Source organism: Oncorhynchus gorbuscha, linkage group LG09 (genome assembly GCF_021184085.1).
Source record: "Oncorhynchus gorbuscha isolate QuinsamMale2020 ecotype Even-year linkage group LG09, OgorEven_v1.0, whole genome shotgun sequence".
Lineage (NCBI taxonomy): Eukaryota > Metazoa > Chordata > Actinopteri > Salmoniformes > Salmonidae > Oncorhynchus > Oncorhynchus gorbuscha.
In genome coordinates, this window is record NC_060181.1 from 28259809 (window position 1) to 28403987 (window position 144179).

General features: G+C 44.7%; 3 protein-coding genes and 1 non-coding gene across 6 annotated transcripts in view; 2 read left to right on the plus strand and 2 right to left on the minus strand.

Moving 5' to 3' along the window:
- The first annotated feature begins 23327 nt into the window (after positions 1-23327).
- Positions 23328-35920, plus strand: LOC124043349 (uncharacterized protein KIAA0895-like). 2 transcript variants are annotated; one of them, XM_046361877.1, is made up of 7 exons: positions 23328-23647; positions 25107-25876; positions 27702-27845; positions 30425-30557; positions 30976-31281; positions 33434-33531; positions 34260-35920. In XM_046361877.1, exons 1-7 carry the CDS (start codon positions 23623-23625, stop codon positions 34431-34433), a joined length of 1650 nt encoding a protein of 549 aa, XP_046217833.1. In that variant the 5' UTR covers positions 23328-23622; the 3' UTR covers positions 34434-35920. The 2 variants fall into 2 exon arrangements, with proteins under 2 accessions (XP_046217833.1, XP_046217834.1); XM_046361878.1 differs by having other exon boundaries at positions 25111-25876.
- A 1945-nt stretch (positions 35921-37865) lies between these two features.
- LOC124044781 lies at positions 37866-37918 on the plus strand. The gene has a single exon (XR_006840720.1). It is a non-coding gene; the product is annotated as a U7 small nuclear RNA (small nuclear RNA).
- A 2268-nt stretch (positions 37919-40186) lies between these two features.
- On the minus strand, positions 40187-75707 carry LOC124043350 (endonuclease/exonuclease/phosphatase family domain-containing protein 1-like). The gene is made up of 7 exons (XM_046361879.1): positions 74436-75707; positions 58572-58623; positions 51147-51257; positions 41589-41717; positions 41301-41433; positions 40938-41132; positions 40187-40693 (listed from the first exon to the last, which is right to left on the minus strand). Exons 1-7 carry the CDS (start codon positions 75284-75286, stop codon positions 40506-40508), a joined length of 1659 nt encoding a protein of 552 aa, XP_046217835.1. The 5' UTR covers positions 75287-75707; the 3' UTR covers positions 40187-40505.
- Positions 75708-97122: 21415 nt separating this feature from the next.
- Positions 97123-144179, minus strand: part of LOC124043351 (septin-7) — a 49166-nt gene continuing 2109 nt past the window's right edge. The window contains exons 2-15 of one of the 2 annotated variants that reach the window (XM_046361880.1): positions 141941-141942; positions 138197-138299; positions 128798-128904; positions 117799-117899; positions 117549-117683; positions 116134-116251; positions 109038-109130; positions 104889-104985; positions 101633-101684; positions 101196-101321; positions 100800-100820; positions 100107-100242; positions 98702-98847; positions 97123-98255 (exon numbers count right to left, since the gene is read on the minus strand). In XM_046361880.1, coding sequence (XP_046217836.1) covers positions 98219-98255; positions 98702-98847; positions 100107-100242; positions 100800-100820; positions 101196-101321; positions 101633-101684; positions 104889-104985; positions 109038-109130; positions 116134-116251; positions 117549-117683; positions 117799-117899; positions 128798-128904; positions 138197-138299; positions 141941-141942 — 1274 coding nt within the window. In that variant the 3' untranslated portion in view covers positions 97123-98218. The remainder of the gene's footprint in view (positions 98256-98701; positions 98848-100106; positions 100243-100799; positions 100821-101195; positions 101322-101632; positions 101685-104888; positions 104986-109037; positions 109131-116133; positions 116252-117548; positions 117684-117798; positions 117900-128797; positions 128905-138196; positions 138300-141940; positions 141943-144179) is intronic. The other variant, XM_046361881.1, reaches the window with a different exon arrangement.

Consider the following 144179-nt stretch of genomic DNA (forward strand, 5'->3'; position numbering starts at 1 on the left):
TTGTTGTCACACACACACACACACACACACACACACACACACACACACACACACACACACACACACACACACACACACACACACACACACACACACACACACACACACACACACACACACACACACACACACACTTAAGTTCCATTCAAAATCCTATTTTCCCTAACCCATACTCTTACCTTAACCCAAAAGCCTAACCTTAACCCTAGCTCCAAACCGTAACCCTAAAAATAACCTTAAATCCTTATCCAAGCTCCTAACCCTAACACTAATTCTAACCCTAACCATAAACCCCCTAGAAATATAACTTGACCTCGTGGGGACTAACAAAATGTCTTCGGATCCCCAAAAAGAATAGTTAAACACATCCACTATTCTGTCCTACGTGTGTGTAGACTGGCCACGGTCGGAGACGATGTCCTCCGGAAGGCCATAATGCTGGAAGACCTGCCGGAACAGTGCCTCAGCAACCTGAAGAGAGGTAGGGAGACCAGAGAGAGGAATAAACTGCCATGATTTAGAAAATTTGTCCACAACCACCAGAATGGTGGTAAAACCGTCAGAGGGGAGATCTGTCCATTGTCGTTACCGATGAGACCAGGGACGCTGAGGCACGGGATGGAGTTTCCCTGCTGAAGCATGTCGGGGAGACTTAGTTTGGACACACACAGAACAGGAGTTGACATAGCGAGTAACGTCCTGCTTCAAGGTGGGCCACCAATACTTTTCGGAGAGTGATTGTATAGTACAGGTGATCCCAGGATGTCCAGCAATGAGAGATGTGTGTGCCCAGGTCAACAGTCACGTCCTTATCCCCATGGGAACGTAGAGACGCTCAGGAGGACAGGTAGTGGGAGAGGGTTCCCTCTCCAGAGCCTGGTGAATGTCCACATCTACGTCCCAGACCACAGGGACTATGACACGAGAGAACATGAAAACAGGTCCATCGGCATTCGGGGGACCAGTCCATGATTCTCATCTTTGACCATGAGAGGCCGGCTCATAGCCTGTGGCAAAAATGAGGGGACGTGAACAACAGGTATAGGCCAATCAAAAAGGTTCAAACCAAAACTATTAACTTTAAACAAATAAAAAGGAATGAGGTGTGACAGTATCATAATGTAAGGTGTATGTAGTGCAGGGATGCATGAATCTGTGTGTGTGAATGACTGAGTGAAAACTATGCACAAAGGAACAAACAAAACAGGATCATACCTGGAGGAGCAGAGAGAGAGAGAGAGAGATTAGTGAAGCAGTTTAAATACCCTGAGCCCAGGTGACTCCAATCACTAACGACACTCCTCTGCCTGCAGGAGGAACCGCCCCTGCACTGCAGAGGGGCCGTGACACCCCCCTCCTTAAAACCCAAATTTCGTCCCAAACATATTCACAACAATAAAATTCCCCAAAAAGAAAAAAAAGGATACCAGTCCCGGCTCCTAGTAGTGGCCCCGTGTCCCCCAACTGACTGTCCGCCCCTCAAACCCAGCAGCCCTGGTACCTGGGGAGCAATTTAAGAGGAAAGAGGTGCAGACAGCCCGCAGGGGTCAGCAGAGAGAAGATACAAACTAGGTTAAAGGAGCACGGGACAGAGCATCAGCAATGATATTATCCTTACCCCTAATATGTCTAATATCAAGGTTGAATGGTTGCAAGAACAAAGCCCAACGCATCAGGTGCTGGTTGGGATTTTGCAGGGACCTCAGAAAAATAAGTGGGTTGTGGTCAGTGAACCCAGTTAAAGGGGTCAAACCAGAACCAACATAGACCTTGAAGTGCTGTAAAGCCCAAATGAGACCTGAAGCCTCCTTTTCAATTACAGAATAGTTTTGCTGATACTTATTACATTTCCGGAAGAAGAAACTGACTGGACACTCAACATTGTTATCATTCTCCTGGAGAAGCACAGCCCCAGCACCGATTTGACTGGCGTCTACCTGCAATTTGAAAGGTTTCCCAAAATTTGGTGCTACCAACACAGGTGCCAAACACAAAAGAGCCTTAACTGCATCAAATGCCTCTTGACACTGGGTGGACCAGATAAATTCAGACTTGGCCTTCAACATATTGGTCAGGGGGGACACTACTACCGAAAACTTTTTACAGAAAGCACGGTAGTACCCCGCCATTCCCAGGAAGCTTATCAGTTCTTTCTTTTTGGAGGGCTGTGGGAACTAAAATATATAATTTATTATTTTGTGATGTCATTAAGGATAGTATAACAAGACAACTGTAACTCTGAAGGTGTACACTTTCTAGTTATCAGGTTTGCATCTAATGTTGTATAAAATAAATTATTAAGTTTAAGAATATTTTTGTGAAGATAACAATGTGATTTTAGCCTTCTAAATGAGAATTGTTTTTCATGTAAACGTTTGCTCAGTCAGTAATCATGATCAAGGAGGGGGGCGGAGCTAGCATGTTGGAGTGAACGGCTGTGCGTGAGAGGCTCCTGCAACTTTTTTGCAAAATAATCTAATTTAACCTACTTTATGGCACTTTTTACAACAAACGTTTCTTTCTAATACAAGATTGTAACTTTTTATATGAAAATGCCGAGTAATAAGCGACCAAAGGACAATAAATCCACAGCGGAGGCCTACTCCCCACTAAACAACGAGACAGACATGGCGGGAGGCACATGCAACAACGTGACACTTACAGAACTTACCTTACCCGTGCTTTGGGCCACTATTGCTGAGCTGGACACCAAAATCGAGAGCGTCATTCGAACGGTCGCTTCGCATGGCCAGAGTATTGTGGACCTTGAGAAAGCTTCTGAATTCAACGCTGGTAGGATCGACGAGTTAGAGAAGCTATGCTCGTCATTGCAGGATACTGTGCAGAGGCTTTCTGTGAAAGTGGTGGACCTGGAGGGCCGATCCAGACGTAATAACCTTTGCGTTGTTGGTCTGGCAGAGGGGATAGAGGCGGGCTCTCGCCCTACCGACTTCTTCGCCAAGCTATTGAAGGATGCAATGGGATCGGATGTTTTGGATTCGGATCCCCAGCTGGACCGCGCACATCGCTCCCTTGTCCCAGTTTCTGGACCGGGCCAACGTCCTTGCCCAGTAATAATCTGTTGTCACAGTTTCAAGACCAAGGATCTTATCCTGCGTGAAGCTCGAATGAGGGGCAACCTGTCACATAAAGGGCATCCATTCCGTGTCTATGAGGATTATGCGCCCGATGTGGCAAAGCATCGCGCCGACTACAAAGATGTCATGACCAAACTCTACAAACTCCATCTTCGCCCAGCCTTACTCTTCCCTGCAAGACTAAGAATTACCCCGCCTTCCGGTGAGAAGATTTGCTCTCCTCGGTTTTGGACGCAGAGAAGTTTATCAGGGGATATACACCAATCCCCCGTACAGGTTAGAGTGCCTTGTTAGTGCGTGTTAGGATCTGCTCATGGACTCGAATCCATACTATACCATATTGGGTGAAAACGTATTAAATGGGCTCAACAAGGGCTACCGAACATGTAAGACACTGAGCAGACCAATGGATGGCGGTCAGAGCTCTCATTTAACGTTAAATTCACTTTCATCCCGGCTGTGCTCAGCAATGCATATTTTTTACTTCCAGGTTTGATCACTGACACCTTCGGACGGATATACTTATATTCCCCCACTTTTGTTTTGTTTCTTATTTATTTTACAATCCTTACATTACTCTTACTACCATACCATTTATTTATTGCTTGCAGGGGACTGGGGGTGATGGTTGGGAGGGGGCAGACGCCTGGTTAGAAAGTTGATGTTTTGTGCCTTTCTGCTTTTGTCTGGCCATGGGCCTCTCTCCCGACTAGAGTCCCACCAGCCCTCTGTAGTGCTTATGTATGTGTAGGTGTGCGTAAATATAATTACTATTTGTACTTTATTACTATTTTCTCTTACCATTTTAGTATTATGTACGTGTATATTTTAAATCAGTGTAGATTGTTATTCTGGGGTATGAATGTTTGTATGTGTATGTGTGCATATGGATGTATATACATATTCTTTAAATATATATTTTTATATATGATTTTTTTGTGTGGGTATGTATACATACATGTATATGTATGGATGTGTGTGTGTATGTATATATGGGTGTGTGTATGTATGTATATATATGTGTGTGTGTGTGTATATGTGTGTAGGTATGTGCGTATGCATGTGTATATGTATGTGTGTATATATATATATATATATATATATATATATATATATATATATATATATATATATATATATATATATATGTGTATAGGTGTATGTATGTGTGTATGTATGTGTATGTATATATATATAAGGTATATATTTTTACTTATTTTTTATTAAACATATTTATTTTTATGGGGGGAACGTTTAATTTAACAAATCCTTGTTCCGATCTCCTGACCCACAGTATGTAAAGGTACGGCTGACTAGGTCGGTTGCGGATGGTTTATTTTTTGACCGGCAGTGCTTAGCAATATTATCTTGAGGCTATATCTTGCTTATCTCTGGGATTGACCCAGGATGACGCTTAAATGCGCAATATGTTTAAGTTGCAACTTATTCGGTTTAGGTTTATTAGATGCTAACTGAACACTTAACTAGCGGGAGCCTCCTCAGTTCATATGTTAGTAGAAGTTCTAGGATAGTGAGAGGTGAACATATAGTTGGTATTTTATTTTTGTTTTACCTCTTGTTCGAGGTCGCGCCGTGCTTTTTTGGCATCGGCCAGACAATGTGTTTATTATTTGTATTTTTCCTTTTTTTCTCTCCTGTTTGTACATTCCTGTTAAATGTGGGTTGATGGGGGGGGGGGTAAGTGTTGTGGAAATTAGGGGAACAGGGTGGGAAGTAAAGGTGCTTGCAGGGGGGGAGGGGTGGGTTGGATACTGCTCGGGTGTAGGTGCTACATATGCTGATCGTGATGGTTTGGTGCGCTTTCTTACCTTTTTATCAAGTTACATGGTATGCAGACCATCATAGGAACTACAAACGAGAGGAGGGTGGGGCTTACATTCACTTCCTGGAATGTCAAGGGTTTAAACGAACCAATTAAGAGGGGCAAGGTCCTAGCCCACTTGAAAGCACTCTCGTCTGATATTATATTTTTGCAAGAAACCCATCTGAAGAATAACTCTCATAGCAGACTTAAGTGTAGGTGGGTGGGGCAAGTGTATCACTCTAACCTCTCTGCCAAAACGAGAGGCACAGCGATTCTGGTACGGAAAGGAATTCCCTTTCTACATAAAACCACTATTGCGGATAAAGAGGGTCGGTATGTGATCGCAATAGGAGAAATCCACTCTACCTCAGTAACTCTACTAAATATCTATGGGCCAAACATTGACAACCCCTCTTTTTTCAAAAGAGTCTTTGCCCTGATTCCAGATATCTCCCATACTAACCTGTTCATTGGAGGGGACCTTAACTGTGTGCTAGACCAATATTTGGATAGATCCTCTACCCGGCGAACCCCTACCTCCTATTCAAGCGAATTCTTGAATACCTACATAAAAAATTCAAACTTATTTGATATATGGAGGATCGCTAACCCTACGGGTAGGGAATACTCCTTTTACTCTCATGTTCACAAGGTTTACACTCGAATTGACTACTTTTTGTTGGATGCTAGACTACTCCCCTATACCTGTAATGTGAGGTATCATGATATTATAATCTCGGACCACAGTCCACTCACCTTCTCCCTGAGATTGAGTGACATTGTACCAAACGAGAGGGTCTGGAGGTTGAATCCTCAGCTCCTCACAGAACCAACATTCTGTGAATATCTTAAAGACCAAATTAAATTTTTCTTTGATACCAACGACAACACAGAGACCTCCCCAGCATTATTGTGGGAAACACTGAAGGCTTATCTGAGAGGCTGTATCATATCCTTTCAGGCTGCCAGGAGTAGGCAAAACAGAGGAAAACTGGAAGAACTAGAGGGACAAATTCACTTACTGGATAGGGAGAATGCTAGCCACCCATCTATGGAGAGACATAAAAAAATTACCTCTTTAAAATTTGAATATAATCAGATTCTCTCAGCTAAAATTGCTAAATCTTTTCTCTATGCCAAGCAAAAATATTTTGAGTTTGGTGACAAACCACACAAATTACTCGCCAGACGACTTCGAAAAAATGTGAGTGACCGAATGATTCACAGGGTTAAATCTGCATATGGGGAATTACTCTCTTCCCCCAAAGACATCAATGACAGATTGGCAGTTTTATGAGACTCTATATACATCTAAAGCGGATCCTAACCCCTTAATTATGCAAACATTTTTGGAGGACTGTAATCTTCCTGCCCTGAACCAGGAAGATTCTAACTTCCTGAATAAGGAAATATCTCTTGATGAAATCCGAGAAACAATTAAATCTCTAAAGAGTGGCAAGACCCCGGGCCCAGATGGATACCCTGGTGAATTCTATAAAACATTCAGCAACATGCTCTCCCCCTATCTGCACAAAATGTTGATTCAGGTCAATGAGGATGGAGCTCTCCCTTCTACTTTGGACGAAGCGTTCATTACAGTTATACATAAGAAGGGTAAAGATCCAGAAGAGGTAGGGTCATACAGACCAATATCTCTCCTTAATACAGACCAAAAGATTTTAGCAAAAACTCTGGCTAACAGGCTTAGCACTTTAATTGGCAAATTGGTCCATTCGGATCAGACCGGCTTTATCCCTAACAGAAACTCATTCTTCAATCTCAGGCGCCTCTTCAATATTATGTATTCTCAGAGGTTACCCAACGTGGACCTTGCCGTCATATCTCTTGACGCCGAAAAGGCCTTTGACCAAGTTGAGTGGCCCTATCTATTCAAGGTCCTACAGAAATGTAATATTGGAGATAGGTTCATAAATTGGATCCAGCTTTTATATAGGAACCCCTGTGCCAGAATACTCACTAACCAATCATTGTCGCCCCGATTTAACCTCAACAGGGGGACAAGGCAGGGTTGTGCGCTGTCGCCTATGCTCTTCGCCCTAATTATCGAACCGCTCGCTCAGACGATTAGATCTCATGCAGCAATACATGGCTATAATACTAAAGATACTCTAAATAAGATCTCCCTTTACGCAGATGACATCCTCCTCTATGTAACAGAACCCCAGGCTAGTATCCCAGCTATTCTTGATGTGATCAATTTGTTTGGTACCTTCTCGGGATACAGAATAAATTGGAACAAGAGTGAATTAATGCCCATACGGTCGCAAAATACCTCCTGGCTAGAACATCTCCCATTTAAGTTATCTTCAGAAAAATTTACCTACCTAGGAATTGTAGTTACTATTTAAAGAGAATTTCCCCTCTCTGATACAAAAACTCAAAGCAAACATACTATTTTGGAGAACTCTCCCAATTTCTCTGCTCGGAAGAATTAATGCCATTAAAATGGTCTTCCTCCCACAACTGCTCTACCTATATCAGAACATCCCAGTATTCATACCTAAATCCTTTCATAAACAACTGGACTCAATTATCAATCCTTTCATCTGGGATTATAAAACACACAGGATAGGTAAAAAAACACCTCTGTAAATCCAAGATGGAAGGAGGATTGTCTCTCCCAAATTTTATATTTTATTACTGGGCCGCTAACCACCGCGTTGTTACGTTTCTGTTGGATGACGTACTCCCGGCACCCAGCTGGCTTAGTATGGAGCGTGAGGAGTGTCACCCCTTCTCTATTGGCGCTGTGATTTTGTCGCCTGTCAATCTGGAGATGTCACTTTATTGTAACAATCCTATAATACATAGCACAGTCCGAATCTGGAAGCAAATTAAAGTCCACTTTGAGCTCAGACCAATGTCATTCATGCTCCCTGTCGCCAGGAATCCCTCCTTTGCCCCTTCTAACCTTGATAACACCTTTGAGCGATGGGGAGAGTTGGGGATAAGCACCATAGGGGATTTATACATAGAAGGGACCTTTGCTTCCTTTGAGCTGCTGAGGGAAACTTATAATCTTCCCAGAAGTAATTTTTTCAGATACCTACAAATTAGAGACTACGTTAGAAAACACCTCCCAACATTTGGGAATGCTAAACCTTCCATGTTTGACGGATGCATAAAAATATGCCCCACCTCAGATAAACTGATATCGCGTCTATATGATGCTTTTCAATCTGTTAGCACACCTTCTACTGATGCCATCAAGGCAAAATGGGAGGAAGAACTAGGGACTGACATCTCAGTGGCAGACTGGGAAGAGAGCTTGGAGTATATCCACACATGCTCCATTAATTCCAGACATCGTCTCATACAATTCAAGGTATTACACAGATGACACTATTCCAAAACTAAACTGCATAGGATATTTCCTGACACATCCCCTACATGTGATAAATGTCAGGCCACGCAGGGTACACTACTCCACTGCTTTGCCCTATGCTCTAGCTTGCATGGTTATTGGTGTGGAATTTTTAGGATCCTCTCTGAAGTTTTGGAGACTTCAATAGATCCAGACCCGCTTCTGATAATCCTGGGAGTATCTGAGTCCCTAAACAGATTAACCAACCCCCAAAAACAACTAATCTCGTATGGTCTCATCTCGGCAAAAAAACTAATCTTGTTGTTTTGGAAAAGGAGGGAAGCGCCCTCTACCAAATTATGGCTCAGTGAATTGGCAAACACTGTACACTTAGAAAGAATTAGATATATTCTGAACAATAAATTATCAACATTTGATAAAATCTGGCAGCCTTTCCTCTCCTACTTGGACGAGTCGGCGCTGTGAATTTGTACTTATTAACGCACTCTCAATGGTAAAATGTTAATCTACCTTTGGGCAGCGTGTGCTGGCCCTACCACCCGAGCAGTTGGGAGGGGGAATAGGGGATGGGGGATAGGGGGATAGGGGGGGACATCTTCCCTCTTTCGTTCTACGTGTCCTTGTTTTGTATGTCGTGTTTTGTATTATTTGTTCTGCACCCAGAACCCTGGGTCTTGTTCCTGTATGCTCTTTTATGTTTAGATAAGAATTGTATACCTGTCATGTATACCTATACACCACTCTTGTGTGTGTTTAATAAAAATATTTGAAACATGAAAAAAAAAAGTAATCATGATCAAGTGAGCACAGAAATTGTGTCGGCGTAATGGAACGCCCCATTTTTACTCAAGAATAAAAGGACTCGTGATGAAATTTACATTAGACCAGAGAACGTGAGGACATGGTCCACATGTTGAAATGGTTGGAATTTAAATAGAGACCAGACAGCATGGAGCAGTGGCTACACGGCTGACAAATGGTTTAAAACTACAACACCAGAATGAGTGAAGAAGATAGACTACACCGAAACATTCAGTCTGTAGTTAAGTCTGGTAGTCTAGTAAACTCGACCAAAGACCACCGCGTGTGTAAAATTTGGAGTATACTTTGTAACAAACACTCAGAGACAAAGAAGCCTACAACTGTCATGTTTTGTCTTATTGTCTTGTCATTTTGCTTTTCCCTCTGTTCGTTTTCCCCCTGCTGGTCTTTTTAGGTTCGTTCCCCTTTTTCTCTCTCCCTTCCTCTCTCTCTTCTCTCTATCGTTCCGTTCCTGCTCCCAGCTGTTCCTATTCCCCTAATCAATCATTTAGTCTTCTCACACCTGTTCCCTATCTTTTTCCCTGATTAGAGTCCCTATTTCTCCCCTTGTTTTCCGTTTCTGGCCTGTCGGATCCTTGTCTATTGTTCACCGTGCTGTGTCTGTGTATCGCCCTGTCGTGTCGTGTTTCCCTCAGATGCTGCGTGGTGAGCAGGTGTCTGAGTCTGCTACGTTCAAGTGCCTTCCCGAGGCAACCTGCAGTTCATGATCGAGTCTCCAGTCTGTTCTCGTCATTACGAGTGGAATTATGCTTTTTGATTGTAGATTTACTTTACTGGATTAAAGACTCTGTTTTCGCCAAGTCGCTTTTGGGTCCTCATTCACCTGCATAACAGAAGGATCCGACCAAAGAATGGAGCGACTACAGACGCTCGTAACACTGCCGTCGAGATCCAAGGAGCCATGCTCGGCAGACACGAGCAGGAATTGTCTGCTGCTCGCCATGCCGTGGAGAACCTGGCCGCTCAGGTTTCCGACCTCTCTGCAGTGTAATGAGCGTCTGAATCGCTGGGTCCGCCTTAGTTCCAATGTCTTCGTCTCGTGCCACCTGTTACTTCCTGGCCTGCCGAGCCTCCGGAACCTAGGGTTAATAACCCACCTTGCTACTCCGGGCAGCCCACGGAGTGCCGCTCCTTTCTCACCCAGTGTGATATTGTGTTCTCTCTCCAACCCAACACATACTCTAGAGAGAGAGCTCGGGTTGCTTACGTCATTTCACTCCTTACTGGCCGGGCTCGAGAGTGGGGCACAGCTATCTGGGAGGCAAGGGCTGATTGTTCAAACAATTACCAGAACTTTAAAGAGGAGATGATTCGGGTTTTTGACCGTTCAGTTTTTGGTAGGGAGGCTTCTAGGGCCCTGGCTTCCCTATGCCAAGGTGATCGATCCATAACGGATTACTCTATAGAGTTTCGCACTCTTGCTGCCTCTAGTGACTGGAACGAGCCGGCGCTGCTCGCTCGTTTTCTGGAGGGACTCCACGCAGTGGTCAAAGATGAGATTCTCTCTCGGGAGGTTTTCCAGTGTGGACTCTTTGATTGCTCTCGCCATCCGCATAGAACGACGGGTAGATCTTCGTCACCAAGCTCGTGGAGGAGAGCTCGCGTCAACGGTGTTTCCCTGCTCCGCATCGCAACCATCTCCCTCCTCTGGCTCAGAGACTGAGCCCATGCAGCTGGGAGGTATTCGCATCTCGACTAAGGAGAGGGAACGGAGGATCACCAACCGCCTGTGCCTCTATTGCGGATTTGATGGACATTTTGTCAATTCATGTCCAGTAAAGGCCAGAGCTCATCAGTAAGCGGAGGGCTACTGGTGAGCGCTACTACTCAGGTCTCTCCATCTAGATCCTGTACTACTATGTCGGTCCATCTACGCTGGACCGGTTCGGGTGCTACATGCAGTGCCTTGATTGACTCTGGGGCTGAGGGTTGTTTCATGGACGAAGCATGGGCTCGGAAACATGACATTCCTTTCAGACAGTTAGACAAGCCTACGCCCATGTTCGCCTTAGATGTAGTCATCTTCCCAGTATCAGATTTGAGACACTACCTTTAACCCTCACAGTATCTGGTAACCACAGTGAGACTATTTCTTTTTTGATTTTTCGTTCACCTTTTACACCTGTTGTTTTGGGTCATCCCTGGCTAGTATGTCATAATCCTTCTATTAATTGGTCTAGTAATTCTATCCTATCCTGGAACGTTTCTTGTCATGTGAAGTGTTTAATGTCTGCCATCCCTCCCATTTCTTCTGTCCCCACTTCTCAGGAGGAACCTGGCGATTTGACAGGAGTGCCGGAGGAATATCATGATCTGCGCACGGTCTTCAGTCGGTCCCGAGCCAACTTCCTTCCTCCTCACCGGTCGTATGATTGTAGTATTGATCTCCTTCCGGGGACCACTCCTCCTCGGGGTAGACTATACTCTCTGTCGGCTCCCGAACGTAAGGCTCTCGAGGATTATTTATCTGTGTCTCTTGACGCCGGTACCATAGTGCCTTCTTCCTCTCCGGCCGGGGCGGGGTTCTTTTTGTTAAGAAAAAGGACGGTACTCTGCGCCCCTGCGTGGATTATCGAGGGCTGAATGACATAACGGTTAAGAATCGTTATCCGCTTCCCCTTATGTCATCAGCCTTCGAGATTCTGCAGGGAGCCAGGTGCTTTACTAAGTTGGACCTTCGTAACGCTTACCATCTCGTGCGCATCAGAGAGGGGGACGAGTGGAAAACGGCGTTTAACACTCCGTTAGGGCATTTTGAGTACCGGGTTCTGCCGTTTGGTCTCGCCAATGCGCCAGCTGTTTTTCAGGCATTAGTTAATGATGTTCTGAGAGACATGCTGAACATCTTTGTTTTTGTCTATCTTGACGATATCCTGATTTTTTCACCGTCACTCGAGATTCATGTTCAGCACGTTCGACGTGTTCTACAGCGCCTTTTAGAGAATTGTCTCTACGTGAAGGCTGAGAAGTGCTCTTTTCATGTCTCCTCCGTTACTTTTCTCGGTTCCGTTATTTCCGCTGAAGGCATTCAGATGGATTCCGCTAAGGTCCAAGCTGTCAGTGATTGGCCCGTTCCAAGGTCACGTGTCGAGTTGCAGCGCTTTCTAGGTTTCGCTAATTTCTATCGGCGTTTCATTCGTAATTTCGGTCAAGTTGCTGCCCCTCTCACAGCTCTTACTTCTGTCAAGACGTGTTTTAAGTGGTCCGGTTCCGCCCAGGGAGCTTTTGATCTTCTAAAAGAACGTTTTACGTCCGCTCCTATCCTCGTTACTCCTGACGTCACTAGACAATTCATTGTCGAGGTTGACGCTTCAGAGGTAGGCGTGGGAGCCATTCTATCCCAGCGCTTCCAGTCTGACGATAAGGTTCATCCTTGCGCTTATTTTTCTCATCGCCTGTCGCCATCTGAACGCAACTATGATGTGGGTAACCGCGAACTGCTCGCCATCCGCTTAGCCCTAGGCGAATGGCGACAGTGGTTGGAGGGGGCGACCGTTCCTTTTGTCGTTTGGACAGACCATAAGAACCTTGAGTACATCCGTTCTGCCAAACGACTTAATGCCCGTCAAGCTCGTTGGGCGTTGTTTTTCGCTCGTTTCGAGTTTGTGATTTCTTACCGTCCGGGTAGCAAAAACACCAAGCCTGATGCCTTATCCCGTCTGTTTAGTTCTTCTGTGGCTTCTACTGATCCCGAGGGGATTCTTCCTTATGGGCGTGTTGTCGGGTTGACAGTCTGGGGAATTGAAAGACAGGTTAAGCAAGCACTCACGCACACTGCGTCGCCGCGCGCTGTCCTAGTAACCTCCTTTTCGTTCCTGTTTCCACTCGTCTGGCTGTTCTTCAGTGGGCTCACTCTGCCAAGTTAGCTGGTCATCCCGGTGTTCGAGGCACTCTTGTGTCTATTCGCCAGCGCTTTTGGTGGCCGACTCAGGAGCGTGACACGCGCCGTTTCGTGGCTGCTTGTTCGGACTGCGCGCAGACTAAGTCAGGTAACTCTCCTCCTGCCGGTCGTCTCAGACCGCTCCCATTCCTTCTCGACCATGGTCTCACATCGCCCTAGACTTCATTACCGGTCTGCCTTTGTCTGCGGGGAAGACTGTGATTCTTACGGTTGTCGATAGGTTCTCTAAGGCGGCACATTTCATTCCCCTCGCTAAACTTCCTTCCGCTAAGGAGACGGCACAAATCATCATCGAGAATGTGTTCAGAATTCATGGCCTCCCGTTAGACGCCGTTTCAGACAGAGGCCCGCAATTCACGTCACAGTTTTGGAGGGAGTTCTGTCGTTTGATTGGTGCGTCCGTCAGTCTCTCTTACGGGTTTCATCCCCAGTCTAACGGTCAAGCAGAGAGGGCCAATCAGACGATTGGTCGCATACTACGCAGCCTTTCTTTCAGAAACCCTGCGTCTTGGGCAGAACAGCTCCCCTGGGCAGAATACGCTCACAACTCGCTTCCTTCGTCTGCTACCGGGTTATCTCCGTTTCAGAGTAGTCTGGGTTACCAGCCTCCTCTGTTCTCATCCCAGCTTGCCGAGTCCAGCGTTCCCTCCGCTCAAGCGTTTGTCCAACGTTGTGAGCGCACCTGGAGGAGGGTGAGGTCTGCACTTTGCCGTTACAGGGCACAGACTGTGAGAGCCGCCAATAAACGTAGGATTAAGAGTCCAAGGTATTGTTGCGGCCAGAGAGTGTGGCTTTCCACTCGCAACCTTCCTCTTACGACAGCTTCTCGTAAGTTGACTCCGCGGTTCATTGGTCCGTTCCGTGTCTCCCAGGTCGTCAATCCTGTCGCTGTGCGACTGCTTCTTCCGCGACATCTTCGTCGCGTCCATCCTGTCTTCCATGTCTCCTGTGTCAAGCCCTTTCTTCGCACCCCGTTCGTCTTCCCTCCCCCCTCCCGTTCTTGTCGAGAGCGCACCTATTTACAAGGTACGTAGGATCATGGACATGCGTTCTCGGGGACGGGGTCACCAATACTTAGTGGATTGGGAGGGTTACGGTCCTGAGGAGAGGAGTTGGGTTCCATCTCGGGACGTGCTGGACCGTTCACTTATTGATGATTTCCTCCGTTGCCGCCAGGATTCCTCCTCGAGTGCGCCAGGAGGCGCTCGGTGAGTGGGGGGGTACTGTCATGTTTTGTCTTATTGTCTTGTCATTTTGCTTTTCCCTCTGTTCGTTTTCCCCCTGCTGGTCTTTTTAGGTTCGTTCCCCTTTTTCTCTCTCCCTTCCTCTCTCTCTTCTCTCTATCGTTCCGTTCCTGCTCCCAGCTGTTCCTATTCCCCTAATCAATCATTTAGTCTTCCCACACCTGTTCCCTATCTTTTTCCCTGATTAGAGTCCCTATTTCTCCCCTTGTTTTCCGTTTCTGGCCTGTCGGATCCTTGTCTATTGTTCACCGTGCTGTGTCTGTGTATCGCCCTGTCGTGTCGTGTTTCCCTCAGATGCTGCGTGGTGAGCAGGTGTCTGAGTCTGCTACGTTCAAGTGCCTTCCCGAGGCAACCTGCAGTTCATGATCGAGTCTCCAGTCTGTTCTCGTCATTACGAGTGGAATTATGCTTTTTGATTGTAGATTTACTTTACTGGATTAAAGACTCTGTTTTCGCCAAGTCGCTTTTGGGTCCTCATTCACCTGCATAACAACAACTGCAAATAACAGTTCTCTCGTAGGTACTCCAGAGTATCCATTCTAAGGACACTCTAAGATAAAGAAGCCTACTACAACTAAATGCATTTTGAGCTCTGGTGGACAACCAGAGATTTACACAACCAGAGACTTACATCGAAATACTCACCATAGATGGATCAAATGGTTTCATTCGAGAGACGACAGAGAAAGACATCTACGTGTAAATATATGTTGCATTTCCAATCCGAATGAGTGGTTGTTAGGGTGCTAAATATTCATATGTACGGCGAGCGTAGTTTCCAAATGTAGGAACATATCAAATCAAATGTATTTATATAGCCCTTCGTACATCAGCTGATATCTCAAAGTGCTGTACAGAAACCCAGCCTAAAACCCCAAACAGCAAGCAAGGCAGGTGTAGAAGCACGGTGGCTAGGAAAAACTCCCTAGAAAGGCCAAAACCTAGGAAGAAACCTAGAGAGGAACCAGGCTATGTGGGGTGGCCAGTCCTCTTCTGGCCGTGCCGGGTGGAGATTATAACAGAACATGGCCAAGATGTTCAAATGTTCATAAATGACCAGCATGGTCGAATAATAGTAAGGCAGAACAGTTGAAACTGGAGCAGCAGCATGGCCAGGTGGACTGGGGACAGCAAGGAGTCATCATGTCAGGTAGTCCTGGGGCATGGTCCTAGGGCTCAGGTCCTCCGAGAGAGAGAAAGAAAGAAGGAGAGAATTAGAGAACGCACACTTAGATTCACACAGGACACCGAATAGGACAGGAGAAGTACTCCAGATATAACAAACTGTACCTAGCCCCCCGACACAAACTACTGCAGCATAAATACTGGAGGCTGAGACAGGAGGGGACAGGAGACACTGTGGCCCCATCCGAGGACACCCCCGGACAGGGCCAAACAGGAAGGATATAACCCCACCCACTTTGCCAAAGCACAGCCCCTACACCACTAGAGGGATATCTTCAACCACCAACTTACCATCCTGAGACAAGGCTGAGTATAGCCCACAAAGATCTCCGCCACGGCACAGCCCACAGCCCATCCTGTCAACCCAGACAGGATGACCACAACAGTGAATCAACCCACTCAGGTGACGCACCCCTTGCAGGGACGGCATCTCTCCCACTCCTTATCGTTCCAGACCTCCTTTCCATTGTGTAACAAGCCATCATATCGTGTTAGTCCAATAGGGACTGTGTTTCATTGCATTATGTTAGCGATCAATAATGTGTTTATGTATTTCTGTGTGAATTTTTAGTTAGTTGGTAAATAAATAATTAAGCCAATTTGTGTATCACTTCGCAGATTACATTTTTTATTTATTTATTTAACCTTTATTTAACCAGGTGGACCAGTCGAGAGCAAGTTCTCATTTATAACTTTCCTGAAGTCCACAATCATTTCCTGTGTTTTGTTGACATTGAGTGTGAGGTTGTTTTCCTGACACCACACTCCGAGGGCCCTCACCTCCTCCCTGTAGGCCGTCTTGTCGTTGTTGGTAATCAAGCCTACCACTGTAGTGTCGTCTGCAAACTTGATGATTGAGTTGGAGGCATGTATGGCCACGCAGTCATGGGTGAACAGGGAGTACAGGAGAGGGCTTAGAACGCACCCTTGTGGGGCCCCAGTGTTGAGGATCAGCGGGGTGGAGATGTTGTTACCTACCCTCATCACTTGGGGGTGGCCCGTCAGGAAGTCCAGGACCCAGTTACACAGTGCAGGTTCGAGACCCAGGGTCTCGAGCTTAATGGCGAGTTTGGAGGGTACTATGGCACTAATTGCTGAGCTGTAGTCGATGAACAACATTCTTACATAGGTATTCCTCTTGTCCAGATGGGTTAGGGCAGTGTGCAATGTGATTGCGATTGCGTCGTCTGTGGACCTATTGGGGCGGTAAGCAAATTGGAGTGGGTCTAGTGTGTCAGGTAGGGTGGAGGTGATAGGATCCTTGACTAGTCTCTCAAAGCACTTCATGATGACGAAAGTGAATGCTCAGTTACCTTAGCTTTTTTGGGAACAGGAACAATGGTGGCCCTCTTGAAGCATGTGGGAACAGCAGACTGAGATAAGGATTGATTGAATATGTCCGTAAACACACCAGCCAGCTGGTCTGTGCATGCTTTGAGGACATGGCTGGGGATGCCGTCTGGGCTGGCAGCCTTGCGAGGGTTAACACGTTTAAATGTTTTACTCACGTTGGCTGTAGTGAAGGGGAGTCAGCAGGTTTTGGTAGCGGGCCGTGTCAGTGGCACTGTGTTGTCCTCAAAGCAAGCAAATAAGTTGTTTAGTTTGTCTGGGAACAAGACATTGTGGTCCGCGACAGGGCTGGTTCTCCTTTTGCAGTCCGTGATTGACTGTAGATCCTGCCACATACCTCTCGTGTCTGAGCCGTTGAATTGCGACTCTACTTTGTCTCTATACTGACGCTTAGCTTGTTTGATTGCCTTGCGGAGGGAATAGCTACACTGTTTGTATTCGGTCATGTTTCCAGTCACCTTGCCCTGATTAAAAGCAGTGGTTTGCTCTTTCAGTTTTGCCCGAATGCTGCCATCAATCCACGGTTTCTGGTAGGGGAATGTTTTAATAGACGCTGTGGGTACAACATCACCGATGCACTTGCTAATCAACTCGCTCACCGAATCAGCGTATTCATAAAATATTATTGTCCGGCGCTATGCGGAACATATCCCAGTCCATGTGATCGAAGCAATCTTGAAGCGTGGAATCCGATTGCTCGGACCAGTGTTGAACAGACCTGAGCACGGGCGCTTTTAGTTCCTGTTTCGGCTGGGAGCAACAAAATGGAGTCGTGGTCAAATTTTCCCGTCCGGATGAAAAGCATGCCCAAAGTAAACTGCCTGCTACTCAGGCCCAGAAGCTAGGATATGCATATAATTGGAAGATGTGTTAAACTTATGTCTGTGAGTATAAGATAACTAATTTGGCAGGTGAAACCCCGATGATTTTTAAAATTGAGGTGACAGATTTTTCACTGGGTTTTCTATGTGGGGTTTCTATGTGGATCTAGATTTCTAAGGCACTGGCTTGCAGTTCCTATCGTTTCCACTGGATGTCAACAGTCTTTAGAAATTGGTTGATGTTTTTCCTTTGTGTAATGAAGAAGTAGGGCTGTTCAGAACGAGGGTTGAGTTTAGTGTACTGTTGTGGTTGGGGCGCACAAACTGAAAGCTCACTCCACTTTGTTTTTATCCGCTATTGAACGCAGTTTGGTTTGGTTCCAACCACTGTGTATTTGTGAGACGTGGTCCGGGTGAACGGATGATCTCCGCATGTGTATTTCCCACCTTAAAGCATGGAGGAGGAAGTGTTATGGTGTGGGGGTGCTTTGCTGGTAACACTGTCTGTGATTTATTTAGAATTGAAGGGACACTTAACCAGCATGGCTACCACAGCATTCTGCAGCATTGCATCATCCCATCTGGTTTGATTTTCAACAGGATGATGACCCAACACACCTCCAAGCTTTGTAAGGGCTATTTTACCAAGAAGGAGAGTGATGGAGTGCTGCATCAGATAACCTGGCCTCCACAATCCCCCAACCTCAACCAGATTAAGATGGTTTGGGATGAGTCGGACCGCAGAGTGAAGGAAAAGCAGTGCTCTGCATATGTGGGAACTCCTTCAAGACTGTTGGAAAAGCATTACAGGTGAAGCTGGTTGAGATAATGCAAAGACTGTGCAAAACTGTCATCAAGGCAAAGGGTGGCTATTTGAAGAATCTCAAATAAAAATATATTTTGATTTGTTTAACACTGTTTTGGTTACTACATGATTCCATATGTGCTATTTCATAGTGTTGATGTCTTCACTGTTATCCTACAATGTAGAAAATTGTAAAAAATAAAGTAAAACCCTTGAAAGAGTAGTAGTTTTAAAACTTTTGACCGGTAGTGTATGTCATACTATAAGGGTACAGGGCGAGACCCAGATTCAGACACGGGAGGCAGATGGTTCGAGTCTCTGATATTTATTATAATTCAAGGGACAAGCTAGAGAATGGTCGTGGACAGGCAAAAGATCATAAACAAGGTCAGAGTTCAGGAGGTACAGAGTGGCAGGCAGGCTCAAGGTCAGGCCAGGCAGGCGGGATCAGAGTCAAGGCAGGCAAGGGTCAAAACCAGGAGGACTAGCAAACGAGAGATAAGGAAAAAGCAGGCGCACTGAAAAGCACGCGCACGGAAAACTGACTTGACATGACAAGATGAACTGGCAACAGACAAACAGGGAACACCGGAATAAATACCCAGGGACTAATGGGGAAAATGGGTGACACCTGGAGGTGGGTGGAGACAATCACAAAGACAGGTGAAACAGATCAGGGCTTGACACATACAGTTCACAAAATATCAACACATGCTCCACCGTTTTCTCCATTAAACACTCATCACACAGACTTATTTCATGTCTCCCTGTCATCCGCAACATGGCATTCAAACCTGTGTGCCCAAACCGTAGTCTACTACACATAACTTCCTCTCTCCGACATCCCATACATCCCACTTATTTCTTTACTGACCGATGCACACAATAAAATGTTATCCCCTTACTACTACAGTAGCTTCTGATAAAGTAATTTAATTATGCCAATGTGCTTTCATTAAATGAAAACCCTTAATCTATTTTATGAGAATTTGTATGATTCTTGTTTGCATAAAATAGACGCAGACCAATCTTTCAATAATAGGTAACAGAATTTATTTATTTATTTATCGGAGTGCGCTGCCACTTAACCACGAGCAACAGTTTATATACAGATCATGACGTAATTTCATTGCTTTAACAGAATCCCCTCCTCTCGACCGGGACAAAGTGAGGTGAAAAGTTCATTCTAACTTACTAACACACTCCCACGTAACTTTTGACCACTCAACTTTTTGTATTATTTCTTACACTGTTACCCCAGGAAATATTAAGTCTCATTACATACAGCCGGGAGGAACTATTGGATATAAGAACAACATCAACTTACCAACATTACGACCAGGAATACGACTTTCCCGAAGCAGATCCTCTGTTTGGTCCACCACCCAGGACAATGGATTGGATCCCAGCAGGCGACCCAAAACAACAGCGCCGCAGAAGGGCCAGACGGAGCGGTCTTCTGGTCCACCGCTCCGAGTATCGCCCACTGCTCCGAGTATACTACTAGCCAACGTCCAGTCTCTTGACAACAAGGTAGATGAAATCCGAGCAAGGGTTGCCTTCCAGAGAGACATCAGAGATTGTAACATTCTCTGTATCACGGAAACATGGCTCACTCGGGATACGTTATAGACACCTGGTTTCTTCACACATCGCACCGACAGAAACAAGCATCTCTCTGGTAAGAAGAAGGGCGGGGGTGTATGCCTTATGAATAACGAGTCGTGATGTGATCAAAACAACATACAGGAACCCAAGAGAATTGTCTTTGATTATAATCACAGTTGTGTACACCCCCCCAAGCAGACACCTCAACGGCCCTGAAAGAACTTCATTGGACTCTATGTAAACTGAAAACCACATATCCTGAGGCTGCATTTATTGTAGCTGGGGATTTTAACAAGGCTAATCTGAAAACAAGGCTCCCTACATTTTATCAGCATTTCAAATGCACGACCAGGGCTGGGAAAATTCTGTATCATTGTTATTGTAACTTCCGCAACGCATACAAAGCCACCCCTCGCCCTCCTTTCGGAAAATCTGACCATGACTCCATTTTGTTGCTCCCAGCCTATAGACAGAAACTAAAACAGGAAACGCCCGTGCTCAGGTCTGTTCAATGGTGGTCCAACCAATCTGATTCCACGCTTCAAGATTGCTTCGATCACGTGGACAGGGATATGTTCCGGATAGCGTCGAACAACAACATTAATATATATTCTGATTCGGTGAGCAAGTTTATTAGCAAGTGCATTGGGGATGTTGTACCAACAGCAACTATTAAAACCTTCCCCAACCAGAAACCGTGGATTGATGGCAGCATTCGCGCAAAACTGAAAGCGCGAACCACTGCTTTTAATCAGGGCAAGGAGACCGGAAACATGACTGAATACATGTTCCCTCCGCAAGGCAATCAAACAAGCGAAGCGTCAGTATAGAAACAAAATAGAGTCGCAATTCAACGGCTCAGACACGAGACAGGGTTTACAGTCAATCACGGACTCTAAGAAGAAAACCAGCCCCGTCGCGGACCCCGATATCTTGCTCCCAGACAAACTAAACTACTTCTTCACTCGCTTGAGGAAAATACAGTGCCACCGACACGGCCCGCTACCAAAACCTGCGGACTCTCCTTCACCGCAGCCAACGTGAGTAAAACATTTCAACGTGTTAACCCTCGCAAGGCTGCAGGCCCAGATGGCATTCCCAGCCGCGTCCTCAGAGCATGCATTGACCAGCTGGCTGGTGTGTTTACGGACATATTCAATCAATCCCTATCCCAGTCTGCTGTTACAACATGCTTCAAGAGGGCCACCATTGTTCCTGTTCCCAAGAAAGCTAAGGTAACTGAGCTAAATGACTATCGCCCCGTAGCACTCACTTCCGTCATCATGAAGTGCTTTGAGAGACTAGTCAAGGATCATATCACCTCCACCCTACGTGACACCCTAGACCCACTAGTGAGGTCTGCACAACGCATCACTGGGGGCAAACTACCTGCCCTCCAAGACACCTGCACCACCCGATGTCACAGGAAGGCCAAAAAGATCATAAAGGACAGCAACCACCCGAGCCACTGCCTGTTCATCCCACTATCATCCAGAAGACGAGGTCAGCACAGGTGCATCAAAGCAGGGACCGAGAGACTGAAAAACAGCTTATATCTCAAGGCCGTCATACTGTTAAACAGCCATCACTAACATTGAGTGGCTGCTGCCAACATATTGACTCAAATCGCTAGCCACTGTAATAATTAAAAATTGGATGTAATAAATGTATCACTAGTCACTTTAAACAATGCCACTTTATTTAATGTTTACATACCCCACATTACTCATCTCATATGTATATACTGTAATCTATACCATCTACTGAATCTTGCCTATGCCGTTTGGCCATCGCTCAGCCATATATTTTTTGTACATATTCTTATTAATTCCTTTAAACTTGTGTGTATAAGGTAGTTGTTGTGAAATTGTTAGATTACTTGTTAGATATTACTGCACGGTCGGATCTAGAAGCACAAGCATTTCGCTACACTCGCATTAACATCTGCTAAGCATGTGTATGTGTCCAATAAAATTTGATTTCATCACCTAACATACCCTATCTCTAGGAGCAGCTTGCCCACAGCCTTCCAACGCCAATGTCATCTCAAACATAGAGAACTCTGCATTCATAGCTTCTCCTGACTCCTCCTTCCTCTTAAAGACATCTCCATGCTTCTTTAACTTTTCGCTACATCTCCTCTTACTCTCATCACACAGGTGCTCACATCTATGAACCGCTGCAAATGCACCACGTAGGACATTTGACTTTTTTTTACTTGAAACAGCTGTGATGTTTCCTTCTACCAACACTGGAATTCCATCAGTTTTATCTTTCCCCGTATAAAAAAAAAAAAAAAAAAAAAACATTTTCCAAAGTGTACCAATTTCGGTTCCTCTAACAATAGTGGAACAAAATTCCTGCCATGCGTCCCGTTTCACTATCTTAATCATTCTTCTGGCCATTGCTCTCTGTCAAGCCATTCTTAAGTACCTGTAGAGTGGTCTGGAGTTCATCTGAAATGTACCATTATGTTTCACATGATAAAAATGTTTTGATTGATGGAACAATCCAGCCAATGGTTAGGCAGCTGTGGTTTTGGCAGAGGAAACTGATTGGTCAGGACTCAGGAGTAAAAGGTCCTGCCCCAGAGCAAATCTCTACAAATGAACAAAACTTTCTACAAATGTACAAATCTCTTGGTAAGGTGATAACAGTGACATAACTCAGAGTACACGCAGATTCAAAATCTGCAAGTGTATCTTAAATTCACAGTAGAATATTCATACTCGTAAAGTCACTTTATGCTTGAAATCTTATTGAATGTATTCAAATGTCAAATTACAAGTTTGCGACCATTCTTAAAGCTTTCACACATCATGATACAAACTTGCGAATCATACTTGCAACCATGAATCATAAATAGTGTGTGATCACGAAATTCAAAATACAAACCCAGGTAGTTCTGTGCTTCTGTCATCATTATAATCCCATAATTCAAGGCCTTACCTTCAGTGAGACATAAGGAGAATGGAATTTGACCTGCCCGGTTAAATGAAGCATATGCTTTTCTTTATGCCATTGAGTCTGAGTCACACATTTAAAACATGCAGAAATACATGGAATCAGATGAGCAGATATTGAATGAAGCTAGATTTATTAAACAATTTGGCGGAATTTGTATGAGGTTTAGTTTTTAAAAAAAGTGAAAAACATAATACAAATATATGTATAAACTGTAATGACACTTTGGAATAATATTAGTTGCAAAAAATCGAATCTCCTGTCTTTGTACTGAAAACGTCATTTCACAGAAGCACAATCGTTTCTGTGTGACGTTGCCTGGGCACCATGGAAACCGCTCTTAGCTTGTGTCATTTCTTTCTTCAGTCTCTATAACAGTTTGAGAGCTACAGGAGTACGGAATGACTGATGACATTCTCAGTTAGCTGGTTATCTGTTATCGTTATTTGACCATCTAGTTAGTTCGCTAGCTAGCTAATCTTGTTTAGTTTGATCTAGCTAGCTAGTTAGGTTAGTGACAGTTGGTAAACTGGTTAGCTAGCTACATTAGCCAAGGTTACGTATTAGCTAGCTAACGTTAGCTAGCTACTAGTTTTTTTTGCTTGGAAGACGTTGTTGTCAAGAGGTGGTCCACAGAACAAAGACTCGAATCAATGCTCGAATCAATAAAAGTCACTGGTATGTATGCACTTCATCTGTGTATGACTTGAATTTGCTTGAATTAGCTAACATTAGCTTTCCAATCTGTCCAGAAAGCCAGCAACAACAAAAAGACACCACTTCAAACAGATTAAATGCTTATAATAAATTGTGCTGCATATATGCTGCATTTCCACTCACTCTGAAACTGGCTGTTGTTTTGACATCCGTTAATTTTATGTTTTTAATAGTAAAAATGTATTCTATTTTTAAATCCGTTCTAGAGCAAAAAAACAACAAGCACTAGTATCATGACAGGTCAACAGATAGAGGCCAAGTTGAAAGCTGCATCCTCTGAAGATGAAGAGGGTCAGTTTATGGCTTGAGCGGAGTGAGCTGGTTAGGGAATGGTAGACGATGGTGCTGGAGTCTGCTGATGATCTTGTAGAGACATAATAGACATGTTAGACATTATAAAGCAGTCGTAACGTACATGCTTAACTTTTCAAGCACCTTTCAAGACACCAAAAGTCACTTTTACATACACAAGATAAAAAATCTATAAAAGCACACATTTAAAAGAGTAAGCATATAAAAATTACACCAACATTGTTATAACAAGTCTAACAATGCATTATTACTGTCAGTAGCTGTTGCAGTACTTGTTAGTACATTGACATGGTCAAGGGATATTTATCCATTCTTAATGTATTTGTTCCATGACCAGCTACTGACTCATCTTTTGGAATGATTCAGCTTGGGCACTGTTATCTGAAATGGTTTGTTCTGAAATCTGTTGTTGCCATGTGATCTGCAGAAGTCCTGAATTGGTTGAGTTGTTAGTGCAGTGGTTGCATAGCTTCCACATCAGTGCCCCTGTCTGAACAAAGTAGTTATACACAGTGTGATGACGCTCCTGGTCAACCAGCCCATCTCACTGGAGCACAGGACACAAGGCTCTGCACTATGGCTGCTACCCTGTCAGACTCTGGAGGCACGATGGGAATCATTTGGCGACACGCCTACATCATATAACTGACTGTGCTTTGTGCATAATAGTCCCACTAAGAACTGCTGGTACAATTTCTATAAAGCTGTAACTGGAGAGGTTGTCGGAAATGTCCATTTGGATATGTCCATTTGAGGTCTATGCACTGTGATTCTATGAAATGGAGGGGGATAGAAGCAGCCTTTATTGCCTTGGGCTGAGTGAGTCAGTGTTGCTCTGAAAACATAAACTAATGATATCACCCTCTGAGCTATTGAATAATCCTCTATTGGGTTCTGTAAACAACACATGCACACATGACATAATTCACAGAAATCTAGCTTTAGAGCTGAACTGGCTGCAAACTGAAGAAGCTCCTCTGTCTCGTTCTGTAAGAGGATTAGTCTATGTACTGTTCAGTGGGTGAGTGAGAGAATCTAAAATAAGTAAGCTGCTGCGTCAGTATTACTGACTCAACCCTCGGTCAGTCATCATCACTTGTTGTTTCAGAAAGGCTTCATTGGCCAGAGATGGAGCAGTCTAAGAAGTACCTCCTGAGCTTGACAGTGCCGGTAGAGATGGAGATCTCTAAGAAGTACTCAAGCCCCACTGTGCCGGACAAGCAGCCTCTGAGCCCCACTCAGGTGTGCCTGGAGAAGCTGTCCTCCAGCATCCTCAAGGACCTCTTCACCACAGGAACCAGCAGCTACAATGTGCTCCTGCAGGGCGAGGAGGAGGAGAGACAGAGCCCAAAGCACTCCCCGTACCGCAGGCCCAAGAAGACTTTGAGATGTGCCTCTACATCCAGCAGGTCACACGATAACCACCGCCATCCGTCTGTAACTCCTCTGTTACTGTTGGGCCAGCAGGGCAGCGGAGACACCAGGGACACCAGGCACTCCTCCCACCACCATGTCTTCTCCTCCGCCTCAGGGGGCTTTGCCAGCAGACAAAAGGCAGCCCACAGCATCACGGTCCTGGGTAGCACCATGGGCCTGTCCCCCCGCCCTGTCGCCCGGCCACGGAAGACCTGCTTTTCCAGCTCACCCCGTACCAAGCTGCCCTCTCTGCCCAGAGGAGGGGTGATACGGGAAGGGGAGAACGCCGGAATCAAGAAGCTTTGCATCCTCACTGCCATCAAGCCGTCCAACGTGGAGAAGGAGAAGGTGAAGTTCTTCAAGTCGGACTTTAGCTACAATCCTCAGTTTGAGTACAGCAACCCTGTGTCTCCGCTGGTGCTGGCTCGCCACAACAATGCCTCCGACCGCTTCCTGACACAGGTGAGACCCAGGTCAATTAATTAATAGTGTTTTTTTGGGCCATTTTAAACCATAAATGTCCCTACACATCAGCTATAACAGTGGAGAGGTGAGGAGCGAATTATCATGCCAATTACTGTTACAGGTAAGTCTAAGGACAGGAGACAAGTTTTATACAACTAAGGCAAGAAGTAGACTAGGCACAACAAACAGTAAGAACTTCCAGAGGTCGGTACAGATGACCTACCCTGTCCTAAATCATGTCCCAAGTGCCCAATACTACTGCTGAGCCGGCAGATTTTAAATAGTGAGGCACATTGTGCCGGGGTCAAGCCCAGAGCCTGTGGCCAAACAATTTCTCTCTGCCAAACCTCTTATTCTCCCAGGACTGAGCTGAAGTAAATATGCTCACTCTGTGAAAGCCACGTAGCCAGGCAGCAGACAAACCCTGACAGACAAGCTTGGATTGATTAGTTGGGGGGGAAAGGTGCTTTAAAACTCAAGCTTAGCACACCAGTCAGGGGGTGGAAAGAGACATCAGTGCTCTCTCTGTCTGAGCTGTAGTCTGGAGATCTATCCACATTAGTATTTATCAAATGGCTATCCACATTAGCCCTTAGAAAGGCCAGATAGCCAACAAGCTATTCTAACGACAGATAAAAGTCATGTTGTGATTACCCCAACAAGAGAGACAAGAGAAATCAGACATCATAAAGGTTATTGGATACATGAATATTACTGCACATCTTTGTACCTCACGCAATAGTTAGCGGAGCTTCAAGAATGAATTGAGGGAGAAATCAATTTCCAATAAAATATTATTTCAAGCACTACTGTAAATGACAGTGATTGTACTAGGTAGCCTGCTGTATAACATATAGTCCAGTAGAATGAATATAATGTAGTCTGGGCTAATGTTTTGACTTGAATAGCAACCCCTAAGGTGTTCTGTTGTGTGCTTGCTATCTGGGTGACACTAGTATACTGATAGGAACCTATGGCAGCCTCTTTTGTTGAGTGAAGACTACAGAAAATGTAGGTAATGTGATCCTGTGGTGGACGTTGCCATTTGTGCAATCATGTTTACTTTCTTCCACTCCTGGTATTAGTATTGTTTTACACATTCCCATTGTGTATAGCTGTGTGGCCATTCACTACACTGATGTAGAATAGAACCCCTTTTTTTTGTTTTGATCCTCAATGCTGACAATCAACTGTTATTAAACTTCAAACGATGAAACACAAATTAGCCTATCTGCCCAACTTCATGTTGTTTAGGCTACCTCATGCAGTTATCTTAACCCTGATAAGCTTCAGGAACTCATTTACACTGTGTGACTTCAACAGCTAATTGTGCTATTGCGCAACAACTCCAGTTACTGTACATTTAACAGAACTGACTTGATTTCCAGACTCTATTTGATCTCTATGGCGTGTGCGCTGGGGCGAGAGAGAGGATGATCTCTGTAATGATCTGTAGGGAGCAGGGACTGTTTCTATTAAACCTAGTCCACAGCTCTGACCACACCACAGAGAGAAGAGAGAAAGCACTGACCTGTCCTGCCCTGGCCTTGCCACCTGACAAAACAACTCCAAGTGCTATTCCTAAAAGGGAGCTATTTATATAGCCTAATCATAGATAGCTCTTTGCTATGCAGTATATCCCTCCAAACAAATCAACTGAAGGATGGGTCAAGATCTTGTTATTTCCCTCAATATCATCTGAACACATTGTACTCCTGAACTGAATCAAGCCTTTATAGCTGTATCCTCACTGAGATAACACCTGTCCATCATTAGATTTTAGCATAATGTTTTCTGTTATTGTGTTTCTCTCCCCCTACAGGCGGTGCGTATCATGGAGTTGGCCCTCCAGAAGTATGGGAATTATGAGAAGTTTGAGCAAGCCACAGGAGGGAACCTGCTCACCAAGTGCCGTATCTGGTACCTGGTCAAGAAGTACATGGAAAAGGAGGGTTGTATTGGGGAGGTGAGAGGACATGAGCCAGCTGGAGTAATCTGATTCTAGAACTGTGGTCAAGGGCAACTTTTACCTGGAGAATGGTAGAAGGAACCCCTTACCACAGATCCAGGGTCAACTACAGTGCCTTCAGAAAGGATTCACACCACTTTACTTTTTCCACATTTTGTTGCTACAGCCTGAATTGAAAATAGATTAAATATATTTTTTTGTCACTGGCCAACACACAAAACTCCATAATGTCAAAGTGGAATGATGTTTTTAGAAATCTTGAGTCAATAAGTATTCAACCCCTCTGTTGTGGCAAGACTAAGTAAGTTCAGGAGTAAAAATGTGCATAAAAGTCACTTAATAAGTTGCATGGACTCTGTGTGCAGTAATAGTGTTTAACATGATACCCCACACATACAATGATCTGTCCCTCAGTCGAGCAATGAATTTCAAACACAGATTCAACCACAAAGACCAGGAAGGTTTTCCAATGCCTCACAAAGAAGGGTACCTATTGGTAGATGGGTAAAAAAATAAAAATAGACATTGAATATCCCTTTGAGCATGGAGAAGTTCTTTATTACACTTTGGATGTTGTATCAATACACCCAGTGTAATGGCTCTTGTGGGTTGAAGAAGGACACCAAGGTGCAGAGTGGTAGGTGTTCATGATTTTTAATAAACTGAACACTGCAACAAAATAACAAAGTAGAAAAAAACTAAAGCGCACAGTTCAGTCAGGCAACAAAACAGATAAACAGAAAATAACTCCCCACAAAACCCAAATGGAAAATGACAACCTATATATGATCCCCAATCAGAGACAACGATAGACAGCTGCCTCTGATTGGGAACCATACTCAGCCAAAAACACAAAGAAATAGAAAACATAGATTCTCCCACCCGAGTCACACCCTGACCTAACCAAACATAGAGAATAAATAAGGATCTCTAAGGTCAGGGCGTGACACCTAGTCACTACAAAGATACAGGCGTCCTTCCTAACTCAGTTGCCGGAGAGGAAGGAAACCGCTCAAGGATTTCACCATGAGGCCAATTTTGTATTTATTTTATGTTTATTTAACTAGGCAAGTCGGTTAAGAACAAATTCTTATTTACAATGATGACCTACCAAAAGGCAAAAGGCCTCTGCGGGGATGGGGGATTCAAAATAAATTAAATAAAAATATAGAACAAAACACACATCACGACAAGAGAGACAACACTACATAAAGAGAGACCTAAGACAACAACATAGCATGGCAGCAACACATGACAACACAGCATGGTAGCAACACAACATGACAACAAAATGGTAGAAACACATGGCAGCAGCACAACATGGTAGCAGCACAAAAGAGGGTACAAACATTGTTGGGCACAGACAACAGCACAAAGGGAAAGAAGGTAGAGACAACATGATTGAGTCTTTGAATGAAGAGATTGAGATAAAGCTGTCCAGTTTGAGTGTTTGTTGCAGCTTGTTCCAGTTGCTAGCTGCAGCAAACTGAAAAGACAAGCGATCTAGGGATGTGTGTGCTTTGGGCACCTTTTTAACTGAATGTGACTGGCAGAACGGGTGTTGTATTTGGAGGATGAGGGCTGAAGTAGATATCTCAGATAGGGGGGAGTGAGGCCTAAGAGGGTTTTATAAATAAGCATCAACCAGTGGGTCTTGCGACAGGTATACAGAGATGACCAGTTTACAGAGGAGTATAGAGTGCAGTGATGTGTCCTATAAGGAGCATTGGTGGCAAATCTGATGGCCAAATGGTCAAGAACATATATTTTGGTGACCAATGGTGACTTTAAAAGAGTTTAATTGCTGTGATAGGAGAAAACTGAGGATGGATCAACAACATTGTAGTTACTCTACAATACCAACCTAATTGACAGAGGGGAAAGAAGGAAGCCTCTACAGAATAGTGTTGACTCAGGGGTGTGAATACTTGTGTAAATTAGATTTTTCTGTATTTCATTTAAATACATTTGCAAAAACTAAAAACATGTTTTCACTTTGTCATTATTGGGTAAAATATATGTAATCTATTTTTAATTCAGGCTGTAACACAACAAAATGTGGTTTAAGTCAAGGGTATGAATGCTTTCTGAAGGCACTGTATGTTCATCCATCTCATGGTTATGTCAGAGAGCAGTTCCCAGGTGTCCCATGGCTATAAAAGAACAGCCACACAGATACAGGAGAAGGCTGACATCCCCGACTTGTACAAGGTTTCCATTTCCATGAGCACATCCGCTTTACAGCCCTGTTGTTTTTGTTGAATAAATGAATAATAACTTCTGACACGTTCTGAGCCATGAAGGTCATAGAGACCATGGGAAACAGACATAAGAAAATACCACTCTCACAGGGCCTGGTTAATCTTGTTCCTCCTAAATCTCCCAAAAGAACAAACCCCCTAAGATCACTATAATTAACATTCTGCACACCAGAATAAAAGCAATTCCCACATAGTAACCCCATATTCTGCTATGGTACCATAGCGCTTATTAAGGTAGACGTTTCTTAACCACATATCTCTATGTGGTGTCTTTGCCAGAAAAATCTCAAAATCTCTCCCTCTCTCTGTTGTCAGATAGTAGTCAACGTGACAGACGACCTCCTCTCCAGAGCGTCCATGACGGTGGTGAACAGCCGGCCCACTCTGACCATCAACATTGCCACAGCCCGGGAACACTGGCTGGAGGGCATGCTACGACACGAGATCGGTTGGTACTATAACTCCATTATACCTCTAGGGGTGCTTAGTTTTGTCAAGAGGTGCACAAATCCCAGTGTTTGTTCCAGTATTGCAGCCACACAGTAATTCAAGGGTAACAATGCACACAGTTGTCCTGGATCAGGGAGAATGGGTCAGGAGTGCTAGGTGCAAAATACGTATTGGTTAATAAGAGGCACTTCCACAACCACAGCACATTTAAATGAACACAATCATTACTCATGGTCCTGGACCACTCAATACTGAACTTGCTGTTCGCTCTCAGTAATTCACCGGCCCACTAGTCTGCTCTGCTGTTCTCAGCAGCACTGTTATTTTTTCTAGGATGAGGTCAGCTTGGGACTCCTCACCCTGGTGGTGCAATATAGCCACTGCGATCATTTCCTGTGTCTGTGCCCTCTGCCCAGGCACACACTACTTCCGGGGCATCAACAACGCCCAGCAGCCGTGGAACAACGGAGTCGGCAGGAAGAAGCACAACCTCCGACCTTTGAACCCCACGGAGGAGGGGCTGGCCAGCATCCACTCTGTCCTGTTCCGTAAGGACCCTACCCTGTGGAGGGCTGCCTTGCTCTACTACACTGTGTACCAGGCCAGCCGCAAGTCCTTCTCTCAGCTGTTCCACAGCCTGGGACGCTTCGTCCAGGACCCCAACACACGCTGGGACTATTGTGTACGAGCCAAGAGGGGACAGACCAACACCGCACAGCCAGGTACCTAACACAGACATAACCGTTTGTTCACACGCTCATCCAGATGTAGTATCTTAATTTGAGCCAGTTTGCTACAGCAGGAAAATAATCAAACCTACAGCAACAGGAAATGTGAATTATTATGTGGATTATAATTAATGGACATTTTTGTAGGGGTCGATACATCTTTCGTAAGGGAAAATCAAGTCTGAAATTTGAAGGTGTAAATTGCAAACTTCAAAAGCCTTTTTAAACCGCTGATACACTACACGTTCTGAATGTTCTGCATTCAGTGATCAAATTAAGCTCCTACATCTGTACATAGGCAGTCCTGCATGCAGCTACACGCCTATCTCTTACTTGAGCTTTTCCTCCTACTGGAGTCAGCATTTTCTACCAGGCCTTGGCTGTTTTTAACTTAATGAATGTGGATTTGGCTGTTAATAATTTCTGATGTAATGAATGTGGACTTGGCTGTTTTTAACTTAATGAATGTGGACTTGGCTGTTTTTAACTTCTGATGTAATGAATGTGGACTTGGCTGTTTTTAACTTAATGAATGTGGACTTGGCTGTTTTTAACTTCTGATGTAATGAATGTGGCCTTGGCTGTTTTTAACTTAATGAATGTGGACTTGGCTGTTTTTAACTTCTGATGTAATGAATGTGGCCTTGGCTGTTTTTAACTTAATGAATGTGGACTTGGCTGTTTTTAACTTCTGATGTAATGAATGTGGACTTGGCTGTTTTAACTTAATGAATGTGGACTTGGCTGTTTTTAACTTAATGAATGTGGACTTGGCTGTTTTTAACTTCTGATGTAATGAATGTGGACTTGGCTGTTTTTAACTTCTGATGTAATGAATGTGGACGTGGCTGTTTTTAACTTAATGAATGTGGACTTGGCTGTTTTTAACTTCTGATGTAATGAATGTGGACGTGGCTGTTTTTAACTTAATGAATGTGGACTTGGCTGTTTTTAACTTAATGAATGTGGACTTGGCTGTTTTTAACTTCTGATGTAATGAATGTGGCCTTGGCTGTTTTTAACTTAATGAATGTGGACTTGGCTGTTTTTAACTTAATGAATGTGGACTTGGCTGTTTTTAACTTAATGAATGTGGACTTGGCTGTTTTTAACTTCTGATGTAATGAATGTGGACTTGGCTGTTTTTAACTTCTGATGTAATGAATGTGGACTTGGCTGTTTTTAACTTAATGAATGTGGACTTGGCTGTTTTTAACTTAATGAATGTGGACTTGGCTGTTTTTAACTTCTGATGTAATGAATGTGGCCTTGGCTGTTTTTAACTTAATGAATGTGGACTTGGCTGTTTTTAACTTAATGAATGTGGACTTGGCTGTTTTTAACTTCTGATGTAATGAATGTGGACTTGGCTGTTTTTAATTTCTGATGTAATGAATGTGGACTTGGCTGTTTTTAATTTCTGATGTAATGAATGTGGACTTGGCTGTTTTTAACTTAATGAATGTGGACTTGGCTGTTTTTAACTTCTGATGTAATGAATGTGGACTTGGCTGTTTTTAACTGATGTAATGAATGTGGACTTGGCTGTTTTTAACTTCTGATGTAATGAATGTGGCCTTGGCTGTTTTTAATTTCTGATGTAATGAATGTGGCCTTGGCTGTTTTTATTTCTGATGTAATGAATGTGGCCTTGGCTGTTTTTAATTTCTGATGTAATGAATGTGGACTTGGCTGTTTTTAATTTCTGATGTAATGAATGTGGCCTTGGCTGTTTTTAACTTCTGATGTAATGAATGTGGACTTGGCTGTTTTTTATTTCTGATGTAATGAATGTGGACTTGGCTGTTTTTTATTTCTGATGTAATGAATGTGGCCTTGGCTGTTTTTAATTTCTGATGTAATGAATGTGGCCTTGGCTGTTTTTTATTTCTGATGTAATGAATGTGGACGTGGCTGTTTTTAACTTAATGAATGTGGACTTGGCTGTTTTTAACTTCTGATGTAATGAATGTGGACTTGGCTGTTTTTTATTTCTGATGTAATGAATGTGGACTTGGCTGTTTTTTATTTCTGATGTAATGAATGTGGCCTTGGCTGTTTTTAATTTCTGATGTAATGAATGTGGACGTGGCTCTTTCAGTACGTACTGGTGTCATCTCCATGGGCTTGTTGTTGTATATTTCAGGTTGTTTCAGTAAGGACCAGGTTTACCTGGATGGCATCCTGAAGATCCTGAGACACAGAGAGAAGATTGACTTCCAGCTGCTAATGTCCCTGGGGAAGGTGGGTAACAGGGGGTCTGTTTAATATATCAGACTAGGACCCATAGACATAGCAACAGTAGGTTTATCAGGAGGCTGCCTAACCTGCGTCCTATGCCTTTTTGTGCGTAATGATTATTTTTCAAAGGGTTTGCATTACACTGTAGACAGGAGACGCAAAGGGCGATGTGTTTGACTGTACAGCTTTCGTATCGCTCTCCTCTCTCCCTCTCTCTCCTTCACCATAAATACAATGCCTATTTGCACATGAATTTAAATGAGATGCCAGGCTGAAAAAGCTTACGTAAATACAGCAGTATGAGGAGAAAGCAGAGCAGACCATATTATGACTTCAGGCATAGAGAGGGAACACATGACTCAATGTGTTTCACACAGATGGGCTTCCAGTGTTACTGCTGTCTGTTCTAGGCATATCTGTATAGCACAGGTGGCCAACCCTCCTCCTAGAGAGCTACTTGGTATGCAGGCTTTTGTTCCTGCCCTGCTCTAGCACATCTGATTCTAATGAGCTGCTCATCAGAGCATGGATTCACAGTTCCTGGTGTGTTAGAGTAGGGCTGGAACAAAAGCCTGCCTGGAGAAGGGTTGGCCAGTGGCACTCCCTGCTGAATAGAAACCTGCTTGTATTACATTATTCCATCTGGATTGTTTCTGTCTGATGTTTTTATTTGCTTGTTCTAAACCACATTAGCATGATCTCGATTGTTTCTGTCTGTCTGCTTTGCCCAGGTGTCGTACGAGGACGTGGATCGGCTGAAAGGCCTGGCGCAGATGGAGCCCGTGAGGATACCTCACTTCCTGCAGGACACAGCGTGCTACGCTGAACAGCTGGAGAAGATCATGGAGGTCAACCAGCTGACTGACGAGGAGCTCAGGGTGCTCATCCGAGACATGGAGGACTAGTGGGCCTGCACACTCAGTTACTCCAACACATAGCTTTTATAGGTTAACAGCAACCGGACCAAGATCCATTTGGGATTGGAACGTTTTGTAAATAACAAAGGCATAGAGGTTGTTATAAAGGTATGCGTTGGAGTACGTGAGTGTGCGGGTTCTTCTGTCCCAGTACCCCAAGAAAAGTGACCATATGCTCCTCATCTGAGCATACCCAGAAAGAAGTGACCCCTGACCCTCCATCATGCCACACTTCCACCGAGCTACTGAGCTACCGAAACCTCATTAAAGTCAGTGACATCATTCAGTGACAACCCTGCATCTCTCACTACCATCCCCAACAGGCAAAATGGCATATGATGTCATGATGATGTAGTTTCCTGGTTGAAAAATGGTTTTCTACTACGTATGGTAGCTGTGTGACGTGACATGACTTGTGCAGCGTACTGTATTGTATGTAGGGTTTCCCCCTCCATATTTCTCCATCTCTCTATCTCTCTCTTGCACCGCAAAGGTAAGTGCACTTCTATTTTCAATCTTCTGTTCCAAAGACTAATGGGTTCCTATGCTTTTTGCCCTTGGTTGGTTGCTGTTCTGATAGTTGATGTTCAGGGAATTACCCATGAACCAGAGAGAGTGTGTGGTTGTCAGGATCGGGCTGCGGTAAGAGACATACAGGAGAGAGATGGCTATGGTATCATAAAAGCACAACACTGATTCATGATGTGCCAGGTCACAGTGGAGGAAGGCATGTGGAAGAGGCAAACTAACGAAGCACAAGACAGCAGCATAGTGCTCAGATAGTAGGATTGTGATAGCATAGAAGTGCATTGTGGATCATATGTATTTGTGCCCCGTTGATGTATCCGGCAAGAGGTTACCTTGGTGCAGCAGCATCAATCCCTTCAAACACCCACCGTCTTAAGATTTGCACTTTTCTCTCCAGCATTTATAACCTTTCACCTATGAACTTTGAACTGCTTTGTTTCTGGCAGTTTCCTTAGAGATAACCTTATAACCTTACACTGATAAACTCTCCTTGCTGCATTTTAATACCAACCAATAGGCCTAGTGTTTTAAAAGGCACAGTACAACAGTAATATTGTACTGTAATGTTTTTTCCATTTGTCAAACATGATTGACAGGTTGTTGATGTTCTTGCATTTGGTACCTGTTATGAGAACTAAACACTGATATTTGATAAATATTGTTCTATTGACACTTTCACCTAGCCTGGTCCTAGATCAGTTTGTGCTGTCTTGCCAATAGTTATTTCTAATGACCATAGGAGTTGGCAGGACATCACAAACTGATCTGGAACCAGTCTAATTTTGACCTGATGTAGGTAGCATGTTTGCTGCCGATACATCACCACAAATGGCCCTGGGCATGATCCAACTGTATGATGAGCACTATGTATTGTATTGCACTGTATTTTAATACCTCCTGATGTTCACTGAAGCCCTGGGAAAGCCTAATAAAGTGGATCCATCACCTTGGAGACTTCTGTCTCAATCTGAGGAAAGAGGTGTTGCAGTCACCTTGTCGCTTCATTAATCTCCGGTTTCGCTGTGAGACTTGACTCCATTGTGGCTCTGTGTTTATTGGCACCTACAAGTACTGACATGCTGGACAATAGGCCTTTGTCTACACGGATCACTAACAAGAACAGGGCCTCTTGTCCTGGGCGGTCACTCTGCTCCATAGAACCTGTGTTGTATTCACTTGGCATGAAATGGAAGAAAACAGGCTGAAACAGGGAGGTACTATCTGAACTTGTCCAATAAGAAATGCTTGTTTTAATTTTCTGTTCCAGAATGTTTTTCTACTGGTGTGCCCTGATTTGTTAAACTGATAGGTGCTTGTCCTACTGGAGGAGACAACTTCATAGTGGGGGCTGGTCAGGAGGTGTTTTATATGGTTAGATATGGGTGTTTATCAGTGGAGGCTGCTGAGGGGAGGACGGCTCATAATAATGTCTGGAATGGAGTCAGTGGCATGGTATCCACCACATAGAAACCACGTGTTTGATACCATTCCATTGACTCCATTTCAGCCATTATTATGAGCCTTCATTCCCTCAGCAGCCTTCACTGGTGTTTATAGTCTATCGGTCGAGCTTGTCCTGGCTGTGTTATACTACTAACAATGGAATCATTTTAACATGGAAACCAGATGATAAATGTATGAGATTCTACTTTTTACGCAAGACAATGTCAAAAGCCAAGTTTCTAAACATTCTGAGTCAGTTTTCATTTTTGTTATGGCGTGTTTCACATGGCTTGGAAGCCAACCATAAATATTTCACAGAGCCATTTTGTTTTAGAAGCTTGTCTGGTAGAAGTGGGTTAAATGTTTGTAGGACATGTGTGACAGCTGATGTGTGGGTGCGCTCAATGAGAGGAGGCCTCTGCAGTCCACATCTTTCACCGCTAGAGGGCAGTCCCATCCACTACTTTCTCCATAGCTCTATTCGCCAGTGATATGATTAGACTATGATATGTGAAATCACTTAAAAAACGGAAGAAAGCGGCAACTCAACTCCCAACATCATATACCAATGATGAAAGTAGAATTATGAACATTATAAAAGGTGCATTTTACTTCAAACACATTCCATCCTAATGTGACAAGAGCAAGTATTGACCGATAATAACCACACTCTTAGTGAGGATATGCTTGTATACATGACATCACAGACCAAAGGTTCCTTCTGAACTTCCTCATCCTGTAATACATGATGTTGACAGTGATGTAACCATAGCAACAGAGGATGTAACATCCCCCAAGCACAGTTCACTCTGACACGTGCCACTGAAAGAAGAACTTGGCTGAACTGAAACAGATAAGCTGTCGCAAGAGCAGAGCTCCACACTTTCCAGGCACACTTACCTTCAGGATGTCCCAGCTTCCAAAATAGGAACCTCAGCGATGAATAGTCCTTATTTTCACATTAATCATCTGGTTGGAAAGCAAGGTCTACTTTTTTAGGATACTGATAAAGAATACTCTTAAATGTCTGCCCACATGACAAAATTCTACAGTTTACTATAGAATAGTACAATACTTACTATAGAATTATAACGGAAACTGTAGTATACTGTAGAATACTACACCACACACTGTAGGATCCATCGATCATGTGTATTGTAGTACTTACTATAGAATGTTGTATACTGTAGAATACTATAGTAAATACTACAGTGCTATCTGCAAAAGAAACTGTACTAAATACTACAATAAGGTCTGAAAAAACACTGCACTTTTAAATAGTAAATACTACAGTGTTTAATTTGCACATACCCTGACAATTCCCCTCCCCCATATCGCAGTTTGAGCCACCAACAGACCATATATTGTGTTCCCTACAGATTATAGAAAAGGGCAGAAGCTCTCAACTATCTGTTCCGACCCCAGTCCTACCTACCTACAGGTTATGGAAAATGTGTTATTTTAGTATTTCTCCAGTAGGTTTCCTGAAGAAGGAAGCCTCCACTTCTATGTCAAAGATAATAAAACAAAAACACTACAGTAAATACTACAGTATACTACAATACACAAAAACACTACATGAATTATTATAGTATATTCTACAGTTGTCTTTTACCACAGTATTTATACCATAGTTAACTGTAAATACTACAGTATACTACAGTAAATACTACAGTATCCACTGTAGTGTTTTTGCAGACTAGAGTGAATACTACAGTAAATTCTGCAAGAACACTACACTGAATACTATAATAGCCTATCTAATAGGCCCAATTAAATGAGATGCTCATGGTAATTTGTTGTATGGCTACTTCAGAAATATGAACTCATCATAGCCAGAACAGGTGCAATGGTTATGATATACACTGCATTTACAAAACATTGAGAACACCTTCCTAATATCGAGTTGCACTCCCCCTTTTGCCCTCTGAAGAGCCTCCCTTCATGGACACATGGACTCTACAAGGTGTCGAAAATGTTCCACAGGGATGCTGGCCGATGTTGACTCCAATCCTTCCCACAGTTGTGTCAAGTTGGCTGGAAGTCCTTTTTAGCAAAGTAGCTAAAAAGTAGTAAGTAGTTAAAAAGTTGCTAATTAGCTAAAATACTAAAGTTGTCCATGACGAGATTTGAACACACAACCTTTGGGTTGCTAGATCAAATTATATGCCCACCCACCGTTTGTTTTTGCCTTAGGTAGCCGTTTGTCTTAAGAATCGTATCACTGGCTGACACACAACACCCCATAATGTCAAAGTGGGAGTATGTTTTTATATATTTTTTTAAACAAATAAATGAAAAATGAAAAGCTGAAACATCTAGAGTCAATAAGTATTCAACTCCTTTGTCAACAGCTGAACTCCAGCCTCCCATTTCCCTCACAGAGTCAAATGTACCAGTATTACTGTGCATCAGTGTGGAAGCTATAGGCTACAGCTACGTTATGTACAGTGCATTCAGAAAGTATTCAGACCCCATGACCTTTTCCACATTTAGTTACATTACAGCCTTATCCTTAAATGGATTATTCTGTCCCTTCATCAATCTACACACAATACCCCATAATGACAAAGCAAAACCTGTTTATATTTTGCAAATATATAACAAATTACTCAGTACTTTGTTGAAGCATCTTTGGCAGCGATTACAGCCTGGAGTCTTGTTGGGTTTGACACTTCTCTGCAGATTCTCTCAAGCTCTGTCAGGTTGGATGGGGAGCGTCGCTGCACAGCTATTTTCAGGTCTCTCCAGAGATGTTCGATTGGGTTCAAGTCCAGGCTCTGGCTGGGCCACTCAAAGACATTCAGAGACTTGTCCCGAAGCCACTCCTGCATGGTCTGGCTGTGTGCTTAGGGTCGTTGTCCTGTTGGAAGGTGAACCTTCATCCCAGTCTGAGGTCCTGAGCAGGTTTTCCATCAAGGATCTCTCTGTACTTTGCTCTGTTCATCTTTCCCTAGATCCTGACTAGTCTCCCAGCTCCTGCTGCTGAAAAACCTTCCCACAGCATACAACTGTAGGGATGGTGCCAGGTTTCCTCCAGTTGTGACACTTAGCATTCAGGTCAAAGAGTTCAATCTTGGTTTCATCAGACCAAAGATTCTTGTTTCTCATGGTCGGAGTCTTTTAGGTGCCTTTTGGCAAACTCCAAGTGGGCTGTCATGTGCCTTTTACAGACAGGTCTAGGTCTGTGCCAAATCATGTCCAATAGAGATGTCCACAGGTGGACTCCATTCAAGTTATAGAAACATCTCTAGGATGATCAATTGAAACAGGATGCACCTGAGCTCAATTGAGTCTCATAGGGTCTGAATAGTTATGGAAATAATATAACTTTTTTAATAAATGTGCAACAATTCTAAAAGCCTGTTTTCACTTTGTCATTATGGGGTAGCGTGTGTAGATTGTCATTATGGGGTAGCGTGTGTAGATTGTCATTATGGGGTGGCGTGTGTAGATTGATTAAATAAAAAATTTTCCTCAGCAATTTTAGAATAAGGCTGTAACGTAACAAAATGTGGAAAAAGGGAAGGGGTAAGAATACCTTCCAAATACACTGTAGGTCACAGGCACAGTCACAGGCACAAGTACAACAAAATCATGAGAAATTCACATTAGTTGTGTTTGCTTGTATAGTATTAGGGTAACACATTCAGATTAATTTCCTGGTGGCATTTTTAAAAAAATCACTCCATAGCCAAGCTCATAACACTGACAGACATGAACATGCTAGGGCTCTAGTGGTTGGATCTCATATCAAAGATGAGCACAGGGAATGTCCATTTCCTTTTATTTCATATACATTTTAAAAATGTTTTGGCACACTGATGTCTAACACACTATCAGCTTTAAATGATTTACTGCAAAACAATGTCATGACAAGTCTCTACTGTACATTGATAAAGGAAACTAAAAAGGCAATCTCGGTACTTCAATTCACATTCGTCAGGTAAATCCACCCTTCGATCCACTGCAAAACTCAGGCCAAAGCAGGATCCAGTCCAGGGCAAAGTCAAGTCAGTCTGATATCACATCAACCCCACCGTGCCACAATCTTCCTTCTGTATCTCTGTGGGCGTCCGCGAGCCACAGTCACCGCTCGTGTTTCGACATACTTTCTCCTCTCTCTACCACGGAAACTCTGTTTCTCAACTCCTTCTGTGCCACGTCCACGTAGAACTCGGCCATGACAGGACAATGGTCGGACACCACCCCGCCCCACGACCAGTTGTCAGGTATCCAGGGGTTGGTCAGGCCCTCTCGCACCACCAGGCAGTGTCCTGCAGGGGGCAGCACACACATGGAGATATAGACAGGTCAGAGGGTAACACATTCAGATTCAATTCCTGGTGGCACTAAAATCACTCCATAGCCAAGCTCATAACACTAACAGACAAATTCAAGTCTAGCATTCATGTGCCAATGGTTAGATTGGTATGTTAATGCAGTGAGAATATGTAGTGTTCATACCATTTCTAGTTACACCGACACACAGTTACATCAGTAGACATCAAACAGACGTACCTGCGTAGACCTTCTTCAGTGACTTGCTGACCCAGATGTTGTCCAGACAGAGGGAGCCCTTGGGGGAGCGGGTGCTGATGTTGGTGAACATGTTGGGGGGCACCAGTGGGCTCAGCCTCTCCTTCCTCAGCTGGTCCAGCTCACTGCTCTGGGGGGGCAGGCCAAAGTCTCCCAACACCACCAGGCCCTTCTGAGCTGTCACACAGATGAACCACAGATGGACATTAGCAATGTAGCTACATTAGCTTTGTAACTAGGTCAATTCAACTAAAACATTAAACCACTGAAGAGAAAGACGGTAAGAATAAAGGAAGAGGACGTAAGGTTAGTAAAGACAGAATAGGGTGACCTTCAGCTACTGACCTTTCAGTGTGTCCTGGATCCTGGAGGTCAGTCTGTGGGCCTCGACTTCCTCAGAGGTGTGGTTCCTACAGTTGGACTCCCAAGCCCCAGCACTCATGTGGACATTGACCATTGTCATCTCCAACGATCCAACCTAGTCACATATTAACCATTAAAATGATGTTATTCTCTCTGGCAGGACATTATATGGTTATAATGGTTTTGATAGGGGCAATAAAATGACTCATGCGTTCTATTTGTAATATCAGTTTAGGGAGTTCCAACCAAACACACTCCTTGTTGACTTACATAAAAGTGGGCGAGATATGGCCGGGGGTGCATCCCATTGCCGTTGACGACAGGACTCTCCAGGACCGAAGCATCTTTCAGGTCAATCCCAGAGGAGCTGTCCCACAGGAATCCAGAATAACTGACTCCCTGGAGGAAAGAGGACAACAGGAGACACAGTCAGACAAATAACATCTTCTCTTCCCTCAGGGAGTCAGAGAGGAATAAAGAACACTAGTTCAACTTTCAGGATGCCCTTGAACCAGTATTGGAGTCAACTCAGTCTTCAGTGAACTTCTCAAAGCCAGAGCTCAGCCTCTAGCCTCTATACTATATCTATATCACACAGGCTGACAGTACAAGAGGACAGAGCTAAGCCTCTAGCCTCTATACTATATCTATATCACACAGGCTGACAGTACAAGAGGACAGAGCTCAGCCTCTATACTCTATCTATATCACACAGGCTGACAGTACAAGAGGTCAGAGCTCAGCCTCTAGACTATATCTATATCACACAGGCTGACAGTACAAGAGGACAGAGCTCAGCCTCTAGCCTCTATACTATATCACACAGGCTGACAGTACAAGAGGTCAGAGCTCAGCCTCTATACTATATCTATATCACACAGGCTGACAGTACAAGAGGTCAGAGCTCAGCCTCTATAGTATATCTATATCACACAGGCTGACAGTACAAGAGGAGAGCTCAGCCTCTAGCCTCTATACTATATCTGTATCACACAGGCTGACAGTACAAGAGGAGAGCTCAGCCTCTAGACTATATCTATATCACACAGGCTGACAGTACAAGAGGACAGAGCTCAGCCTCTAGACTATATCTATATCACACAGGCTGACAGTACAAGAGGACAGAGCTAAGCCTCTAGCCTCTATACTATATCTATATCACACAGGCTGACAGTACAAGAGGACAGAGCTCAGCCTCTAGCCTCTATACTATATCACACAGGCTGACAGTACAAGAGGACAGAGCTCAGCCTCTATACTATATCTATATCGCACAGGCTGACAGTACAAGAGGACAGAGCTCAGCCTCTATACTATATCTATATCACACAGGCTGACAGTACAAGAGGACAGAGCTAAGCCTCTAGCCTCTATACTATATCTATATCACACAGGCTGACAGTACAAGAGGACAGAGCTCAGCCTCTAGCCTCTATACTATATCACACAGGCTGACAGTACAAGAGGACAGAGCTCAGCCTCTATACTATATCTATATCGCACAGGCTGACAGTACAAGAGGACAGAGCTCAGCCTCTATACTATATCTATATCACACAGGCTGACAGTACAAGAGGAGAGCTCAGCCTCTAGCCTCTATACTATATCTGTATCACACAGGCTGACAGTACAAGAGGAGAGCTCAGCCTCTAGACTATATCTATATCACACAGGCTGACAGTACAAGAGGACAGAGCTCAGCCTCTAGACTATATCTATATCACACAGGCTGACAGTACAAGAGGACAGAGCTAAGCCTCTAGCCTCTATACTATATCTATATCACACAGGCTGACAGTACAAGAGGACAGAGCTCAGCCTCTAGCCTCTATACTATATCTATATCACACAGGCTGACAGTACAAGAGGACAGAGCTCAGCCTCTATACTATATCTATATCGCACAGGCTGACAGTACAAGAGGACAGAGCTCAGCCTCTATACTATATCTATATCACACAGGCTGACAGTACAAGAGGACAGAGCTAAGCCTCTAGCCTCTATACTATATCTATATCACACAGGCTGACAGTACAAGAGGACAGAGCTCAGCCTCTAGCCTCTATACTATATCACACAGGCTGACAGTACAAGAGGACAGAGCTCAGCCTCTAGACTATATCTATATCACACAGGCTGACAGTACAAGAGGACAGAGCTAAGCCTCTAGCCTCTATACTATATCTATATCACACAGGCTGACAGTACAAGAGGACAGAGCTGACAGCAAGAGGACAGAGCTCAGCCTCTAGACTATATCTATATCACACAGGCTGACAGTACAAGAGGACAGAGCTCAGCCTCTATACTATATCTATATCGCACAGGCTGACAGTACAAGAGGACAGAGCTCAGCCTCTATACTATATCTATATCACACAGGCTGACAGTACAAGAGGACAGAGCTCAGCCTCTATACTATATCTATATCACACAGGCTGACGGTACAAGAGGACAGAGCTCAGCCTCTATACTATATCTATATCACACAGGCTGACAGTACAAGAGGACAGAGCTCAGCCTCTAGCATCTATACTATATCTATATCACACAGGCTGACAGTACTAGGGGACAGGGCTCAGACTCTAGCCTCTATACTACAGAGCTGGGAGGCTGACAGTACTAGAGGTCTGAGGGGAGGATTTGTTTTCAACCCCCCCTCCCCTTCACATCATTTGTACTATCCATCTTATTGACTGGAGGCATCACCACAGAACAAAGCTCAAGTTTATATCAAGGGTCCACAGCGTTCCTCATTGAGTTCCCTGAATTCCTATCGGACCTTGTAGTCATAGAAGATAATATTCACATTTTTGGTGACTTTAATCTTCACATGGAAAAGTCCACAGACCCACTCCAAAAGGCTTTTGGAGCCATCATTGACTCATTGACCTAGTTTTGTCCCATGGAATAAATGTTGTGGATCTTAATGTTTTTTCTCATAATCCTGGACTATCGGACCACCATTTTATTATGTTTGCAATTGCAACAAATAATCTGCTCAAATCAAATTAGCAGATGTTAATGCGAGTGTAGCAAAATGCTTGTGCTTCTAGTTCCGACAATGCAGTGATAACCAACAAGTAATCTAACTAACAATTCCAAAACTACTGTCTTATACACAGTGTAAGGGGAAAAAGAATATGTGCATAAGGATATATAATAATAATAATAATAATAAATGCCATTTAGCAGACATATGAATGAGTGATGGTACAGAGCAACATACAGTAGATGGTATCGAGTACAGCATAGTTAAAGTGGCTAGTGATACATGTATTACATAAGGATGCAGTCGATGATGTAGAGTACAGTATATACGTATGCATATGATATGAATAATGTAGGGTAAGTAACATTATATAAGGTAGCATTGTTTAAAGTGGCTAGTGATATATTTACATCATTTCCCATCAATTCCCATTATTAAAGTGGCTGGAGTTGGGTCAGTGTCAATGACAGTGTGTTGGCAGCAGCCACTCAATGTTAGTGGTGGCTGTTTAACAGTCTGATGGCCTTGAGATAGAAGCTGTTTTTCAGTCTCTCGGTCCCAGCTTTGATGCACCTGTACTGACCTCGCCTTCTGGATGATAGCGGGGTGAACAGGCAGTGGCTCGGGTGGTTGATGTCCTTGATGATCTTTATGGCCTTCTTGTAACATCGGGTGGTGTAGGTGTCCTGGAGGGCAGGTAGTTTGCCCCCGGTGATGCGTTGTGCAGACCTCACTACCCTCTGGAGAGCCTTACGGTTGAGGGCGGAGCAGTTGCCGTACCAGGCGGTGATACAGCCCGCCAGAATACTCTCGATTGTGCATCTGTAGAAGTTTGTGAGTGCTTTTGGTGACAAGCCGAATTTCTTAAGCCTCCTGAGGTTGAAGAGGCACTACTGCGCCTTCTTCACGACGCTGTCAGTGTGAGTGGACCAATTCAGTTTGTCTGTGATGTGTATGCCGAGGAACTTAAAACTTGCTACCCTCTCCACTACTGTTCCATCGATGTGGATAGGGGGGTGTTCCCTCTGCTGTTTCCTGAAGTCCACAATCATCTCCTTAGTTTTGTTGACGTTGAGTGTGAGGTTATTTTCTGACACCACACTCCAAAGGCCCTCACCTCCTCCCTGTAGGCCGTCTCGTCGTTGTTGGTAATCAAGCCTACCACTGTTGTGTCGTCCGCAAACTTGATGATTGAGTTGGAGGCGTGCGTGGCCACGCAGTCGTGGGTGAATAGGGAATACAGGAGAGGGCTCAGAACGCACCCTTGTGGGGCCCCCGTGTTGAGGATCAGCGGGGAGGAGATGTTGTTGCCTACCCTCACCACCTGGGGGCGGCCCGTCAGGAAGTCCAGTACCCAGTTGCACAGGGCGGGGTCGAGACCCAGGGTCTCGAGCTTGATGACGAGCTTGGAGGGTACTATGGTGTTGAATGCCGAGCTGTAGTCGATGAACAGCATTCTCACATAGGTATTCCTCTTGTCCAGGTGGGTTAGGGCAGTGTGCAGTGTGGTTGAGATTGCATCGTCTGTGGACCTATTTGGGCGGTAAGCAAATTGGAGTGGGTCTAGGGTGTCAGGTAGGGTGGAGGTGATATGGTCCTTGACTAGTCTCTCAAAGCACTTCATGATGACGGAAGTGAGTGCTACGGGGCGGTAGTCGTTTAGCTCAGTTACCTTAGCTTTCTTGGGAACAGGAACAATGGTGGCCCTCTTGAAGCATGTGGGAACAGCAGACTGGTATAGGGATTGATTGAATATGTCCGTAAACACACCGGCCAGCTCGTCTGCGCATGCTCTGAGGGCGCGGCTGGGGATGCCGTCTGGGCCTGCAGCCTTGCGAGGGTTAACACGTTTAAATGTCTTACTCACCTCGGCTGCAGTGAAGGAGAGACCGCATGTTTTCGTTGCAGGCCGTGTCAGTGGCACTGTATTGTCCTCAAAGCGGGCAAAAAAGTTATTTAGTCTGCCTGGGAGCAAGACATCCTGGTCCGTGACTGGGCTGGGTTTCTTCTTGTAGTCCGTGATTGACTGTAGACCCTGCCACATGCCTCGTGTCTGAGCCGTTGAATTGAGATTCTACTTTGTCTCTGTACTGACGCTTAGCTTGTTTAATAGCCTTGCGGAGGGAATAGCTGCACTGTTTGTGTTCGGTCATGTTGCCAGACACCTTGCCCTGATTAAAAGGAGTGGTTCGCGCTTTCAGTTTCACGCGAATGCTGCCATCAATCCACGGTTTCTGGTTAGGGAATGTTATCGTTGCTATGGGAACGACATCTTCAACGCACGTTCTAATGAACTCGCACACCGAATCAGCGTATTCGTCAATATTTTTATCTGACGCAATACGAAACATGTCCCAGTCCACGTGATGGAAGCAGTCTTGGAGTGTGGAATCAGCTTGGTCGGACCAGCGTTGGACAGACCTCAGCGTGGGAGCCTCTTGTTTAAGTTTCTGCCTGTAGGCAGGGATCAACAAAATGGAGTCGTGGTCAGCTTTTCCGAAAGGGGGGCGGGGCAGGGCCTTATATGCGTCGCGGAAGTTAGAGTAACAATGATCCAAGGTTTTACCACCCCTGGTTGCGCAATCGATATGCTGATAAAATTTAGGGAGTCTTGCTCAGACCCCAACCAAGGAGCATCAAAAGTCGTGCTATAAATTCACAAACACAAAGATTCCTTGATGTCCTTCCAGACTCCCTCTGTCTACCCAAGGACGTCAGAGGATGAAAATCAGTTAACCACCTAACTGAGGAACTCAATTTAACCTTGTGCAATACCCTAGATGCAGTTGCACCCCTAAAAACTAAAAACACTTCTCATAAGAAATTAGCTCCCTGGTATACATAAAATATCCGAGCTCTGAAGCAAGCTTCCAGAAAATTGGAACAAAAATGGTGCCCGACTAGCTTGGAAAGACAGTACCGTGCAGTATCGAAGAGCCCTTACTGCTGCTCGATCATCCTATTTTTCCAACTTAATTGAGGAAAATAAGAACAATCTGAAATTTATTTTTGATACTGTCGCAAAGCTAACTCTAATGTAGCATTCCCCAAGAGCGGATGGCTTTCACTTCAGCAGTAATAAATTAATGAACTTCTTTGAGAAAAGATCACGATTATTAGAAAGCAAATTACGGACTCCTCTTTAAATTTGTGTATTCCTTCAAAGCTCAGTTGTCCTGAGTCTGCACAACTCTGGCAGGACCTAGGATCAAGATAGACACTCAAGTGTTTTAGTACTATATCTCTTGACACAATGATGAAAATAATCATGGCCTCTAAACCTTCAAGCTGCATACTGGACCCTATTCCAACTAAACTACTGAAAGAGCTGCTTTTTTTGTGCTTGGCCCTACTATGTTATATTTTACCTCTATATTTTACCTCTTGGGGATGTCATTCGAAAACATAAATGTTAACTTTCACTGCTATGTGGATGACACACAGCTGTACATTTCAATGAAACATGGTGAAGCCAAAAAAATGCCCTCGCTAGAAGCCTGTGTTTCAGACATAAGGAAGTGGATGGCTGCAAACTTTCTACTTTTAAACTCGGGACAAAACAGAGATGCTTGTTCTAGGTCCCAAGAAACAAAGAGATCTTCTGATGAATCTGACAATTAATCTTAATGGTTGTACAGTCGTCTCAAATAAAACTGAAGGACCTCGGCGTTACTCTGGACCCTGATATCTCTTTTGACGAACATATCAAGACTGTTTCAAGGACAGCTTTTTCCCCATCTACGTAACACTTCAAAAATCAGAAACTTTCTGTCCAAAAATTATGCAGAAAAATGTATCCACGCTTTTGTTACATCTAGGTTAGACTACTGCAATGCCCTACTTTCCGGCTACCCGGATAAAGCACTAAATAAACTTCAGTTAGTGTTAAATACGGCTGCTAGAATCCTGACGAGAACCAAAAAATGTGATCATATTACTCCAGTGCTAGCCTCCCTACACCGGCTTCCTGTCAAGGCAAGGGCTGATTTCAAGGTTTTACTGCTAACCTACAAATTATTACATGGGCTTGCTCCTACCTACCTCTCTGATTTTTGGTCCTGCCGTACATTCCTACACATACGCTATGGTCACAAGACGCAGGCCTCCTAATTCAAGGCCTCCGACCTTGAATATGTGGACACCTATAAGTACCTAGGTGTCTGGCTAGACTGCAAACTCTCCTTCCAGACCCATATCAAACATCTCCAATCGAAAATCAAATCAAGAGTCGGCTTTCTATTCCGCAACAAAGCCTCCTTCACTCACGCTGCCAAGCTTACCCTAGTAAAACTGACTATCCTACCGATCCTCGACTTCGGCGATGTCATCTACAAAATTGCTTCCAACACTCTTCTCAGCAAACTGGATGCAGTTTATCACAGTGCCATCCGTTTTGTCACTAAAGCACCGTATACTACCCACCACTGCGACTTGTATGCTCTAGTCGGCTGGCCCTCGCTACATATTCGTCGCCAGACCCACTGGCTCCAGGTCATCTACAAGGCCATGCTAGGCAAAGTTCCGCCTTATCTCAGCTCACTGGTCACGATGGCAACACCCAGCCGTAGCACGCGCTCCAGCAGGTGTATCTCATTGATCATCCCTAAAGCCAACACCTCATTCGGCCGCCTTTCGTTCCAGTACTCTGCTGCCTGTGACTGGAACGAATTGCAAAAATCGCTGAAGTTGGAGACCTTTATCTCCCTCACCAACTTCAAACATCAGCTATCTGAGCAGCTAACCGATCGCTGCAGCTGTACATAATCTATTGGTAAATAGCCCACCCATTTTCACCTAACTCATCCCCACAGTTTTTATTTATTTACTTTTCTGCTCTTTTGCGCACCAATATCTCTACCTGTACATGATCATCTGATCATTTATCACTCCAGTGTTAATCTGCAATATTGTAATTATTCGCCTACCTCCTCATGCCTTTTGCACACATTGTATATAGACTCCCCCTTTTTTTCTCTACTGTGTTATTGACTTGTTAATTGTTTACTCCATGTGTAACTCTGTGTTGTCTGTTCACACTGCTATGCTTTATCTTGGCCAGGTCGCAGTTACAAATGAGAACCTGTTCTCAACTAGCCTACCTGGTTAAATAAAGGTGAAATAAAATAAATAAAATATGTAAAATAAAATTGGCCCTAGAATTTCTAAGCAAACAGCTGGAGGCAGGGCTTTCTCCTATAGAGCTCCATTTTTATGGAATGGTCTGCCTACCCATGTGAGAGACGCAAACTCGGGCTCAACCTTTAAGTCTTTACTGAAGACTCATTTCTTCAGAGGGTCATATGATTGACTGTAGTCTGGCCCAGGAGTGTGAAGATGAACAGAAAGGCTCTGGAGCAACGAAGTGCCCTTGCTCTCTCTGCTTGGCCGGTTCCCCTCTTTCCACTGGGATTTTCTGCCTCTAACCCTATTACAGGGGCTGAGTCACTGGCTTACTGGTGCCCTTTCATGCCGTCCCTAGGAGGGGTGCGTCACTTGAGTGGGTTGAGTCACTGATGTGATCTTCCTGTCTGGGTTGGTGCCCCCCCTTGGGTTGTGCCGTGGTGGAGATCTTTGTGGGCTATACTCGGCCTTGTCTCAGGAGGGTAAGTTGGTGGTTGAAGAGATCCCTCTAGTGGTGTGGGGTTGTGCTTTGGCAAAGTGGGTGGGGTTATATCCTTCCTGTTTGGCCCTGTCTGGGGGTATCATCGGATGGGGCCACAGTGTCTCCTGACCCCTCCTGTCTCAGCCTCCAGTATTTATGCTGCAGTACTTTGTGTCGGGGGGCTAGGGTCAGTTTGTTATATCTGGAGTACTTCTCCCGTCTTATCCGGTGTCCTATGTGACTTGAAGTATGCTCTCTTATTCTCTCTTTCTCTCTCCCGGAGGACCTGAGCCCTAGGACCATGCCTCAGGACTACCTGGCATGATGACTCCTTGCTGTCCCCAGTCCACCTGGCCATGCTGCTGCTCCAGTTTCAACTGTTCTGCCTGCGGCTATGGAATCCTGACCTGTTCACCGGACATGCTACCTGTCCCAGACCTATTATTTGACCATGCTGGTCATTTATGAACATTTGAACATCTTGGCCATGTTCTGTTATAATCTCCACCCAGCACAGCCAGAAGAGGACTGGCCACCCCTCATAGCCTGGTTCCTCTCTAGGTTTCTTACTAGGTTTTGGCCTTTCTAGGGAGTTTTTCCTAGCCAATGTGCTTCAACACCTGCATTGCTTGCTGTTTGGAGTTTTAGGCTGAGTTTCTGTACAGCACTTAAAGATATCAGCTGATGTACAAAGGGCTATATAAATGTATTTGATTTTATATCAGGACTAACTTCCTCTGAGGATAAACACTGCTATTTACGCCTTCTGGTGGTCGGGAAGACAGAGCGTGTGTGTCCTCTCAGAGAGATTCTTAGTGGTTTAAGACAGACATTCTGGGAACTGAAAGGTCCTCTAAAAAGGGTCCCATAAATCAACCCCCTTTTAAATCATACTGTACTAGACCTTTGATCCCTACAGCAGGCCTTAGATCATGTGAACTATTTTGATACGTCTGGTCATCGATAACAACCCCTTAGTTGGTTTTCTTTAATGAGTGCAGAAAGGTTGTTCAAGAGTTTATAGGGTTAGAAAATGTTTTACTGATAATGGCTGTGTTTACATCTTGGCTGTGTGAACTATTGAGATGGGTGGTCTGTTTCAGATAGGATGTGAAAGAGGGGTTGGGGGGGGTTAAACAGAGCGGGAGAGAGTTGGAAAAAGACAAGCAAGAAAGACCGACAGATTGGGAAAGAAAACAATTGTTTAGTGCAGTGATGTAATCAGTACCCCTACCTTGTTGAACAGTCCTGTGGGTTTCTCAGAGACGGTACTCTTCCATACTCCCCGTGGTCCTCTCCACTTCCGCACGCTGTCCAACGAGCCCTGGTTCAGTTCCACACAGAACTGCAACACAATAGAGGGGTACGTATTATTACACAACACCAGACAGTCGACCATTGAAATAGTGTACTAGTCATTCTAATCATTCCATTTGAATGAAGTGGGCATTGCATTGGATGTAGGGTGTGTATGCCTACACAGAGCAGTACATCACAACTACAGTCAACACTATTTTTGTCTCGGTTTATTTATCCTCTACGATCGGTTCTTAAAATAGCCACAGAAGATATTTAAAATACATAAATAAATTAGCACTATTTTAGTATGAAGTGAAAGATAACTGAAATGTCTCCTCAAATGATACCTTTAAACCAAAATTATACAATTTGAAATTACCTCAAGTAGTACCGTATTCTACAGGAAATAGACTCAGAAAAAGGAAGTGACCAAATATATTTCAGGGTGCACCAGACACCATTAGTGTTGAAACGTGTGAAAGGTCACTGAAGTTTGTCAACGATGGAATGGGAGAAAGTCCTTCTCTTCCTGGCTGAGCTGCTACCAGGTCTACTATAAGTCCCGGAGGGAGAGCTTCCCTATGGGGAACCAGAAAAGCAGAGGGTCTTTAACGCAGTGTGACTACCATCAATAAATACCCCATCGTCCTCTCCTGTCGGCCTCATTAATGTCAAGAACCAACTCAGTCTGACACAGCGACAAGTAGCCCACCATAAATGATGCTAATAACAAAAGTTTCAAAATGGCAGCCGGAAGAAAGCAAGCAGGATTTACTATCGCCATGATGCCTGGATCCGACAGAAGTGGAGGGAGATATGAGGATGGATGGAAGGCAGCTCTACCCAGGAACAATAAAACACACAGCCATAATTCAACCAGGGATGAACCAAGACGTGGGTATAGAGGAGGCCTTGGCACAGCTCCCGAGACCTGCGAATGTATTTATCTAGCACAGCTATTCCCAAACTGGGGTAAGCAATACCGTCGGGGCAATGCAAAATAAAAATGGGATTCACATCATTTTTTTACCCTTCACATTTTCAAACAGTACATTTATATTTTCCAAAGGGGCTATACATTTGGATGAGGGTCCCCCCCCCCCTGAGTAGCCTTGTTTCACAGCCAAAAATAAAAGTAAACCATCTGGTGTTCAGCGAAATAACAATGTCAAATACAGGTAGCCTCATCAAAGAATTAACATCCAATCACATTAACCGTTACTCTCTCACTGGAAACCTTCCCTCTTGCTCAGACATTTAGAAACATGACAATTTGAAAAATAGTAAGACATGTATAGTAAGTAGTAAGACGTATAAAAGCAACAGATACCATTAATAGGAAGGGTCTAGAAGCGTCTTATATGGCGAGTTACCGAGTGGCTAGGACAGGCAAGCCCCATACTATTGTGGAGGACTTAATTCTTCCTGCTGCCGTGGATATGGCTGGGACAATGCTGGGGGAAAAAGGCCTCCCAAAAAACACTATACAGACAATGTTTTCATCAAACAACAGTTTCACGACGCATCAGTGACATGGCAGGAGATGGTTTGAAACAATTACTGCTTCGCATACAAGCTAGTGAATTAAATGTGTTACAGCTGGATGAGTCAACAGACGTGGCGGACCTGGCACAGCTCCTGGTATATGTTTGTTACATTTATGGGGGGTCAATTAAGGAAGACATCCTCTTCTACAAACCACTGGAAACCAGGACAACACGAGAGGATATGTTTAAAGTACTGGACAGCTTTGTTACATCAAATGGACTTGTGGTCAAGATGTGTTGGTATCTGTACTGATGGTGCAAAATCCATGACAGGGAGACCTAGTGGAGTGGTAACGTGCGTGCAAGCAGTTGCTCCCGACACCACTTGGGTACACTGCAGCATCCGCCGAGTGGCTCTTGCTGCCAAGGGAATGCATGACAGATTGAAAGACGTTTGGGACAATAAAGTGAAAATGGTTAACTTTGTTAAAGCAAGGCCCCTGAATGTGTATTTTCTGCATTATGCAAAGAGATGAGCAGCGACCAATTAATGCTTTTACAACATACAGAAAGAAGTGCGCTGGTTATCAAGGGGCAAAGTATTGACACATTTTTTTTTTAACAGAGACGAGCTTAAAGTTTTCTTTACTGACCATAATTTTCCCCTGACCGCTTGCATGATACAGAGTTTGGGTGATGTTTTTTTCTTTGCCTGAATGATCTGAATCTAGGATTACAGGGACTCTCCGCAACTATATTCAATGTGCGGGACAAAATTGAGGCTATGATTAAGAAGTTGGACAACTCTTCTGTCTGCATTAACAAGGACAACACAGGTCTTTCCATCATTGTATGATTTTTTTGCGTGCAAATGACATCAAGCTCACGGACAATGTGAAATTGTCAGAGCACCGGAGTGTCTGGGTGCACAATTACGCAGGTACTCTCTCGAAACGAACGACAAACACCTGGATTCATTATCCATTTCATGCCCTGCCTCCAGTCCACTTACCGATATCTGAACAAGAGAGCCTCATCGAAATCGCAACAAGTTGTTCTCTGAAAATGTAATATAAATCAAAAGCAACTGTCAGATTTCTGGATTGGGCTGCGGTCAGAGTATCCTGTCTTGGCAAATCGAGCTGTTAAGACATGGATGCTCTTTGCAACCACGTACCTATGTGAGAGTGGATTCTCGGCCCTCACTAGCATGAAAACTAAATACAGGTGTAACAGTATAGCTTCCGTCCCTCTCCTCTCCCAAACCTGGGCTCGAACCAGGGACCCTCTGCACACATCAACAACAGCCACCCTCGAAGCATCATTACCCATCGCTCCACAAAAGCCGCGGCCCTTGCAAAGCAAGGGGAACAACTACTTCAAGGTTTCAGAGCGAGTGACGAGTGACGATTTGATGAACAAATAAGGCTTTATATGTAAGATGGCTAAATAAAGAGAAAAATTATGGATTATTATTATTTGTGCCCTGGTCCTATAAGAGCTCTTTGTCACTTCCCACGAGCCGGGTTGTGACAAAAACTCACACTCATTCTTATGTTTAATAAATGTATTGTATAGTGTGTGTGTGGCAGGCTTACAATGGTGGCAAAAAACAACATTTGAGAGTGCGTTGACCCTGGTGCTAGAGGGGGTACGTAGCTGGAGGTTGAATGTTTGAAGGGGTACAGGACTATAAGAAAAGTTTGGGAACCACTAATCTAGCACAATGATGGGAAACTCTGATGGGGTGGGGGCCACAAAAGAAAAATCGGAACTACGGGTGGCAGTTGCGCCACCATACCCCACCATAGAAAACTCCTTTTACGTTGTAGAGTTCATGTTGTGTCATTTCTTTTTGGTTTTAAAGCAAGTTTCCTGCAATTCTACACATTTTGCCGTAGGTCGGAGAGAAATGTTTGCAGTTTTTAATGACATCTTAGTCATTGACAACAACAAACAAATCTATGGTGGCCCTCCTTTGGCAGTTATTCATCCATGAATACTACAAGTTTAGACTAATTTACCAATCAAAAAATATTTAGTTGACATGGACTAACTGACTATCATAAGAGAAAAACTTAATGCACCATCAAATTTCAAAATTGCACCTATTGTAACTCGCAACAGTAAGTTGAGACTGACTGAGCCATCCCCCTGGTTGATCAAAGGGCCTTCCAAAAGGGGGGCAGCCCTAATTAAAGTTAATCAGCCTTGATCAATACTGCGGACAGGGGGCCATAAAACACTACCTGGTCACCATGGAGACATTGGATGTTTTAGCAGCATTGAGTGCTTTATTCCAGATAGTTACTTGTTGTCATGGAAATAAGGAAGCATAGCAAATCCACACCACTACCACGTTTCACTACTGTTACACAATAGATAAATACAGTACTAGTCTGAGGGAAAGAAAAAAGGAAATGTGTGAGAGTGTGAAACGGGAAGATAGACAGCAATATTGTAGGGGGTGTTCGTAAGGGTGAAAATTGTAAATAGTGTGTGTGTGTGTTGTGATGTAACCAACTGACTAGATGATGGTTACCTCCACCATGTTACTCTACTACTGATTGTTGTTTGGTTAGCTCAGGGCTAACAAGTGCTTGTGTGAAACAAGGGTAAGTCACCTTGGTCAGATTTAACCTAGGTTTTATGATAGCACTGGGCTAAGAAATGTGTATGTGAAAGTCCCTACTGCCAGTCAGCCTCAGCCCTAATGAAACTCAGGTTGACACAGTCAAGTTGTTCTGAAGCTTACACTAGCAAAGCCTGGTAAACAACTAGAAGAACACCAAGAGTAATCTTTTAGGGGAAGAGGAATCATTGCTCAGTAATTCACCATAAACCACAGAAGGTTCCTTAACTACAAAACAGAACAAGAAAACAGTGACCAAGACTGCTACATGCTTAGAGTGACTAAACAGTGAAAAATGTCAACTGTCAGTAAATACGCCAACTCAAACTGCTGCTTTAGTCATAGTGTCATAGCGTGTGGTGTGTCATGCTGCATCACAGATGGACACCTCATAAGATGTGTTGACCATATTTGCAGAGATTAAAGGTAAACAAATGACAGATAGAAAGCCAATCAAATAATGTATTTGTGTTGGGGGTTTGTCCAGTAGTAGTGCCATCACCCCTGGAGGCAGCTGCTCAATCAGCGATTACAGCCTGGAGTCTTCTTGGGTTTGACGCTACAAGCGTGGCACACCTTTATTTGGAGAGTTTCTCCCATTCCTCTCCATCTCTGTCAGGTTGGATGGGGAGCGTCGCTGCACAGCTATTTTCAGGTCTCTCCAGAGATGTTTGATTGGGTTCAAGTCCGGGCTCTTGCTGGGCCACATAAGGACATTCAGACTTGTCCCGAAGCCACTCCTGCATTGTCTTGGCTGTGTGCTTAAGGTCATTGTCCTGTTGGAAAGTGAATTGTTGCCCCAGTCTGAGGTCCTGCGAGCTCTGGAGCAGGTTATCAAGCATCTCTCTGTACATCTTTCCCTCGATCCTGACTGAAAAACATCCCACAGCATGATACCACCACCATGCTTCACCGTAGGGATGGTGCCAGGTTTCCTCCAGACGTGACACTTGGCATTCAGGCCAAATAGTTCAATCAGACCAGTGAATCTTCTTTGTGATGGTTCATGAGTCCTTTAGGTGCCTTTTGGCAAACTCCAAGTGGGCTGTCATGTGCCTTTTACTGAAGGGTGGTTTCCTTCTGGCCACTTTACCATAAAGGCCTGGTGGAAAGCTGCAGAGATGGAAGAACATTCCAGAAGGTCAATCATCTCCACGGAGGAACTCTGGAGCTCTGTCAGAGTGACCATTGGGTTCTTGGTAACCTCCCTGACCAAGGCCCTTCTCCCCCGATTGCTCAGTCTTGGTAGTTCCAAATTACTTCCATTTAAAAAATGGAGGCCACTGTGTTCTTGGGGACCTTCAATACTGCAGACATTTTTTGGTGCCCTTCCCCAGATCTGTGCCTTGACACAATCCTGTCAGCTCTACAGACAATTCCTTCGACTTCATGACTTAGTTTTTGCTCTCACATGAACCGTCAACGGTGAGACCTTATATAGACAGGGGTGTTCCTTTCCAAATCATTAACAATAATAAACATCAAGCATGATCAATGGAAACCGGATGCACCTGAGCTCAATAGCAAAAGGGTCTGAATACTTATGTAAAGAAGCTATCCGTTTTTTTATTTGTAATACATTTGCCAGAAATTCTAAAAACATGTTTTCTTTCTCATTACGGGGTATTAGATGTAGACAGATGTTTAAAAAAAATCAATTTAAGAATGAGGCTGTAACATAACAAAATGTGGAAAAAGTCAAGAGGTCTGAATACTTCCTGAATGCACTGTATGCATCTACAGTTAAATCTGGTTTTGTCTGATTATAGGGGGGGGACGACGACTCAACTGGAAGTTATGAAACCATTATGGCCCATTTATCGCCTTCCCTCCCTAATCTTACTACATTTGCGCACACTGTATATAGACTTTTCTATGTGTAACTCTGTTGTTTTTTTGTCGCACTGCTTTGCTTTGTCTTGGCCAGGTCGCAGTTGTAAATGAGAACTTGTTCTCAACTGGCCTACCTGGTTAAATAAAAGGTGAAAAAATAAAGTCATTTCAGTTTTGGAATTTTATCGAACATTCAATTTGTGGAATTCCATTGGAGAGTTAAAGAAACCCTACAGGGAGTTGATGAATTAGTTGGGGGAATAAGACAAGGAGGACAGATGTGATGTTAGAGCAGTGACTGCGTAGCCTTTGGGTTTGGACATGGTGTGAAATCAGAACCGTTCAGACTTCTTGACTCACTGACTGCCTGCACTGCAAAGATAGAGAACATTGTATATGTGGAAGACGAGCGGAAAGAGGAATCGATGGACCATCTCTTCATAGAGCAACCCCCTTCCTTCCGCCTGTATTTTCCTTTCAGCTCTCTTCCCTCCTCTCTTCAGAGAGAAACTATCAATCCCTCTCTTTAGAGAGGACCTTTCCCTCTGTAACTCGCTCTGAGAGACAGCAGTTCTGCCGACCTAGTTCTCTCTCCAGGAGCACATCACATACAGTCTCTTTCCCCCTCGGTGTAAACTGTTCTATTTCAAGGCAAACATTTAGAGTGTGAACTGTGAAGCCACTCTCCTGTGCTTTCACTAGTATAAATCAGTCAGTAGTTGCTACGGTAGGTGTGGAGAAAGGGAGAGGGTGTCTTCTTTACGAGTGCGAGGAGATAGAGATGGGGACACTGCCCTGGTATGCTGCTTCTCCATTGCTGGATGTAATGTCATCAACCCGTTAGGGGTTCCCTATGCACATCTGTGCTCTACTTTGGTAATGAGGTCAGGAGAATGTAGCTGTGGACAGAATCAGAGAAGGTCATATCTAGGGGCTGCCTGATGTACAATAATGAAGCAATAGGACGGTGATGTTTGGTGAATATGCACTCAGTTAAAGGGATAGACGTATAGATAACAGATCAGATCTAGTCTGAAGATCATTTGTGTGTTTACAAGTAAAATGTTGGCCAGTGTCTAGATGATATTGGTGTTTATAGCAGTGCTGGAGCAGACTTTTAGTAACAGCTGTGTGAGTGAGAGAGAGAGAGAGAGAGAGAGAGAGAGAGAGAGAGAGAGGAGAAAGAGAAGTATGCTTAATTGAGAAAGAACAGAAGGTTAAGTGGGTGAGAGAGACAGCAATCGAGGGAGGATCGCTACATGTTTTTATTGTCAAGAGCATCTCATAATTATCAAACATAAAGAGGATCTGTACTGGTGGACTTATAGGTACACACAGTTTTACTCCCCAAATCAATAAGAAAAGGTGTTTTATCTAGTAGGTGAAGTAAGGGACTGCTACACTGTACCTTGTCAAGGGCCTCCCGATCTACCAGGTCTTGGACGGCCAGTAACTTGATGCTGGAGAGAGAAAATGAGACAGAAAGATGGTGTAAGACACGTGGATGCATCAATAAAACAGTGGTGATTTAATCTCTATTATCCAAGCTGACTTTTGTGTTATTATTAGCCATATGATAGAATAGTACACACACACACACTTCTGGTAATAGAGGCCAATGCATTATTTACACAACAACCACAAAAGTTGAGTAAACACAGCGGGCCTCCGTCCATATCCAGGATGTTCCTGTCTCTACAACACATAACATGACTCAGTCTTTTCCCCTGAAGCACCATGTGATTAACTTCAATGGATATGTCTGAAATGGCACACTATTCCTTGCATAGTGCAGTATACACAGAGGCTCTAATCTAAAGCAGTGCACTAGGGAATAGGGTGCCATTTTGGATGCATGCAAATAATGTATTATGCAGAGAATAGCAGAGGGGGGAGAGGAGACTGAACTATGGGTGGCAGGTAGCCTAGTGGTTAAGAGCGTTGGGCCAGTTGGTACAGAGATAGTAAAGTAGGTTCCATGCTCTCGTAAAGTTTCATCTATTTACTTTCTAATTGTTTTTCTAGCCCACTAGTCAGCATAATAAAAAAGGGCAAAGCACTATTCTCTCTCTCCATCCTGCTGTACACACTGTGTTAACGTCTCCTTCACTGCTGTCTATTAACTAAATGAGTAAACTGAACATTCCTCACTCATTCACTGACTCATTCAGACTTGTTTAAAACAAATACGCCCCAGAGAAACCTCATTTGATAATGGGATTTAGATTTTTTTAAATCTCCAACAGAGGGCTTAGACTATGGACTACTGTTATAACAAGAAGAGGTGTTTCACAGGCCTATTTCACAGATGGGATAACACACACCACGGTTTCATTATGTCCATTATGTCCATATTTCACACCCCTTCATGCTTTACTGCACATCTTCAGGCTCCAATGCCGACCAGGTAGTGTTTTATGGCCCCCTGTCCACAGTATTGATCAAGGCTGATTAACTTTAATTAGATAATTACATCTACGGCAGTGAAAAATTAAACTCCATTTTCTCCAGGCTAAAACATGTCGTCTAGTGTATTTTATGCCTATTGTGAAGAGCCTCTCGCTATGTGCTAGATAATCCTAAAAAGAGGCAGTGAAATGAGGTTACATAGGCAGGGGGGTTTCTATTTGTGAAACGCTGCTGCTACTGCAGAGGCCACCACAAGCTTAGCTCCACGCCGATCATTAAAAAAAAGCTTTTCAACAGATTGCATTCTTTCATAAAGTATTTGTGAAACTGGGCCAGTTACATGGTGGGTTGCTGTGGCCCACATGTACTCCATGATTGAAGACAATCTGTTGGGATAACAGTAATGCTGTAAGACAGTCACGATATGTGGCAAATGTAGGTGGCAGTAATAATAACGGCCCTAAATGAGTTGGTTCTGCGTAGTTGTGACAGACTTACGTCATGTGATGCAGCAAATGTTGACAAGGCGTTGGGAATGAGATTGGCTGAGGGGATGTTTGTGGCTGAGGGGATGTTTGTCACGACATGATTTCATAATTTGTGGTCCTACAAGATGGTGAGTGGCCAACCACAGATGCAGTCAGGCTTCTCAATGGTGTATTATTCAAGTTCATACCTCCTCCCTCTCCCCTTAGTACACTGCTCACATTATCCTTCTGCAAGAAGCCCCATCCTCAATTAGCATTTTCTGCATCAGGGCAATCAATCAATATGAAGGTCAAAGTTGTGGTCTCTACTTCACCTGGTGCCAGGTCCCATAGGTGCTCACTCCACCGAGCTGCTGCACTGGGCCCTCACTCACTCACTCCCTAAGACAGCACCACCCACAGGGCAGTGGACTCCCGTTCTCTACCACCACGCAACAGCCTGGGGAAACGTTTCTCACGTTAGGCCCCTCACCCCGCAGATCCAGAATGCTGTGGAATCTGTTATCTTCACTCCTCAACCTTCACTTCAGTTAGTTCTGGAACCAGGGGTCCAGTACATTAATATCAACTCAGCAAAAAAAAAGAAAACGTCCCTTTCTCAGGAAATATCATTTGTAAAAATCCAAATAACTTCACAGATCTCCATTGAAAAAGTTTAAACACTGTTCCCATGCTTGTTCAATGAACCATAAACAATTAATGCACATGCACCTGTGGAATGGTCGTTAAGACACTAACAGCTTACAGACAGTAGGCAATTAAGGTCACAGTTATGAAAACGTAGGACACTAGAGGCCTTTCTACAGACTGAAATAGACCAAAAGAAAGATGCCCAGGGTCCATGCTCATCTGCGTGAACGTGCCTTAGGCATGTTGCAAGGAGACATGAGGACTGCAGATGTGGTCAGGATAAAGGTAATAAATTGCAATGTCCATACTGTGAGACGCCTAAGACAGCGCTACAGGGAGACAGGATGGACAGCTGATCGTCCTCGCAGTGGCAGACCACGTGTAACACCTGCACAGGTACATCTGAACATCACACCTGCAGGACAGGTACAGGATGGAAACAACTGCCTGAGTTACACAAGGAACGCACAAGTCCTTCATCAGTGCTCAGAATCTCAGCCGATTGCGGTGAGGCTGGACCGAAGGCTTGAAGGCCTGTCGTAAGGCAGGTCCTCACCAGACATCACTGGCAACAACGTTGCCTATGGGCACAAACCCACAGTCACTGGACCAGACAGGACTGGCAAAAAGTGCTCTTCACTGACGAGTTGCGGTTGTCTCACAAGGGGTGATGGTCGGATTCGCGTTTATCGTTGGAGGAATGAGCGTTACACCGAGGCCTGTATTCTGGAGCGGGATCGATTTGGAAGTGGAAGGTCCATCATGGTCTGGGGTGGTGGGTCACAGCATCATCGGACTGAGCTTGTTGTCATTGCAGGAAATCTCAAAGCTGTGCATTACAGGGACATGACCTGACATGACGCTCCAGCATGACAATGCCACCAACCATACTGCTCATTCCGTGAGTGATTTCCTGCAAGACAGGAATGTCAGGGTTCTGCAATTGCCAGCGAAGAGCCTGGATCTCAATCCCATTGAGCACGTCTGGGACCTGTTGGATCGGAGGGTGAGAGCTAGGGCCTTTCCCCCCAGAAATGTCTGCGAACTTGCAGGTGCCTTGGTGGCAGAGTGGGGTAACATCTCACAGCAAGAACTGGCAAATCTGGTGCAGTCCATGAGGAGATGCACTGCAGTACATAATGCAGCTGGTGGCCACACCAGATACTGACACTTGATTTTGATCCCCCCCACCCCCTTTGTTCAGGGACACATTATTCAATGTGTTAGTCATATGTCTGTGGAACTTGTTCAGTTTGTCTCAGTTGTTGAATCTTATCTTCATGCAAATATTTACACGTTAAGTTTGCTGAAAATAAACACAGTTGACAGTGAGAGGACTTTTCTTTTATTGCTGCGTTTATATCAGGAGACAGACAGGACAGCAAAGCCTAGACTGATATCCTAATTCTAGCATTCAGCTCAGTTACTGTGGATGTGACTGGAGAAGTGGACTAGCAGGATTCGTGCCCTGCCAGTCTCTACTGCCAAACACGTCTCAAGCACAGTAGGTTGGCTGTTTTCCAGCAGTTATTATTGAACATTACACAACACTGCCGTTGCATCTGTTCTGACTTTGACCCATTATGCAACGCCGCATCTGCTAATATAAGTAGAAGAAAAACGTGTCAACGTTCTCGGTCTTCTCTGCTAGGGACTGATGAGGTGGTGGTTCACAGGAGCACCCAGTCCATAAAAAGAGGGAGGGAATGACATAAAAAGCATAAACGAGAGAAGGCAGGGATGACTGACGAGACTAAACTGATAAGGACAGCAGAGAGTCCACCCAGAGATAGGAGACTATTTCGCAGCAATATAATCGACTGATATTATATGGAGACAAATTATTACATAATGTACTATGGACCCATTTGCAAAGCAACACTCCCTAACCAGCACTTAAGGAACTTTATTTAGCTGCTTTGGTTGTAGTCTTCAAATGGTTTGATGCTTTTGCTTACCCACCACACTAGAGCTTCCACCCTACCCTAAAACCCTAATGCTTTCATAATAGATTGTGAGAGAGATCTCGACATCTCTGGTCTCCAAACAGGAACTATGCAATCAGAGATAGTGAACACAAACAGGTCTGGAGCCAGAGCTCTCTAGGAGGGTGACAACAGCCCTTCCTCTTCTCTAGGTGTGATCACACAATGTGAGGCTACAATAGAAAGCCTCTGGGACTCCACTGCCTCCTCACACTGACCACGGGTGACCTGGCTGCAGTGCACACATGGGGCCTGATGCTAGTGTGACCACGACCTTACAGGAGAGTGGAATTTACACACACACAGAAATTTGGACACACCAACTCATTGAAGGGTTTCTTTAGTTTGACTATATTTTCTACATTGTAGGAAGACATCAAAACTATGAAATAAGACATCTATGGAGTCATGTAGTAAGGGTTAAACAAATCAAAATATATTTTACTTTTGAGATTCTTCAAAGTAGCCACCCTTTGCAAAGTGTGCAAAGCTGTCATCAAGGCATTCTCTCAACCAGTTTCAGACCCGTTGACTTTTTCACATGGTTACAGCTTTATTCTAAAATTGATTTAAAAATATATACTGTATAATTCTCAGCAATATACACACAATACCCCATAATGACAAAGTAAATGTATTTGTAATAATGACAATTACAACAATACTGTATGAACACTTATTTTAACTTAATATACATCAATAAAATCAATTTAGCGTCAAATAAATAATGAAACATGTTCAATTTGGTTTAAATAATGCAAAACCAAAGTGTTGGAGAAGTAAAAGTGTAAGAAAGCCAACATTTAAGTTCCTTGCTCAGAACATGAGAACATATGAAAGCTGGTGGTTCCTTTTTAACATGAGTCTTCAATATTCCCAGGTACGAAGTTTTAGGTTGTAGTTATTATAGGACTATTTCTCTCTATACCACTTGTATTTCATTAACCTTTGACTATTGGATGTTCTTATAGGCACTGTTGCCAGTGTAACAGTATAGCTTCCGTCCCTCTCCTCGCCCCTACCAGGGATCGAATCAGGAACACATCGACAACAGCTACACTCGAAGCAGCGTTACCCATGCAGAGCAAGAGGAATAACTACTCCAAGTCTCAGAGCGAGTGACGTTTGAAACGCTTTTAGCGGGGTGCGCGCTAACTAGCTAGTGCTGGTAGTAGTGCTGGTGCCTACCATCGCTCAGTCAGAATGCTCTATCAAATCAGACTTAATTATAACATAATAACACACAGAAATACGAGCCTTAGGTCATTAATATGGTTGAATCCGGAAACTATCATCTCAAAAACAAGACGTTTATTCTTTCAGTGAAATACGGAAACGTTCCGTATTTTAACTAACGGATGGCATCCATAAGTCTCAATATTCCTGTTACATTGCACAACCTTCAATGTTATGTCATAATTACGTACAATTCTGGCAAATTTGGCAGCCCAAACTGTTGAATATACCCTGACTCTGCGTGTAATGAACGCAAGACAAGTGACAATTTCACCTGGTTAATATTGCCTGCTAACCTGGATTTCTTTTAGCTAAATATGCAGGTTTAAAAACATATACTTCTGTGTATTTATTTTAAGAAAGGCATTGAAGTTTATGGTTAGGTACACATTGGAGCAAGGACAGTCTTCCGCGAATACGCACCACATCGATTATATGCAATGCAGGACACGCTAGATAGACTAGTAATACCATCAACCATGTGTAGTTATAACTAGTGATTATGATTGATTGATTGTTTTTTTATAAGATAAGTTTAATGCTAGCTAGCAACTTACCTTGGCTTACTGCATTCGCGTAACAGGCAGGCTCCTCGTGGAGTGCAATGAGAGGCAGGTGGTTAGAGCGTTCTATTTAAAACCTCTCTAGGGTAGGTGAGACGCTAACCTCCCACCAGGCCAACATCCGGTGAAACTGCAGAGAGCTAACATTCTAAATACACCATTTGTTATAGTAAACATTAGTGTAAATACATGCATCTTACATCATTTAAAAGATGAACGTCTTATTAATCCAGCCGCTGTGTCAGATTTCAAAAAGCCGTTCCTGCCAAAGCAAACATGCTATTTTCTGAGGACGGCGCCACGCACACACACACCTATTACTAGCATTTTCTAACCAAGCATTAGCGTCATGAAAGTCAGAAATAACAATAAAATAAATTGCTTACCATTGAAGATCTTCCAATGGGTGGCAATGCCAAGTGTCCTAACTACTGAATGTTTGTTTTGTTTGATAAAATCCATTTTTATAGCCTAACACTTTGTAAACAGCTTGCGTCATGATTTCTGTCTCATTCAACTTTGGAAGATGCGTTCGTGGTAATTATACACACTAAACAAACGTTTATTCAGTCATGGTTGGTTTCATTGAAATCCTCTGGTTGTTACTAACACAACCATACTTGATGGTTCTTTTCCTGGGACATATTGACCGAAACAAACCGATTTGAAGACACCAATCAATGACATTGCGCACCAATAGTAGGACCGGTCGATTGACAGTATTTTGGCCCAATGACCACTGATCATCTTGAAATTTAGCTTGGAAGATAGCCAATGAGCTGAGGTAAACGGCAATATGAGCTGAGGTAAACGGCAATATGTAAATGGTTATACGTTCGAAGACCAGCCATTGTCAGGTTCATTCGCCATTGCAAATCCTACTTGACGGAGCCACGGGTGTTACACTTAGCAGTACATATTCAATAGCATTTTCAACAAGTTTATATATTTAAAATATGGCGAATAAATCAGGAAAAGCTCAAACAAAGTCTAGGTATACAGATTTAACCCAAATTATAGAGGAAATAGATAGATACGTCGTCAGGCGTGTGAAGGACGGTGCCGGGGCACGGACCACAAAAAACGTCCCCATTCCAGCTGCTGTGAAGGACTACAACAAGAGCATGGGAGGTGTGGACTTGTCAGATGCACTGATAGGATACTACAATGTTCTCCACAAGACCATGAAATGGTACAAGACATTTGTCTATCATTTCATTGACATTGCTGTGGTGAATGCCTTCATCCTCCAGAAGGAAATGGCCAAGAGCTGTGGACAGCCCCCCACCTCACAGCTAGCATTCAGGGAGCTGCTCATCCAGGAGCTTGTTAGCTCCAGCAAGTCCACTGTAGCACCTTCTGTCCCCTCTACCTCTGTCCCTTCCACTCCAACCAGTGGTGTTCACCTGCCCAGATTAATCTCTACAGGCATGAATGTGCCTCAGGGCAAAAAGGGCACAGTAGGGAGACATCATTGTGCCCTTTGTCACAGGAAATACCCATCACCTGCACAACCTGTTCAGTAAGCCTCTGCTTTACAGCAGAAAGAGACTGCTATGGGCCATGGCAGCAGCAGCACAATATTGTGTAGAGGACTGAGGGTCTTCACAATATTGTAAATCGAAAATATGTAATAGTTACCCTTAATAGTTTAAAAATATATTTTTTTATATATATATATTCATTTTTAAGGGGGAGGGTGTTAGAATAGCATTTTTGTATTTTGTATATAGTTATTTCCTTCAAAATGTATCACTGTACCAATTCGGCCACTTGGGTACATTTGTGTGGGAAACCTTGGTGACTTCATGCTCAATGTCATGTAGCTCGCTCATTTTTGAAGTTCTGTCCAAAACTTTGCTCAGCTATTGTTGCCATCTTATTTTCTTCATCCCCAGCATGTCTGGCTGTTCTTGGTCATTTGAAAGATTATGCAGCAACAATAAAAAACAGAAAACGTATGTTTATTTCCTTGTATTTTCTTCTACCAGATCTATTGTGTTATATTCTTGTCAAGCCTTGGTCATTGTATTTTGTGTTTTTGTTATATGTTTGGGTAGGCCAGGGTGTGACATGGGTTTATAGGTTTTATTCGTGTTGGGGTTTGTATTATTTGGGATTGCGGCTGATTAGGGGTGTGTCTAGTTAGGCAGCCAAGCCTAAGGCGATTCTCAATCAGTCAGGTGCTTGTCGTTGTCTCTGATTGAGAACCGTATTTAGACAGCCTGACTTTCGCTTTGGATTTTGTGGGTGTTTGTTCCTGTCTCTGTGTTGTAGTCACCAGATAGGCTGTAATTAGTTTCACGTTTCGTTTGTTGTTTTCGTATTTCAGTTATTTCATGTACCGTTTTCATTCATTAAAGTCATGAGTAACCTACACGCTGCATTTCGGTCCAACTCTCTTCTTACAACAGACGAACGTCGTTACAATTCTCATACATTCAATTCACATTTCCATAAAATTCAGGTGTTTCCTTTCAAATGATACCAAGAATATGCATATCCTTAAATTAAAATAATTAAAGATCAAATAAAAAGGTGTAAAAAAAATAATTAAAATAATAGGCCAAATCGGTGTCCAAAAATACCGATTTCCGATTGTTATGAAAACTTGAAAATTGGCCGATTTAATTAGGGCCTTTCTGATTAATCGGTCGACCTCTAGTAAAAACATATGAAATAACATTTACATAAGTAATCACACCATTTACTCAGTAGTTTGTTGAAGTACCTTTAGCAGCAATTACAGCCTTGAGTATGATGCTACAAGCTTGTCAAGCCTTGTATGTGGAGTTTCCCCCTATTCTTTTCTACAGAACATCTCAAGCTTTGTCAGGTTGTATAGGGTGCGTCGCAGTAGAGCTCTTTTGAAGTGTCTTCAGCGATGTTCAATCGGGTTCAAGTCCGGGCTCTGGCTGGGCCACTCAAGGACATTTGTAGACCTATTCCGAAGCCATTCCTGCATTGTCTTGGCTGTGTGCTTAGGGTCGTTGTCCTGTTGGAAGGTGAACCTTCACCCCAGTCTGAGGTCCTGAGCGCTCTGGAGCAGGTTTTCATCAAGGATCTCTGTACTTCGCACCATTCATCTTTCCCGCGATCCTGACTAGTCTACCAGTCCCTGCCACTGAAAAACATCCCCACAGCATGATGCTGCCACCACCATGCTTCACCGTAGGAATGGTGCTCTAGGTATCTCTAGGAGTCTTGGTGATTCCAAACTTCTTCCATTTAAGAATTATGGAAGCCACTGTGTTCTTGGGGACCTTCAATGCAGCAGATTTTTTTTGGTACCCTTCCCCAGATCTGTCCCTCGACACAATCCTGTCTCGGAGCTCTACGGACAATTCCTTGGACCACACGGCTTGGTTTTTGCTCTGATATGCACTGTCTGTGGGACCTCATATAGACAGATGTGTGCTTTTCCAAATCATGTCCAATCAATTGAATTTACCACTGGTGGACTCCAGTCAAGTTGTAGAAACATCAAGGATGATCAATGGAAAGAGGAAGCACCTGAGCTCAATTTCGAGTCTCTTAACAAAGGGTCTGAATACTTGTGTAAATAAGGTGTTTTTAAAATGTTTAATACATTCGCTAAAAATTCCCCCCAAAAAAATTCACCATGCCATTATGGGGTATTGTGTGTAGATTAAATAAAACATGTTCCTCTTCAATGAATTTTAGAATAAGGCTGTAATGTAACAAAATGTATAAAAATAACAGGATGTTATTGTGTTCAAACTCCTCCAATGCTCACTCAATTATCCTCACAGCTCGACAGGATAGGCAGATTAACAAATTCACCCTGTCAACGACTAAGGCAAGCACCAAAATAAAACAAGAATGAGTAAAGGGCTCTACTGCAATGTACAAACAAGTGAGAGCGAGTGTGCACACACACACACACACACACACACACACACACACACACACACACACACACACACACACACACACACACACACACACACACACACACACACACACACACACACACACACAGAATGAAAAAAGTTGGAGGGGGCTTGCAGCAAAGGTCATAAAGATCCACACTGCATCAGAGAAGAGGGAGAGCAGAGTCACACTATATACAGCTCAGAGAGAAACTGTAATCCCTCAATGTCATTATAATGGAGAAAAGACCCACTGTCACGCAGAAACTTAGAATGATTTACTTTGGTAGGAAATCTACTGTAGACGTGTACACACACACACACACACACACACCACACACACACACACACACACACTGAATACACAATGAAGGAAATGTCTGTACTTGTCAGATAAGAGTAAATCTGATAACACTGATATCGTTTTGTAACTAAAATAAACAGGCTGCAGCATGAAGGTCACCTTGGAATAATCCTGTCCCAGTCTACTGTACTAGATAGTGGTGTATAAGTGCAGACTGGTTTGAGAGATGGTGTCTCAGTGTAGCTTGGTTTTCAGGTCAATTGAGAACCAGTGCAATACTGGTTTCAAGACAGAGTGTACCAGTGTAAACTGTTACAGCTACAGAAGGGACTGGGCATGATGGCTCCTGTCCTGGCACTGAGAGAAGCAGTGTTTTCTGGGCAATGCTTCTCACGCAGTCTGTCGCCATAAACTGCTGCGCTGATGGAATCTTCCACCAGCACCTTCTCCCTCTGGAGCTTGCGCTGAGTGTTAAGACCACACACACACACATTCCTGTCAGCGACGACCTCCCCAACACCACCGCTCATGACCTCAGCATCATCCTGTCTCACACACACACGCACACACACACAAAAAACACGCTGACAGGGCTGAGAGAAACGGTGCCTCAGATAGCTCCCGATTTCATTGGGGTGCACAGAGGGTGTGCACCATTGCAGTAGAGTCCAGCACATAGTCATGCTGTCTGTTTTAAAAGGCAGTCTGTTCTGTGAGTCGGGGGACAGACCTGCTGTTGCAGGTGAGATGTAGATGTGACAAGGACAGGGATTCACATGGTGAGTGGCAGGCAGGCAGCACCAACACCTGCCTTTATGCCTTTTTAGATCATTTATGTTCAACTCTGATTTTGTTACTATTTTCACATACGTTGTAGCTTGGACCCTATTTTACATCGGCGGTGTTTGCGCTGTGCCATCCATCAGCTCTTGAATACAGGATGAAGTGTTTTTTCAAGAAAGTATCAAATATAGTTTGACAACACTGTTTGTAATCTTTTAAATGATATCAAACATTTATCTTTTGCAGTGATGAAGGCATGGATGTCTCATGGGTCAACTTTGAACACCTCCATCCTAAATGTTTTGGCATTCAGGTCTTAAAAATCACTTTGACCACTTCTTCAACGGATAAATATGTACGGAAAGAACATAATGCTTCAATATTAGAAGCGAGAGAACACAGTTGATCTGTAATGCCAGTAATCGGTTTAGAAGTCGGGAAGATCTTGTCCAGAGATTGTGTGGTGATGGGAATCATTGGATGATTACATTACAAGACTGATCGACTGACCTTTGAATAGCTAACTAGATACGCTGATCCGATTTTCCGTTATCAGATCATGTCCATTCAGATGAACACAGAACACATTGTTTCTGTTATTGGGTTGGTCCGGTTGAATCGATTTATATCAGAAACACTGTCAGGGTTCTAATGACAAAAATCAGAACCCATTCCAATAGGTATCTAATCCACACCCCTGTCGTCAGTGTGTCAGACATGCCTTGGGGTGGGGGGAGTTTTTTTAGGGATGATTGTATAGAAGTTCATACTGCAGTGAAAGCAGTTGTTCATTTGCCCTCAATGTAAAAACAAGAGTGGATTCCTCAGTACATCAAATCAGTTCAGACACATTGAAACCTTGGAAGTTCTTTTTCACTAACCCTGTAGAGGTTGACCTAGAGAGAGAGTATGTTTAGGGCAGCATGTGGGTTTATTTTCCCAAGAGCTGCACATCCAAGGTTAACCTATGTGGTTTCTCAGTTTTTACTCATTTATGTCCAAATCTAATTTCCACAGTAGTTATTGCATAACACTGACAAGATCCCCAACCACTAGCTCAGAAAAAATAAGTTGCCTCTCGTGACAGCCAAAGTGAAAAAATTGCACAAATCAATATCGCAATGCATGGCACCGATCTTGCAAAACTGACATTACAGCATTTCTGTGGCCTATCGTTCCCTCGCCAACCGTTCCCTGACAGCATAGTACACAGAGAGGGTATCGCTGGAGTCTGTAAGTAATGCAGCTGTTCAACATCTTAGCCAGACTACTTGTTTTTCTTCGAGAGATGAGTCAACTGTGTCAGCAGCTTCATTCTACACATTCTCTGTACTACTGAACCGATTTAACCCCCTGCTAGCCTATAGTAACCTTACGATCCCAGTAATGTCCCTGCTAGCCTATAGTAACCTTACGATCCCAGTCATGTCCCTGCTAGCCTATAGTAACCTCCCTATCCCTGTCATGTCCCTGCTAGCCTATAGTAACCTTACGATCCCTGTCATGTCCCTGCTAGCCTATAGTAACCTTACGATCCCAGTCATGTCCCTGCTAGCCTATAGTAAACTCCCTGTCATGTCCCTGCTAGCCTATAGTAACCTTACGATCCCAGTCATGTCCCTGCTAGCCTATAGTAACCTCCCTATCCCTGTCATGTCCCTGCTAGCCTATAGTAACCTTACGATCCCAGTCATGTCCCTGCTAGCCTATAGTAACCTTACAATCCCTGTCATGTCCCTGCTAGCCTATAGTAAACTCCCTGTCATGTCCCTGCTAGCCTATAGTAACCTTACGATCCCAGTCATGTCCCTGCTAGCCTATAGTAACCTCCCTATCCCTGTCATGTCCCTGCTAGCCTAGAGTAACCTCCCTGTCATGTCCCTGCTAGCCTAGAGTAACCTCCCTGTCATGTCCCTGCTAGCCTATGGGAACCTCCCCATCCCTGTCATGTCCCTGCTAGCCTATAGTAACCTCCCTGTTATGTCCCTGCTAGCCTATAGTAATCTCCCTGTCATGTCCCTGCTAGCCTATAGTAACCTCCCTGTCATGTCCCTGCTAGCCTATGGGAACCTCCCTGTCCCTGTCATGTCCCTGCTAGCTGAAAGTAACCTCCCTATCATGTCCCTGCTAGCCTATGGGAACCTCCCTATCCCTGTCATGTCCCTGCTAGCCTATAGTAACCTCCCTGTCATGTCCATGCTAGCCTATAGGAACCTCCCTTTCCCTGTCATGTCCCTGCTAGCCTATAGTAACCTCCCTTTCCCTGTCATGTCCCTGCTAGCTAGTTAGCCTGATGGGGCCACTTCCCTTTTCCCTTAGTCTCCGTCTGTGTCTCAGCCAGGGACTGGTAGAAGGAAGACCAACCGCTCAGCTGACTCATTACACAACTCGAGGGGTGTTCCTCTCCTCCAAGGCTGAGTCATGCTGGTCGGCACTGGTTTACGATTGTCTGTCTAACCTTTGGTTCCGTGTGGTGCAGCACAGAGCGGAGGAGTTCATTGAACTCCAGTGACTCGCTCCCTGTGCTAGCTGGAGGCAGGCCAAGACTATCCAGCTCAGCCTGCACTGTAAACTCAAGTATCAGCCCTGCTGCCTGTGATCTTTCGCTCCACAGCTCAGCGCTAAGCAAACAGACAACACCCTCTCCAACTTCCCATCTTCCCCATCTTCCCCTCGCTCTATTCCCATCCACCTTCTCGCCCTCCCTTGCTCCCATTCTCTCCTGTTGTTCCCTCTCCTCTCTACACGTCGATGTCCCCAGCCAGGACCCCCACCTACAGGCTGACAGAACACAGGAAAAGGGAGGGACAGCCAGGGGAAGTATCATAGCTTTGAAAATAGCTTTCGCTTCCTAACCTGTAGAGGAAGATGTGGAAGGAGGGAAGTATCTGGGGTCAAAGTACTGTGCTAACGGTGGTCAAAATCATTATGAAAGAGCTTTGTTTTCTCTGATTGTAGTGCATGTAGGACTTTCAGTTCTGCATTAGTAGGTGTGTATGTGGGCATGTTTAACTATACTTGTAGTGACCAAAAGAACTCACAAGAGTAAACAAAAACAAACATTTGAACAAGTGGGGTCCCCAAAAGGAAAAAAGCTATTTTTAGGCTTAGGGGTAGGGTTTATTTTGAATTGGAATCAATTGTGTCCCCCCACAAGTTTAGTAAAATAAATAAGTGTGCGTCAGTGTACTTTTTTTAGACTAGCGTGGGGCAGTATTTAGTGTTCTTTATATTAAGCGACAGACACGAGGGGGGGGGGGGGATCATGTGCATGACGACAGTGCTCTCTCGTGACAGATTGGATTTGGGGCTGCATGTAAGATTTGACTCTGGGCGCCAAAATTACCATGACAGGTACACACGTTCTGACGGTAGCAGATTCAGGGGCAGACCACCCATTAGGGCGTTAGGGACGGCCCCCCCACTTGTAATTGACAACATTTTTATATAGAAAGTGTACAAAACATTATGAACATCTTCCTAATACTGTGTTGCACATTCACCCTCTGAATGGTATACATAGACAATCAATTAATTGTCTAGGCTTAAAAATATATATTTTTAAACCAGTCTCCTCCCCTTCATCTACACTGATTGAAGTGCATTTAACAAGTATCATAGCTTTCACCTGCTCAGTCTATGTCATGGAAAGAGCAGGCGTTCTAATTGTTTTATACACCAGTGTATATTATATCATTCATGGATTATGTTTTAAAATGCTCATAAAAGTGCAGTAAATATGTATATATTCCTGTTTCAAATAAATATAATTGTTGAAAACATGCTGTTCAGCTACTTAGTACTCTGCCCCTCAGGGAATGCCAGCGGCAACAGCTCCACTTCCATGGGTGCATAGGCCATGCAAACATTGCTTGGTGTGCTATTCCAGCTATTTGCTATGAGGGGGAACTGCCCCAGTGAAATCGCAGAATTTCATAGCATAAATTATACCAGCACAAAGTAAATGGATGGTCCTGGGGCACACATATGTGCATCCGTTCAGTCGAAACTTATGGGTCTGCTCTAGTCTCCTCTTCCCAATGAGTCTCTCATGCCAGACGGCTTACTTCCGAATACACCTACTCTATCAGGTACAGATTACCGTCTCCTTCCTGAGCGGTATGACAGCTGCGTGGTCCCATGGTGTTTCTACTTGCGTACTATACTTTGTAAAGATGGACGTGGTACCTTCAGGCGTTTGGAAATTGCTCCCAAGGATGAACCAGACTTGTGGAGGTCTACAGTTTTTTTTCTGGGGTCTTGGCTGATTTATTTTCCTTTCCTGTGATGTCAAGCAAAGAGGCACCAAGTTTGAAGGTAGGCCTTGAAATACATCCACAGGTACACCTCCAATTGACTCAAATTATGTCAATTAGTTTATCAGAAGCTTCTAAAGCCATGACATGGAATTTTCCAAGCTGTTTGAAGAAACAGTCAACTTAGTGTATGTAATCTTCTGACCCACTGGAATTGTGATACAGTGAATTATAAGTGAAATAATCTGTCTGTAAACAATTGGAAAAATTACTTGTGTCATGCATAAAGTGGATGTCCTAACCAACTTGCCAAAACTATAGTTTTTTAACAAGAAATTTGTGGAGTGGTTGAAAAACGAGTTAATGACTCCCAACATAAGTGTGTGTAAACTTCTGATTTCAACTGTATATGCCCACACATCCACCGTGATCAACCACCCTTATTAAAGTAACCATACAAAACATAATATACTAATTTGAGTGACTCGGATTTACATTTACCCTGTTATGTCTAGTCTATGAGAGCAGGCTGTGTATTGTCCATTTCCCAACAAAGTTAGGCTGTTCTGAGGGCAAAAGGGGGTGCACAACTCAAAATTAGGAAGTTGTTCCTAAATATTTTATACATTGTAGATTACACTGTACAATGGACAACATGTCATTATGTCAGGACAACATGTCTATTAAAAGGACAGTTTGTCTGTAGGTTTCAGATCAATACTTACTCATTTTCAAGCAGTGTCATACACACGACCTCTTTGATGCCAGGGTTGTTGGCTTTTTCACAGGAGCAGTTCTGGAGGTTCCAGGTAGCCACCCTGACCACCGCCTTCCCCTCCCGCATCCCCGAAGGAGGCTCCACGTCGGGCCGCACCGACATGATCCGAGTCGGCCCCCCGGCTGGGAGATCCAGGTCCTCACTCAGGAGACTGAACGATGTGGGGCTCGGATGAGACTTGGTAGTGTATGCCAACCCCCCGTTGGTATTGGTGGAAGGTGTTCTGGAACGCTCCACATACACTTGAAAGCGGATTTTGTCCAATAGAGACGAGTTTATGTGATTGACCCTCACCAAGTCTTCGATGCTTTTAAACGGACCGTTTTCTAACCTGTGTTCTACTACGTTATTCGCTATTTTACCCGTGATTCCACGGATGCTCATGAGCTGCGCCGGTGTGGCGGTATTAATGTTCATACCTGTGCATGACAGGTGGGGCTCGATATCTTTACGCAGAGACAACGGTGAGTGTTGGGACGAACTCGTCCTGCTCGAAACGCATATTTCCAGTCTGATGATCTCCAGTTTTCCGGCACCAATTCCACTCACGAGAGCCAAATCTTCTACCTTTTTAAACCCCGCAATGCAGTCCCGATACTGCACGATATTCTGCGCTACCATACGGTTCACTCCCGGTAGAGTCATCAGCTCCTCCTCGGTGGCCGTGTTGATATTCAACCTCTCCTGGTTCACGAGGATGTGGCTGAAGTTGCACGCTGCGCTAAACTTGCGCTTGCTGTTGCTGAAATCCGTCGGGTCTTTGGGGATCGAGCGGTGGCACCCCAAATTCCCACCCATGGCTGCGGCTCAGTTGGCAGTGCAATTCACCGTGGCGTCGAAGCCTAGAGACCGTGGATAGACCGGGCAGAGCGGCGAAAGCAGCCGCACCACAGCAGCAGGCGCGCAACCTGGAAAAGTAGCCTACAGTGTGATTGATCGACTATTGCTTAGATACATGCCCTGCATTCAAGACTGTTTTTAGTCATTGACAAACATATTATCGTGTATTTGCTTTTTCGCGATTAAAATAGATAGAACATATGCACAAAACAGCGGTTCCCCTCGCAGGTCCAATTATTCAGCTGTCTCTCACTCCATTTTTGTCATGAAGCTTACTGGTGTTATTTCCCTGCTGAGTATTCAGGTAAATTAACAGTCCACACCGGTCAGCTTGCCTCGAGGAACTGTCCAGTGGCAAGTTGATGCTGCAGAATCTTGTTCGGATTTAACACCAGCTAGTCTCATCGTCACACCAGGGGGGCGTGGCTCTAACCTGACCGACGACTCCGTTTTTTCTGTCCACGTGTTCTACTCTGAAGATGACTTCAGATCTGATGCAGAGTACATTATTAAAACACATGTTTAAATCAAAATGGTTACAGTCTAAAGAGAGACGAGCTGTCAAAATGTTATATCTCTATTCAGGCTATCACATGTAAAACGTAGCCTAATAGTTTAAACTAGCCTACTTTCACTTGCATACTTTTTTTTTACAACATGGATTAATCAACTGTGGATAGGTATAATCCATTGTATGTGTTATAAGGAATATTACTTAATCAACAGGTTATAAAAAACTCCACATCAAAACCCTAAAATGAGATTTTCGATTAAATCTCCTAATCTGTTGGTCTCTGTTTGACACCTCTGAAGAGGGTCAGAAGGTTACATAAGTGGGTACACAGGATTTATTTCAGTTAAGTAGGCAGATTTTTTCACCTTATCCTCTTTTCTATTTTACTAAAGCAGCGATTAGGAGTATTTATGTCTGTAATAAAGCCCTTTTGTGGGAAAAACAAATTCTGATTGGCTGGGCCTAGCTCCCCATTGGCTGGGCCTAGCTCCCCATTGGCTGGGCCTGGCTCCCCATTGGCTGGGCCTAGCTCCCCATTGGCTGGGCCTGGCTCCCCATTGGGTGGGCCTGACTCCCAAGTGCGTGGGCCTATGCCATCCCAGGCCTGATTTACCCCCCCCCCCACATTACTTTTTACACACAGCCACTTAATAGCCAATAATACTCAAACGTGTCTCCATGTTGTTCACAGTCACAGAGGCCCCTACATGTTCTCAGTTTTGCATGTCAAATAATGTTACATCACTTAATTTCTTTTCAGTCAAATGAATACACAGATATGCGGGCACTTCAGGGATTTCATATACATTGGTATTTCAAAGCTTCATATAGCCCACAGCCACCAGGTTCTCTCTCTCTCAAATGAAAGTAAATAAGCTTGGTACCCATTTTGTCCTACAGAACAACCAATGAGAGAGAGGTGATGAAGATTTCTACATAACATGATGCATTGTGGCCAGTTTCAATGTACAGCCAGGCTAAGTAATACCATTCCGTCTCTCTACATTACAGCTTTTTTCTCCTCTGATTTGATTAGCATCTAATTTGCATTTTAGATGAGCCAAAATTAGATTATGTTGGATTTCATCTCTAGCGACATAAAGTTGGTGATCGATAAGCTATTGAATTTTATTACACTTCCTGAACTACATGTACAGTGGGGCAAAAAAGTATTTAGTCAGCCACCAATTGTGCAAGTTCTCCTACTTAAAAAGATGAGAGAGGCCTGTAATTTTCATCATCACTTCAACTATGACAGACAAAATGGCAAGAAAAACAATCAAGAAAATCACATTGTAGGATTTTTAATGAATTTATTTGCAAATTATGGTGGAAAAGAAGTATTTGGTCAATAACAAAAGTTTATCTCAATACTTTGTTATGTACCCTTTGTTGGCAATGACAGAGGTCAAACGTTTTCTGTAAGTCTTCACAAGGTTTTCACACACTGTTGCTGGTATTTTGGCCCATTCCTCCATGCAGATCTCCTCTAGAGCAGTAATGTTTTGGGGCTTTTGCTGGGCAACACGGACTTTCAACTCCCTCCAAAGATTTTCTATGGGGTTGAGATCTAGACACTGGCTAGGCCACTCCAGGACCTTGAAATGCTTCTTACAAAGCCACTCCTTCGTTGCCCGGGCGGTGTGTTTGGGATCATTGTCATGCTGAAAGACCCAGCCACGTTTAATCTTCAATGCCCTTGCTGATGGTAGGCTTTGTTACTTTGGTCCCAGCTCTCTGCAAGTCATTCACTAGGTCCCCCCGTGTGGTTCTGGGATTTTGCTCACCATTCTTGTGATCATTTTGACCCCATGGGGTGAGATCTTGCGTGGAGCTCCAGATCGAGGGAGATTATCAGTGGTCTTGTATGTCTTCCATTTCCTAATAATTTCTCCCAAAGTTGATTTCTTTAAACCAAGCTGCTTACCTATTGCAGATTCAGTCTTCCCAGCCTGGTGCAGGTCTACAATTTTGTTTCTGGTGTCCTTTGACAGCTCTTTGGTCTTGGCCATAGTGGAGTTTGTAGTGTGACTGTTTGAGGTTGTGGACAGGTGTCTTTTATACTGATAACAAGTTCAAACAGGTGCCATTAATACAGGTAACGAGTGGAGGACAGAGGAGCCTCTTAAAGAAGAAGTTACAGGTCTGTGAGAGCCAGAAATCTTGCTTGTTTGTAGGAGACCGAATACTTATTTTCCACCATAATTTGCAAATAAATTCATTAAAAATCCTACAATGTAATTTTCAGGATTTTTTCTCTCATTTTGTCTGTCATACAGGCCTCTCTCATCCTTTTAAGTGGGAGAACTTGCACAATTGGTGGCTGACTAAATACTTTTTTGCCCCACTGTATGTAACAGAGCTGTGCAACACTTTATTTGATTATTTTGTTTTGTTAGAATGTTAGGAGTCTTAATTAAAAGCATTGTAGACGTTATGTTGTGTGGGTTCAGCATAACAAAGCAGTGGACTTCCCTTTTGGAACTGTGCATGCAGGCTTTTGCTCTAGCCCTGCTCTATATACACCTGATTCATCAAATCTAGGCCACCCCTGCCCAGTAATCTACCTAGCATAAACCAGGAAGCTGTAGACAGGAAGCTATCTGATCGCCATGCAGCCTACACCAGTACAGTACCCTCACCAGTACTGATGGGGAAAGTCATGCTTGCAGTGTTACCATCACACCTCTTTATATAGCATCAGAGTGTTTCATGAAATGGCTCAAAGTCAGAACACTTGCACATTCACTTCAACACTGCTCTCATTACGCAATACCAACATCAGAATCACTGAGAAAACAACAACAGGTATGTCTGTATGTCTGCAGATGATACAACCACAAAACAAGATGTACCAAAACAGTTTGATCATTTTGGATAATCCAAAACAAACAAAGTAAACACAGTCAAAAATAGCTGAGGAGATTTAGATGGCATATGTGATGAACAGACAGATATCGAGGTGCCACCTTCCTCTGCCAGTAACCATGTGCTCTGTTCCATGCCACTTCTTTGCCAATATTGACTTACTAATCCTATAGTTGTGGCAGCCAAGGTTCCTGGCCCCACTTGACCTGCAGAGAGAAAATTGGAGGTTGGTCTACAGAGCATGGAGCTGGAGTGTGACCAGAGGACAACCAACATCTTGTCTTCTTAACCCCTAACCAACTTCTCTCAGTTACTCTGATCATATCACCACTAAAACTTACTTGCCCATGTGGACACAGACAAGTATACGAAGTGTGTCACAGTTGGCAAGACTGGTGCTAGCACTGCCAAGGTATTGGGTTCAATTCCCACAGGGATGACATACAAAAAATGTATGCCCTCACCAACTGTAAGTGGTTTTGGATATAGGTATCTAGAACATGTACAGATTTGGAGAACCCTTTTTGGTTCTCGGTCGAACCCTTTTGCTTCCATGCAGAACCTTTTACACAGAGGGCTCAAGATGGAACCCAAAAGGAGACCTTTTTTCCTTTTTACTTAAGTTGCGTTTACACAGGCAGCACAATTCTGATATCTTTTTTCATTAATCGGTCTTTAGATCAATCACATCAGATCTTTTTCAGAGTTGATCTGATTGTTCAAAAGACCAATTAGTGGAAAAAAGATCAGAATTGGGCTTCTTCTGTAAACGCAGTCAGAGATACACAAAGACACACAGACACAAACATTGTCTGGTCTAATGACGTAATGGGATTCTGGCTAACAAAAGGCCAGTCTCCATGGTGGCAGAGACCACACGTGGTGAAACGATGCAAACACACAGACAGAATAGAATAGAATCTGGCCCCTGATCCCTTAGTGGGTCCAGAGACTAACGTACTGCTCTGCAACCATACTGCATGGCACAACAAGAGAGAGATAAATAGAGAGAGTGAGTGTGGCACACCAAGCGAGTGCACTGTGTGTGTGTTGGCTGGGCTCCCTGCTTGTACCATCAAACCATTGCAACTTATCCAGAATGCCGCAGTTCACCTGAGGTTCAACCAAGTTCTCCCATGTCACCCCGCTCCTCCACAGACTCCACTGGCTTCCAGTCGAAGCTCGCATCCACTACAAGACCACGGTGCTTGCCTACGGAGCCAGCAAGCAGGTAGCCTAGCGGTTAGAGCATTGGACTAGTAACCGAAAGGTTGCAAGATAAAATCCCTGAGCTGACAAGGTAAAAATCTGTCGTTCTGGCCCTGAACAAGGCAGTTAACCCACTGTTCCGAGGCCGTCATTGTAAATAAGCATTTGTTCTTAACTGACTTGCCTAGTTAAATAAAGGTAAATTAAATAAAAAGAAGAACTGCCCCTTCCTACTTTCAGGCTATTCTCAAACCCTACACCCCAACTGGAGTACTCTCTTCTGCCACCTTTGGTCTCTTGGCCCTCCCACCCTGGAGGGAGGGCAGCTCCCGCTCAGCCTTCAAAGCTTGCCCCTGAAGCTAGCACAGCAGAGTCCCTGCCCATCTTCAGAAAACATCCGAGACCCTACCTCTTCAAAGAGTATCTTAAATAATCCCACAGCACGCCCGCTCGCAAATGTGTGCGTGTACTGCCTGTGTGTGTGGAACAGCAAGTGTGTGTCGCACAGTGTGTGTTTATGTGTTGCCTTGTCCAAGCCATGGGAACACAGAGAAAAGAGCTTAAACTTGCTGACAGTGCAGCAGCAATTCTTCTCCCTCTGTTGTCTGTCTGCTTGGACCCACTCCAGCACACCACACACAAAGCTCTAAAAAAAAATCAAAGGAGGTCATTGTTAAAACGAGCTATTAAGCAGAACAGACTGTGCAAGCCAAGTCGGGGGACTGCGTTTAGCAAGAGCCCCTGTGTTTCACCAGCTATGGAACTGTATTTGGCAAAATGGAGGTCTCGGGGGTGATAGACTAGAGAAAGGCACAGAGCGCTGTGGACAGCGATTGAGATCGGAGTGCTGTACAGTGTTATGTAACAAGATTGGATCCAGTTTCCCATGGACCAGGCAGCAAGAGACTGCTGATGCCAGTGGTTTAGCATTAGTAACCACTCCACTGAGGCATAGAGCTGAATAGGGCACTGTAATTAGTCAGGGATCCTTATACCTAAGTGGATGGATAGAGACGGTCACAGATCCCCCCCAGTATTGCTGCTCATTCTGTTCACGGAGTTCCGGAGGTCGACACCACCGGCCTTCTAGGCTGCACTGAACTGTGTCATTACGCACACCTGGTTCCAATTACTCACTGATTGTATTTGTATAAATGTGCTCTTTGTTTCCCCATTGGACTGTCAATTATTGTTCCCATGTCTGTTGGTGGCGTGAGTACCTATGCGTTGTCTCAGCCTGTGTTGCGTGTTTTGTGCATTGTGTATTACGGGTCCCGTGGCGTTCTACGAGGTTGACCCTCGCTCTTTTGTTTGGGTACATCCCAGTGTTTTGTATACATGTTTGTTTTGGGTGTATTAAAACCCTGGATTATGTATTCCTGCGCCTGTCTCCAAATAATTTATACCAACGTGACAGAGACGCATACAGTGTCTAGAGAAAGCCCACAACTGAGGCAGGCCTAAAAGTGACAATACACAGAGATGATAGAAAAGCTGAGGAAGATATCTTTTTCAGTTTCTTCATTGCTCCCTGGCAGGTCAATACAGGATATGTGTGATCAAAATGCACTATGCCGAACTGAACTTTTATGCAATTACTTTGAGTGGAGTAATTGGCTATTATCCTCAGTTCAATATACATGATTAAAACCTGGTTTGTAGGGACGTTCATTCTGGACTGCATGGTTCCATGGGTGCTGACTGAGCACAGGGCCAGCAGGATGTGAACCTTGACCGTTGTCCAGTTTGACTTGGCTGGGATGATGTGGTCGACAGACAAACACCAAGGACCAATGCCAACACAGCTTTCTGTGTCAAAGGGTGTCGGTCAACAGTAGACCCAATTTCTATTGGCAGGCTTTTACTGCTTAACTATTACGATCACCTAGATCACCATCGTATCTTTTACAATAATTCACTTTGGTAACGCTTTACTTGACACCCAGTGTCATAGCACGTTATTATGACACGTCATAACTGTATCAGAATACAAGCACTTCACTTGATTTGATTTGATATTTCTACAGCTGACATAACTTGTCATAACATGATCATAACAGTCATGACACAAGTATTTATAGTTGTTGTGACAACATGGCGTTATTTTGTGGCTGGTTTTGACACCTACATAAGAGTTTAAAACCTACCACACAAGGCAAAACATTCCATTACTTGAAAATAAAAGAGAGCCGCACACTCTAGGAGCTCAGATGCAAAAATGTAATTACCAACGTTTCGACAGCCAAGCTGTCTTCATCAGGGATTATACCCCGATGAAGACAGCTTGGCTCTCGAAACGTTGGTAATTACATTTTTGCATCTGAGCTCCTAGAGTGTGCGGCTCTCTTTTATTTTCCAGTTTTCTACTCCGCTAGCCACCTCGTCTTAATAGGTGTGCGTTTCTTTTTCTTCTAAAACATTCCATTACACCATAGCCTACTGGTCAGTAGTATGTTTATGTTATATAGCATTTTCAGAAATGGACCATATTAAATGATCATTGTAATTGTGCACACATTGATGTCAGACATGCTGCTACCTCACTGCTCTGCTTCTGATGACTGGGATGAATGCAGGAGCATATTTCAGGATTAGGACAAAACACCCTCTTTTTGACTGATGACTGACATAAGGCCATGTACGGGATAGGCCTGGGTGGCTTATGTGATTCTGATGGTCATAATGCTTCTTAAGTGTCATAAAGTGCATTTTCTTAGTCCAAGTAATTATGATGAAAACAAGTGACAGTAAAAAATGTATTATACAACAAAGGACTTAAGAAACCAACTTTCAGGGAAAGTTCTTGGCAGGGAAAAAAGTCAAGCAAAGTCTTACCAATTATTTGGTCTCAAAATCATCCTAACTGGACGGTTCCGAAGTTCATTTAGACGACCAAGATGATATTTAGATATGAACAAAAGTTATTTTGCATTAACTTTACATTGTTCAGTCAGAAAGAAACAGCAAATACACAACAGAATATACTTTACAGAACAGAGTTATAATCGTCAGGGGTATCAGTTAACTTTTCCTTTGCAGGAGACAATATTGGGAGACAGTCCAATGCGTGGCCTACTTCCCTGTCTCCACGAATGGTCAGTCAATACCCACTATGGGGGCTGAAACATTGGACCTCTAGACTGGTCTGTTCAGATTGGTCAAGGCACCAATCACCTGGATGACCAGGTAAAACCCTTGACCAATCAGCAAGTAGAAAGGTGGGCAAACGTAGCCGGCTGACAGAGGGGCTATGGCGTGATTCTAGAGTGGCTGGGGCAGTGTGTGTGAGTTCCACACAGCACTGGGGAGTCCAAAGGGACCCTTTTTGTTTGAATAACACGGAAAGAAAAAAGTACAAACAGGAAAAAGTCAACTATACTGTGTTCTTTGGACACTGTGTTAAGTAACCTCCAGACAAGCTTCAATACCATACAACTCTCCTTCTGTGGCCTCCGACTGCTCTTAAATGCAAGTCAAACTAAATGCATGCTCTTCAACCGATCGCTGCCCGCACCCGCCCGCCCGTCCAGCATCACTACTCTAATTTTACCTTTAGTCTCTTTCACCTGATGTGGGTAAAAGTCATCAAATATAATCAGCGATCTACCCAATGGACTCATGCAAAATCTGAGTGCATTTCTCTAGTCTGCAGGATTCAGGTTTGGAGTACACCATGATGAGATGATCAGGTACTGAAGTCTAAAGAGATGCATGTTCAAGGACAGAAGCATAGCCTGGAAACTCCTGAGATATGACTTATGACTGTATGGCAGGGACCCAAACTGGACTGTTAAAAACACCAGGAAATCAGCTCAGCTCAGGTGATTGCAACTTTGGAAATCTGTTCAAGTATTCTCACGCATAATAGAGATATCACGTTTCAGGCATGACCCAGATGCAGACAGTGTCTAGGAAACAAACATTTATTTCTAATACAGGCACAGGCAAAGACAGGTCAAAGGCAGGCAGGGGTCAGTAATCCATAGAAGGTGCAAAGGGTCCAGAACGGCAGGCAGTCTCAGGGTCAAGGCAGACAGGGGTCAAAAATCTAGTGAGGTGGGGCAAGGAGACAAAGGGCTGTGAGACATGGGTTTAACTCTGGGCATATGAAGGGTACGGGGCAACAGAAGATGAACAGCAGAGGGGGTTAATGAGTTTGGAGATGGGAAACGGGCCGATAAACCAGGGGGAGAGTTTGCGGGATTCCACCCGGAAGGGCAGATCCCGGGTGGACAGCCATACCTTCTGCCCGAGATGATACCGGGGAGCCGGGGTCCGGTGGTGATCTGCTTGTTGTCGATAACTGGAGGTGGTCTTGAGGAGGGCTTACCGGGCTCTCCTCCAGGTATTACGACAGCGGAGGACAAACATCTGGGCAGATGGTATGCCCACCTCTTCTTCCTGCTCAGGAAAGAGTGGGGGCTGATACCCCAGTGAACACTCAAAAGGTGATATGCCCGTGGCAGAGCAGGGAAGGATGTTGCGGACGTATTCAACCCACACAAGCTGTTGGCTCCAGGTGGTGGGGTTGGCGGAGACCAGGCAGCGCAGAATAGTCTCTATGTCCTGGTTGGCTCACTCCAACTGGCCAATGACCCAATGAGGGTGCAGAACACCTTCCAGAACTGGGACGAGAACTGAGGACCCCGGTTGGAGACCATGTCAACTGGCAGTCCATGGATCTGGAAGACGTGCTGCACCATGAGATGGGCCGTCTCTTTGGCAGAGGGTAGCTTGGGGAGAGGAATGAGGTGAGCGGCTTTGGAAAACTGATCGACAACGGTCAGGATGGCGGTGTTGCCATCAGACGGGGGATCCGTGATAAAGTCCAGGGAGATGTGAGACCACGGATGGTGAGGGACTGGCAGAGGTTGGAGGAGACCAGCCAGTGCTTGCCGAGGAGTCTTGTTCTGTGCACAGACCGTGCAAGCGGTGTCAAATGCGGAGACGTCAGGAACCATGGTAGGCCACTAAAAGTGTTGTCACACAAAAGCCAGGGTCACGGGAGCCCGGGTGCCAGGCAAGCCTGGAGGAGTGGGCCCACTCCAGGACCGCGGAGCAGACCGCGCCAGGCACGAACATCCGGTTAACTGGACCCCCTCGGGTTTGGCTGGGAACCCTGTGCCTCCCGAATCTGCTTCCCTATTCCCCAGCTGAGTTCCGTCGCCAGGCACAGGGTGGGAAGGATGGTCTCAGGTTCTGGGATAGTAGTCGTGGGGCTATAGCACCATGACAGCACTTCCAGCTTGACATTCTTGGATCCCGGCCAGTAAGAGAGGGAGAAATTGAACCGAGTGAACAGTAGGGCCCACCTAGCCTGCCTGGAATTGAGGCGCTTGGCGGTGCGGAGATATTCCAGGTTCTTGTGGTTGGTCCACACAATGAATGGATGTTACACTCACTCCAGCCATTGCCTCCACTCCTCCATCTTTACTGCGAGAAGCTCCCGATTCCCCACATTGTAGTTCCTCTCTGTGGCGTTGAGGCGCATCTGAAGCATTAGCCTCCACCACAAACTGGCGGGACGGTCAGAATGAAATAAGATGGGAGCTGTTTGAAGCGGTGTTTGAGCTCCCGGAACACCCGGTGAGCAGCTGGGGAACACTTGAATTGAACCTTGGGAGAGTTGAGGGCAGACAGGGGGGAAAGCCAGGTGATAAAAGTTGGCGAAATCCAGGAAACGCTGCAGCTGTACTCTGGACGTAGGCTGGGGCCAATCCACCATCGCTCTCACCTTCCCGGGATCCATCTGTACGCTCCCTGCAGCAATGATGTAATCCAAAAAGGGGATAGTGGAGCAATGGAATTCGCACTTCTCTGCTTTTACAAAAAGCTGGTTCTCCAGGAAGTGTGGGAGAACCTGTCGAGATGTAGAGCATGTGTTCTTAGGTAAGGCAGGGGAAGATGAGGATGTCATTGAGGTAGACGAAGACGAACAGTTTCAACATGTCACGGAGAACATCATTAACCAGAGCCTGAAAAAGAGTAGGGGCGTTGGTAAGGTCAAGGGCATGACCAGGTACTTGTAGTGGCTGCTGGCCAGGTTGAAGGCAGTCTTCCACTCGTCCACTTCCCGTATCCGCACCAGGTGGTAGGAGTTCCGTAGGTCCAGCTTTGAGAACACGGTGGTCCCCTGGAGCGGCTCGGAGGAGATGAGAGGTAGCGGGTAGCGGTTCTTCACAGTGATGTCGTTGAGACCTCAGTAGTCGATGAACGGGCACAGGGTTTTGTCCTTCTCCACAAAGAAGAACCCTGCGCCGGCAGGGGAGGCAGAAGGACAAATGAACCCAGCAGCTAGGAAGTCCTCAATGTAAGTCTCCATAGCCTTGGTCTCCGGACCCGACAGAGAGTACAGTCATCCCCGGGGTGTAGTGGTACCTGGGAGAAGATCAATCTTGCAGTCATTAGGTCGGTGCTGTGGCAGCGAAGAGGCCGGGCCTTACTGAGCACGTCCCGGAGGTTCTGGTACTCCGCAGGAATGGTGGAGAGTTCCAGGTCAAATTCCGAGGCCCCAGGAAGACGTCCTGGGGCAGGCTGCGCTGACTTCAGGCAATGGGTGTGGCAGAACAGGCTCCAGCCCATGATGGCACCGGCAGACCAGTCAATGAGGGGATTGTGTCCCTGGAGCCAGGAGAATTCCAATACCACAGTAACCTGAGGAGACTTAATGAGCAGGATAATAACTATTATTCTGAACTGGATAATCTCGCTATGGTTCCCTGACACACATAGGTTGATGGGGGTGGAATGATGGGGGTGGGTGACCCGGCCTATTGATTTGGTCCTGTCGTACATACCTACATATATGCTACGGTCACAAGACACATGCCTCCAAATTGTCCCTAGAATTTCTAAGCAAACAGCTGGAGGCAGGGCTTTCTCCTATAGAGCTCCATTTTTATGGAATGGTCTGCTTACCGATGTGAGAGACACAAACTCGGTCTCAACCTTTGAGAAACTCTGGAGCAACGAACTGCCCTTGCTGTCTCTGCCTGGCCGGTTCCCCTCTTTCCACTGGGATTCTCTGCCTCTAACCCTATTACAGGGGCTGAGTCACCTGCTTACTGGTGCTCTTTCATGCCGTCCCTAGGAGTGGTGCGTCACTTGAGTGGGTTGAGTCACTGATGTGATCTTCCTGTCTGGGTTGGCGCCCCCCTTGGGTTGTGCCGTGGCGGAGATCTTTGTGGGATATACTCGGCCTTGTCTCAGGATGGTAAGTTGGTGGTTGAAGATATCCCTCTAGTGGTGTGGGGGCTGTGCTTTGGCAAAGTGGGTGGGGTTATATCCTTCCTGTTTGGCACTGTCTGGGGGTATCATCGGATGGGGCCACAGTGTCTCCTGACCCCTCCTGTCTCAGCCTCCAGTATTTATGCTGCAGTACTTTATGTGTCGGGGGGCTAGGGTCAGTTTGTTATATCTGGTGTACTTCTCATGTCTTATGCAGTGTCCTGTGTGAATTGAAGTATGCTCTCTCTAATTCTCTCTTTCTTTCTCTCTCTCGGAGGACCTGAGCCCTAGGACCATGCCCCAGGACTACCTGGCATGATGACTCCTTGCTGTCCCCAGTCCACCTGGTCATGCTGCTGCTCCAGTTTCAACTGTTCTGCCTGCGGCTATGGAATTCTGACCTGTTCACTGGACGTGCTACCTGTCCCAGACCTATTATTTGACCATGCTGGTCATTTATGAACATTTGAACATCTTGGCCATGTTCTGTTATAATCTCCACCCTGCACAGCCAGAAGAGGACTGGCCACCCCTCATAGCCTGGTTCCTCTCTAGGTTTCTTACTAGGTTTTGGCCTTTCTAGGGAGTTTTTCCTAGCCAACGTGCTTCAACACCTACATTGCTTGCTGTTTGGGGTTTTAGGCTGGGTTTCTGTACAGCTGATGTACAAAGGGCTATATAAATTGGGTTCTTGTGGTCAATTTACAATCCTACAAATTATTTGTAATTATGTTCTGGCTCCCAGACCATTTGCTCAAGAAACAAAATCATCCCATGGCTGAATCGAGTTGATGATCCCTGCTATTTGAGATATGACGGAGTCAGTAATTATTGACTGCCCCCTGCTGGTGAAATATAGCGTGCATCTTGGTGAGGAGGACAATGAATTTCAGAAGAGGGTTTATGGCTTGTAACTTGACTCAAAGGTGAGCTAAGCCACATTTTACCAAAGTAATCCCCTTCCATCTTCACCAAAACCTTTTAAACAAAAACGTTGATTTCAATAAAACCACATTGGATTGAATCATCACAAGTTTATTATGTGACTATACAGTTGAAGTCGAAAGTTTACATAGACTTAGGTTGGAGTTATTAAAACTTGTTTTTCAACCACCCCACAAATTTCTTGTTAACAAACTATAGTTTTTGCAAGTTGGTTAGGATATCTACTTTGTGGATGACATAAGTCAAACATCAGCTATCCGAGCAGCTAACCGATCGCTGCAGCTGTACATAGTCTATTGGTAAATAGCCCACCCATTTTCACCTACCTCATTCCCATACTGTTTTTATACTGTTTTTTATGTATTTACTTTTCTGCTCTTTTGCACACCAATATCTCTACCTGTACATGACCATCTGATCATTTATCACTCCAGTGTTAATCTGCAAAATTGTATTATTCGCCTACCTCCTCATGCCTTTTGCACACATTGTATACAGACTGCCCATTTTTTTCTACTGTGTTATTGACTTGTTAATTGTTTACTCCATGTGTAACTCTGTGTTGTCTGTTCACACTGCTATGCTTTATTTTGGCCAGGTCGCAGTTGCAAATGAGAACTTGTTCTCAACTAGCCTACCTGGTTAAATAAAGGTGAAATAAAAATAAAATAAAAAAATAAGTAATTTTTCCAACAATTGTTTACAGACATATTATTTCACTCATAATTCACAGTATCACAATTCCAGTGGGTCAGAAGTTTACATGCACTAAATAGACTGTGCCTTTAAACAGCTTGGAAAATTCCAGAAAATGATGTCATGACTTTAGAAGCTTCTAATAGGCTAATTGACATAATTTGAGTCAATTGGAGGTGTACCTGTGGATGCATTTCAAGGCCTACCTTCAAACTCAGTGCCTCTTTGCTTGACATCATGGGAAAGACCTCAGCAAAAAAATTGTAGAACTCCACAAGTCTGGTTCATCCTTGGGGGCAATTTCCAAACGCCTGAAGGTACCACGTTCATCTGTACAAACGATAATACGCAAGTATAAACACCATGGGACCGCGTAGCCATCATACCGCGCTGCCGTCATACCGCTCAGGAAGGAGACAGGTTCGGTCTCCTTGAACATACTTTGGTGTGAAAAGTGCAAATCAATCCCAGAACAACAGCAAAGGACCTTGTGAAGATGTTGGAGGAAACAGGTACAAAAGTATCTATATCCACAGTAAAGCAAGTCCTATATCGACATAACCTGAAAGGCCGCTCAGCAAGGAAGAAGCCACTGCTCCAAAACGCCATATAAAACCCAGACTACAGTTTGCAACTGCACATGGGGACAAAGATTGTACTTTTTGGAGTAAAATTCTCTGGTCTGATGAAACAAAAATAGAAATGTTTGGCCATCGTTATGTTTGGGGAAAAAGGGGGAAGCTTGGAAGCCGAAGAACACTATCCCAACCGTGAAGCACGGGGGTGGCAGCATCATGTTGTGGGGGTGCAAATCAATCCCAGAACAACAGCAAAGGACCTTGTGAAGATGTTGGAGGAAACAGGTACAAAAGTATCTATATCCACAGTAAAGCAAGTCCTATATCGACATAAGGGACTGGTGCACTTCACAAAATAGATGGCATCATGAGATTGGAAAATTAGGTGGATATATTGACACAACATCTCAAAAAAGCTTGGTTGCAAATTAGTCTTCCAAATGGACAATGACCCCAAGCATACTTCCAAAGTTGTTACAAAATGGATTAAGGACAACAAAGTCAAGGTATTGGAGTGGCCATCACAAAGCCCTGACCTCAATCCTATAGAACATTTGTGGGCAGAACTGAAAAAGTGTGTGAGAGCAAGGAGGCCTACAAACCTGATTCAGTTACACCAGCTCTGTCAGGAGGAATGGGACAAAATTCACCCAACTTATTGTGGGAAGCTTGTGGAAGGCTACCCGAAATGTTTGAACCAAGTTAAAGAATTTAAAGGCAATGCTACCAAATACTAATTGAGTGTATGTAAACTTCTGACCCACTGGGAATGTGATGAAAGAAATAAAAGCTGAAATAAATCATTCTCTCTACTATTATTCTGACATTTCACATTCTCAGAATAAAGTGGTGATCTTAACTGACCTAAAACAGGGAATTTTTACTAGGATTAAATGTCAGGATTTGTGAAAAACTGAGTTTAAATGTATTTGGCTTAGGTGTATGTAGACTTCTGACTTCAACTGTAAAAACAAAACAACAAAAAAATACAGAGATGCAGGACATGAACAGAGTTAAATGTGATGTTTGGGAAGGGAACACGACAGTTGTTTATTGCAGTCAATATAGACTTACAGTCATTGGAAATTGTAAGTAAACAACAATAGGGTTGTGTTAACGGGTTGAGTCAACAACCAAGCATTCCTCCCCACAGTCTTCTGGGGAGGAATGCTTGGTTGTTGAGTGAAATCCAGTGTGCACAGTAGACCTCCAAGACCAGACTGGAAAACGCCTGCAAACAAACATGAAACGAATAATGAACAAACGATTACTGTAGCAGGGCCAATATAAGAGAACCAGAAATGTAAACCAGACAAAATAATAATAAATGAAACGTTCCAACGTGACTGAAGTTATACAATGGGGTCCATGGCTAGATCATTTAAATTGCCAGAGATGAAAGAGCATATCAGTTTGGTATGAAGGTAAAAAAAAATTTTTTTTTAAAGTGACGACTAAATAACTGAAAAACCTAAATCATTACAAAAAACAAACCTCTGAGGTGAGTAGCTTCCTACTCTGCCGTTTGGTCATTTGGCGTTAAATAGAACACTACAACATAGCAGTGCAGTCCGTCTCCAAGGTCATCTAACTAGAAAGAGAAAAAGCAGTGCAGTCCGTCTCCAAGGCCATCTAACTAGAAAGAGAAAAAGCAGTGCAGTCCGTCTCCAAGGTCATCTAACTAGAAAGAGAAAAAGCAGTGCAGTCCGTCTCCAAGGTCATCTAACTAGAAAGAGAAAAAGCAGTGCAGTCTGTCTCCAAGGTCATCTAACTAGAAAGAGAAAAAGCAGTGCAGTCCGTCTCCAAGGTCATCTAACTAGAAAGAGAAAAAGCAGTGCAGTCCGTCTCCAAGGTCATCTAACTAGAAAGAGAAAAAGCAGTGCAGTCTGTCTCCAAGGTCATCTAACTAGAAAGAGAAAAAGCAGTGCAGTCTGTCTCCAAGGTCATCTAACTAGAAAGAGAAAAAGCAGTGCAGTCTGTCTCCAAGGCCATCTAACTAGAAAGAGAAAAAGCAGTGCAGTCTGTCTCCAAGGCCATCTAACTAGAAAGAGAAAAAGCAGTGCAGTCTGTCTCCAAGGTCATCTAACTAGAAAGAGAAAAAGCAGTGCAGTCTGTCTCCAAGGTCATCTAACTAGAAAGAGAAAAAGCAGTTCAGTCTGTCTCCAAGGTCATCTAACTAGAAAGAGAAAAAGCAGTGCAGTCTGTCTCCAAGGTCATCTAACTAGAAAGAGAAATAGAAAGTGAAAAGAAAGAAGGAAGAACAGTGGTGTTCCTTTCTGGGGTTCAAAAAGAAAATCCTCTCTGAAATCACGAAAGAGCTGATAACTGTGTGTTTTGTTTTTCTGTGTGTGAGATTGTATGTGTGTGTGTGTATGAGACTGTGTGTGTGAGAGACTGTGTGTGTGAGAGACTGTGTGTGTGCATGTGCGTGTGAGACTGTGTGTGTGTGACTGTGAGACTGTGTGTGACGGTGTCTGTGATACTGTGTGTGTGAGACTGTGTGTGACGGTGTGTCTGTGTGTGTGTGACTATGTTTGTGTGTGAGACTGTGTGTGTGTGTGTGACTATGAGACTGTGTGTGACAGTGTCTCTCCGTGTGTGTGTGTGTGACTATGTTTGTGTGTGAGACTGTGATCAACAAAACATGATTGTACAACCATATAATGTGCCCACATCAGGAAGGAAGAAGAAAAGTATTTGGGGAGGAGAATGAGACAGAGAGAGAGAGAGAGACAGAGAGACAGAGAGAGAGAGAGAGAGAGAGAGAGAGAGAGAGAAAAGCAAGGAGAAATAGTACAGTGATATAGCATGTTCCAGGACTGAGTCTGTCTGAAAGTGAGTTTGAGTTTAATGGAGGAGCCTCTCTCCCTCTATCCTCCAGTTAGAGCCAACTTCCCCCAGACAGACCACGCTGCTCCGTCACACATACAGTATCAGTAACAGGTTGTTGGTTGACAGGCAAACTGACAGTCCAGGCTGGTAAATTGGCAACTAGTACATTGTTACATGGTGGTCCTCCTGCAATACTTTTAAAATATCTGATTTTTTTTGTTCTTTTCCAAGGTCCTGTAGGGGCGAGAGAGAGAGCTATGTTGATTTAGAGGCAGAGCTCTTCATAAGGAGCTGTATATACAGTATTGGCTGCGGTGTGTGTGTGATATCAAGGAGCACTTTGGCTGAGCCCTGTGCCGTTTTCAGACATCCAACAGGTGTGTATTGTCTCAAAGGGTGTGTGTTTTGATCTCTGCCCTTTCCTCCAAACTTTGAGACAAGTCTGTTTCTCAACAAATGGACGCTAAGTAATATTCCATCATATTCTATGAAGGTACAGGAAGAGGTGAGGAGTAGAAAAATAAATACTGTATTATACAACACCACAAAAATAGGTTGAATAATTGTTCATGGTTGACTCCATGTAATGCTGTTGTATAGAAATGTATGTGTTGTAGTAGTGTGTTGTACCTGGAGGAGTCTAGTTTCTGTTGCTCCAGCACCCTCTGCTGTGCCTCTAGGTTACTCTCCTTCTGCTCGTGGCGCGGCTGGAACTGCAGACAGAACGCAGGACAGTTTGCACGATTTGCATGGCTGGAGTCGTATGTGTGCGCGCGCATGTGCATTCACAGTACGTGTGTGTGTCTGAGGGTGTATTTGTAATTAAATCTGAAGTGCCAGGGTGCGCTTTGGACATTCGTAAATTCAGAGCGTTGTCAGATTACCTGTTTCTAAATTCAGAGCGTTTCGCTCTCGGAGCGTTCAGAGCGCACCCTGGACGCTCTGGCGGAGGAGTAGGGTTGATCCGAGCGTCCTGCCCTCACAACGGCTGTCAAGCACCCGAGCTAACTGGCCAACGTTGGCAGACCTTGCGTGCTACTTCCAGACACAAATGAGAGAACAGCTCACTCTGATCATTTTACTCGCCCTAGCAGAGCTGGGTTAGGTTGTTTTCATGTTATCCGGTGCATTGGTGACTAACTGTGCTGCTAGCAACAATTTAATGACGTTAACACCGGTCATATTCAACGGGTGTTGAGCTTTCGCAAATGCATCAGTTATTCTGTGCTCTGGCACACTCAGACAAAAGTGCTCTGAAATAGAGTAGATAGACAGAGTGAATTTATGAACGCACCCTATAAATGTAATCACAGCTATGAACATATTATAACGTTTCATCACGTATGTTGCTAAGAGTCAGTCAGTGATGATTTGAAAGCATTCTTCCGTTCCCTTGGTGATTCTAAATCCTAAGAATACATTTACATTTGAATATGATGAGATCACAATTAAATAGAGCAACTTCAGCAGAATGTTTTGAATTTAGAATGTTTGGTGGCAACACCCCAAGACTAGACGTGACCTGTCTCTCCTATCTAAGCTTGAGTGACTTCATCCAGCATTTTGTCCAGGCTGTACCATGGATGGCATCATGGATAGCAGAGGTTGAGGGAGACAGCCCGGGTCTCTGGCAGTGTGAGCAGTACTGGACATCCCAACTCAGACATGTGACCATTCTCCTTGAACACAGCCAGCACCCGTCTGAGCAGGAGCAGAACCTTCTGGTTGACTGGTACACAGAGGTGAGGAGTATGTTTCTCTTTTACAGAGCGACAGTGCGATAGACCCTAGACAGAATCATGCAGCATGAGGGGAGAAAGGCTTTTAAATTGAACCTTTATTTAACTAGGTACGTCAGTTAATAACAAATTCCTACTTACAATGACGGCCTACCGGGGAACAGTGGGTTAACTGCCTTGTTCAGGGGCAGAACAACAGATTTTTACCTTGTCAGCTCGGGGATTCGATCCAGCAATCTTTCGCTTACTGGCCCAACACTCTAACCACTAGACTCTAACCACTAAAATACCTGCCACTTTGGATTGGGAGGAGTGACCAGCAGTGTCTCTTTTCTGATGAGAAACTGGAAGCCATTCTGAGGGTGTTGGAGCTGCAGTGATGGGCTTCCTGTCTGCCTCTAAATCATCCTCTGATTGACAGCTCAAGCCCTCTATGGACTGTACCCATTTTGAATTACTAATGATGCATTTTGTAGTGTTAACGTCAGGTAAGATAAGGCCTATTATCTCTTTCTGTTAATTAAATCAATTTAACCATTCAAAACGGTGGTGCGTCTTTTTAGTGAGATTGCTGTACAGAAAATACACAAATAAACATGGGAACAAACAGAGTATTTCAGTGAATTGATTGAGTGGTGTGAAGGTGTTCTGTTAGGTCCCTGTACCTCTTGCTCAGTCTTTGAGCTTCTGGATCTTCATCTCAAACACCTGTTTCATTTCCATCTTGGCCACATGCTCCCTCGATCTGGGCCAGGGGAGTCCTGCAGGGTTTCGGCATGTGTACACACATCCATCAGTTTAAAGCCTTGCACCCCAGCCCAGTGTAGTCAAACTCAGACTTTGGGCCAGGGTGGAAATTCCTGTCACGATCTCTTGCATACACTTATGCCTGGAGGAGGACGGACAGGGGAAGGCCCTGAGTGTGGAAGACCCAGCGATTCAATAGCCATTTCTGCCTGTGTTAGCAAAGCCACCAACAAGCTCTACTGGTACGGATGCTGAGTGAAGCTCACGAAGCAAGCAAGAGCCTAAACACAGGACAACTATTAGAGACTATTCTACCAACAAGCATTCAATGAAGACTGGGCAGTTTGCTAGAGTGCCATAGAATGATATCTATTTCATGACCTGGCCTCTAGTGTCAAATAGAGAACAGCATCTCTAAACAACACATATCTGTATGAGGCAAAAACAGAGAGGAGAGTATGGAAACATAGCTAACAAGGGGTTCTTGAAGAACTGAAATGACACTGGGGAGTTTTTCCTAGCCACCGTGCTTCTACACCTGCATTGCTTGCTGTTTGGGGTTTTAGGCTGGATTTCTGTACAGCACTTTGAGATATCAGCTGATGTACGAAGGGCTATATAAATACATTTGATTTGACACTTACATGCCTTCATTTGTGTCAAATCTAAAAAAAAACATTAACATACACATACTTAGCATGCTGATATGATGACCGTGCGTGAGAGAGCTATTAGCTAATGAATGCTGGTGGTTACTGTGATATTACAGTGCATCATTTTAGTGAGGTTCTCTGTACTTGACTGAATCTAAACTCAGCAAAAAAAGAAACTTCCTGTGTCAACTGCATTTATTTTCTGCAAACTTAACATGTGCAAATACTTGTATGAACATAAGATTCAACAACTGAGACAAACTGAACAAGTTCCACAGACATGTGACTAACAGAAATGGAATGTGTCCCTGAACAAAGGGGGGGGGGGGGTTGAAAATCCGAAGTAACAGTCAGTATCTGGTGTGGCCACCAGCTGCATTAAGTACTGCAATGCATCTCCTCATGGACTGCACCAGATTTGCTAGTTCTTGCTGTGATATGTTACCTTGCACCAAGGCACCTGCAAGTTCCCGGACATTTCTGGGGGGAAAGGCCCTAGCACTCACCCTCCGATCCCAGACGTGCTCAATGGGATTGAGATCCGGGCTCTTCGCCGGACATGGCAGAACACTGACATTCCTGTCTTGCTGGTGGCATTGTCATGCTGGAGGGTCATGTCAGGATGAGCCTGCAGGAAGGGTGCCATATGAGGGAGGAGGATGTCTTCCCTGTAAAGCACAGCATTGAGATTTCCTGCAATAACAAGCTCAGTCCGACGATGCGGTGACACACCGCCCCAGACCATGATGGACCCTCCACTTCCAAATCGATCCCGCTCCAGAGTACAGGCCTCGGTGTAACGCTCATTCCTTCAACGATAAACACGAATCCGACCATCACCCTTGGTGAGACAAAACCATGACTCGTCAGTGAAGAGCACTTTTTGCCAGTCCTGTCTGGTCCAGTGACGGTGGGTTTGTGCCCATAGATGACGATGTTGCCGGTGATGTCTCGTGAGGACCTGCCTTACAACAGGCCTACAAGCCCTTGGTCCAGCCTCCCAGCCTATTGCGGACAGTCTGAGCACTGATGGAGGGATTGTGCTTTCATGGCGTAACTTGAACAATTGTTGTTGCCATCCTGTACCTGTTCCGCAGGTGTGATGTTCGGATGTACCGATCCTGAGCAGGTGTTGTTCCACGTGGTCTGCCACTGCGAGAACGATCAGCTGTCTGTCCTGTAGCACTGTCTTAGGCGTCTCACAGTACGGACATTGCAATTTATTGCCCTGGCCACATCTGCAGTCATGTTTCCTTGCAGCATGCCTAAGGCACGCTCACACAGATGAGCAGGGACCCTGGGCATCTTTCTTTTTGTGTTTTTCCAGAGTCAGTAGAAAGGCCTCTTTAGTGTCCTACGTTTTCATAACTGTGACCTTAATTGCCTATCGTCTGTAAGCTGGTAGTGTCTTAACATACACCTGTGGAACGGTCGTTAATTGTTTATGGTTCATTGAACAAGCATGGGAAACAGTGTTTAAACCCTTTACAATGAAGATCGGTGAAGTTATTTGGATTGTTGCAAATTATCTTTGGAAGTCAGGGTGCTGAAAAAGGGCAGTTTCTTTTTTTGCTGAGTTTAGTTGATGATCCCTGCTGGGATATGATGGAGTCAGTAGTTATTGACTGCCCCCTGCTGGTGAAATATAGCATGCATCTTGGTGAGAAGGACAATATACACCTCAGAAGACAGTTTATGGCTTGTAATTTGACTCAAGGGTGAGCTAAGCCACATCTTACCACAATAATTCCCTTCCATTTGCACAAAAACCTTCAATAAAACTACGCTGGGTTGTATCACAAGTTTATTACGGGACTATAAAAACAAAACAAAAGACAAATAAAAATAGAGATGCAGTACATGAAGAGTTAAATGTGATGTTTGGGAAGGGAACCCCACAGTTGTTTATTACAGTCAATATAGACTTGTTTATTTACAGCTATTCGAAATTGTAAGTAAACAACAATAGGGTTGTGTTAACGGGTTGAGTCAACAACCAAGCATTCCTCCCCACAGTCTTCTAAAACAGGGTTCTCTAGCCGTGGTCAAGGGGGCCTACTATGTGTCAGCTGGAGTCAAATCCAGTGTGCACAGTAGACCTCCATGACCAGACTGGAAAATGCCTGCAAACAAACATGAAACGAATAATGAACAAATGATTACTGTAGCAGGGCCAATATAAGAGAACCAAACATTTTAAACAGAAAAAAATAATAAATCAATTGTTCTAACACGCCGTCCATGGCTAGATCATTTAAATGACAAGGGATGGAAGAAGAGCATATCATTTTGGGACCAGGCTTACAAAAATAAAAGGGACAACTAAATAACAAAAACGTTACAAAACAAAACGCCTGAGGTGAGTAGCTTGAGGTGAGTAGCCTGAGGTGAGTAGCTTCCTGCTCCACCGTTTGGTCATTTGGCGTTAAATAGAACACTACAACATAGCAGTGCAGTCCGTCTCCAAGGCCATCTAACTAGAAAGAGAATAAGGAAGTGAAAGAAAAACAGTTGTGGCATTCTGGGGTTTAAAGTGGGGAAAAAAATCCTTTCTAAAATCGTTTTTCTGTGTGTCACACTGATCAACAAAACATGATTGTACAACCATCTAATGTGCCCAAAAAGAGAGGGATAAAAGGAGAAATAGTACAGTGATATAGCATTTTCCAGGACTGAGTCTGTCTGAAAGTGAGTTTGAGTTTAATGGAGGAGCCTCTCTCCCTCTATCCTCCAGTTAGAGCCAACTTCCCCCAGACAGACCACGCTGCTCCGTCACACATACAGTATCAGTAACAGGTTGTTGGTTGACAGGCAAACTGACGGTCCAGGCTGGTAAATTGGCAACTAGTACATTGTTACATGGTGGTTCTCCTGCAATACTTTTAAAATATCTTCTTTTTTTTGTTCTTTTCCAAGGTCCTGTAGGGGCGAGAGAGAGAGCTATGTTGATTTAGAGGCAGAGCTCTTCATAAGGAGCTGTATATACAGTATTGGCTACGGTGTGTGTGATATCAAGGAGCACTTTGGCTGAGCCCTGTGCCGTTTTCAGACATTCAACAGGTGTGTATTGTCTCAAAGGGTGTGTGTTTTGATCTCTACCCTTTCCTCCAAACTTTGAGACAAGTCTGTTTCTCAACAAATGGACGCTAAGTAATATTCCATATATTCTATGAAGGTACAGGAAGAGGTGAGTAGAAAAATAAATACTGTATTATACAACACCACATAAATAGGTTGAATAATTGTTCATGGTTGACTTTGTAAGTCGCTCTGGATAAGAGCGTCTGCTAAATGACTTAAATGTAAATGTAAATGACTCCATGTAATGCTGTTGTATAGAAATGTGTTGTAGTAGTGTGTTGTACCTGGAGGAGTCTAGTTTCTGTTGCTCCAGCACCCTCTGCTGTGCCTCCCAGTTGTTCTTCTCATCCTCCAGCTGGCGTCTCTTCTCCTCCAGCTCCTTGTGCTGGGCCTCCAGGTTCTTCTTCATCTGCTCGTGGCGCCGCTGGAGCTGCAGACAGGACAATTTGCATCATTTGCATGCTGGAGTCGTGTGTGTGTGTGTGTGTGTGTGTGTGTGTGTGTGTGTGTGTGTGTGTGTGTGTGTGTGTGTGTGCATATACAGTATGTGTGTGTTTGACTGAGTATGATGTAATCACAGCTATGACCATATTAAAACATTTCATCATGTCTGCTGGTGATGATTTGAAAGCATTCTGCCGTTCCCTTGGTGATTCTAAATCCTAAGAATACATTTACATTTGAATATGATGATATCACAATTAAATAGAGCAACTTCAGTAGAATGTTTTGAATTTAGAATGTTTGGTTGTAAGGCGCCGATGTGGATTTGGAACTCAGATTGGTGGCAAACCCCAAGACTAGACGTGACTTGTTTCTCCTATCTAAGCTTGAGTGACTTCATCCAGCATTTTGTCCAGGCTGTACCATGGATGGCATCATGGATAGCAGAGGTTGAGGAGACAGCCCGGGTCTCTGGCAGTGTGAGCAGTACTGGACATCCCAGCTCAGACATGTGACCATTCTCCTTGAACACAGCCAGCCGTCTGAGCAGCACACAGCCATCTGAGCAGGAGCAGAACCTTCTGGTTGACTGGTACACAGAGGTGAGGAGTATGTTTCTCTTTTACAGAGCCACAGTGCGATAGACCCTAGACAGAATCATGCAGCATGAGGGGAGAAAGGCTTTTAAATTGAACCTTTATTTATCTAGGTAAGTCAGTTAAGGACAAATTCCTACTTACAATGACAGCCTACCGGGGAACAGTGGGTTAACTGCCTTGTTCAGGGGCAGAACAGATTTTTACCTTGTCAGCTTGGGGATTCGATCCAGCAATCTTTCGCTTACTGGCCCAACACTAACCACTAAAATACCTGCCACTTTGGATTGGGAGTAGTGACCAGCAGTGTCTCTTTTCTGATGAGAAACTGGAAGCCATTCTGAGGGTGTTGGAGCTGCAGTGATGGGCTTCCTGTCTGCCTCTAAATCATCCTCTGATTGACAGCTCAAGCCCTCTATGGACTGTACCCATTTTGAATTACTAATGATGCATTTTGTAGTGTTAACGTCAGGTAAGATAAGGCCTATTATCTCTTTCTGTTAATTAAATCAATTTAACCATTCAAAACGGTGGTGCGTCTTTTTAATGAGATTGCTGTACGGAAAATACACAAATAAACATGGGAACAAACATAGTATTTCAGTGATTTGATTGAGTGGTGTGAAGGTGTTCTTTTAGGTTCCTGTACCTCTTGCTCAGAGTCTTTGAGCTTCTGGATCTTCTCCTTGACCTTCATCTCAAACACCTGTTCCATTTCCATCTCCATCTTCATCATCTTGGCCACGTGCTCCCTCCTCTCCTCCTCCATCTGGGCCAATGGACTCCTGCAGGGTTGAGGCATGTGCACACACACACAACATCCATCAGTCTAAAGCCTTGCACCCCAGAGTAGTCAAACTCAGACTTTGGGCCAGGGTGGAAATTCCTGTCACGATCTCTCCTGCATACACTTATGCCCGGAGGAGGATGAGCAGGAACATGGGAGAGGAAGACCCAGCGGTTCAATAGCCATTTCTGTCTGTGTTAGTAAAGCCAAGCCATTGCGTCGCTGAGTTAGTGAACGCCAAGTCACCAACAAGCTCTACTGGTACGGACGCTGAAAGCTCAAAGAAAGCAAGAGCCCCTTCACAGGACAACAAATACGATTTTCCAGGAAGACTATTGGAGACTATTCTGCCAACAAGTATTCAATGAAGACTGGGCAGTTTGCTAGAGTGCCGTAGAATGATATCATCCATTTCATGACCTGGTAGGGGCCTCTAGCGTCAAATAGAGAACAGCATCTCTAAACAACACAGATATCTGTACAATGGAAAAACAGAGAGGAGAGTATGGAAACATAGCTAACAAGGGGTTCTTGTAGAACTGAAATGACACTTACATGCCTTCATTTGTGTCAAATCTAAAAAAAAACAGAAACATACACACACTTAGCATGCTGATATTATGATGACTGTGCGTTAGAGAGCTATTAGCTAGCTATTGAATGCTTATGGTTACTGTGATTTTACGGTGCATCATTTTAGTGAGGTTCTCTATACTTGGCTGTGAATTAGCAGTGGCTTAGGCTTATGAGACTGTGTTAGATCCAGCCCAGATGCTGGGCTGTGTGTAGATGACTGTTAGTCCCTGTGATCAGAGGAGTGGATTGCGTTAGTGCAGGGCCTCATCTCCTTCCCTTCATCCACGCTGTTACAGAAGACCTGGCTGGAATGGAGAGAAATGGAAAACAGAACCACATACAAACACCTTTGGTCAACTTTTGGTTAGTACTCACTTGGTCATTGGTCCCTTGTTCTTGTTGCTGTCCACTCCGTTGTATGTGACGGCTGCTAGCTTCCTGCTGCGGTAGTTCTCATAGTGGACATTGTTGGTCACGTCTTTCAGGTCCTGCATGTGAGTTCTGGATCAAAATCAAATTAAAACTTTATTTAGATGACATGTAAGTTCTGGAACAAGAAGACAGAACCACTGAAATCAAATACAACTTTATTTCAACTAAAATTAACCACAGCAATAGACTTTACAGTAAAAAACGATAGTGACACTAAAATCCATTTAAACAGTCAGAGAGAACAGTGAGGAATGACATTGCACTGAAAACTGGCACCATAATCTCCCTACCATCTGCTACTGCTCATGCAGCGTTTAAACCAGGACACTCAGTGGAGCATGACCATAATGCAGAGGAGAGTGTGTGTGCTGTAACGGTACCTGATGAGCATGTTCCTCAGGATGGTGAAGTCACAGTGCTCTCCATTCTCCACTAGAGAGCGAGACAGAGCGAGGCAGAGCGAGAGAGAAAGGAGAAAGAGTTAGAGAGAGTACAGTCAGTAGCCAACAGGGGGTGTGGCAGTCACAGGAGAGTGAGCGTGCTAGAGAGCTAGGCTCAGCTCCAGGGAAGATGCAATTGAGATCTTTTCCTAGAGAGCTGTGGGGAGGAGACAGAGAGGAGTGTATGGGTGTAATATTGTCAGCAGCCACAGGGTGGTGCCAGACACCACATACTCTTCCACATACACTAGTTCCTCTGAGGTTTCTGTTTGACTGCTGTAGGGAGTGGATCACAAAGCTGACGAGTGGCCTTGCCCTCTCCCGCCCTCTCCCGCCCTCTCTATATTTACACACTTACATGGTGCCTGAAACATTTTTTACATTCCAAAACTCACTCCCCATGGGCGGTTAACATGGAACCACCACAGAGGTACTCTCTAGTAGTAGTAACCACACAGTTCATCCAGTCGAGAGCACACAACTATGTCTTATCCAGAACTACAGCCACACACAACTCATTACAGATCAAAGACCATGACTTGTTATCTGGTCATAGACAGAGATAAAGAGCTGTATCTGAATTGTAGAGTTTAGGCTACAACTGATTTGACCATATACTCATGCTGCGGTAGAAAACAGTGGGGAGCAGAGGGGGGACATGAAGTTATGGGGTTAGAGGGTATTTAATGTGTGTGTGATTTGAGCTCTGGGGTGATGACTGCTGGGGTCATGAGGTAAATGTTCAGAAGACTTCATAAACATGTCTACTCGACTAAGACCAGTGCTGTAGATTGTAGACTAATTTACAACTGTTCTTAACATGTTTGAGTGAAGAAGACGAGATGCAGAGAGGCATGAACAGGAGCCGTGTGTTAAATGGTAAACCTATCCTCTTTCAAATCATCTCTCCCAGGGAGTTGTTGCATTCCTGCGTGCACATATTTCTCAGTCGGATGCATTCGTTTTCTTTTAGGTAGTGGAAAAACATTTTATTTGTGCTAAGGCACTCCTGCAGCTTCCTGTCATTCTGTCTGTCTAGCATCAAAGAGAACAGAACACACATATCCTGTTGAGTAGAACACGTCTCATCTACATACAGGACTGCCTGCTCAAAACACACCTCTCCATCTAAAGGGCCTGTTCTATTGAGTGGAAGTAGAACTAAATAGTTACAAGTTGATACATAGCAACAGTCATACAATCTCAATGTTTGTCTTTTTTGTGTGTTTTTTTTACATTAACAAATGTCATGTTCGCTGTATGCAATATGACATAAGTGCTACTCTATTTGTTTAGAACATTCCATGGTCATTATGTCACCAGTAGATAATGCTGAGTTTTAGCAGACAGAGTTATCACTCAAGACACACACAGGGCCAGAGAGACTTGTTATGTTATGTTGATAACACAACATACCCCTAAATGTCAACTGTTGGGCAGGAGGCTACTGAACTTAACCTGGTTCTAGTAATCTAATGTTTAGTATAGGAATAGTGTGACATTTTAAAACACTTTTTGCAGCCATGTAAATACTTGTGTCACTTCAACTATGTGAGCTGAAACTAGAAACATAGATGGGACTCTACGCTGGCTTCGGCTCAGGCTGATTTCAAGGTTTTACTGCTAACCTACAAAGTATTACATGGGCTTGCTCGTACCTAACTTTCCGATTTGGTCCTGCCGTACATAGCAACACATACGCTACGGTCACAAGACGCAGGCCTCCTTACTGTCCCTAGAATTTCTAAGCAAACAGCTGGAGGCAGGGCTTTCTCCTATAGAGCTACATTTTTATGGAATTGTCTGCCTATCCATGTGAGAGTCTTTATTGAATACTTATCTCTTCAGTAGGTCCTATGATTGAGTGGCCCAGGAGTGTGAAGGTGAACGGAAAGGCACTGGAGCAACAAACCGCCCTGGCTGTCTCTGCCTGGCCGGTTCCTCTCTCTCCACTGGGATTCTCTGCCTCAAACACTATTACAGGGGCTGAGTCACTGGCTTACTGGTGCTCTTCCATGCCATCCCTAGGAGGGGTGCTTCACTTGAGTGGGCTGAGTCACTAACGTGATCTTCTTGTCTGGGTTGGCCCCCCCCGGGTTCGTGCCGTGGGCGATACTTGGCCTCGTCTCAGGATAGTAAGTTGGTGGTTGAAGATATCCCTCTAGTGGTGTGGGGGCTGTGCTTTGGCAAAATGGGTGGGGTTATATCAACCTCCAGTATTTATGCTGCAATAGTTTGTGTTGGGGGGCTAGGGTCAGTCTATTATATCTGGAGAATTTCTCCTGTCTTACCCAGTGTCCTGTGTGAATTTAAATCTCCCTCACTCACAGGACCATGCCTCAAGGCTACCTGGCCTGATGACTCCTTGCTGTCCCTAGTCCACCTGGCCGTGCTGTTACTCCAGTTTCAACTGTTCTGCCTGCAGCTATGGAACCCTGACCTGTTCTCCGGACGTGCTACCTTGTCCCAGACCTGCTGTTTTCAACTCTCTAGAGACAGCAGGTGCGGTAGAGATACTCTGAATGATCGGCTATGAAAAGCCAACTGACATTTACTACTGAGGTGGTGACCTGTTGCACCCTCTTCAAACACTGATTATTATTATCTGACCCTGCTGGTCATTTATGACCATTTGAACATCTTGGCCATGTTCTGTTATAATCTCCACCCAGCACAGCCAGAAGAGGACTGGCCACCCCTTATAGCCTGGTTCCTCTCTAGGTTTCTTCCTCGGTTCCAGCCTTTCTAGGCAGTTTTTCCTAGCAACTGTGCTTCTACATCTGAATTGTTTGCTGTTTGGGGTTTTAGGCTGGGTTTCTGTACGTCAACTGATGTAAGAAGGGCTTGAAATACATTTGATTGATAGAAATGTGAGCATTTGCATTGAGACACAGAGCAGGCCTATGGCGCAAAGCAGAACTGTCACTCTAAATCAACATCACCTGCGGATGCACTTCCCCCAACACACACACACAGACGTACAAACTATAAGAAGAGTGCAGTTTCCCGGATAATGTACTGACCCCATAGTAGGGTGAGATAGCTTGTACTTCTTCCAGGCATAAACCTTTCAAATTAAACAGTATGTGTAGGACAACGTTTGTGCTAATATTGAATAACACCCAAAGACTGGTGCGTGTGTGTGTGTGTGTCCAGGCCAGTACCTGACTGTGACCTCTGACCCATGACTCCTCACCTTCCGCCACACCCCAGGGGTACTGCCTCCCTCGCACCCGTTTCTCATTGACCACAATGATGGTGTTGCTACCAACAACAGCCAGGGGTAAGCGATCCTGCAGGAGGGAGGGACAAGTGTTACACAGCTGACACACAACAAAAATAAATGAATAGCCTTGTCTAACAGGTTTCTGCACACACACAGTCTACAGAAGTCAACTTTAGTGTGACCTTCGCTGCAGTCAAGTATATTCACCAGGTTTCCCTTTTTTAAATTAGATGGAAAACTGACTGGAGATAAAGTAGTATATTGAGATCACACCAGCTCAGTGACAGTTGAGAACAGTGCTTAGTGTGTGTGTGTACAGTGGCTTGCAAAAGTACTCACCCACCACATTTTGTTGCCTTACAAACTGGAATTAAAATTGATTTTTTGGGGTTTTGTATAATTTGATTTACACAACATGCCTACCACTTTGAAACAAACAAGAAATAAGATGAGAAACAGAAAACTTGAGCATGCTTAACTATTCACCCCCTCAAAGTCAATACTTTGTAGAGCCACCTTTTGCAGCAATTACAGCTGCAAGTCTCTTGGAGTATGTCTCTAGAAGCTTGGCACATCTCGCCACTGGGATTTTTGCCCATTCTTCAAGGCAAAACTGCTCCAGATCCTTCAAGTTGGATGGGTTCTGCTGGTGTACAGCAATCTTTAAGTCATACCACATATTCTCAATTGGATTGAGGTCTGGGATTTGATTTGGCCATTCCAAAACATTTAAATGTTTCCCCTTAAACCAGTCGAGTGTTGCTTTATCAGTATGCTTAGGGGTCATTGTCCTGCTGGAAGGTGAACCTCCGTCCCAGACTCAAATCTCTGGAAGACTGAAACAGGTTTCCCACAAGAATTTCCCTGTATTTAGCACCATCCATCATTCCTTCCATTCTGACCAGTTTCCCAGTCCCTGTAGATGAAACACATGGTGTTCTCGGGGTGATGAGAGGTGTTGGGTTTTCAGACATAGCGTTTTGCTTGATGACCAAAAAGCTCAATTTTGGTCTCATCTGATCAGAGAACCTTCCATATGTTTGGGGGAGTCTCCCACATGCCTTTGGCGAAAACCACACGTGTTTGCTTCTTTTTTTCTTTAAGCAATGGCTTAATTCTGGCCTCTCTTCCGTAAAGCCCAGCTCTGTGGAGTGACCGGTTTAAATATGTCCTATGGACAGATACTCCCAACTCCGCTGTGGAGCTTTGCAGCTCCTTCAGGGTTATCTTTGGTCTCTTTGTTGCCTCTGATTAATGCCCTCTTTGCCTGGTCCGTGAGTTTTGGTGGGCGGCCCTGTCTTGGCAGGTTTGTTGTGTTGCCATATTCTTTCCATTTTTTAATAATGGATTTAAAATGGTGCTCCGTGGGATGTTCAAAGTTTCAGATATTTTTTTATAACCCAACCCTGCTCTGTACTTCTCCACAACTTTGTCCATGACTTGTTTGGAGAGCTCCTTGGTCTTCATGGTGCCCGCTTGCTTGGTGGTGCCCCTTGCTTAGTGGTGTTGCAGACTCTGGGGCCATTCGGAACAGGTGTATATATAGTGAGATCATGTGACACTTAAAGTCCACCTGTGTGCAATCTAACTAATTATGTGACTTCTGAAGGTAATTGGTTGCACCAGAACTTATTTAGGGGCTTCATAGCAAAGTGGGTGAATACATATGCACGCACCACTTTTCCGCCGAAATGTTTTACCATTTTTTTTAAACAAGTTATTTTTTAAATTTCACTTCATCAATTTTGACGATTTTGTGTGTCTATTATTATAAAAATCCATTTAAATTACAGGTTGTAATGCAACAAAATAGGAAAAACACCAAGGGGTAAGTGCAGAGTGTGCTGGACCAGTAGAGGACATCTGATCGTGTGACCTAATCAATACTAATTCTACCTGTAATGGCCCTATGGTGGCTAGTTAACTTTTTTTTAGCAGTCGCCAACGGTCGCCGCCGGACCGGTCAGTCCGTCGCCGCCGGACCGGTCAGTCCGTCGCCGCCGGACCGGTCAGTCCGTCGCCGCCGGACCGGTCAGTCCGTCGCCGACGGACGATCAGTCCGCCGGACCGCCGCCGCGACCGGTCAGTCCGTCGCCGCCGGACGGTCAGTCCGTCTCGCCGCGACCGGTCAATCCGTCGCCCGCCGGACCGGTCACCGTCCGCCGCCGCAGACCGGTCAGTCCGTCGCCGCCGGACCGGTCAATCCCGTCGCCCGCCGGACCGGTCAGTCCGTCGCCGACGGACGGTCAGTCCGTCGCCGCGGACGGTCAGTCCGTCGCCGACGGGCAGCGTCGACGGTCAGTCCGTCGCCCGCCGGACCGGTCAGTCCCGTCGCCGCGGACGGTCAGTCCGTCGCCAGCCGGACGGTCAGTCAGTCGCCGCCGGACGGTCAGTCCGTCGCCAGCGCCGACGGACGGTCAGTCCGCCAGCCGCCCGGACGGTCAGTCCGTCGCCGCCGGACGGTCAGTCCGTCGCCGCGGACCGGTCAGTCCGTCGCCGCCGGACGGTCAGTCCGTCGCCGCCCGGACGGTCAGTCCAGTCGCCGCCGCGGACCGGTCAGTCCGTCGCCGCCCGGACGGTCAGTCCGTCGCCGCCGCGACGGTCAGTCCGCCGCCGCCCGGACGGTCAGTCCGTCGCGCCGCCGGACCGGTCAGTCCGTCGCCGCCGGACCGGTCAGTCCGTCGCCGCGGACGGTCGCCGCCGCCGCCGGACGGTCAGTCCGTCGCCGCCCGGACGGTCAGTCCGTCGCCCGCGGACCCGGTCAGTCCGTCTCCACCGTCGCCGACGGACCGGTCAGTCCGCTCGCCCGGACCCGGTCAGTCCGACTCGCCGCGGACGGACAGGTCAGTCCGTCGCCGCCCGCGGACCAGGTCAGTCCGTCGCCGCCGCCGGACCAGGTCAGTCCGTCTCCACCGCCGCGGACCAGGTCAGTCCGTCTCCGCCCGGACGGTCAGTCCGTCGCCGCCCGGACGGTCACCGTCCCGTCGCCGCCCGGACCAGTCAGTCTCCACCGTCGCCAACGCCCGACCCAGGTCCGTCTCCACCGTCGCCGCCCGTCCGACGGTCAGTCCGTCTCCACCGCCCGCCCGTGACCGTCTCCACCGTCGCCAACGGACCAGTCAGTCTCCACCGTCGCCGCGGACCAGTCAGTCCGTCTCCACCGTCGCCGCCGGACCAGTCAGTCCGCCAACGGACCAGCCCGCCGGACCGGTCAGTCAGTCCGCTCACCGCCGCCGCCCGGACAGGACCGGTCAGTCCGTCTCGCCGCCGCCAACGGACCAGGTCAGTCCGTCTCCGCCCGGACGGTCAGTCTCCACCGTCGCCGACGGACCGGTCAGTCCGTCTCCACCGTCGCCGACGGACCGGTCAGTCCGTCTCCACCGTCGCCGACGGACCGGTCAGTCCGTCGCCAACGGACCAGTCAGTCCGTCTCCGCCGCCGGACCAGTCAGTCCGTCTCGCCGCCCGGGACCAGTCAGTCCGTCGCCGCCGTCGGACGGTCAGTCCCACCGTCGCCGCCCCAACGGACCAGTCAGTCCGTCTCCACCGACGGACCAGTCAGTCCGTCGCCAACGGACCAGTCAGTCAGTCTCCACCGTCGCCAACGGACCAGTCAGTCAGTCTCCACCGTCGCCAACGGACCAGTCAGTCAGTCTCCACCGTCGCCAACGGACCAGTCAGTCAGTCTCCACCGTCGCCAACGGACCAGTCAGTCAGTCTCCACCGCCGCCAACGCCAACGGACCAGTCAGTCAGTCTCCACCGTCGCCAACGGACCAGTCAGTCAGTCTCCACCGTCGCCAACGGACCAGTCAGTCAGTCTCCACCGTCGCCAACGGACCAGTCAGTCAGTCTCCACCGTCGCCAACGGACCAGTCAGTCAGTCTCCACCGTCGCCAACGGACCAGTCAGTCAGTCTCCACGGAAGCTGACAAACCAGTCAGTCACTCTCCACGGAAGCTGACAAACCAGTCAGTCTTCTCTTGTCAATACTGGGGCTGTTGGGGCCAGCTCAGCCAAATTACTAGTGTTAGATTTTTTTCTCCTATTCAATTCCATCTCTTGCGTGGAGAATAAAAGCAGCGTGTATGTGTGTATGAGCGCATTGGGAGAAACCAAACCTTGATCTTCTTGACTATCTTGTTCTCCTCCTCATCGTCAGTTTCTGGGAACTCGTAGATCTTGATTTTGTGCTCTGTGATTTCTCGCATGATCTATAAAGAGATTAGGGGAGGGAGGGGAAGAATAGAGGGGAGGAAGAGAGAAGGGGAGGAGAAAAATATAGAAAGGTGAGAGCAATGGGGGTGGAGAAGGAGACAGCGATGAGAGAGAGAGCTAGAGATGACAGATGAGACCAAGAGAGGAGACAGAGCGAGGAGAAGAGACAGAGCAAGACAGAAATATAGAGGGAAGCCTAGTGGTTAGAGCATTGGACTAATAACCGGAAGGTTGCAAGTTCAAACCCCCGAGCTGACAAGGTACAAATCTGTCGTTCTGCCCCTGAACAGGCAGTTAACCCACTGTTCCTAGGCAGTCATTGAAAATTAGAATCTGTTCTTAACTGACTTGCCTGGTTAAATAAAGGTTAAAAAAAATATATATATATCTATATAGACCGAGAGAGAGAGACAGAGACTAGACCGAGAGAGAGAGAGAGAGAGACAGAGACTAGACCGAGACAGAGACTAGACCGAGAGAGAGAGAGAGACAGAGACTAGACCGAGAGAGAGAGAGAGACAGAGACTAGACCGAGAGAGAGAGAGAGACAGAGACTAGACCGAGAGAGAGAGAGAGACAGAGACTAGACCGAGAGAGAGAGAGAGACAGAGACTAGACCGAGAGAGAGAGAGAGACAGAGACTAGACCGAGAGAGAGAGAGAGACAGAGACTAGACCGAGAGAGAGAGAGAGACAGAGACTAGACCGAGAGAGAGAGAGAGACAGAGACTAGACCGAGAGAGAGAGAGAGACAGAGACTAGACCGAGAGAGAGAGAGAGACAGAGACTAGACCGAGAGAGAGAGAGAGACAGAGACTAGACCGAGAGAGAGAGAGAGACAGAGACTAGACCGAGAGAGAGAGAGAGAGACAGAGACTAGACCGAGAGAGAGAGAGAGAGACAGAGACTAGACCGAGAGAGAGAGAGAGAGACAGAGACTAGACCGAGAGAGAGAGAGAGAGAGAGACAGAGACAGACAGAGACTAGACCGAGAGAGAGAGAGAGAGACAGAGACTAGACCGAGAGAGAGAGAGAGACAGAGACTAGACCGAGAGAGAGAGAGAGACAGAGACTAGACCGAGAGAGAGAGAGAGAGAGAGAGAGACAAAGACTAGACCAAGAGAGAGAGAGAGAGAGAGACAGAGACTAGACCGAGAGAGAGAGAGAGACAGAGACTAGAGACAGAGACGAGAGACGAGAGACGGAGACGAGAGACGGAGACGAGAGACGGAGACGAGAGACGGAGACGAGAGACGGAGACGAGAGACAGAGACGAGAGACAGAGACGAGAGACAGAGACGAGAGACAGAGACGAGAGACAGAGACGAGAGACAGAGACGAGAGACAGAGACGAGAGACAGAGACGAGAGACAGAGACGAGAGACAGAGACGAGAGACAGAGACGAGAGACAGAGACGAGAGACAGAGACGAGAGACAGAGACGAGAGACAGAGACGAGAGACAGAGACAGAGACAGAGACAGAGACAGAGACAGAGACAGAGACAGACAGAGACAGACAGAGACAGACAGAGACAGACAGAGACAGAGAGACAGAGAGAGAAAGAGAGACAGACAGAGAGACAGACAGAGAGACAGACAGAGACAGACAGAGAGACAGACAGAGAGACAGACAGAGAGACAGACAGAGACAGAGACAGAGACAGAGAGAGACACAGAGACAGAGAGAGACAGAGAGAGAGAGACAGAGAGAGAGAGACAGAGAGAGAGACAGAGAGAGAGACAGAGAGAGAGACAGAGAGAGAGAGACAGAGACTAGACCGAGAGAGACAGAGAGAGAGAGACAGAGACTAGACCGAGAGAGAGAGAGAGAGAGAGAGACAGACTAGACCGAGAGAGAGAGAGAGAGAGAGAGAGAGAGAGAGAGAGAGAGAGAGAGAGACAGAGACCCTAATTGACAACCAAACAAACCAAAACAAAGGCAAAGTCTTCTCATGCTTTGTTGATTTCAAAAAAGCCTTCGACTCAATCTGGCATGAGGGTCTGCTATACAAACTGATGGAAAGTGGTGTTGGGGGTAAAACATACGACATTATAAAATCCATGTACACAAACAACAAGTGTGCGGTTAAAATTGGCAAAAAACACACACATTTCTTCACACAGGGTCGTGGGGTTAGACAGGGATGCAGCTTAAGCCCCACCCTCTTCAACATATATATATCAACGAATTGGCGCGGGCACTAGAAAAGTCTGCAGCACCCGGCCTCCCCCTGCTAGAATCCGAAGTCAAAAGGTGGCGTGGCGAGAATCTGTCTCCTCACCACGCGCTCTCACCACTGGTGTCCCCCAGGGCTCTGTTCTAGGCCCTCTCCTATTCTCGCTATACACCAAGTCACTTGGCTCTGTCATAACCTCACATGGTCTCTCCTATCATTGCTATGCAGACGACACACAATTAATCTTCTCCTTTCCCCCTTCTGATGACCAGGTGGCGAATCGCATCTCTGCATGTCTGGCAGACATATCAGTGTGGATGACGGATCACCACCTCAAGCTGAACTTCGGCAAGACGGAGCTGCTCTTCCTCCCGGGGAAGGACTGCCCGTTCCATGATCTCGCCATCACGGTTGACAACTCCATTGTGTCCTCCTCCCAGAGCACTAAGAACCTTGGCGTGATCCTGGACAACACCCTGTCGTTCTCAACTAACATCAAGGCGGTGGCCCGTTCCTGTAGGTTCATGCTCTACAACATCCGCAGAGTACGACCCTGCCTCACACAGGAAGCGGCGCAGGTCCTAATCCAGGCACTTGTCATCTCCCGTCTGGATTACTGCAACTCGCTGTTGGCTGGGCTCCCTGCCTGTGCCATTAAACCCCTACAACTCATCCAGAACGCCGCAGCCCGTCTAGTGTTCAACCTTCCCAAGTTCTCTCACGTCACCCCGCTCCTCCGCTCTCTCCACTGGCTTCCAGTTGAAGCTCGCATCCACTACAAGACCATGGTGCTTGCCTACGGAGCTGTGAGGGGAACGGCATCTCAGTACCTCCAGGCTCTGATCAGGCCCTACACCCAAATAAGGGCACTGCGTTCATCCACCTCTGGCCTGCTCGCCTCCCTACCACTGAGGAAGTACAGTTCCCGCTCAGCCCAGTCAAAACTGTTCGCTGCTCTGGCTCCCCAATGGTGGAACAAACTCCCTCACGACGCCAGGACAGCGGAGTCAATCACCACCTTCCGGAGACACCTGAAGCCCCACCTCTTTAAGGAATACTTAGGATAGGATAAAGTAATCCTTCTCACCCCCCTTAAAATATTTAGATGCACTATTGTAAAGTGGCTGTTCCACTGGATGTCATAAGGTGAATGCACCAATTTTTAAGTCGCCCTGGATAAGAGCGTCTGCTAAATGACTTAAATGTAAATGTAAATGTCTGCTGTTTGCTGATGATCTGGTGCTTCTGTCACCAACCAAGGAGGGCCTACAGCAGCACCTAGATCTTATGCACAGATTCTGTCAGACCTGGGCCCTGACAGTAAATCTCAGTAAGACCAAAATAATGGTGTTCCAAAAAAGGTCCAGTCACCAGGACCACAAATACAAATTCCATCTAGACACTGTTGCCCTAGAGCACACAAAAAACTATACATATCTTGGCCTAAACATCAGCGCCACAGGTAACTTCCACAAAGCTGTGAACGATCTGAGAGACAAGGCAAGAAGGGCATTCTATGCCATCAAAAGAAACATAAATTTCAACATACCAATTGGGATTTGGCTAAAAATACTTGAATCAGTCATAGAGCCCATTGCCCTTTATGGTTGTGAGGTCTGGGGTCCGCTCACCAACCAAGACTTCACAAAATGGGACAAACACCAAATTGAGACTCTGCACGCAGAATTCTGCAAAAATATCCTCCGTGTACAACGTAAAACACCAAATAATGCATGCAGAGCAGAATTAGGCCGATACCCACTAATTATCAAAATCCAGAAAAGAGCCGTTAAATTCTACAACCACCTAAAAGGAAGCGATTCACAAACCTTCCATAACAAAGCCATCACCTACAGAGAGATGAACCTGGAGAAGAGTCCCTAAGCAAGCTGGTCCTGGGGCTCTGTTCACAAACACAAACACACCCTACAGAGCCCCAGGACAACAGCACAATTAGACCCAACCAAATCATGAGAAAACAAAAAGATAATTACTTAACACATTGGAAAGAATTAACAAAAAAACAGAGCAAACTAGAATGCTATTTGGCCCTACACAGAGAGTACACAGCGGCAGAATACCTGACCACTGTGACTGACCCAAAATTAAGGAAAGCTTTGACTATGTACAGACTCAGTGAGCATAGCCTTGCTATTGAGAAAGGCCGCCGTAGGCAGACATGGCTCTCAAGAGAAGACAGGCTATGTGCTCACTGCCCACAAAATGAGGTGGAAACTGAGCTGCACTTCGTAACCTCCTGCCCAATGTATGATCATATTAGAGAGACATATTTCCCCCAGATTACACAGATCCACAAAGAATTCGAAAACAAATCCAATTTTGAAAAACTCCCATATCTTTTGGGTGAAATTCCACAGTGTGCCATCACAGCAGCAAGATTTGTGACCTGTTGCCACGAGAAAAGGGCAACCAGTGAAGAACAAACACCATTGTAAATACAACCCATATTTATGCTTATTCATTTTATCTTGTGTCCTTTAACTATTTGTACATTGTATATGTATATGTATATGTATATGTATATGTATATGTATATGTATATGTATATATATATATATATGACATTTGTAATGTCTTTACTGTTTTTAAACTTCTGTATATGTAATGTTTACTGTTAATTTTTGTTGTTTTTCACTTTATATATTCACTTTGTATGTTGTCTACCTCACTTGCTTTGGCAATGTTAACACATGTTTCCCATGCCAATAAAGCCCTTGAATTGATTGAATTGAGAGAGAGAGACAGAGAGAGAGAGAGAGAGAGAGAGAGAGAGAGAGAGAGAGAAAGACAGAGAGAGAGAGAGACAGAGAGAGAGAGAGACAGAGAGAGAGAGAGACAGAGAGAGAGAGAGACAGAGAGAGATGTAAAGTTGTAATGTAATGTTTACTGTTAATTTTTTATTGTTTATTTCACTTTATATATTATCTACTTCACTTGCTTTGACAATGTTAACACACGTTTCCCATGCCAATAAAGCCCTTGAATTGAAAATTGAATTGACTAGACCGAGAGAGAGAGAGAGAGAGAGAGAAAGAGAGACAGAGACCAGACAGAGACTAGACCGAGAGACCGCGACACCGAGACAGACCGCCGCAGAGACCGAGACAGACAGCCAGCGGAGAGACCGAGACAGACAGCCAGCGGAGAGACCGAGACAGACAGCCAGCGGAGAGACCGAGACAGACAGACAGCGGAGAGACCGAGACAGACAGACAGCGGAGAGACCGAGACAGACAGCCAGCGGAGAGACCGAGACAGACAGCCAGCGGAGAGACCGAGACAGACAGCCAGCGGAGAGACCGAGACAGACAGCCAGCGGAGAGACCGAGACAGACAGCCAGCGGAGAGACCGAGACAGACAGCCAGCGGAGAGACCGAGACAGACAGCCAGCGGAGAGACCGAGACAGACAGCCAGCGGAGAGACCGAGACAGACAGCCAGCGGAGAGACCGAGACAGACAGCCAGCGGAGAGACCGAGACAGACAGCCAGCGGAGAGACCGAGACAGACAGCCAGCGGAGAGACCGAGACAGACAGCCAGCGGAGAGACCGAGACAGACAGCCAGCGGAGAGACCGAGACAGACAGCCAGCGGAGAGACCGAGACAGACAGCCAGCGGAGAGACCGAGACAGACAGCCAGCGGAGAGACCGAGACAGACAGCCAGCGGAGAGACCGAGACAGACAGCCAGCGGAGAGACCGAGACAGACAGCCAGCGGAGAGACCGAGACAGACAGCCAGCGGAGAGACCGAGACAGACAGCCAGCGGAGAGACCGAGACAGACAGCCAGCGGAGAGACCGAGACAGACAGCCAGCGGAGAGACCGAGACAGACAGCCAGCGGAGAGACCGAGACAGACAGCCAGCGGAGAGACCGAGACAGACAGCCAGCGGAGAGACCGAGACAGACAGCCAGCGGAGAGACCGAGACAGACAGCCAGCGGAGAGACCGAGACAGACAGCCAGCGGAGAGACCGAGACAGACAGACAGCGGAGAGACCGAGACAGACAGACAGCGGAGAGACCGAGACAGACAGACAGCGGAGAGACCGAGACAGACAGACAGCGGAGAGACCGAGACAGACAGACAGCGGAGAGACCGAGACAGACAGACAGCGGAGAGACCGAGACAGACAGACAGCGGAGAGACCGAGACAGACAGACAGCGGAGAGACCGAGACAGACAGACAGCGGAGAGACCGAGACAGACAGACAGCGGAGAGACCGAGACAGACAGACAGCGGAGAGACCGAGACAGACAGCGGAGAGACCGAGACAGACAGCGGAGAGACCGAGACAGACAGCGGAGAGACCGAGACAGACAGCGGAGAGACCGAGACAGACAGACAGCGGAGAGACCGAGACAGACAGCGGAGAGACCGAGACAGACAGCGGAGAGACCGAGACAGACAGCGGAGAGACCGAGACAGACAGCGGAGAGACCGAGACAGACAGCGGAGAGACCGAGACAGACAGCGGAGAGACCGAGACAGACAGCGGAGAGACCGAGACAGACAGTGGAGAGACCGAGACAGACAGCGGAGAGACCGACCGCGAAGAGGGTCAGTCAATACACAGGATGAGGAAACTGTGCTCAGCACACACACGCTCTGTGCAACAACTGTGCAGCACTAATTTATTGCATGTGTTCTCTCCCACAGGAATAGTTTGCATAAACTACTAATCACACACCCAAACTGTTGACTTCTGCATTCAGATAAAGACATGTTTTTTTTAAACAAACCATAAACACACAGGCCACCCATAGAACACGGTATGTACACAGAGCCAACACACACACCTGCTTCTTGAACTGTTGGCACTCCTCAGGAGTCATTGTGTCCGCTTTGGCGATGAGGGGGATGATGTTCACTTTTTCATGTAACCGCTTCATGAACTCTATATCAAGAGGCTTCAACCTGGAGAGAGAGAAGAGAAAAACTCAGATTGCACAGCTTGGCCCACCTCGGGACTAAAAAACAGCATTTCTTGTTTCCAGAATGAATCTCTAGCACCATGGCAGCATTGCTGCTGCTGAAACTGCACATCTGGCCGGCCCACAACACATTGTAAATCCACTGAGCAGAACAGGATTCTTCTGTTGTCTGCCTGAAAACAGCTCTAATTTAAACAGCCATCACATTGGTATTTCATACAGAGTTACAGACTCCAGACTGTTTGTGAAAGGAGATGCTGGGACATCTAAGCAACGTTGAATCTTGGCACGCAGACAAGAAAAAGTTAAAGGGCATGCCAACAAGTACAAGTCTCCGGTCTGACTTGGCTGGCTGTGGCTAAATGAAACTTTACGTTCAGAGAGATCGCACAAAAGAACAGAATGAATCATCGCACTTGAGAAATGATTGTGTTTTAGTCTTCATTTTGAAAGATCAGTTTGTGTACACACACACACACACTTCGCTCTCTGCCCTGGTTCCAGCTGTGCTGGTAATGTGCTATGAGAGTCCCGTGGGGACACAGAGGAGACAGATGTTAACTGTGAATGGAGCCATACGGTGCTAGTCCTCTTGGATGACCACAGACTGCTGCCAGCCAGCCAGGCACATGAAGAACAGAACAAGGACTTGGTCAGAGATAGACACTTTGGGCCAAGATGGTGAGGGGCACTGACACCCAAATGGAGAGAGCGCTGGCCTGTCAAATGAACCTTTGTTTATGGGGAGCACAGAGCAGCCCAGTGTTGGGATGTAATGTAACAGCAGGGACAGCTGTGTGTTGAGCAGAGCAGAGCACGGACTGGAGCCAAGATACAGAGGAGAAACAGCCTCAAACAAAGTGAACCCAGGAGAGTACAGATTACATAAACGTTGTCCCAGTGTGCCTCTCAGCAGTCCTAGTAGGGGTTCAGCGTGGGGTCGAGGGTGGGGCGGGCAGCTAGGCCTAATTGAAAACTGACAGCTATACTCCTCACCAGGGGCAGGAGTGTTGATGACCAGCTAGTAACATGTAAACAGTCTTAGGCTAATAGTTGTACTACTGATTTCATCCCGTGACCAATACCCCAACTGCCCTGTTAGGGAACATTCTCAAGAGCTATAGGATCATGCTCAATCTCAAATGAGAGAATGAAAATACTGGATTCTTCACCCTTGAAGAATTATTCACATTTTGAGAAGCGACAATATCAACTGTGATTCAACACTGAATTTCAATGTTGTGTTTCAGAATGGAGACCATACCAGCTGCAGTACCTACCCATGTCCAGAGGGGGTGATGAAGTAGAGGCAGCAGTGCACTCTGTTGTCAGGCATCTGCCGTCTATTGACCCGGGACTCTGAGTTGAGGTAATCCTCAAACTTACTGTCGATGTGATCAATGACTGGCTGCCAGCTATAGGAGAGCAGAGCACAGACATGACTTAATGTCAGGTAACAGTGACTACATTTAATGAAGAATATACACATTCAGATAAGAGATATAGGGCAGGTGAGTCAGTCAGACGTACCAGTTACTGTTGTCGACAGCGTCTCCGAACCCTGGCGTGTCAACGATGGTGAGAAGAAGCTGAACTCCTCCTTCCTTTACCAGCACCTTAGACTGCTCCACCTGAGATTGTAGAAAACACTAAATAATTACAAGACAGACAGCATGGAATCATAGTGAACTTCTAAAAACACCATGACATCAATATCTCCCCAAGGGATACATATTTTGGTTTTTGCCCTAACACTACACAGCTGATAAAATAATAAACTAATCGGGGGGGGGGGGGAATGCACCCCTTGGAGTTTGGGAAACGCTGGAATAGGGACATGTACAAACATGCATTGCATCATAGTATGTGTATAACTTGCGCTAATCGTGACAGTTTGCAAGATCTCCACCTCAGAGCACTTCTCTGAGGGGATGGGCTCAGACTCAGTGGCTTGGTTGGGAAGTCTGACATAGTCCTTTCATCTTAATCTAAAATGTGTCTGTTTGGAGAAGTTAGCTATACATCAAGCTACAAAAGCCCAGGTAAATATTTTGTTGAGCATTAACAAATATAAATCACAGATGGCGATACACTTGGAGGGTTGCCAGCCAGGCAGACTGAAGATGAATCCAGCAACATAGTCTTAGAAGATCTTTGACCTCAGACCCAGAGAGAGCTCTAGTTATATTTGGCTGCCCACCTGGAGTGTCCAGTACAGGGTGTACAGAGCTGCTTGCAGATTGGCCTCTTAGCTGATCAGAGCTTTAAAATCAGCAGGCAATCCAGACCAGCCCTTGTAATTAGCAGATGAGCTGCACTTCAATGATTAAACCAAGAGGAACAGGTGAGTGAGTGCATGTCGTGTTCCGCTCAGATTGCAATGGAAGCCATCATTGTGTGTGTTAAATGCAGCTCTCTGTACAGTAAAAGCAAGCTCAGTTTTATTAAATTGTACACAGACCACAACATAAAACCCTACTACCTCATGCTTTCACACACATCATGTCACAACCGGATGTACTTTGTGATATAAGCAGCCTTTTGTTTCCTTGATAACATGCTTCATTGACGTAGGAACATTGACAAAGCCAGCCCAGCCGGCAGCCATTGGTTTTCCAAAGAGCAGCACATTTGGGTTTAACCACAGGCCAAACTGAGCCGTCATCTTCCACTTTGACAGAACCACAGAATGCCCACGGTCTGGGCCTGAGGCTGGGTTATGGCTGCTCTCACTCAGCCCACTAGCTGGGCACTGGCTAAAGGTTTCCTCTTCCCCACACAGCCCTACTGTGGGCAGGCCACCCCTTGACCGGCTAACACAGAGCAACGCCTTGAGAGCTGATTTAGCTAGACCACTGAAATAAAAAGAGAACTAGTGTTTTGGTTGGTGATAATCAAACTGATTTAGGCGAGAGAGAGAAGGGAGAGCGAGAGAATGAGAAAAACTGATTCAAAGTCCCCAAAAAAAAGACAAAAAAAAAGAGAGACTGAGGTAATAAAATAGAAAACAAGTGTTTAGTGGGTGAGCATCTATTTCCAGTCAGCTAGTGAAAGGGATCAGTGTTGAACCTAAAGAGGTGTGTCCTGCCAGGCCGCGAGGTAGGTCTGCTTTCTGGGTGGGTGACTCGTGTTCCAGATGGCATTCTATTCCTTATAGTGCACTACTTGGACCAGGCCCATAGAGCTCTGGTCAAAAGTAGTGCACTATGTAGGATGCAGACATGCGGCTGTTTGAACAGGCCACAACACAAATAATGAAACCATTTAGAACAGCTAGCTGGCTGGGCAGAAAGAAATAACACTAAAAGCAGGTGTAACTTTCACTTATTTTTCACAGGTAGCATCTTATCAGTTCATCTACGTACATCCTCAACAGTTCTGAGTTCATCTACGTACATCCTCAACAGTTTACAGGTATCATCTTATCAGTTCATCTACGTACATCCTCAACAGTTTACAGAAAATACCGCCAACTTTGATTTAAAAGACTACATTCACAAGCAGGAAATGGATACTTTCGACAACCATTCTTGACCCTGAATAAAAATCGCATACTTTTCAAAACCGATGTTCTCTTCTGAAGCAAGTTTTGAAAACAAAGATGATATGTCACATGTGTGAACTGATCTGTGTGTGTGTGCGTGTGCTCTAGCCACAGAACAGTTTAACTTCAGGGAAAACGATGAGGGAAAAATTGCACGGTTCGATTTATATTTATTTCCAGGCAGTAAATCTACAGAGTTGTCGGTTGACGAGAGTCACTCAATCGTCAGTGCTGGAATGCACACAGCCTTTTAAATGTTTTTTAAATAGGGCAGCGTGACAACACGTCTGTCACCCCCTGGAGGATTCTTTACTGTGTGTGTGTGTGAAACGCTGACCTCCTTCCTCATCCATTAACCCTGATAGAACCATACATTAAAACCAGTAGATGGTGATAGCACTGACGTCATTCACGTATTCCTATGGAAAACTCCCAATGTCGCATGAAGCCAGAAGTACTTGAATTTGAAGCGTGCCAAATTGCTGAATGGGGCTGAATGGCACCAACAACAAAAATTGATAAGGATCTTGGTCAATGTAGTCATTCTCATCCTGCCTGAGAGTGACAACCGGGAGACTCCCGACCCGTGATTGGTCTGTGTCAGCACTGTGTTACAAGAACGTAGTATTCAGAATGGTTTTCTATTATTTAAAATATCTTGATTTGTAGCCACATTTTTTATAAATCACAGTGGGGATCAAACTTCATCATAAACTAATTTGAGCCCAAAATCACAGTCACCAACAAAAATTGTGGGGGTTGTTCTGGCGATTGTAATTTATATAGGCTTTCAAGGGCAGACCAGGGCTTTTGGCAATAATAGGTTGCTATGCACCAGACCAGACACTGGGGGTAAAAACACAGCTGTTCATTCCAGCTCACAGTGTGTGTGTGTAGTGCTGCCTTTTACTGCCCTACCCTTACAGGAATCGATCAGAATGCACATTAAACTCCTTTCTCTTTACTTGACCTCTAACCCCCTATTCATAGACCTCACCCTGGTCCTTTAAGCACCATCAGACTAGGACTTCCTCCCTTTTTCCTCTCTTGCTCATACTCCCTTTCCCTCAATCATATCTTGGCTGTCTTGTTGTAGCCACAACTCAACTGGTTACAGATAGGTGAAGTCGGAAGTTTACATACACCTTAGCCAAATACATTTAAACTCAGTTTTTCACAATTCCTGACATTTAGTCCTTGGAAAAATTCCCTGTCTCAGGTCAGTTAGGTTCACCAAGTTATTTTAAGAATGAGAAATGTCAGAATAATAGTAGAGAGAATGATTTATTTCAGCATTTCTTTCTTTCATCACATTCCCAGTGGGTCAGAAGTTTACATAAAGGCAATACTAATTGAGTGTAAATTGTTTAACTTGGGTCAAACATTTCAGGTAGCCTTCACAAGTTTCCCACAAGTTGGGTGAATTATGGCCCATTCCTCCTGACAGAGCAGGTGTAACTGAGTCAGGTTTGTAGGCCTCCTTGCTCGCACACGCTTTTTCAGTTCTGCCCACACATTTTCTATAGGACAGAGGTCAGGGCTTTGTGATGTCCATTCCAATAGCTTGACTTTGTTGTCCTTAATCCATTTTGCCACAACTTTGGAGGTAAGCTTGGGGTCATTGTCCATTTGGAAGAACCATTTGCAACCAAGCTTAAACTTCCTGACTTATGTCTGGAGATGTTGATTCAATATATCCACAATTTTCCAACCTCATGATGCCATCTATTTTGTTAAGTGCGCCAGTCCCTCCTGCAGCAAAGCACCCCCAGAACATGATGCTGCCAACCCTGTGCGTCATGGTTCGGATGGTGTTCCTCTGCTTGCAAGCCTGCCCATTTTTCCTCCAAACATAATGATGGCCATTATGGCCAAACAGTTCTATTTTTGTTTCATCAGACCAGAGGACATTTCTCCAAAAAGTACGATCTTTGTCCCCATGTGCAGTTGGAAACCGTAGCATGGCTTTTTTATGGCGGTTTTGGAGCAGTGGCTTCCTCCTTGCTGAGCGGCCTTTCAGGTTATGTCGATATAGGACTCGTTTTACTGTGGATATAGATACTTTTGTACCGGTTTCCTCCAGCATGTTCACAAGGTCCTTTCGCTGTTGTTCTGGGATTGATTTGCACTTTTTGCACCAAAGTACATTCATCTCTAGGAGACAGAATGCATCTCCTTCCTGAGCGGTATGACGGCTGTGTGGTGCCATGGTGTTTATAAATGTGTACTATTGTTTATACAGATGAATGTGGTACCTCCAGGCGTTTGGAAATAGTTCCCAAGGATGAACCAGATTTGTGGAGGTCTACACTTTATTTTTTTCTCAGGTCTTGGCTGATTTTCCTATGATGTCTAGCAAAGAGGCACTGGGTTTGAAGGTAGGCCTTGAAATACATCCGCAGGTATGACTCAAATGATGTCAATTAGCCTATCAGAAGCTTCTAAAGCCATGACATCATTTTCTGGAATTTTCCAAGCTGTTGAAGGCACAGTGAACTTAGTGTATGTAAACGTCTGACCCACTGGAATTGTGATACAGTGAATTATAAATTAAATAATCTGTCTCTAAACAGTTGTTGGAAAAATGACTTGTGTTATGCACAAAGTAGATGTCCTAACCGACTTGCCAAAACTATTGTTTGTTAACAAGAAATTTGTGGAGTGGTTGTAAAACGAGTTAATGACTCCAACCTAAGTGTATGTCAACTTCCCACTTCAACTGTATCTTCTCAGGCTCCATCATAGCAAAGATGATTGACACTGGCATAAATTATTATTATTATTATTATTTTTAAATGGTGTCATTCATGCTATTCAACCGACTGCACCCTTTACAGTGTCATGAATGGCAAGAGCTAGTGTGAGACATTGAATGAACAAAAACAACTGACATGGACCACTCCCTGTTTGGCATGAGTTAGATGGTACTAAAAAGTGTAACGGTAGGAGGAGAGGGATCTTCCGTGTGTGTGTGTGTGTGTGTGTGTGTCTAACCACAATGACCTCACAGACAGACAGGGAAGTGGGAACAACACTGACTGTTTCGCCACACTCCTCTCCACTACGGTTGGTTTGCTCAGCTGTGTTTCACAAGGACATTGGGCTGACAGACTAAGCACGCTAAGCGCTAGCCTCATCCCATACCCTCTCCATCTGTTCTTAACTAACCGACAGACACCTACCCTAGCCAGGTCCAGATTTGTTCAGCCAACTCCTTTGGTCAGTGGCAATGAGCACTGGAGTTGGCTGAACAGGACAAATACATCTGGGACCAGGCTAGTGCCATCCCTCCAATAACATAATATACCATAACATAACCCTTATCAGGCTCTAGTCATTCATCCCTCCTTTTCCTCTGGGATAAACAAGCATAGAGTTCCCACTAATTACTCTTTCCTCCTTGGATCCTGACCCTGCCAAGTTTAATAATGCTCACTATTGGAGCCAAAGGAAGCAGAGAAAACACAGATACACTAATCTCATTTAAACTTTAATAAGTGCTTAAGGGTGTGTAATGCGCAGGTAAACACATTGGTGGGTGCTGGGTGAAAACAGAGCAGACTGCTGTCTGGGCTTAGTGGAGATTTAGACTAGTGTTGAGATGGAACAATTCAAGAGAAATGCTGGAGCTTCTGTGGGTGAAAGCTAGCTACATGGAATACCACACACCCAGGCAGAGGCTGATTCTATTGGCAGTGAATCATAGAAACGGGATCACTTTCATGCAACTTCAAAAGGGAGGTACAATACAATGTGGGCATTGTTCTTGGAGGGATATTTCTGTGAAGTCTGAAAACGAGATAGCAATCCTGCTGCACACCTACTGTAACCTGATGCTGAAGGCCCAGGAGAGGAAGCAGGTCCAACTAAATGGCTAACCATTGATCAAGTGATGATGTCATCATAAGACAGTAAACCACAAGTCTGGCACCTTCAGTACTACTTCTTGTTAGTACTATGACTACTTCCTCTTCTTCAACTGGCATGGCGGCAAGTAGTGGTAGTAGTGACACTAAGACAGATCAGATCCTCCCGCTCCCTTCTCTTTCTCCCGCTCTCTCCTTGTCAGTCTCCTTCTGTTCCTCCCTCAACCTTCAAATCCAGAACCCTTAGTAAGGACTGGGACTTTTACTGCCAGTGCTGCCCCAACAAACAAATACACAAATAACCTGGGTAGTCAACCCAGGAGCAGAGGAGAGATCGACTGCATCACTACTTGTGTTACAAATTCCAAATTGTCTATTCAATCAGCTAACATAATGCATGCAACAAGTTTCTTCACAGTCCCAAAATATAAAACTAAGTCAATGCGATGCAAAGTATTATATAGAGGCATGATTGAATGGAACTACCTGCCTTCTCAAATCCTTCAAGCAAACAGCAACATTTGCTTTCAGAAAACAAATAAACCAGCACCTCACAAAACAACACCTCTCCTTACTGACAAAAAAAATATTTAAAAAAAAGATCTATCCACTCCTCTTCCTCCCAAGAACATCTGGTGTTTGGGTTAAAGATAAGATGTGCCATTGGCACTGTGAACTCAAACAGGCTGTAAGAGAAACAGTGGCGAGATAGGAACAGATTTAGGTCTCTCCATGTCTTTTTCTCCACATGACATTAGCTAGGCTTCAGCTGGAGGAAACTGATGTATGGGACTGTGTTCATTTTGTGAATGGCTCCACCCCAGTGTAACTCTGTTCAGCACCACTAACTTATACTTTAACCAACTATATCTGGAGGTGACTCAAATTTTATGTAAAGTCAAGGCCTTCATGGTTGTTGAGGCAACATACAGTACATATGGGATTAGGTAAACTACTCCAACATGGTGTGACTTTTTATTTTAAGAAATCCACCAAGATTACCACACGAGAACCACTATGACCCACTGGGTGGTATTTATCATCTTAAGATTAACAAAATAGTATCTGTGCCGGCTTTTGTGTAATGTTACTAAGCATGGACTGTTGAGACTTAAGTGTATGAAAGTGTGTATCGTTTTCAATTTAGGGAAAGGGGGATACCTAGTCAGTTGTACAACAATGTATTCAACTGAAAATGTGTCTTCTGCATTTAACCCAACCCCTCTGAACTAGAGAGGTGCGGGGGGCTGCCTTAATCCACATCCACAGCGACCGGGGAACAGTGAGTTAACTGCCTTGCTCAGGGGCAGCACGACAGATTTGTACATTGTCAGCTTGGGGATTCGATCCAGCAACCTTGAGGTTACTGGCCCAACACTAACCTGTCCATGAGTTGTCATTGTCTATAATGTTCTGTATTATTTCATGTTTTGTGTTGACCGCAGGAGGATAAGGGCTTCGTTAGCGGCAGCTAATGGGGATCCTAACTAAATACTCAAAGTGACTCACCAGCAGACTGAGGATTGCACAGCTATGAAGCAACAGGCTTGCAGAAGTACAGTACATCATCCTGGCAGGCCCTAAAACCTGGCACGAGTCAACCTCTTTACTAACTTTGGGCCCTCTACATGCACACCAGGACCAGCCCAATGACATGACCATCACTACAGCACTTAACACATGCATCCACACCTACCTTAGCCTGGGGGCGAGTCACCCGTTCAATCATCACAGGAAAGTCTGTTTGGAGCGCCCCTCTGTGCTGTGATGCACGTGCATAGCCAATCCAATAGCGTTCACACACACTGCAGGCTGTTTATGGCTTTCAACACCAGGAATTGGCCTGGAGGCCATACTTGACATTAAATGAGATCCAATGACAGACAGAGCTTGTGTGTGTGTGTGTGTGTGTGTGTGTGTGTGTGTGTGTGTGTGTGTGTGTGTGTGTGTGTGTGTGTGTGTGTGTGTGTGTGTGTGTGTGTGTGTGTGTGTGTGTGTGTGTGTGTGTGTGTGTGTGTGTGTGTGTGTGTGTGTGTGTGTGTGTGTGTGTGTGTGTGTGTGTGTGTGTGTGTGTGTGTGTTTTAGGGAACTCATTCAGGCAGCAGCAAGACGAATAGAATAAACCAAAAGGATGGGACATTTTTGGGAATCCTCTTAACTATACATTTGGCTCATTAAAACAGATAGCCAGCTCTCTCAGCAAAACTGACATTTACAAATAGGTGTCTGCAGTGGTGTAGACATGTTGCAAATCAACTATGTGATGTTTTACAGACACTTCTTTCACAGATGTTTGAATATTCCATATACAGTAACATGGCAGTGTCAGTGATAAAACTGGACGGGAGAAGACAAGTATTTCTCAACGTGTGGGCAAATATTCCCTCCTACTCCATCTATAAAATCACTAATACCATTCATATCCCACTGTCAATACCACTACCACTATACCAGTAGAAAAACCCTGGTTTGGACCAGTGTAGGTCAATCCATAATCCTACACAAAAATATTAAATCTCTCAACCATTTCAATGCTTCAATGAAAAATGACATTATGAGTGCGTGTGTGGTCGGGTTGGTTGTAAACTGATTTCCCAGATCCCTTGTTTAAAAAATGACTTGTGTCATGCACAAAGTAGATGTGCTAACCGACTTGCCAACACTATAGTTTGTTAACAAGAAATGTGTGTTTGAAAAACGAGTTAAGGATTCCAACCTAAGTGTATGTCAACTTCCCACTTCAACTGTATATATAAAATTGTTTGGTTTCTTTGACATTGAGGCTGAGCTACAACCTAAAAAAAAAAAAATAGACTTTGCTTGGGAAGTTAACTGTCACTATCAATAGACTAAGCAATTCACTTTCTGTACAATAGAAGATGTTTAAACCCAGACAGCTTTAAGAGAAACACTTGTGACCATGTCTCGTTGGGTTAAACCCCAGAAGAATAGTAGCCAGCAGTTAAATCTGACATTTTTTCTGCATTGGTAGGCTTACTTTGTCTGGGGTGGAAAGGTAGGCCTAACTTTTGAAACTATCATGCTCAGTCAGATTCCTAATGACATCTCAGATTTAATTATTTGCAAACAGGGATAGTTTCGTTGCAAACAAGGCACACTATTTTGGCATTGGAGAAATATGGTCAGTCCCTTGATGGGAGACCAGGTGCTGCTGGAAGTGGTGTGGGGGGGGGGCAGTAGGAGGCACCCTTTCCTCTGGTTTAAAACAAAATATTCCAATGCCCCAAGGGCGTGATTGGGGACATTGCCCTGTGTAGGGTGCCGTGTTTCGGATGGGACGTTAAACGGGTGTCCTGACTCTCTGTGGTCACTAAAGATCCCATGGTACTTGTTGTAAGAGTAGGGGTGTTAACCCCATTGTCCTGGCTAAATTCCCAATCTGGCCTTCTACCATCATTGCCACCTAATCATCCCCAGTTTACAATTGGCTCATTCATCCCCACTCCTCTCCCCTGTAACTATTCCCCAGGTCCTTGCAGTAAATGAAAATTGTGTTCCCAGTCAACATACTGTGTGAAATAAGACAGACCCATCTTTGTTCATTCTTGGCCTGTAATTCCAGTAATGTGTGTGGTATTAAAACAAGACTCTGCTAATATGTAAAATGACATAGAATTACATTAAATGTTTTTAAAAAGGCAATTTCTCAGGCCTGCAAATATGATGATAGCGCACAGGGCTGAATCTATCAAAATTCCTGCGTTGCCATGTAATACTTAGAGAATTAAAAACTGTTTCTAAAACAGCATATCTAAGGCTCTGGTCTGTCCAATAAGTGATGGTAAACGGTAGACATGTTATCTGCTATCCACTATGTTTTCATTATTATTTTGCGTACGGGGTAGAGGTTTTATTTTTTATTTAACCTTTATTTAACTAGGCAAGTCAGTTAAGAACTAATTCTATTCACAATGACTGCCTACTCCGGCCTAACCCTGATGACGCTGGGCCAACTGGGAGTCCCATAGGGCAGAGCGCAATCATGGTCGGATGTGACGCAGCCTGGATTCTAACCAGGTACTATAGTGACGCCTCTTGCACTGAGATGCAGTGTCTTGCGCCGCTCGGGAGCAGGCAGGGTCACTTGAATTGTTTTTTTTATAAAAAAATATTTAAAAAAGCTTTCACTGAGGGTTTAGGTACACATATTGTCTTGAAGGGAAGGCCATCCATTTCAGAGATGTCTGATTATCTCCATGTAACCCTGATTTTAAACAACGTTCACTCCCTTAGCGAGCGCAACTAATTTCCCGACCTGAGCATCATCTTCTGTCTCAGTAGTCCGTACTATTACACCAACAGAGAGGAGGAACATGACTCCAGTTATAATGAAATGTACTAGTTATCTTCCCATCAAAAACTCCCTGTTGCCATTTGTTTTGCACACCATTCGTTTTCCCAGTCGATGAGCCAGTCGCCACCCCCTGATATTCTGTATGGTTACAGAGGCCCATCTCTTTGCAGTCAGTCATTCCTCTTAGTCTAAGTAGATGAACTGGTGGTAGGCCTTGTTATTCAGACAGAAGACATGGCAACGGTGGTACCAGGTGATGAGTAGATACCAACCCTGTCGGAGTGTAACAGTTTAGGAGTGGCCTAGTCTGAAGCATGTCAGAGGGCAGGCATGAAGTGGAGGGAGGGCCAGGGCTGTGACATTAACGACCCAAAACAACACAGAAAGGGCTGGGTGGGAGCTGGCTGGGGCACATCAGATAACTTACCAGAGAAGAGCAGGCCGTTTGTGTTCAAAAGAGGAACTTCTGGGTAAGTCAGACAGGATGGAGACACGTTACCTAGCTACCACCCTGCACTTAAAGCAACAGAAATGGGAAACAGCTTTTTTAATGTGGCGAGTGAGCTGAAATATTTATCTTCTTTGGGAAAAGAAGAGTCATTTCCTTTTAGAGGCGGGAGAGACGGTATCTACTAATCTGCTACAAAAGGGACAGAAGTATGTTTTCTCCTAGAGAGAGAAACACAAGTAGGGTGTTGAAAATGAGTTGAAGCTATGGTGCATAGTTTATTCCTTGCGTTTCTATCTGTTCCCAATCAAATATTCCATGAACAAATCAAATAGATGAGGCATCTTAGTGTTTACCTGTACAGTCTTCTTGATTCTGTGGGAGGGACCAGGGTATTCAGGAGAATACAAGTCTGTCAGGAAGAGGGAATTGATCAGCGTAGACTTCCCCAAACCAGATTCACCTAGAGATGGCGGGGGTTGGGCAAAGAGAGGGGTAGAAAGATTACATTTCACACCGTTTTCTAATCCTTGTTCACACCAGACCGAGTGGCAACATGACATCAATTTCGAGATGCCCTCCCAATTTTTAGAATTATTTCAATGTGAAACATTGAAAGAAAATTTTAACAGGAAATAAAACCATTTGAGCTGCCTCAACTGATGTAACAAGCATTAAGTTAAGTCAACATTTATTATTAGTCATATGTGAAGGATACACATGGTATACACCATCCAACGAAATGCTTACTTGCAGGTTCCTTCTTGATGCAACAAGAAATAAAAGATAATACAAACAAAGTAAATTGCTCAGTAGAATAGAATAAACATTTTATCACAACTATTATACAGGAAGGCACGATTTATAGTCAATATTTACACTTGTAAATTGTGCAGTGTTTAAATGTAATATGCGATGGAGAGAAGGAAAGAGAAAGGCGAGGGAGGGTGGGCTGAATATCTTTCCTCCCTGTCAAATTATTTTCCTGTCTGCATTTCAGGAATCTAAATTGGGGATTATTCTGATGAGGGAAGCCTGGGGATGGCAAAGTCATACTGTTACAGTGTTAACCACAAAAGATTTAGGTAATTTGTCTTGGACACAATAATGGTTCAACTTAATTTTGTGTCTCCCTTTCCAACATGCTGTATATTGAGACTATATCCAACCCTTTTCCATGATTTTAATTGACTTACAGTATATTTCAATGAACATTCCCAAATATTTGTTCCATAGTACTATCATTCAATAATATGCTCTGGAATTTGTATATGGGCTATATTTTCCTTCAACGTCTGTCAGATTTTCAGAGAACAATCCCAGGTGCCTCCTTATGTCTGGGTAACCCAACGCCATCAACAGTATACGTAGCAACGGTTGGCATGGGGACGGGGGCAATGAGAGTGGCTGAACAATGGGAGCTGTGTGATGAAGGGGGCGGGTCTGGAGTCACATGCTGGGCTGGCACAGGACCGCATCACACTGCTGCTGCGTGCACCAACCGTACTGCCCCTGCCCTGCGTTTTTCCTGACCTTCAGAAGTGGTTAGGCCCAGCCTCCAACAACTCACTACTGCCAATTAACCAGCTACTGAACACTTGTGTGCAGGGAAAGAGAGTGAGAGCGAGAAAGAGGCAGAGATGGAGAGAGCAAGAGAGACACCACACAAAGGAGAGAACTCTTTCGCTCTCCATCCCTCAAAGAATCTCTCTCTACGCACTCTTTCACATGGTAAATGTTTCCTGCAAGGGCTACAGCCACACTGACCTCACAATAACGGAAATGTTCTAGCGGTTGGTCTGTTGAGGAACAACGTGGACTTCCGTCTTCAGGACGGAAGTCAGGATTTAGGGCCTACTCCCCTCACCGAGAGCTGGCTGGAGAATGATGGAAGGTGGGGAGGGGACGTGTTGCGGTCTTGTGAAAACGGCTGGCTGAAATACACCTGTCTTGAAAATGTCAGCTTGCATTAGGGAAACCATAAGCTGACAGAATGGCAGACCCAAGCGGATTCAGCCTTCAGTGTCTGAAGCTGGTCCAATACAGATTCAGATCCAGCAGCATTGATGGGCAGAGAGAAAGGAAGCTTAGCTCTTATGGCCACATAGAAGACCGGAGCCAGAACACTACACATCTCTCTGGGTGGGAGGATGGAGTGAGGGATAGAGAGAAGGAAGGGAACGGGAGGGATGGAGCAAAGAGGGGGATGGCGGGATACCAGAAAGCAAGTTTTCTATTCAGACTTCAGAGCTGGGTCTGCTTGTTTTCTGAGGAGAGGGAGGGAGGGAGTGATAGATGAAGAAAGGATGGGAAAGAGGGTGAGGGGGGATATCAAAGCTGATAAGCTACTCAGAGCTTGAGTTGCAGAATTTGTTTGCAGAGTAGGCCTCACAGACAGGCCTCTTAAATCCCTATGGCCATGGAAATGAGGATTGGGATTTCCCTACACTGGGCTATAGCTGGGGCCTGCGAAGGGATCTCCCTGCACTGGGATGGGATCATCCGCAGTGGTCTGATGACAGGGAAAACCGGAGAGCAGTTAGCATGGATGCTACTGTTTTAGCCTAACCCCCCAACGCAAAATATGTCATTGTTTGAAAACCAGTCAATAGATTATCTATCTACAAAGGGCAATGGAATAGACTTAGCCTTGAAGCACTGCAGTGTTTGTAACGATGTGACAGATCTGACACATTAACAGTATTAGGTGAAGCCTCTGATTGTACAGCTAGATCTGGATGCTATGCTGGTTTATGTGACCTGGACCTAGAAATTAGCATTCAAGTGCCACCAGACCAGAGCATGACCCTCTCAGTGCAGCCCTGCCTAGCCCGTCCCCACCAGTGGCACTCCTTGGTCAGCAACCAACCCAGCCAGCAGTATACTTCCTTTAAAGGAAATTTCCAGCAGCTGTGTCAACCATGGAGGCTTATTCAGAGGAACTTCCCTCTGCTCTGCGTGCAAGGAGAAAAGCTTCCTGGGGCGGGGGAAGCAGGAAAAGTTTGGATTTGAGAGAGGGAGGGGAGACAGTTTGTTAGTTCATTTGACGGCGCTGCCTTCTACTGCATTGACACGGGACAGAAAATACACTGACTGCTGAAATTAAAAGTGCTTCTGTTCAGAAACTGGCTGAGGTAACCCTGCTTTCACTGTATTTAACGTGCAGGTAAAGTGTCTCAGATGATAGCGCGTGTGTGTTGAAAAAGGGGATTTTCCCTTCAAATAGGGAACAGGAAAAAACTTTATAAGTCTGGCTAGCACGTGACAACTCTAAGTATATTCTGGCAAACCCATCAATTTCCTTTAACGAGTCAGTGTGCAAGTCAAATCCTACTTGTTAGGTCGGGGACATAGTTTCCAGAGAAGAGAAATACTTAAATGCATTAAAAAGTGTGTCAACGAAGGGCAACCACAATGAGCTGAACTACGGCTGCCTGCGGTGCAGTAGCCATTCTGGCCAAGATCAAGGTCAAACATGGTAAATCATTAGCAAATATAGACTTTTTCCAATGGATGCAAACATCTGACTGCTGTGGCCCACTTTCACTGACTTGGGCTGCTGACAATCAGTTCTGACCAAGAGAGCCTAAAGCCTGTCGTATGCTTACTTTCCAGTCGAAACAGTTCACACATATATTATGACAATTGTGTCACGTTTTTGTTCATTTTAGTGTTCGGCAGTTTTTGGGCGTTGCTGCTCGTGCACGCAACTTTTTCACCTGAGGTAAGTCGAAGTTCAGTAGCCAAAATCTATGCCTCTTTGTTGGTGATTGGTCAAGAGTACTACTCCTAGGTGTAGGACCTATGGATGGGATTCTTCAATTAAATGCTTGTTGTCATTCAACGAGAGACTGGTTCATGCGCCTTTTTTCCCCACTTGAGAAATACTGCAACAAACATCTGATGTAAAATTGCTCAACTAAGACCCCCCCCTAAAAAAGTCCAAATTTAATTACAGATACTCCTTTACCCCTTTTTCTCCCAAATTTCATGATGTCCAAGTGGTAGTTACAGTCTTGTCTCATCGCTGCAACTCCCATATGGACTTGGGGAGAGGCGAAGTTCAAGAACCATGCCTCCTCCGAAACACGACTCTCATGCCGCACTGCTCGCTTAACCTGGAAGCCAGCCGCACAAATGTGTCGGCGGAAACACTACCCAGCTGGCGACCGAAGTCAGCTTGCAGGCACCACAAGGAGTCACTAGAGTGTAATGGGACGAGGAAATCCCGGCCGGCCAAACCCTCCCCTAAACCCAGACGACGCTGGGCCAATTGTGCGCCACCACACGTGTCTCCCGGTCATGGCCAGCTGTGACACAGCCTTGGATTCAACCCAGGGCTGTAGTGACGCCTCAAGCACTACAATGCAGTGCCTTAGACCACTGTTCCACTTGAGAGTCCTAATTACAGATTTCTTGATTTATCTTTGATTCATTTTCAATATTTTGAGGAAGTGTATACTGGCTGTTGTTCAAAGAGGCTTTACAGCTAAAGCACCACAAACGATTATGTTAGGTCACCACCAAGTCACAGAAAAACACAGCCATTTTTCCAGCCAAAGAGAGGAGTCACAAAAAGCATAAATATAGATACAATGAATCACTACCCTTTGATGATCATCAGATGACACTCATAGGACTTCATGTTACACAATACATGTAGGTTTTGTTCGGTAAAGTTCATATTTATATCCAAAAATCTCAGTTTACATTGGCATGTTATGTTCAGTAGTTCTTAAACATGAGGTGATTTTGCAGAGAGCCACATCAACTTACATTGATAAACGATACAACTATTATACATGGAATTTCTCCTTAATGCAACCGCTGTGTCAGATTTCAAAAAAACTTTACGGAAAAAGAATACCATGCAATAATCTGAGTACGGCACTCCGAGACCAAAACAGCCAGAGATATCTGCCATGTTGTGGAGTCAACATTAGTCAGAAATAGCATTATAAATATTCAGTTACCTTTAATGAGCTTCATCAGAATGCACTCCCAGGAATCCCAGTTGCACAATAAATGTTTGATTTGTTCGATAAAGTTCATAATTCCAAATAAAGTTCATATGTCCAAATACCTCCTTTTGTTAGGGCGTTTGGTAAACAAATCCAAATGCGCGTTCAAGTCCAGCCGAAAGGTCAGACAAAAAGTCCAAAAAGTTATATTACAGGTCGTAGAAACATGTCAAACGAAGTATAGAATCAATCTTTAGGATGTTTTTATCATAAATCGTCAATAATGTTCCAACCGGATAATTCCTTTGTCTGTAGAAAAGCAATGGAACGCAAGCTAACTTTCACATGACCGCGCATCACGAGCTCGTGGCAATCTGCCAGAAACCTGGCTCAATCGCCTCTCATTCGGGCCCCCTTCACAGTAGAAGCATCAAACAAGGTTCTAAAGACTGTTGACATCTAGTGGAAGCCTTGGGAAGCGCAAAATGACCCCACAGACACTGTATGTCGGAATGGCAATAAGTTGAAAAACTACAAACCTCAAGATTTCCCACTTCCTGGTTGGATTTTTCTCAGGTTTTCGCCTGCCATAGGAGTTCTGTTATACTCATGACATCATTCAAGCAGTTTTAGAAAATTCAGTGTTTTCTATCCAAATATATTAATTATATACATATTCTAGCTTTTATGGCTGAGTAACAGGCCGTTGACTCTGGGCACCTTATTCATCCAAGCTACTCAATACTGCCCCCCAGTCACCAAGAAGTTAAAGAAGTATGCGAGACGTTTGCATCATCTTGCAGAGTTCTGCTAGGAGCAAATTAAACCTAGTATATGGGCACCTTTAAAATACTTTGGCACACTTCACATTGCAACCAGGGACATTACATGAGTTCTCTGGTAATTAAGAAAACACACAGAGCGAAGCAGCAGAGTAAACAACATGTACTACTATCAGACGATGCATCTCCTACAGCATGACATGAGCTCAGCTTCAATTACCCTGCCATTCTAATTACATGCTCAAGACAATTGAACCTATAAACTGTCTTTTTCCTGCGAGCGCAGCAGAGGGGAAATTCCAGGGAGAGACCACTTGAATACTTCTCAACTCTACTCAGACTGATAGCAGTGAGTCTGGAATAACAGGCAGGCATTCCCCCTTTTCTCCTCCTCCCTCATTATTTATCTTGCTCCCACTCTCCTGGCCCTGGGGCAGGTGGGCATGGGTTGACTCAACAGCCCGCAGCCAACCACAGGGCCAGGGGACAGAAAATGACCTCACTAGGGTGTTCACAGCCATTTCCTGTACAGCCAAGTTTGGTACAGTGCCTTCAGAAAGTATTCATACCCCTTGACTTATTCCACATTATATGGTGTTACAGCCCAAATTCAAAATGCATGACATTGCTTTTCTTTTTTTCTACCCACCTACACACAATACCCCATAATGACAACATTAAAACATCTTTTTAGAAATGTGTGCAAATTTATTGAAAATTAAATACAGAAATCTTATTCACACCCCTCAGTGAATAAATGTTAGAATCACCTTTGTCAACAATTACAGCTGTGAGTCTTACAGGGTAAGTCTAAGAGCTTTACACACCTGGATTGTAAAATATTTGCACATTATTCCATTTTCAAGTTCTGTCAAGTTGATTGTTGATCATTGCTAGACAGCCATTTTCAAGTCAAGCTATTGATTGTCAAGCCGATTTCAGTCAAAACTGTACAACATTCAATGTAGTCTTGGTAAGCAACGCCAGTGTATATTTGCCCTTATTATTGTCCAGCTGAAAGGTGAATTTGTCTCCCAGTGTTTGTTGGAAAGCAGAAAACTAGGTTTTCCTCAGATTTTGCCTGTGTTTACCTCTATTCTGTTTCTTTTTATCCTTAAAAAAAAATCCCTAGTCCTTGCCGATGACCAACACACCCATAACATGATGCAGCCACCACCATGCTTGAAAATATGAAGTGTTACTCAGTGATGTGTAGTGTTTGCCCTAAGCATAACGCTTTCTATTCAGGACATAAGGTTCGGGCATCCTTCTATTCACTGTCATTTAGTTCTCTTTTCCACATTTTTTGCAGTTTTACTTCAGTGCCTTATTGCAAACAGGCATATTTTTTGGACTGTCAATTAAGAGGTTAGTATTCTGGAGTAACTACAATGTTTTTGATTCATAAATCAGTTTTATCCCATCACAGCAACTCTGTTTTAAAGTCACCATTGGCCTAATGGTGAAATCCCTGAGCGGTTTCCTTCCTTAGGACGGACGCCTGTATCTTTGCAGTGACTGGGTGTATTGATACACCATCCAAGTGTAATTAATAACTGCACAATGCTCAAAGGGATATTCAATGTCTTTTTTTCTTTCTTTTTCCCCTCTTCCAAATAGGTGCCATTCTTTGCGAGGCATTGGAAAACCTCCCTGGTCTTTGTGGTAAAATGTGTTTGAAATTCACTGCTCTACTGAGAGACCTTACAGACAATTGAATATGTGGGATACAGAGATGAGGTAGTCATTCATACAGTTGAAGTCGGAAGTTTACATACACTTAGGTTGTAGTCAATAAAACTCTTTTCAAGCACTCCAAAAATTTATTGTTAACAAACTATAGTTTTGGCAAGTCAGTTAGGACATTACTTTGTGCATGACAAGTCATTTTCCCATCAATTGTTAGCATACAGATTATTTCACTTATAATTCACAATTCCAGTGGGTCAGAAGTTTACATACACTAAGTTGACTGTGCCTTCAAAAAGCTTGGATAATTCCAGAAAATTATGTCATGGCTCTAGAAGTTTCAGATAAATGATGTCAATTAGCCTGGGTCAATAGGAGGTGTACCTGTGGATGTATTTCAAGGCCTACGTTCAAACTCAGTGCCTCTTCGCTTGACATCATGGGAAAATCAAAAGAAATCAGCCAAGATCTCAGAAAAAAAAGTGTAGACCTCCACAAGATGCTGGAAGAAACAGGTACAAAAGTATCTATATCCACAGAAAAACGAGTCCTATATCAACATAACCTGAAAGGGCTCTCAGCAAGGAAGAAGCCACTGTTCCAAAACCGTGAAGCACGGGGGTGGCAGCAGCATTATGTTGTGGGGGTGCTTTGCTGCAGGAGGGGCTGGTGCACTTCACAAAATAGATGGCATCATGAAGGAGGGAAATTATATGGATATATTGAAGCAACATCAAGACATCAGTCAGGAAGTTAAAGCTTGGTCGCAAATGGGTCTTCCAAATGGACAATGACCCCAAGCATACTTCCAAAGTTGTGGCAGAATGGCTTAAGAACAACAAAGTCAAGGTATTGGAGTGGCCATCAAAAAGCACTGACCCCAATCCTATAGAAAATTTGTGGGCAGAGCTGAAAAAGCATGTGCAAGAAAGGAGGCCTACAAACCTGACTCAGTTACACCAGCTCTATCAGGAGGAATGGGCCATAAGTCACCCAACTTATTGTGGGAAGCTTGTGGAAGGCTACCCAAAACGTTTGACCCAAGTTAAACTATTTAAAGGCAATGCTGCCAAATACTAATTGAGTGTATGTAAACGTCTGACCTACAGGGAATGTGAAATAAATCATCCTCTCCACTATTATTCTGATATTTCACATTCTTAAAATAAAGCGGTGAGCCTAACTGACATAAGACAGGGAATTTTTACTAGGACTAAATGTCAGGAATTGTGAAAAACTGAGTTTAAATGTATTTGGCTAAGATGTATGTAAACTTCCAACTTCAATTGTACATGCAACTTATGTGACTTGTGCAGCAACTTTTTGCTATAACAACAGGGATGAATACGTTTTGACAAGACATTACAGCATTTTTCATTACATTTGTAAACATTACTAAAAGCATAATTGACACAATCTCAATTTAAACCATTTAAAATTCAGGCTGTAGCAACAAAATGTGGAAAACGTCAAGTGTTGTGAATACTTTCTGAAGGCACTGTACCTCTGGGCAGGACTTATGGAACAGAGAGGACGGAGTGGAGAATGGCAGGGATGTAACGGTGCCTACACCCTGTGTCTCTTTCCCTCTATCCCTCGCTCTCTTCAGATGTTCAGGCTCCAACTCTAGCTGCATGAATGGAATTACAGGAAACCTTCCACCCACAATCCAAAAGGTATATTATACACACACCTCAAACACAAATGTACACACACAATACACACACACCGACACAAATGTACAATCATATTCCACAGCATGGGTGAAATAAACCCTGCCTACCCTCCATTGCTCAAGCACATTTGTTTAAATATGGTTTCTTCAAGTCCCGCTTTACATGCAAGACAAATTATCCCAATGCAACAGAAAGCATCGCTAATGCATTTTAACAGGCAGCTGCTAGCACTACGGCATGACAAGATTCCTGACTGTAAAATTGAACATAGAAATGAACGTCTATGGCCATATGTAGGCTATATTACATATCCACATACATTTCTTACACAGATGTGTCCGCATCTTTCGAACAGAGACCGCACCCTATTCCCCATACTAACCTACTTTTGATCAGCGCTCTATGGACCCTGGTCAAAAGTAGTACACTACATAGGGATTACGGTGCCATTTGGGACGGTGCCTCTAACAGTCATTTTCATTCATACTTCACTAATCCATACAATAATATGCAAACAGCTTTTTACACAGCAGTAAAATCTCCATTTGTTTTTCCAGATGAATACCGGGTTCTTTTTTCTGTTCTTTTGGAGTCTTACTTGGAAAAGAGCGGGAGACGTTATATAGGATGCAAAGACCTCTACTCACCCACAACCATGAGAGTGAACTCGAAGCCTCTCTTGACAGACTTTCTGTACACTTGGTTTGGGAGATTGGCAAAGCCCACATAACCTTCCAGAAGCTTCTGTTGCTGTAGACCAAAACATCAGTTAATGGTTTTCCCCAACTGTCCAGGCAGGTAACAAGGCTAAACAAAAGTCTGGTTACCAACACTTGACTTATTGCTTCAGTAGCTGGGATATCACTTGCCTATAAAAACTGATGACTTGACAGCTTCAGGAAATACATTTTTTTCTTAAACAGCAACATGGACAATTTGTTGAATAGAATTCAATCCTACATCAGATAATTTAATTCTTATGCCCAATCTAACATTCTTAAACTATACATACACAAAAGTATGTGGACACCTTCAAATGAGTAGTTTTGGTTAATTCAGCCACACCCATTGCTGACAGGTGTATAAAATTGAGAACACCGTCATGCAATCTCCATAGACAAACATTGGCAGTAGAAAGGCCTTACTGAAGAGCTCAGACTTTCAACATGGCACCGTCATAGGATGACGCCTTTCCAACAAGGCAGTTAGTCAAATTTCTACCCTGCTAGGGCTGCTCTGGTCAACTATAAGTGCTGTTATTGTGAAATGGAAACGCCTAGAAGCAACAACGACTTAGCCTCGAAGTGGTAGCCCACACAAGCTCACAGAACGGGAACGCCGAGTGCTGACGGGAGTAGTAAAGTAAAAATCGTCTGTCCTCTACAGAGTTCCAAACTGCCTCTGGAAGCAACATCAAACCATTCTTGTGCTGTCGGGAGCTTCATAAAATGTGTTTTCATGGCCGAGCAACCGTACACAAGCCTAAGATAACCATTCACAAAGCCAAGAGTCAGCTGGAGTGGTGTAAAGCTCGCCGCCATTAGACTGGAGGAGTGGAAACACATTCTCTGGAATGATGAATCACGCGTCACCATCTGGCAGTCCGACAGACTAATCTGGGTTTGGCGGATGCCAGGAGAACACCACCTACCCCAATACATAGTGCCAACTGTAAAGTTTGGTGGAGGAGGAATAATGGTCTGGGACTGTTTTTCATGGTTCAGGCTAGGCCCCTTAGTTCCAGTGCAGGGACATTTTTACATTAAGTTATTTTGCAGATACTCTTTTCCAGTGCGAGTGAGTGAAAATCTTTACGCTGCAGCATACAATGACAGTCTAGACGATTCTGTGCTTCCAACTTTGTGGCAACAGTCTGGGGAAGGCCCTTTCCTGTTTCAGTATGACAATGCCCCTCGTGCACAAAGCGAGGTCGATACAGAAACGGTTTGTCGAGATCGGTGTGGAAGAACTTGACTGGCCTGCACAGAGCCCTGACCTCACTAATGTGCTTCTGGCAGCAATCTTCCAACATCTGGTGGAAAGCCTTCCCAGAAGAGTGAAGGCTGTTATAGCAGCAAAGGGGGACCAACTCCATATTAATGCCCATCATTTTGGAAAGAGATGTTCAACAAGCAGGTGTCCACATATACTTTTGTTCATGTTGTGTCTCTTAACAGTGTCAAATAAGTAAATATTATAGCCTAAATGTACAGTGGTAATCATTAGGTAATCAGTCACAATAATACTTACAGCTGGTTTGGAGAGTGTGCAGGTCAAGATGGTTGACAGTGAGGTGGTGGTGGATGAGAGGAGATGCAGAATGATTCACAGACCACGGTAGACAGGTGGAGCACCACACCATAAAAGAAAAAAGAAAAGTGAAATACAGTATATCAGTTAAGACCGACAAATGAGTCCACTATCCATCTTGTGTCAGAATAACACATTCATGCCTGCGGATAAAAGCCCTGACGCACTCTCAGGTGTCAATCACACCTGATAGGTCTTGCTTCTCTATTTTGCCTATAGCACTCAATCAGAACAGCAGATGTGTGGTGGGGGTACACATCATTTTGGTTTGCTTGGTTAATGCTAGTTCCTGCATCTCTTTCACCAAAAATGTAATTTTTATCAAATAACTAGGAGTATAACCATTATTTTCCAACTCAGTTTCTTTGTTCTATTTGAAGAGATGTTACCAATGTTTTATTGGGCTAGGTTATTTGTAGTCAAACCCACGCATAAACATCTCAGACAGACAGACACACATACACAGTACCGTTCAAAAGTTTGGGGTCACTTAGAAAATGTCCTCGTCTTTGAAAGGAAAGCACATTTTTGTCCATTAAAATAACATCAAATTGATCAGAAATAGAGAGTAGACATTGTTAATGTTGTAAATTACTATTGTAGCTGGAAACGGCAGATTTTTTATGGCGTATTTACATAGGCGAACAGAGTCTCAACGTCAAAGGTGAAGAGGCGACTCCGGCGTTCTAGGCAAGAGTTCATCTCTCCAGTGTCTCTTTTGCCCATCTTAAATATTTGTTGGCCAGTCTGAGATATGGCTTTTTCTTTGCAACTGACTAGAAGGTCAGCATCCCGGAGTCACCTCTTCACTGTTGACGTTGAGACTGTTTTTGCAGGTACTATTTAATGAAGCTACCAGTTGAGGACTTGAGGCATTTAACTAGCTTGAGAAACAATCTAGTGTACTTATACTCTTGCTCAAATGTGCACCGGGGCATCCAACTCTTTCTATTCTGGTTAGAGCCAGTTTACCCTGTTCTGTGAAGGGAGTTTCTTGGCAATTTCTAACATGGAATAGCCTTAATTTCTCAGAACAAGAATAGACTGCGTTTCAGAAAAAGGTTTCTGGCCATTTTGAGCCTGTAATCGAACCCACAAATGTCCTGATGCTCAAAATACTCAACTAGTCTAAAGGTCAGTTTCATTGCTTACTTAATCAGGACAGTTTTCAGTTGTGCTAACATAATTGCAAAAGTGTTTTCTAATGATTAATTAGCCTTTTAAAATGATAAACTTGGATTAGCTAACAACGTGCCATTGGAACACAAGAGTGAAGGTTGCTGATAATGGGCCTCTAAACGCTTATCTAGATATTCAATATTTTTGAGAGAGAGAGAGGATGATAGTAGTTGTAGTACTGATGTAATGGTAAAGATGCCCGTTATTTAGTTATGAGTTAGTTTAATTTTCCATATTTATTACATTACATTCTACTATTGACTGTTACCATTGTTATTATTTTTGTATTTAATTTTATTATTATCAACTATCATTTTATATTATTTGTTATTGTTTATAATTTTATTACAATGTAAATTGTATACATTGTTGCTTTGGCAATATTGACACAATGTTTTTCAGCAGCTTGAATTTGAATTTGAGAGAGAGTAAAACATGGAGATTGATCACAATTCATGACGAGTCTATTCTGGAAAACTGGATTTTAGCCTCAGATTATTTTACAGCTCCCTGGCTGCCAGTAAAGTGACATGAAAGACCCTCGGTAACGGGTCTTTACCTAAATACGATAGCAGCCATTACTAAAGAGGAGTGTGTGGGCCCAGAAGCAAAAAATGTCTCAGTTAAGAGAAGAAAACTAACCTATTTACCAACTGTAATGACACAGACAAGTTCAGGCTAAAGCACGGTCAACCTACCTAGCATTCAAATAGCCTAATCCTGCACTCATACAGCTCACTTCAGACGGTCAGTTTTGTTGGAGTTACAACTCAAACTTCCTACAGTATTTTAGTCTGTTTATGGGAGCTGTCATTGGTTAATCCCAGAGTTGAAGTGATGACGCATCCTTTAGTCATTTCACTGGCTAATGTGAAATGAGATCCAATTGGCTACCAGCCCACAGCTGTGAAATCCCATTGGCCGACAGCCCACAGGCATCGTCACACGGCTTCCAGTGTTGGAGAGACTGACGAATAGCAAATCATCCCGAGTCAGTAGGTAGGCTCCATGTTTCAGTCCTCACACTAACAAAAAGCAATTTCCTACATGTTTCATCTCTCAAACATTGTAGTGTAAAGCCATCAACATCAGGGTGGCAAGAATTTGAGCATTCACTCAGGTTATCCCAGACCCAGACAGTTGGGCCAAAAATATTGAGATTATTATGCAGAGGAGCTGTTTTTGCCAGTAAAGCACTGCTCAGAGCAGGAGGCTGTTCATTCCTCTACAGTTTTTCAGATCATTGGCTTTTGAGATCATCCTCTCCATAGGAGAGGATCTGCCCCACCTATCCTTCACTCAAGCTCATCGTCTTTGAGGGTTATAAGTTGACAGATGTAGCCTACTGTAGCATGCCTCACAGCCCAAGCCACTTCTTCCTGTTGTCTGTCTGTCTGCTCTGGAGCAGAAGCGTCTGTCACGTATACAGTACAACTGTCAGTGGTGCCTGTCGCTGATCAGACAAATGGCAACCACTTCAGCACATAGCCGAGACAGCAGCATCATCATCATAATCATCATCATAATGTTGATCTCTTTGCTAGCTTGCACTAAGAAGATACATTTTTGATGTGCAAGTCAGAGCCAATAACAATGAGCCGTCCATACTTTTCCGTGAGTCCAAGGGGAGGGTCATAAAAGTTAGCCTCACCTTGTGAAAAAAAGAAAGGAGTAAAATATAGGGTACATCTACCGCAGCTTCCTGACTCATATAGCAGGCATAAGAGCCTTGTTGAGATATACTAAAGGAAGTCAGGTCTTCTTCAAGGCAACACCCATGATACATTTCCAATACCACTGTTAAGATTGGAGAGAGAGCTTCCACCTAGGCCAGGGTCACGGAGAGGGACATGTGGTGTGGTGGACATCTGTGTCTTGGCTGTTCACCTCAAACTTTCATAACAATTGCATTAACACATACCTCCAGGAAAGCAGCACTGCCTTCTCCTTTAGGCCTCCACCACTCTTCCCCATGCTTTTCAATGCACTGATAGCCTGATACATTATGTTCCCATTCACATTGCTACATGGTCCCTTCAAGCACAGTAGATTTGTTATTCTTCTTTGCTGGTGGTGGGTAAACTGCCAGAAGAGATGTGGTGGGATTAAGGCCAGCCTGCCTCAGAGAGCCCAAGGTTAGAAAGAGGTGTGTTAAGCTAACCATAAAGCAAGGCCTAGCAGGTTAGCCTAGCACAGTAAACTGACATTGGCTTGCAAATACTAGAGGATACACAGTAGAGAATGTTGTTCTGTGCTGCTTCAGAAAGTCTGACCCCTCCCATGACCTTTCTGCATCGTCCCAGAAGCTGGACTTACCAGTGTGTGTGTTTGTGTGTAGTTTTTCCTTCCTCTCCATCAGAGTCTGTCTTGCATGCTATAGTGTGTCTTCATCACAATCCATTTTATTTCTATACTGTAACTTAGGAATAATGTTAAGTCTGTAGGAGTAAGACAGTCCTGAGTGGTCTACATGGACGGTTGATACATTCTCCCTTCACTAGTAGAGCGATAGATCCACTTTGTATGTTGTCTACCTCACTTGCTTTGGCAATGTTAACACATGTTTCCCATGCAAATAAAGCCCTTGAATTGAATTGAAATAGTATTATGAGGTCCCTTGCAATTCTCAGCCCTACAACCTACCCGATTCATCTGAGGCTAAATTTCATGAGTGGATACCATATCTCACACCAAAACAATGCTTTTACAATATTTGAGGGGGACTGAACGAATATGACAGAAGAATACAAAAATGTAGCTTTTATGGGAACCTAAACAAACTGATGTCTGTGACATCACAGACACCCTGGCAGTCCCAGGCCTCGCCATGTGACACACTGACTCACAGACTGGACTCCTTCTGTTGTGTCACTGTGGACAATAGGTCATCACACTGAGGAAGGCTTGGCCTGTAGTGCATAGGAAACATCTGTCACGCATTCAATTGGCCTACAACCCAGAAATGCTCAGTTTCCAACCAATTGAAATGACAAAAATCAATTTTCCAGACTCCTCGTTTAGAAGAGCCTGAGGATTTTTCAGAAAAGGACAAGCCCGATGGCATTTATCCTATGAATAACAAAACACAGGTGTTGCCTCCCGGGTGGCGCAGTGGTTAAGGGAGCTGTACTGCAGCGCCAG

What these genes read in the sequence shown, in the direction of transcription:
- LOC124043349 (XM_046361877.1), top strand. Translation starts at nt 23,623, where the DNA reads ATGCTCGAATCAATAAAAGTCACTG. An exon ending in AGGAGGGTTGTATTGGGGAG is followed by an intron (nt 27,846 to 30,424) that starts GTGAGAGGACAT and finishes CTCTGTTGTCAG; the next exon opens with ATAGTAGTCAACGTGACAGA. An exon ending in GACCAACACCGCACAGCCAG is followed by an intron (nt 31,282 to 33,433) that starts GTACCTAACACA and finishes TGTATATTTCAG; the next exon opens with GTTGTTTCAGTAAGGACCAG.
- LOC124043350 (XM_046361879.1), bottom strand. Translation starts at nt 75,286, where the DNA reads ATGGGTGGGAATTTGGGGTGCCACCGCTCGATCCCCAAAGACCCGACG. An exon ending in ATGACACTGCTTGAAAATGA is followed by an intron (nt 58,624 to 74,435) that starts GTAAGTATTGAT and finishes TTCTCTCTCCAG; the next exon opens with CATCAAGTTACTGGCCGTCC. An exon ending in CCACAGGACTGTTCAACAAG is followed by an intron (nt 41,718 to 51,146) that starts GTAGGGGTACTG and finishes TCTTTCCTCCAG; the next exon opens with GGAGTCAGTTATTCTGGATT.